Below are 144,179 nucleotides of genomic sequence, written 5' to 3' on the forward strand. Positions count from 1 at the left end.
CAGATGAAATATAAAATTCTTGAAATCAGATACAATTTCTACCAATGGTAAAATACTTTATTATTGAAATAATAAGAAAACAAGGAGAGCTTAAGAAAGTCGATGAGGAAAATACGGGACAAAGCGGACATGGTATTCCTTTTCCAAGAACAGCCCTGCCGTTACTCTAATGCCTTACTCTTACGCTAACTCTTTGGGATAGCCAGTTAGGCAGCATGGCTTAGTTTGACTCAAGAAGTTTGGGGGTGTATGAAGACTGACAAGTTTGTGCATCCGATAGACTTAGTTAAGAAGAACTTAGTGGGTAATTTGGTACAGCGGACAAAGCTAAGACCACAGTTATACCTATACGAGTACTAAATAGCAGACAGTCTAAGCTCCTCAGGCTTACTTTAAAATGGAACCGTCACTTTTATGTAGCTTTACTTTTTTCAACATCTGGTCGCATTGCGCGCGATTGCAGTTGTTGTTGGTGTTCTTCTGCTTTCAGCAGTCAAATCTCTCTCTCGCTACTGCAGTGTTGCCTAGCTTTGGATATAAAAACGCACTAAAATGCCCATTTAAAGAAATTAAAATACAAGATTTTTATTGAATCGCTTAAAGAACTTTGTATGCGTCACAAATTGTCTTTAAAATGTGCGTTTTTTTTTAAATAAATGTGTTATGCTTATCTACAATTTAATTTATGAGTTTTTTTGTTAAGGGAATGACTTTTTTGCTATATTTGAGGTTATGTAACTTGATAAGGTACTCTTTTGTTTTGTCGTTATAGTTTCTTTAGTATGTTCTGCTATTTTGTTGTTTATTTTTACCATAAAAACACCTCTGGATGCTCTATGTCCCTCTAAGGATAGAGGACCGGAGGAAATGATTACACGTCTATGGTTTTAATCCGCATTCAGTAAATTCAAACGCCTTTTAAAATGTGTAAAAAGGTTTTCAATATTAAGAAGAGTTGAGAGAGGGACATTTATTATTCTTGCATAACCTTAAAAGGAGCAAAAAATAAAATTTACACTTTCAAAATATCAAATTTTATAAGAACCCACAAATTTTCATTAACACTAATATCTCCTCAGATTGACCTTTTTTAACATTCTTTTGTTTAATAATAAAGTTTTTTGCTTTAATTTATAGTTTCGGTAGCTTTAAATTAAAAATAAGAAACAAACACCAACTTAAAAACTTTCGCATTTTGATATATAAAAATGCACTAAATTTATTGCGAAGAGCAAATGGTTGGCAACACTGCACAACTCGGCCAATGTGACTTCACGCACTCTCTGATGGGCGCAATCTTGTTTCTATCATTCTTAGTAAATACTAGGCTGCTCAATAAGTTTTTCGGGTCGATAAGAAATACACAATTTTATGGTTTAAATCACACTTTATTATTCAGTAGAGTCTCTGAGTCCCGGTACATCAATACACTTGCTCCAGTGAGACTCCAATTTATGAATTTCATACCTGAAGTGACCATCTGAAAGTGCTGCAAAATACGCCGCACAGCTGTTATGACCTCCTGATTTGATGAAACACACATTACACGTTTGAATTTTTTTAGGTCTGCAAATAGCTGGAAGTCGCTAGGGTCCAATTCTGGTGATTGCGGTGGATGCTCCAACAATTCGACCTTTATTTTAGATTTTATTCATAGATTTTAACTGTTGTCAAAATGCTCTTCTCGGCACAGTGCATTGTCCTGATGAAAAATAATTTTTTTCTTTTGTGAACTGGGTATTTTTTCACGTTTTTTTCCTTCAGCTGGCCCAAAAGGGTTAGGATAATATTCCGAATTATTGTTTTACCAGTTTGCAAGTAATCTACAAACAAAATCCCTTTCACATCCCAAAAAACTGATGCTAACACCTTCTTAACCGATTTTCGGACACGAACTCATTTCAGAGCCGAAGAACCTGGTTCACACCACTCTCTAACCTCTTGCTTTGATTTAAGACAACGTATTTGAAAAGGAATCTAATTTTTATTACAAACTCTCTGCTTTTTATTACAATTTCTAATGCAGCCGCCCCTCGAGTAAAGAACAACAAAATTTAAATATATAAATTAGTCAGACTTCTCTTATTTTTCTATCTACTAAATCTTTTGCTTCTTCTTCTTTTTCCAAACTTAGAATTGGGTGATGTAATATTACAAATATTTAAATAAGGCAGTCTTAAATGCATAGTTCCCTTGTGACCTCGAATGTTTATGCTCAGACTGTAGTGCCCTCGCTAAACCTTTAGCTGGTGATACTATCAACCGCATTTGAACCGAAATACGGATCAGTTCCTCCAGATTTTAATGCTTTCGGTAAATCACACTAGTGAATAATCTGAATAAACTGAACACTGCAACACGAAAAATTTCTGTGTCTCTTTGAGAGAGCCAAGACTATCGGAACATTTCCGGAGGCGAAATGAGCGGCGAATCTAAGCCGTAGAGTTGAGTAAATGAAGGAGTGCAAATCAGTTGGCGAATGACGATCTCGATCCCATTGTTGTACAATTTTTCGATATCATTACAAAAATGTAAATATAAAAGTATTAAAACGTTTAAAAAAAACTTGCAAGTGAGTTTCGGTTTTGTCACACCACAAACTCTCACTGAATGCCTATTTAACCACTGTCACCAACAGGCAAATGCAGCGATGTTTCGAGTACTCATCTCCTCAGTCATCTTCATAAAGGGAGCAATCTGCTTCGGATCCCAACAACTCACACAATAAATCAAACGTTTTTCTTCGACCGAAAGTTAGTCGTCACTTTCTATTGTATCCCAAAGGTGAGACTTGTAGGTTCATATTGAGCCACCGGAATGTCCGCAGAGATGCTAGCTACTATGATAAGACTATATATGAAATATGGAATATGATCTCTAATATGAAGGACTCTTTAAGAAATTCACTACAGAAGAAATTTCTAAAATTTCCGCCTCTTCTGTCTCGTTGTAGACTGAGCAGTTTGCGTACTCTTGGCATAAATTAGCGTCGAAGTTTCTGTGCACTACAGCTCGGTGTGCGCCTTAGCTTTCTCCACAACTTTTCTCCATGCATCTCGGTGCATAGCCAAATTACGGTAGCTGGTCGCTCCTATGCTTCTTAGATCGTCCTCAACGTTGTTTAGCCATCATTTTCGCGGTCGCTCTCTTCGCTTTTAACCAAACATGCGGGCATCCTAAACTTTGCGCGGTATTCTTTCAAAACTTGAAAGAATACTCAACCCACCACGGATTGACATTGCGACAGAAGATCTAGCAGCTAGATATGCCGCAAGACTTAACGCAACGGTTGAATTTACCTGTAAAACATTCGGACAAAGCTCAATAGGTACGAGTTATCGGACCAATACGGATTATATGACTTCGAAACACAATTGGGTGAAGAGATTCCGAACAACTATAGAAGAAGAGGGGTGGAAAAGAGGTATGAAACCTAGCCCCAATACGCTTAATATATTTACTGACGGCTCGAAAATGATGGACGGAGTAGGTGCAGTGATTTATTGCGCAGAGCTGGACATCGGACGGCCAATTAAGCTCCCTGAATACTGCAGTATTTTTCAAGCAGAAGTCTTTGCGGTAGGAAAGGCCGCAGAAATAGCCCTAGCAAAAACGTCGAGGCATTGCAGGAAACGAAATTGTAGATGAGATTGCCAAAAGCGCTGTTTACATACAATTCGAACAAGAAAACAACATACCGAAAGCTTTAAAAACGGTATACAATGGCATCGCTGCGGACATGAAAACACGGATAGACCGGCGGTGGAATAATCTAGCCACTTGCAGATAAATACCCCAGATATACGTACTAGCGCTGTCTAGAAAGGAAAGCAGAACTCTCTAGAAGAGAGAGAAATTCTAGAACTCCTTCTATGTTCTTACCCTGCATTAGCTACAACCCGAATGAAATGCTTAGGAGCTCTGCAATATGAGTGGTTAAAATGTCTCTCGGTGTTCGAGCTTCAGATCTTACTTTCGCAAAAGACGCACTCATACTATGTACAAGAAGCCTACTACAAGGAAACGTAAAGGTCAACCTCCATCTGGTACCACTAAGGATTAATCGGTCTATGTGATGGCTTTCAGCCAGCCAGGTCAACCTAACCTAACCTTTCATCTGGTTTTCTGCAAACGTATCCCAGCCAGCGGATGCACTGCGATTTAACAAACCGCACGACTTTTTCTCCATGTAGGAATTCCTCTACCTCGTTGTTACAGAGACAATTTTCTTCTTGTACTGAACCCGATATTCCTCTAACTATTCTTTCCAATATACTTAACTGTGTGATTGTATCTGGTTTCAGTGTTCTCGTTCTTCTACTCGAGTGCTTGCTTTTTAATAGTTTAATGTGGTCAAAATATGCTCTGCTTGCAGCCTGCACACGGTCTTGGATAGCAATCGTTGTATCACCCGTTCTACTGAGAAGCAGTTCTAGATATTTAATTTGATCCACGCTTTCAAATGTATGATCACCAATTGTAAGGTCCCATCCCCAGGTGGATGGTTCCATATGTAGAAGTCCACGCAAGTGGGGAAAGTGAAAGGCCGGAGGCTAATTTCGTAACATGGACATTGCATTTACTTGTCACTTCATCTCTTAAAAATCTTTCACTACCTCTGCTACGATTATTAGTGAATGGCTAAATGTCTATGCGCGACTGTAATTCTCAAAATGTTGGAAGAGCGGTCGCACATATCCGGAGCATCCTGTAAGGAGGTCACGTAAAGCGTGATAAAGACAAAAGAATAAGTGATAAGAAATAGAAAACTATTAGTTGTTATTGCAAAACTGTTAATACAAACAACCTTTTTGCAGGAAAAGTAAAAATGCCCTAATCCGCTAATTGCTTCGGATGGAAAAATGTTGTTTTCTGTAATTAAAATATTGCCGTTAGCCTTCTTTGTATGTATGTATGCAAGCATTTAGTTCTAGCTGTTGGAATGTAGGCATTCCAAGTTGAAATAAAAAACTCCCTGAAAGTGGAAAGTGGCGCTTCACTGCTTCCTAAAATGACTTAAGGGGGGAGCCTGCTTTAGAGGCTTCAAAAATCGATTTTTTTTTGCATAAATTTCTTCCCAAACTATCCAAGAATGTGTCCTCAAAATCTCAAAAGCAAATTCAAAATATTTTCGGAGTTACAGAAGGAATTGTGAGCAAGCGTCGAGCAGGTATACGAGCGGCCGGATCGCTCGAAGTGCGATTTCTCGGTTTTTTATTTTTACGATTTTTCCTAATTGGCGGGAAAGATAGGGAAAAAGTTAAACGTCCTATCGAAACGAGATAACATTGAATGTATTCGGAATTAAATTCCTTTCTAGTTGAACCTAAAAAAACCTTAAGAAAGTTATGATTAACCCACTTTTTAAACAATCTAAAGTGAATTTGTTTTTCCAAAAAAATTAACTTTTTTTTTTATTAGCGAAAAATTGTTGAATTTCTCACTTTTTGTTAAATTTTCTTGGTTTAACTAGAAGCTATACTATACTAAAATAAAATTTTTTTGGGTTTTTGGTTTTTGATGAAAGTGGCGACCTGCATCTTTCCCGCCGCACGACACATGCACACTCGAGGCGCCTCGGCAAAATGCTTGTACCAGGCATAATATGACATATATTTTAATGAAAAAATTTGAGAAGACTGTTGAAATATATAACAATAAAACCTGAAAGTTTCGTTTCAATCGAATATTTCTTTCCTTCCCAAAAAAAAATCCACGAAAAAATCGATTTTTTGAAGTCTCTAAAGCAGGCTCCCCCCTTAACTGATGTTCGAAATGCATATGTTCTACCACATCCTACGCCATTTTCTGACAATTGCTGATGAAAATATGCGCAATTATAACAAATTTTCTCCTTCCGAGTTTCGCTTTTGATTGTTTAAGAACCAGTAAAGAAGCAGACGCGCCCTTTGAATTGTTTCCAAAGTCTAAGGAAATTTTAATGATTCAACCAGAAATTATCTCCGCTTGTAATTTGGGAAGGCGCAATTTAACGAACAATACCCGCCCTTTTTCCCCATAGTAATAATGCAGTAAGAGTTAGTTATTATTATTATTATTTTATTATTATTAGGATTAAAATGATTATTATTTCATTTTTTTTATTATAATTATTACATTATCTTTTTTCATTATTATTAATATTATTTCATGTTTTTTCTCTCATTTTATTATTATTATTATTATTTTCATTCTTATTTCGACATTCACTTCTTTTTATTGTATCTTTGTCTTTAGCAGGACTTCTTCATTTCTGTTTCTATTATTTATATATTGTTTAGCGATTATTTGTTGCTTTTTTTTTGTTTGTTTTTTGTTTTTTCTCTTTTTTTGTGTTTTTGTTTTTTACTGTTAATACTAAGCCTAGCACTACAATACACAGTACAACACAGAAAACTAACTTAACTATTTAAAGCCGTTCCTTATGATTGCCGCATTGGAGATCGTAATTTCTATGCTCACAATGCATTGCCCAAGCCGTAGGGTTGAGTGAATGCATGAGTGCGTTGGAAGTTGGCGTGCCATACGCTTGACGCTACAGGGAAGTTTGCACAGCCCGCAGATCGCCAATTCGGCGTGCCAATTGTGCGCATTTCGATATCACTACAAAAATGTGATTAGAAAAGTAATCATCTTTTTCGTAGGTGATATTTACTTTTGCCACACGTAGATTTACTGCCAACATGTTGCGAAAAGCATTAGTACCTCAGCTAGATGAGACCCACCAGGTGCCACTCACACGCAAAAGGGGCTCTCTTAAGGCGCAAGAAACTCCCGAATGGTTCGCCAAGCTGTACAAATGCAACACACAAAATGTCAAGCAGCACCTCTACATATATGCAATGGAGGCTTTGTGCCACATTCGAGAGCGGGCAACATTGTCCAAAAGTCATCGTCATTGCAGGAATTTACCAGCTTTGCATTTGCAACTGATTTACGCAAACTGAAGTGGTCAAACATAAGGAACATCGCCGAAGAAAGCCGTGAACCAAACGTTTAGCAGACGTCAGAATGCATATCTTAATTAGCCACAAATACAAAGGTGTTCCAGTCAAGTTCTCACTGAATGACTTTCGTACCACTGTCATCAGCAAGCAAATGCAGCGGTGTTTCGAGCACTCATCTCCTCAGTCATCTTCATAAAGGCAGCAATCTGCTTCGGACTTCAACAAGTCACACAAGAAATCAAACTTTCTTCTTCAAGCAAAAATTTATGGTCACTTTCTATGTATCCCGAAGGTGAGACCTGTAGGTTCATATAGGGGCTCAAGAATGTCCGCAGATATTCCAACTAATGCTTACAAGTCTCCAACCTCATGGCTACTATAGAATGAGATCACTATAATTTTAGATTGAAAAAAAAAAAACTTCATCCATGTACGCAATATGAGGTGAAGCAAATTGTCACCAATATTGTTGAAGTATGGCTGGTTCGAATTGTGACTCGAATATAATAATTCGTTTTGTTTAAAATCTGATTTCAAATATCTTCACGGGTTGAAGAAATATTGTTTTCGGCAATGAAGGAACTCCATTGCTGGCGTTCGTAGCCATCTGGAGCCGTGCTTGACACAGCGTGAACTCGCGTTTGCGGTTGGATGAAAGACGATTGTGAGTCCAAGGTGCCGCCACTCCGTACAACTCTATTGGAAATAATAACGCATTTAAGACAAAGCAATCAAAGCACCGCTAAAGTGCAAAGAAAACTTTGCCCTTCCACGTAAAAATTCCAATAGTTTTGTAGGGGCAAAGAACAACTCGAACTCACAATAATTATTTCTATGTATGTATATGTGAATTTATGTACTAATACTAAGTCTAAATAGTTTTGTTGCTGCTGTTGCCGCTATTCATCAACAAATCAACACCGTTGGATGCTGTTTCTCCGCTTCGTTGGTGAGAGCGAAAGTTTTGCTTCAGTAATACGGTACCGGCGTAAGCTGCTCAGATTGAGACGTCACTAAGCTATGATGTCATTTTCCATTGGTTGGTGTTGTGTGTGTGTGTGTGTGGTAGTCACCGTATTTGATTCATCGTTCGAAGTTCTCCGCTTTCGACACTCTGCGAATGTGTGACCTCGGAAGTTGCAATGTGTACATCGTTTGGTAAGTTTAAAATCACGCACTGGACCTGTTTGCACTTCCTTTGATTTCAAGTTAAGGTGTTCGATAATACGGCCCTTCTCAAGTAATTCGCGGAATGTCTTAATGTCTTGGCGTAGAATATTCTTACGATACTTGATGTTCAGCAGACCATAGACCAAATCTAACTCGGTTTCCTCGTTGTGACGTCCCTCTGGCAGTTGTGCAAGTAGAGCGCGCTTCTGGCAGATGAACGTATCAATAGCAGCGCGGTCGTCTTGTTTGTTTTCAAAGATCTCCAAGTAAATCTGGTAGGCGGGTTTGGTGGGCGAAAAGTGGTCGCGTATCAGAGCGATGGCGTCCGCCCAAGTTTTCGCTTCTTTGCGCACGCCTTGCCACCAAGTGGACGCTAGACCATAGAACAGTAAAGATAGCCCCTTAAGCGCATATTCGTCGCTGATCGACTCGATTTCTTTGTAGGTAGCAATGGAGGTGATGAACTCCTCGACAGCCTCATGGTCACGCTGACCTCCAAACCGGCTGCTACAGTTGGTGAAGTTGCCCTTGGTTTGGATGGTAGCTGGAGCGGCGCTGCTGGCGCCTTCCACGGCGGCCAAACGTACCGACTCGATTAGTGACTGCAGTTGTTCGTTTGTCATTCGTACGACGTTTTCGGCCATTTTGTTGAATATTAATGTTTGTTTGTTTGTTATTGTAATAAAGTAGTTTTATTTATTGTTTGTTGTAGATGCGACACTGGAGCGTTTGTTGTTGGCAGCAGCGAACAAAGCCAATTGCTGATGGCGAATGTCTTCCTGGCGCAAATATTATTCACTGGCTGTGGTCGTAAGAGACTGAAATTGATTTTGAAGTCAATCGGATTTTATAGTCACAGAAGAGGAGAGAAAAAGTCTTTATATTGAGTACATTGGACCAAAGCCTGCAGTTGTTGGGAGACATATGTTTTAATCCGTTATTTTCAATTATCAAAATTTACCCCGTTGGTATGCACTTTTGTAGAAATACATACATACATACAAACATATTTGGCAGAGAAATAACTAAGTTACACCCAAACGCACTCAATTACGGGAGGCGTCATGTGCAAAAGCTACTAAGGTCAGTTGGTTTGCTTTTTCAGATGAAATATAAAATTCTTGAAATCAGATACAATTTCTACCAATGGTAAAATACTTTATTATTGAAATAATAAGAAAACAAGGAGAGCTTAAGAAAGTCGATGAGGAAAATACGGGACAAAGCGGACATGGTATTCCTTTTCCAAGAACAGCCCTGCCGTTACTCTAATGCCTTACTCTTACGCTAACTCTTTGGGATAGCCAGTTAGGCAGCATGGCTTAGTTTGACTCAAGAAGTTTGGGGGTGTATGAAGACTGACAAGTTTGTGCATCCGATAGACTTAGTTAAGAAGAACTTAGTGGGTAATTTGGTACAGCGGACAAAGCTAAGACCACAGTTATACCTATACGAGTACTAAATAGCAGACAGTCTAAGCTCCTCAGGCTTACTTTAAAATGGAACCGTCACTTTTATGTAGCTTTACTTTTTTCAACATCTGGTCGCATTGCGCGCGATTGCAGTTGTTGTTGGTGTTCTTCTGCTTTCAGCAGTCAAATCTCTCTCTCGCTACTGCAGTGTTGCCTAGCTTTGGATATAAAAACGCACTAAAATGCCCATTTAAAGAAATTAAAATACAAGATTTTTATTGAATCGCTTAAAGAACTTTGTATGCGTCACAAATTGTCTTTAAAATGTGCGTTTTTTTTTAAATAAATGTGTTATGCTTATCTACAATTTAATTTATGAGTTTTTTTGTTAAGGGAATGACTTTTTTGCTATATTTGAGGTTATGTAACTTGATAAGGTACTCTTTTGTTTTGTCGTTATAGTTTCTTTAGTATGTTCTGCTATTTTGTTGTTTATTTTTACCATAAAAACACCTCTGGATGCTCTATGTCCCTCTAAGGATAGAGGACCGGAGGAAATGATTACACGTCTATGGTTTTAATCCGCATTCAGTAAATTCAAACGCCTTTTAAAATGTGTAAAAAGGTTTTCAATATTAAGAAGAGTTGAGAGAGGGACATTTATTATTCTTGCATAACCTTAAAAGGAGCAAAAAATAAAATTTACACTTTCAAAATATCAAATTTTATAAGAACCCACAAATTTTCATTAACACTAATATCTCCTCAGATTGACCTTTTTTAACATTCTTTTGTTTAATAATAAAGTTTTTTGCTTTAATTTATAGTTTCGGTAGCTTTAAATTAAAAATAAGAAACAAACACCAACTTAAAAACTTTCGCATTTTGATATATAAAAATGCACTAAATTTATTGCGAAGAGCAAATGGTTGGCAACACTGCACAACTCGGCCAATGTGACTTCACGCACTCTCTGATGGGCGCAATCTTGTTTCTATCATTCTTAGTAAATACTAGGCTGCTCAATAAGTTTTTCGGGTCGATAAGAAATACACAATTTTATTGTTTAAATCACACTTTATTATTCAGTAGAGTCTCTGAGTCCCGGTACATCAATACACTTGCTCCAGTGAGACTCCAATTTATGAATTCCATACCTGAAGTGACCATCTGAAAGTGCTGCAAAATACGCCGCACAGCTGTTATGACCTCCTGATTTGATGAAACACACATTACACGTTTGAATTTTTTTAGGTCTGCAAATAGCTGGAAGTCGCTAGGGTCCAATTCTGGTGATTGCGGTGGATGCTCCAACAATTCGACCTTTATTTTAGATTTTATTCATAGATTTTAACTGTTGTCAAAATGCTCTTCTCGGCACAGTGCATTGTCCTGATGAAAAATAATTTTTTTCTTTTGTGAACTGGGTATTTTTTCACGTTTTTTTCCTTCAGCTGGCCCAAAAGGGTTAGGATAATATTCCGAATTATTGTTTTACCAGTTTGCAAGTAATCTACAAACAAAATCCCTTTCACATCCCAAAAAACTGATGCTAACACCTTCTTAACCGATTTTCGGACACGAACTCATTTCAGAGCCGAAGAACCTGGTTCACACCACTCTCTAACCTCTTGCTTTGATTTAAGACAACGTATTTGAAAAGGAATCTAATTTTTATTACAAACTCTCTGCTTTTTATTACAATTTCTAATGCAGCCGCCCCTCGAGTAAAGAACAACAAAATTTAAATATATAAATTAGTCAGACTTCTCTTATTTTTCTATCTACTAAATCTTTTGCTTCTTCTTCTTTTTCCAAACTTAGAATTGGGTGATGTAATATTACAAATATTTAAATAAGGCAGTCTTAAATGCATAGTTCCCTTGTGACCTCGAATGTTTATGCTCAGACTGTAGTGCCCTCGCTAAACCTTTAGCTGGTGATACTACCAACCGCATTTGAACCGAAATACGGATCAGTTCCTCCAGATTTTAATGCTTTCGGTAAATCACACTAGTGAATAATCTGAATAAACTGAAAACTGCAACACGAAAAATTTCTGTGTCTCTTTGAGAGAGCCAAGACTATCGGAACATTTCCGGAGGCGAAATGAGCGGCGAATCTAAGCCGTAGAGTTGAGTAAATGAAGGAGTGCAAATCAGTTGGCGAATGACGATCTCGATCCCATTGTTGTACAATTTTTCGATATCATTACAAAAATGTAAATATAAAAGTATTAAAACGTTTAAAAAAAACTTGCAAGTGAGTTTCGGTTTTGTCACACCACAAACTCTCACTGAATGCCTATTTAACCACTGTCACCAACAGGCAAATGCAGCGATGTTTCGAGTACTCATCTCCTCAGTCATCTTCATAAAGGGCGCAATCTGCTTCGGATCCCAACAACTCACACAATAAATCAAACGTTTTTCTTCGACCGAAAGTTAGTCGTCACTTTCTATTGTATCCCAAAGGTGAGACTTGTAGGTTCATATTGAGCCACCGGAATGTCCGCAGAGATGCTAGCTACTATGATAAGACTATATATGAAATATGGAATATGATCTCTAATATGAAGGACTCTTTAAGAAATTCACTACAGAAGAAATTTCTAAAATTTCCGCCTCTTCTGTCTCGTTGTAGACTGAGCAGTTTGCGTACTCTTGGCATAAATTAGCGTCGAAGTTTCTGTGCACTACAGCTCGGTGTGCGCCTTAGCTTTCTCCACAACTTTTCTCCATGCATCTCGGTGCATAGCCAAATTACGGTAGCTGGTCGCTCCTATGCTTCTTAGATCGTCCTCAACGTTGTTTAGCCATCATTTTCGCGGTCGCTCTCTTCGCTTTTAACCAAACATGCGGGCATCCTAAACTTTGCGCGGTATTCTTTCAAAACTTGAAAGAATACTCAACCCACCACGGATTGACATTGCGACAGAAGATCTAGCAGCTAGATATGCCGCAAGACTTAACGCAACGGTTGAATTTACCTGTAAAACATTCGGACAAAGCTCAATAGGTACGAGTTATCGGACCAATACGGATTATATGACTTCGAAACACAATTGGGTGAAGAGATTCCGAACAACTATAGAAGAAGAGGGGTGGAAAAGAGGTATGAAACCTAGCCCCAATACGCTTAATATATTTACTGACGGCTCGAAAATGATGGACGGAGTAGGTGCAGTGATTTATTGCGCAGAGCTGGACATCGGACGGCCAATTAAGCTCCCTGACTACTGCAGTATTTTTCAAGCAGAAGTCTTTGCGGTAGGAAAGGCCGCAGAAATAGCCCTAGCAAAAACGTCGAGGCATTGCAGGAAACGAAATTGTAGATGAGATTGCCAAAAGCGCTGTTTACATACAATTCGAACAAGAAAACAACATACCGAAAGCTTTAAAAACGGTATACAATGGCATCGCTGCGGACATGAAAACACGGATAGACCGGCGGTGGAATAATCTAGCCACTTGCAGATAAATACCCCAGATATATGTACTAGGCCTGTCTAGAAAGGAAAGCAGAACTCTCTAGAAGAGAGAGAAATTCTAGAACTCCTTCTATGTTCTTACCCTGCATTAGCTACAACCCGAATGAAATGCTTAGGAGCTCTGCAATATGAGTGGTTAAAATGTCTCTCGGTGTTCGAGCTTCAGATCTTACTTTCGCAAAAGACGCACTCATACTATGTACAAGAAGCCTACTACAAGGAAACGTAAAGGTCAACCTCCATCTGGTACCACTAAGGATTAATCGGTCTATGTGATGGCTTTCAGCCAGCCAGGTCAACCTAACCTAACCTTTCATCTGGTTTTCTGCAAACGTATCCCAGCCAGCGGATGCACTGCGATTTAACAAACCGCACGACTTTTTCTCCATGTAGGAATTCCTCTACCTCGTTGTTACAGAGACAATTTTCTTCTTGTACTGAACCCGATATTCCTCTAACTATTCTTTCCAATATACTTAACTGTGTGATTGTATCTGGTTTCAGTGTTCTCGTTCTTCTACTCGAGTGCTTGCTTTTTAATAGTTTAATGTGGTCAAAATATGCTCTGCTTGCAGCCTGCACACGGTCTTGGATAGCAATCGTTGTATCACCCGTTCTACTGAGAAGCAGTTCTAGATATTTAATTTGATCCACGCTTTCAAATGTATGATCACCAATTGTAAGGTCCCATCCCCAGGAGGATGGTTCCATATGTAGAAGTCCACGCAAGTGGGGAAAGTGAAAGGCCGGAGGCTAATTTCGTAACATGGACATTGCATTTACTTGTCACTTCATCTCTTAAAAATCTTTCACTACCTCTGCTACGATTATTAGTGAATGGCTAAATGTCTATGCGCGACTGTAATTCTCAAAATGTTGGAAGAGCGGTCGCACATATCCGGAGCATCCTGTAAGGAGGTCACGTAAAGCGTGATAAAGACAAAAGAATAAGTGATAAGAAATAGAAAACTATTAGTTGTTATTGCAAAACTGTTAATACAAACAACCTTTTTGCAGGAAAAGTAAAAATGCCCTAATCCGCTAATTGCTTCGGATGGAAAAATGTTGTTTTCTGTAATTAAAATATTGCCGTTAGCCTTCTTTGTATGTATGTATGCAAGCATTTAGTTCTAGCTGTTGGAATGTAGGCATTCCAAGTTGAAATAAAAAACTCCCTGAAAGTGGAAAGTGGCGCTTCACTGCTTCCTAAAATGACTTAAGGGGGGAGCCTGCTTTAGAGGCTTCAAAAATCGATTTTTTTTTGCATAAATTTCTTCCCAAACTATCCAAGAATGTGTCCTCAAAATCTCAAAAGCAAATTCAAAATATTTTCGGAGTTACAGAAGGAATTGTGAGCAAGCGTCGAGCAGGTATACGAGCGGCCGGATCGCTCGAAGTGCGATTTCTCGGTTTTTTATTTTTACGATTTTTCCTAATTGGCGGGAAAGATAGGGAAAAAGTTAAACGTCCTATCGAAACGAGATAACATTGAATGTATTCGGAATTAAATTCCTTTCTAGTTGAACCTAAAAAAACCTTAAGAAAGTTATGATTAACCCACTTTTTAAACAATCTAAAGTGAATTTGTTTTTCCAAAAAAATTAACTTTTTTTTTTATTAGCGAAAAATTGTTGAATTTCTCACTTTTTGTTAAATTTTCTTGGTTTAACTAGAAGCTATACTATACTAAAATAAAATTTTTTTGGGTTTTTGGTTTTTGATGAAAGTGGCGACCTGCATCTTTCCCGCCGCACGACACATGCACACTCGAGGCGCCTCGGCAAAATGCTTGTACCAGGCATAATATGACATATATTTTAATGAAAAAATTTGAGAAGACTGTTGAAATATATAACAATAAAACCTGAAAGTTTCGTTTCAATCGAATATTTCTTTCCTTCCCAAAAAAAAAATCCACGAAAAAATCGATTTTTTGAAGTCTCTAAAGCAGGCTCCCCCCTTAACTGATGTTCGAAATGCATATGTTCTACCACATCCTACGCCATTTTCTGACAATTGCTGATGAAAATATGCGCAATTATAACAAATTTTCTCCTTCCGAGTTTCGCTTTTGATTGTTTAAGAACCAGTAAAGAAGCAGACGCGCCCTTTGAATTGTTTCCAAAGTCTAAGGAAATTTTAATGATTCAACCAGAAATTATCTCCGCTTGTAATTTGGGAAGGCGCAATTTAACGAACAATACCCGCCCTTTTTCCCCATAGTAATAATGCAGTAAGAGTTAGTTATTATTATTATTATTTTATTATTATTAGGATTAAAATGATTATTATTTCATTTTTTTTATTATAATTATTACATTATCTTTTTTCATTATTATTAATATTATTTCATGTTTTTTCTCTCATTTTATTATTATTATTATTATTTTCATTCTTATTTCGACATTCACTTCTTTTTATTGTATCTTTGTCTTTAGCAGGACTTCTTCATTTCTGTTTCTATTGTTTAGCGATTATTTGTCGCTTTTTTTTTGTTTGTTTTTTGTTTTTTCTCTTTTTTTGTGTTTTTGTTTTTTACTGTTAATACTAAGCCTAGCACTACAATACACAGTACAACACAGAAAACTAACTTAACTATTTAAAGCCGTTCCCTATGATTGCCGCATTGGAGATCGTAATTTCTATGCTCACAATGCATTGCCCAAGCCGTAGGGTTGAGTGAATGCATGAGTGCATTGGCAGTTGGCGTGCCATACGCTTGACGCTACAGGGAAGTTTGCACAGCCCGCAGATCGCCAATTCGGCGTGCCAATTGTGCGCATTTCGATATCACTACAAAAATGTGATTAGAAAAGTAATCATCTTTTTCGTAGGTGATATTTACTTTTGCCACACGTAGATTTACTGCCAACATGTTGCGAAAAGCATTAGTACCTCAGCTAGATGAGACCCACCAGGTGCCACTCACACGCAAAAGGGGCTCTCTTAAGGCGCAAGAAACTCCCGAATGGTTCGCCAAGCTGTACAAATGCAACACACAAAATGTCAAGCAGCACCTCTACATATATGCAATGGAGGCTTTGTGCCACATTCGAGAGCGGGCAACATTGTCCAAAAGTCATCGTCATTGCAGGAATTTACCAGCTTTGCATTTGCAACTGATTTACGCAAACTGAAGTGGTCAAACATAAGGAACATCGCCGAAGAAAGCCGTGAACCAAACGTTTAGCAGACGTCAGAATGCATATCTTAATTAGCCACAAATACAAAGGTGTTCCAGTCAAGTTCTCACTGAATGACTTTCGTACCACTGTCATCAGCAAGCAAATGCAGCGGTGTTTCGAGCACTCATCTCCTCAGTCATCTTCATAAAGGCAGCAATCTGCTTCGGACTTCAACAAGTCACACAAGAAATCAAACTTTCTTCTTCAAGCAAAAATTTATGGTCACTTTCTATGTATCCCGAAGGTGAGACCTGTAGGTTCATATAGGGGCTCAAGAATGTCCGCAGATATTCCAACTAATGCTTACAAGTCTCCAACCTCATGGCTACTGTAGAATGAGATCACTATAATTTTAGATTGAAAAAAAAAAAACTTCATCCATGTACGCAATATGAGGTGAAGCAAATTGTCACCAATATTGTTGAAGTATGGCTGGTTCGAATTGTGACTCGAATATAATAATTCGTTTTGTTTAAAATCTGATTTCAAATATCTTCACGGGTTGAAGAAATATTGTTTTCGGCAATGAAGGAACTCCATTGCTGGCGTTCGTAGCCATCTGGAGCCGTGCTTGACACAGCGTGAACTCGCGTTTGCGGTTGGATGAAAGACGTTTGTGAGTCCAAGGTGCCGCCACTCCGTACAACTCTATTGGAAATAATAACGCATTTAAGACAAAGCAATCAAAGCACCGCTAAAGTGCAAAGAAAACTTTGCCCTTCCACGTAAAAATTCCAATAGTTTTGTAGGGGCAAAGAACAACTCGAACTCACAATAATTATTTCTATGTATGTATATGTGAATTTATGTACTAATACTAAGTCTAAATAGTTTTGTTGCTGCTGTTGCCGCTATTCATCAACAAATCAACACCGTTGGATGCTGTTTCTCCGCTTCGTTGGTGAGAGCGAAAGTTTTGCTTCAGTAATACGGTACCGGCGTAAGCTGCTCAGATTGAGACGTCACTAAGCTATGATGTCATTTTCCATTGGTTGATGTTGTGTGTGTGTGTGTGGTAGTCACCGTATTTGATTCATCGTTCGAAGTTCTCCGCTTTCGACACTCTGCGAATGTGTGACCTCGGAAGTTGCAATGTGTACATCGTTTGGTAAGTTTAAAATCACGCACTGGACCTGTTTGCACTTCCTTTGATTTCAAGTTAAGGTGTTCGATAATACGGCCCTTCTCAAGTAATTCGCGGAATGTCTTAATGTCTTGGCGTAGAATATTCTTACGATACTTGATGTTCAGCAGACCATAGACCAAATCTAACTCGGTTTCCTCGTCGTGACGTCCCTCTGGCAGTTGTGCAAGTAGAGCGCGCTTCTGGCAGATGAACGTATCAATAGCAGCGCGGTCGTCTTGTTTGTTTTCAAAGATCTCCAAGTAAATCTGGTAGGCGGGTTTGGTGGGCGAAAAGTGGTCGCGTATCAGAGCGATGGCGTCCGCCCAAGTTTTCGCTTCTTTGCGCACGCCTTGCCACCAAGTGGACGCTAGACCATAGAACAGTAAAGATAGCCCCTTAAGCGCATATTCGTCGCTGATCGACTCGATTTCTTTGTAGGTAGCAATGGAGGTGATGAACTCCTCGACAGCCTCATGGTCACGCTGACCTCCAAACCGGCTGCTACAGTTGGTGAAGTTGCCCTTGGTTTGGATGGTAGCTGGAGCGGCGCTGCTGGCGCCTTCCACGGCGGCCAAACGTACCGACTCGATTAGTGACTGCAGTTGTTCGTTTGTCATTCGTACGACGTTTTCGGCCATTTTGTTGAATATTAATGTTTGTTTGTTTGTTATTGTAACAAAGTAGTTTTATTTATTGTTTGTTGTAGATGCGACACTGGAGCGCTTGTTGTTGGCAGCAGCGAACAAAGCCAATTGCTGATGGCGAATGTCTTCCTGGCGCAAATATTATTCACTGGCTGTGGTCGTAAGAGACTGAAATTGATTTTGAAGTCAATCGGATTTTATAGTCACAGAAGAGGAGAGAAAAAGTCTTTATATTGAGTACATTGGACCAAAGCCTGCAGTTGTTGGGAGAAATATGTTTTAATCCGTTATTTTCAATTATCAAAATTTACCCCGTTGGTATGCACTTTTGTAGAAATACATACATACATACAAACATATTTGGCAGAGAAATAACTAAGTTACACCCAAACGCACTCAATTACGGGAGGCGTCATGTGCAAAAGCAACTAAAGTCAGATGGTTTGCTTTTTTATATTAAGTATAAAATTCTTGAAATCAGATACAATTTCTACCAATGATGAAATATTGTATTGAACAATAAGAAAACAAGGAGAGCTTAAGGAAGTCAAACAGGATCAGGAAAATACTGGACAAGGCGGAATACTACTTTTCGAAGAACAGACCTGGCCTTACTCTAAACTAATATGATAACCCTTCTGGATAGGCAGTTAGAAGGCATGGAGGTTGAGTGTAGAGGAAAGGACTAAGAAAACCACGAATGCTATCTTAGTTTGACTCAAGAAGTTTGGGGGTGTATGAAGACTGACAAGTTTGTGCATCCGATAGACTTAGTTAAGAAGAACTTAGTGGGTAATTTGGTACAGCGGACAAAGCTAAGACCACAGTTATACCTATACGAGTACTAAATAGCAGACAGTCTAAGCTCCTCAGGCTTACTTTAAAATGGAACCGCACGTGATAATAAAGCAAGACAAGCCGAGGCAAGGAATTCAGTTTGATCGCTTTCCCGTAACTTAGAGCCAATTTACAGGATGACTTTTCACTTTGGGTTTTTTGCACACTTTTTTTTTTTAAAAGTTTTATTTGCGTCTGTTTTTGTGTTATTTTTGACGTTTAAGTGGACAATTTTCTTTGGTCATTCGTTCGTTGAGCGCGAGCCCAAAATGCACTTTAATAAAAATACGAAAATACGAATACGAGGATGAATGCGATATTCATAAATAAAATTTCTAAAAAACCCCTCGCTTTCGTTGACTGTGCTCGCATGCCTACCCCGTTGACTTCTCAATACTTTTTGACGCCAAGCTTGACACGTATAACTGTCCAACCTGAAAATTCATTGTGTAAATTTGCTCTTATACACAGACGGATCCAAAATGGCTTTGCGAATGCCATCGGTTGCATTCTATAACGAGCTTAGGGTATCAATTTCGCGGAGCCTTCAAGATATCTACATAATTTTCCAAACCGATATTTACGCTGCAATTAAATCAGCTATTCAACCAGAGTCGGGCAACCATTAAGAAGTAGCGGCGGTGGTGACTAACTTGCTTTGGATAGGGCAAGACTAACCCGCTCTCAGTAATCGCTTACGAATTTATGACTAATATCCAAGAATGATAGAAAGAAGATTGCGCCCATCAGAGCGTACGTGACGTCACGTTTGCAGAGTTGTGCAGTATTGCCAACCATTTGCTCTTCGTAATAAATTTAGTGCTTTTTTATACCGAAAATGCGACAATTTTTACGTTTGGTGTTTGTTTCTTTTTGTTTTTAATTTAAGGCTACCGAGACTTTAGGTTGAAAAAAAACTGTATTATTATACAAAAGAAGTTTAAAGAAGGCCACTCTGAGAAGATTTTAGTGCTAATGAAAATTTGTTTACTCTTATAAAATTTGATAATTTGAAAGTGCAAATTTAATGTTTGGCTCCATTTAAGGCTATGCAAAAATATTAAATGCCCCTCTCTCAACTCTTCTTAAGAGTGAAATTCTTTTAACACATTTTAAAAAGCCTTTGAATTTATTGAATGCGAATCGAAACCATAGAGGTGTAATCGTTTCTTCCGGTCATCAATCCTTAGTGAGACATAGAGCATCAAGAGGTATATTCATAGTAAAAATAAGCAACAAAATACCAGAAAATACTAAAGAAACCATACTGACATTTTTACAAAAAGAGTACCTTATCTATTTAGTTACATAACTTCAAATATAGCAAAAAAGTCGTTCCCTTAACGAAAGAGTTTCGCTTAACAAAAAAAACTCATAAATTAAATTGTACATAAGATTAACACATTTATTTAAAAAAAACGCACATTCTACAGACAATTTGTCACGCATACAAAGTTCTTACTTAACACAATAAAAATTTCGTGTTTTATTTTCTTTAAATGGGCATTTAGTGCATTTTTATATCCAAAGCTAGGCAACTCTGCAGTAGCGAGAGAGAGATTTGACTGCCGAAAGCAGAAGAACACCAACAGCACCGGCAATCACGGGCAATGCCACCAGATGTTAAAAAAAAGTAAAGCTAAATAAAACTATAATAAAAAATAATTATTTAAAAAATTATTAAAAAATGTATATTTTACAAAATTATAAACATGACATTTTAATTAGAACAGCTAGAAAAATGTCATGAAGAAAGAACTAAAACTCCGAGACAAAAAATAATAAAAATAACAAAAAAAAAATGCTAAATCAAGTTACGAAAATGGTAATCTGGCCATACTGGAGCTAAAATCACGTAACTATATTAGTTGTCAAATTCGCTGAGCGCAAAGTAACGGGACCACGATGGGCGCCATCTCATTATTCTTTGCATCATGACTAATATCGTTTTGGGGCCCAAATAAAATTGCAAAGCAGGGGAAAGTGAGAGAGCGCAATGACATTTCATTTGAGGGGAAGTTGCAAATTTTTACTGGCTAAATTTTTACGTGTAAGAATTCGCAAGTGAGAAAAACAGCTGATCGCAAAGTAGACATACACAATAATTAAAATTAGCGAATTGGGTCGAATTTGTAAATTTAAATAAAAATCAAGATTAAAATTTAAAATGTAAGTAAAGATATTTAAGATAAAATGTATAAAGTGCATTTGAAGTCAGATATTAAATAAAAAACGGCCAATGATGCAGAGACATGCATTTCTGAACCAGAGCTCCCGTCTCCGTTGCAGCAGCATTGAAGGTATCTTTTATCTTTTATGTTTTATGCTTTTGCTTCTTGTTTATTAACTAATTTGCCATTTTGTAAGGCATTTTGCTTTGTTTTTAACAATATTGCAAAAGCAGACGATTTATAGTTTATTTCCGAGATGCCTGCCGACACATCTGATGAACTTTTTATTATCATTGATAGGCTGTTTGTGCACTGCGACCTGAAGAGATCTATTGTGCAGCCATGTAACCTACTCAAACAGCTTTAGGCTGTTAATAAATCCTAAAACTGGTGTAGGCTTAATTTCTACCAGGAGGTTTGGTTCTATAGCCCCATTTTCCAGGTAATTTAGTATGCGTCGTGCCATTGCTGGGCAGTCGCATAGAACGTGTTCTGCTGTTTCTAGTATCTCTTTGCAGAGTATACAGGAATCGTTTTCTATCGCACTTATCTTTTCATGTGATAATTAAGTTTACAGTCCTATTGTATGTCCTTTCTACTTAGGTTAAGGATTGCTTTTGCCTTTATCCGTTCTGGATCTATGAGTCTTTAAGACTGCCGCATGCCTGATTGGGCCCTCCAGTAGTCGATTAGGCCTCGTTGTTCCTGCTTACGTAGAAAGGCACTTTTCAAGCTATTTACCTTGCAGAAAGGTTCAGGACCTATTAAGGGAGTGTTTGCCCCCTTTTTCGCTAAAGTGTCCGCAACTTCATTCCCTTCGTGCCCCTCGTGTCCCGGAACCCACACCAAGGTAACAAATTTTCTTGATGCTAGAGTGTTGAGGGTTTTAAAACATTCCCAGATCAATCTTGATTGGAATGAGAAGCTATCCAGCTATTTTAGAGTTTCTTGACTATCAGAGAGAATGTTAATATTGGCGCCGCGCGTGCCTCTCCTTTGACACACAGCTCTAATGCGTGTACTTCCGCCTAGAAAATGGAAGTGGTTTTTCCCATTGCAATTGCTTTTTTGAAAAGTGGTCCGACAATTCCAGCCCCGACACTACCGTCTTCCATTTTGAACCCATCAGTAAACCACACCTGTGCGGCCTGTTTTAATGATATTTCATTGTTTGTCCACGCTGAGCCGTCACTAATAACCACTTTGAATTTCTTGGAGAATTCTAGTTTCCTTTCCGTCTTATCGTGGACTGTCAGGCACGGAGAGCTAAGGATTGGACCTAAAATTCTTACATGTCATTTAAGATTGCCTGCTTTGCGATGTAATAGATTAGGAGCTGCACTGACTGCCGACCCTTTGGCTACAAGATAGAGTGGAATGAGTCCAGTAATCATTCCCAAAGCCGCTGTGAGGCACTTCGCATTGCTCCCGTTACGCTCAGACAGGCTATTCCGTATACCTTGTTAAGTGTTATCTGAGTCTTAGTTTGGTATACTTTTGGGCCACCATACCAGAGAGACATAGGTGATCATTGGCACTGTTATTGTCTTATAAGACCATACCATCATCTTTGTCCCCATACCCCATGTTTTACCATAAAGCCTTTGGCATATGCATATTGCTCTCAAGGTCTTATTTGTGATGCTTTTTTGATGAACTTACCATGCATGGCGAAGTTTCCAGAGGAAATAAAGTGAGAACTCCTATATGCCTTGAATTACAAACACATCGCCAAAATTTATGAATGATAAAATCAAAAATTACGAAAAACCTTTGAACACGAAAAATTTATTTAAAAAAAAGACCGTATATCGTGAGTAACATTTATAAGTAAAAATTTTCTGAACTCAATTAGAAAAACAAGATGTATTAAAAAAGCAAATTAAAAAAAAAATCTACAATTAATATTTTAAACATTTTAAACAATTGACCATCGGACCTCTTTTTCTCATCCATATACTGCGCCAGGGCCGTTTTTCTTTTTTTAACATAGCATTAATAAATCATGTTTCGACTTGACTTTAGCAAAATTTCAACAAAAAAAATTGATAATCGTAAAAGTTATCGCTGTTTGTGTGGATCCCATTTCTCCAGAAGTCTCTTGCGGTGATCATCAGAAGTCCTTGGAGATTCAACTAAAATGAATCGGACAAGAGAAACCAGTTTTATTAATGGATAATCTTGTGACTGGTCGAAGCTTTTTATATATTTTTCAGATTTTCGAAAAAAAAACAATTAATTAAAAAAAAAATTTTAATTTTTTGAAAAAAAACTCTTCGCTCAGGCACGAATTTTTTATGTTTTTCAAAAGCAGTATACATTTTATTGAAATCTACCAAGTGGTTTTTAAGTTACTGTGATCACCACTTCAAAAAACCTAGTTTTGAGAAACACGCATTTAAAATTTTGCTTTCGTCTCCGGAGTGCCCGAGCGCCCTTTGGTAATTGTTGAATAACTCGAAAAGTATTTTGTCGGATTCACTTCAAATTTTCACACAATATTTTTAAGATATAAGCCGAAGGCCCTGGCAGCCAGCGCTTAGTACTTACGTGTGACAGTTATTTATAATTGTTACTCTTGTAAAAATAAATAAATAAATAAATATTTTTAAGATATTATGCTTTAAGAAAATGCTCAAGAAAAAAATCCAATTTTTTGAAAATTCTGACTACCCCCACCCCCTTAATTTAATACGAGGTAGCTCAACTGAAAAATTTGTACTTTTTTTTTATTTTCCCCCGTTTTGCGTACATGTACTGATTCTGAACTGAGAAGAGCAGAATCAGTTGAGTTGGCAATTCAACCAACCATCCTACAGACTCTCGATGATCTCGGATACGAAGTTCAGGGATTTGCTGACGATCTTGTTGTCATGGTTGGAGGCAAATTTGACTTTACTATCTTTTACTGACTTTACTGATCGCGTGCAACTAACTCTCGACATTACGCAAAACTGGTGTCGGGAGAAAGAACTTTCGTTAAATCCGAATAAATGATATGTGGTACCCATCAGCCGAAGAAGGAAACTAAGTCTAGGGATCATTAAACTAGAGGACGCCGACTTAACTCTATCTGGGGACATGAAATATCTGGGAATAATCCTTGATAAATCCTTGACCTGGAAGAATCACTTATCGTACATCACAAATAAGGCCTTGAGAGCAATATGCATATGCCAAAGGCTTTACGGTAAAACATGGGGTCTGGGGCCAAAGATGATGGCATGGTCTTATAAGACAATAACAGTGCCAATGATCACCTATGTCTCTCTGGTATGGTGGCCAAAAGTAGACCAAAGTAAAACTCAGATAACACTTAACAAGGTATACGGAATAGCCTGTCTGAGCGTAACGGGAGCAATGCGAAGTGCCTCACAGCGGCTTTGGGAATGATTACTGGACTCATTCCACTCTATCTTGTAGCCAAAGGGTCGGCAGTCAGTGCATCAGCCTAATCTATTCCATCTCAAAGAAGGCAATCTTACAGAATATGTAAGAATTCTGAGCTCAATCCTGAACTCTGCGTGCCTGACAGTCCACGACAAGACGGAAAGGAAACTAGAATTCTCCAAGAAATTCAAAGTGGTCATTAGTGACGGCTCAGCATGGGCAAACAATGAAATATCCTTAAAACAGGGCGTACCGGTGTGGTTAACTGATGGGTTCAAAATGGAAGACGGTAGCGCCGGGGCTGGAATTGTCGGACCACATTTAAAAAAAGCAATAGCAATGGGAAAAAACCACTTCCATTTTCCAGGCCTTAGAGTTGTGTACTAGAGAATGTCTACGGAGAGGCACGTGCGGTGCCAATATTAACATTCTCTCTGACAGACAAGCAGCTCTAAAATCGCTGGAAACCTTCTTATTCCAATCAAGGTTGGTCTGGGAATATTTTAAAATCCTCAACACTCTAGCATCAAGAAACTCTGTTACCTTGAGGTGGGTTCCGGGACATGAGGGGCACGAAGCGAATGAAATTGCGGACACTTTAGCGAAAAAGGAGGCAAACATTCCCTTCATAGGTCCTGAACCTTTCTGCGGGGTAAATAACAGCTGCAAAAGTGCCTTTCTACGTGAGCAGAAACAACGAGACCTAATCGATTACTGGAGAGCCCAATGGGGCATGCGGCAGTCTTAAAGACTCACGAAGCTTTAACGAAATTGTATTATATTGATGGGTCAAAAACTGAGACTAACACCTCGTTTGGAGTTATCAAAAGAAGAAACAATCACGGTCGGTATCCCCCCGTTTATGCAGCCGAAGCTGCAGTGCTCCTTAATGTGATTACCTTCGCTGAAAACTCTTGAGCGAAAGCAGTAGTTTGCTTGGGTAGCAAATCAGTCAGTTGCTCAATAATGAACGCAATGAACAAGACGCACATCAGCTCCTGTATCCGGGCGCAAATTATTAGAAAATAGGGACCGCATAAAGTTCATGTGGATTCCAGGCCGGCCAAGCAGGCATAAAAGGGAACAATCTAGCGGACGAACGGGCTGAACTCGCTGCGAAAGAACCACTTATAACTTTTGAGTACATATAAAGGGTGGTTAAATTTGAAGGGCTGATGTTGAATGTGAACCACGCCTAAACGTCAAGTTTTTTTCTACATTTCATTTGACATTTTTCAATTCCAGACTAATTCAATTTGAAACATGGTAAAATACACAATCGAGCAACGCGTTAAAGTTATTTAGACTTATTATAAAAAATACCTGCAAACCACATGCGGGAAGCTTGCGATTCGTTTCTGGACCATCTCAAGGCCATAGTCAAGGCAAAAGGTGGTCATATCGAGCAAAAGCAAATTGATTCTTAATTTTGTATTATTTTCACACACTTTTTACTTTGAATTGAATTAAAGTATTTTCCAAACTAAATTTATGGCCTTTTTAATTGGTTACACTTCGAGTGCCGGACCCTGCATATACGACCGATTGGGTTGGTGCGTAACTATTGGAATAGAGACTTTACAGATTGCACCGAAAAATTCCATGATTTTTCTCTTTTTTCTGTCTAAATAGGAATGCTGCAAGAATCTGGAAAGAGGTATTTAACTACTTCTTAAAATAATAACGAATTTCATAAAGGGATCGAAAAATATTCAACTACATATGCAGATCTACAAAATTTTCTACCAGTTTTTGATTAAAATATTCCCTCTTAAAACAAAAACCAAAAATTATCTTCCCTTGAAATATCTGAAAGCACAATTCAACGCGCAATACCCGCCCTTTTTCCCATAGTAAAAATGCAGTAAGATTTAGTTGTAGGCCTCTTCGCCTATCTGTTTCGTTAATTTTATTTTTTTTCGTCTTTGATTTTTTTTTGTCAATTTGTTTTCTTTTTTTTTTTTTTTGATTTTTTTTTTTTTACCTTTTTTCCATTTACTTGTTTTCTTATTACTAGTAACAAAGAATTAGGTAAATATCTAAAAGTAACTTGACTTAAAAACCAAATTTCAGATTTGAACTTGAATTTTTATACTCAAAGTGCAGTGGCTTCGCTAAACCTTTAGCTGGTGAGACTACCCACCGCATTTGAACCGAAATACGGACCAGTTCCTCCAGAGTTTGATGCTCTCGGTAAATGGACGGTGGGTAGCTCACACTAGTGAATAATCTGAATAAACTGAACACTGCAAAATGAGCAATTACTGTGTCTCTTTGAGAGAGCCAAGACTATCGGAACATTTCCGGAGGCGAAATGAGCGACGAATCTAAGCCGTACGGTTAAGTGAATGCATTAGTGCACATCAGTTGGCGTGCCATACGCTTGACGCTACAGAGAAGTTTGCACTTCCCGCAGATCACCAACTTGGCGTGCCAATTGTACGAATGGCGATGTCGTAGCCATCGTTGTACAATTTTTTCAATAATTACAAAAATGTAAGTACATATAAAAGTTTAAAATCACCGGAAGGCGATTTTTGGTTTTGCCACACATAGAGTTACTGCCAACATGTTGCGAAAAGCATTAGTTCCTCAGCTATATGAGAACAGAACAAAGTTATTGGAGCCACCAGATGCCACTCACACGCAATGAGTGCCTCCGAAGAGACACCCATCGCAGCGCAAGAGGCTCCCGAATGGTTCGCCAACTCTGCAATGCTGACCATGTCGCCAAGCTGTACAAATGCAACACACAAAATGTCAAGCAGCACTTCTATATGCAACGGAGGTTTTGTGCCACATTTGAGAGCGGGCAACATTATCCAAAAGTCATCGTCATGGTAGGAATCCACTGGGTGCAGCTTTGCATTTGCAGCAACTGATTTACGCAAACTGAGGTGGTCAAACAAGAGGAACAACGCCGAAGCCTCGATCCAAATGCTTACCAGACATCAGCATGCATATCTCAATTTGGAACAAACACAAAGGTGTTCCAACCAAATTCTCACTGAATGACAATTGAAGCACTGTCACCAGCAGGCAAATGCAGCGGTGTTTTGAGCACTCATCTCCTCAGTCATCTTCATAAAGGAAGCAATTTGCTTCGGACCTCAACAACTCACACCATAAATCAAACTTTTTCTTCAACCGAAAATTTATGGTCACTTTCTATTGTATCTTAAAGGTGAGACCTGTAGGTTCATATTGAGCCACTGGAATATCCGCAGAGATGCCAGCTACTATGATATGCTCACAAGTCTCTAACCTCATGGCTACTATAGAATGAGATTACTACAACTTTCGATTGAAAAAAAAACTTGATCATTGTACGAAATGTGAGATGAAGCAAATTGTCACCAATATTGTTGAAGTATGGCTGGTTCGAATTGTGACTCGAATACAATAATTCGTTTTGTTTAAAATCTGATTTCAAATATCTTCACGGGTTGAAGAAATATTGTTTTCGGCAATGAAGGAACTCCATTGCTGGCGTTCATAGCCATCTGGAGCCGTGTCTGACACAGCGTGAACTCGCGTTTGCGGTTGGATGAAAGACGTTTGTGAGTCCAAGGTGCCGCCACTCCGTACAACTCTATTGGAAATAATAACGCATTTAAGACAAAGCAATCAAAGCACCGCTAAAGTGCAAAGAAAACTTTGCCCTTCCACGTAAAAATTCCAATAGTTTTGTAGGTGCAAAGAACAACTCAAACTCACAATAATTATTTCTATGAATGTATATGTGAATTTATGTACTAATACTAAGTCTAAATAGTTTTGTTGCTGCTGTTGCCGCTATTAACCAAATCACCGAAGCTGGACGCTGCTTCTCTGCTTTGTTGGTGAGAGCGAAAGTTCTGCTTCAGTAATACGGTACCGGCGTAGCTGCTCAGATTGTGACGTCACTAATCTATGATGTCATTTTCCATTGTTTGGTGCTGTGTGTGTGTTGTGTGTGGTAGTCATCGTAAGTAGTTCGAGGAATGTCTGGTTAGGAAGGTGACGCAGTGCGATGTTGGTTGTATTTATTGATCAGTCGCAGTTTTGCGCTTTCGACACTCTTCGAATGTGTGACCTCGGAAGTTACAATGTGTACAGCGTTTGGTACGTTTGGAACCACGCATTGGACCAGTTTGAACTTCCTCTGATTCCAAGTCATTGTGTTCAATAATACGGCCCTTCTCAAGTAATTCGCGGAACGTCTTAATGTCTTGGCGTAGAATATTCTTACGATACTTGATGTTCAGCAGACCATAGACCAAATCCAACTCGGTTTCCTCGTCGTGACGTCCCTCTGGTAGTTGTGCAAGTAAAGCGCGCTTCTGACAGATGAACGTATCAATGGCAGCGCGGTCGTCTTGTTTGTTTTCAAAGATCTCCAAGTAAATCTGGTAGGCGGGTTTGGTGGGCGAGAAGTGATCGCGAATCAATGCAATGGCATCTCCCCAGGTTTTCGCTTCTTTGCGCACGCCTTGCCACCAAGTGGACGCCAGACCATAGAACAATAAAGATAGCCCCTTAAGCGCATCTTCATCGCTGATCGACTCGATTTCTTTGTAGGTAGCAATGGAGGTGATGAACTCCTCGACAGCCTCATGGTCACGCTGACCTCCAAACCGGCTGCTACAGTTGGTGAAGTTGCCCTTGGTTTGGATGGTAGCCGGAGCGGCACTACTGGCGCCTGCCACGGCGGCCAAACGTACCGACTCGATTAGTGCCTGAAGTTGTTCGGTGGTCATTTGTACGACGTTTTGTGCCATTTTGTTTGTTTGTTTGTTGTAGACGAGAAATTAAAGTGACACGCACACTAACCAAATAGTTGCTTGTTGTGGTGGTTGTTTTGAGTATTCACTTGAATGTTTGTTGTTGGTAGCAGCGAACAAAGCCAATTGATGATGGCGAATGTATTTTTGCTACAAATATTATTCACTAGCTATGGTCGTAAGAGACTGAATTTGAATTTGAAGTCAACCGGCTTTTATAGCCCCAGAAGCAGAGAGAAAATATCTATGTATGTGTTGAGTGCATTCGAGAAAAGCTGGCAATGGTTGTGAGAAATATTAAGGTATGCGTTGCTCCCAAATTAGAGTATATGAATTTGCCGGTTAGAACAGCTGAGTGCTCACTTTTATACAAATACACACATGCATACATGCATAAATGCAAATGCAATATACTTATTAAGTACTCTTTTGACAAACAACACAATGTTAAAGACATACATACATACATACATATCCACATATTTGGCAGAGAAATAACTAAGTTACACCCAAACGCACTCAATTACGGGAGGCGACATGTGCAAAAGCTACTAAGGTCAGATGGTTTGCTTTTTCAGTTTATATATAAAATTCTTGGAATCAAACTCAATTTCTACCAATGGTGAAATAATTTATTGAAATAATAAGAAAACAAAGAGAGCTTAAGAAAAGCGAACACGATGAAGAAAATACTGGGCAAGGCGGACATAGTACTGCTTTTCCAAGGATCTACCCGGCCTTACTCTAAACTAATACGCTAACTCCTTACTATAGCCAGTTAGGAGGTATGGAGGTTGAGCGTAGAGGATCGAGGTAAGAAGACCACCAATGTAGGAAAACCATTAGACTCCCACTTTGGATCTACAGTGCGGCCGAAGGAGCTTAAATGATCTGTGGTATCTTGGTTTGTAAAGAAAAATACATCAATAAGTTTGGCGATGTACAGGGGCTGACAAGTTTGTGCAGCAAAAGATAACATAATAAACCTCTATCCAATGGACTTAGTTGAGAGGAATTTAGTGAAAAACTTTGTACTGAGTCATAGGATGGGTATATGGATGGGTAATCCAAAAAAACAGGTGTTTACAAATGCAGGTGTAACCAAAAAACAGGTTTTTTCTAATCTTTCATTGCTGGTTAAAACATCTGTATGTATTTCTGTGACCGGCAATTTCCGTCATTTCATGTATGTATGTATGTATGTGGCTAGATATACATACATACATGCTAATTACGTATATTTATGATACCCTGCAGGGAAAAATACTCGAGATACTAGAATAATACCCGCTCACTTTTCCGCTCAACGTGTTCCATCTTTTTTCCACGGTAGTTCCATCTTTTTTCCATGGTAGCAAGTGGTATTTTTCCCTATGAAATTCCAATTTTCCGGCTATGCATCAGCAAAATACCAGCTCAAATACTACTTCATAACGCATAAGCTGAAAAATCCCGGGCCTAACACATAGATCGCAATAGTTTCATTGCATTCACTCTTTTTCAGTTAGTACTAACCTTAAAAAGACAGCTGTTAAAATTTCTTGATATTCTATTCACTAGTTCGTGAGTTTTTGCGCGAAGAGTGTTGCTATTTTTTGATATTTTCAAAACAATGAATCAAAATAAATTTTGTGTTTTAATTTTACGCTGCTTCTTGATGTGGAAAAATATCATTCAAGCGAAGCAATAGCTTGAAAAGTGTTATGGGGACTCCGCTACATCAGAAACAACAATAAACCAATGGTTTGCTGACTTCAAACATGGTCGTAGAGACACCGATGATGCACGAAGCAATGGATGTCCAAATTAGGCGGTAACACCAGAAAACATCAAAAAATCCACAAAATCGTTTTGAATGATCGAAAAGTGAAGTTTCGTTAGTTAGCTGATATCGTGACAAGATATCAAAAGGACGGGTTGGCTTTGGCTTTAAATTGCATAAGTATTTGACTATGAGAAAGCTCTCTTCAAAGTGGGTACCGCGCTAGCTCACTTTCAAGACAACCCACCGTGTCCTAAGTCAATCAAAACAATGGCAAAACTACATGAATTGAGCTTCGAATTGCTCCCACATCCACCGTATGCGCCCAGGGACTACTGGCTGTTCGCAGACCAAGAAAAAATGCTAGCCAATAAGAAATTTTGCTCGATTGAAGAGGTTATTCCTGAAACTGAGGCCTATTTTGACGCAAAAGATAAACCGTTCTACAAAAGTGGTATTGAAATGTTAGAGCGGCGCTGGAATGATTGCGTTATATTTGATATACATTTCGTTGATGAGTAAAGCTAATTTTGAACAAAAGAAAACGTGTTTTCTTTGTTAGGCCCAGGTCTTTTTGGCCTATATTTAAATACTAGCCAAAAAAAAATCCATTTCTAAGACCAAAGCCATTCCATTTCAAAGATTTGCAATATTTTATTTCATATGAAAAGAATATACAGAATATTTTTTTTCTTTTTTTTTTAATTACATGAAACTTCTTTCAGGTACATTAATTAGCAAAACATTCAAATATTGGTTCTAACTTTCACTTTAAATAAATCCTAAAAAATTAAAACAAATTCCTAAAAAAAACTAATAAAAAAATAAATAAATAATTGGCGTGTACACTTCTGTTAGGTGTGTGGCCGAGCTCCTCCTCCTATTTGTGGTGTGCGTCTTGATGTTGTTCCACAAATGGAGGGACCGACAGTTTCAAGCCGACTCCGAACGGCAGATATTTTTATGAGGAGCTTTTTCATGGAAGAAATACACTCGGAGGTTTGCCATTGCCTGCCGAGGGGCGACCGCTATTAGAAAAATGTTTTTATTAATTTTGCTTTCACCGAGATTCGAACCAACGAATTCCGAATGGTAATCACGCATCAACCCATTCGGCTACGGCGGCCGCCCGCCTAATAACTAATAAGAACATATATTTGAGGTATTCACATTGAGAGCTTAAAACAAATTAATGCTAATTAAATTTCGGTTTCATATTTTGTTGTATCTATCCGGTTGTTGCAAGGACTTTTCTGCATTGACCCTTTTTTGAAATACCATTGTCTTTTTTATTCAATTCAAGTGCTTTTCTTAATTGTATTTCTGGTTCATCAACGCTGGTAAAGCTTATTATAAATTCTGAAATTGAAGAAGAATTGTGCAAAAGTTCATTACCCAAAAACCGTAAAGCAATTTGTATGTTTCTTGGGCTCCGGCTTCCATTTCCGGTACCACCTTTTCATTCACCTCAATTAACTATTTTATTCGAACCAGTCGCAGAATCTTGCCGAACCTATGCATCTACAGACGAGTCTTAAACTCTCTTACCTAAAAAAATCAACTACATAATTTGCAGACCAATTCATATTTTACTATTGGTATTATTCTAGTCAAGACGAAGTACTACCATTCTCGCTATTAAATGCCAGTATCTGAACTAGAATGATGCTGATTATTAGTTTGACTTTTTCTTACAGGGCACATATGTATACTATGCAATACATACAAATGTTAAACTTAAGTCAGCAAGTAGACCAAGGGTTGTGATTTTTGCTTTGCTTCACTCTTTTTGGAGCGCGCAACACAGAGAAGATCTCTGCATTAACGTTCTCTGCACAACATTTGCACAATTGCATACATACATACATACATATATATGTGCATATATAGAGAGAAACTGATGATGACTAATGCATTTCAATGCTGTAAACAAGTCATTTCACAAGCACTGAGCCAACGCGAGTTGGCAGAGTTTTTCGCTCCGTCCCCAAACGTACGAATAACACCCAGTCGACTTTTGACTGTCGCACTGCCAGCTAATAATTCGTGGCATTCTCCTTTGAACTTTGTAATTTTCACAAAAATGTCGACTGGTCGCATGTCCGATGAGCAATTCGAAAAATTACTCGCAACAATACGCGCATTAGGTCCACAACACACCGAGCAGCAACAAAAACAACCGATTGGCAAATCTAAGAGTAGTTTTAGCAATTGCAGTGTCAGTTTTTATGGCCAGCGGGACAATGATGCCGTCGAAGAGTTTATCAACGCAATTGAGACATACAAGGATATGGAAGATATCAGCGATCAAGATGCACTGAAAGGTTTGCCACTTCTCTTTCATGGCATTGCGTCAACATGGTGGAAGGGTGTGCGTCGTGATGCCAAGTCGTGGCAAGATGCTCTGACACTGCTACGTGATCACTTTTCGCCTACGAAGCCACCTTATCAAATATACGTGGAAATTTTTGAGTCAAAACAATCAGGCAACACACCGATTGACACTTTTGTGTGCCAGAAGCGCGCTCTGATAGCCAAACTGCCGGAGGGTCGGCACGATGTGGAAACTGAACTGGATTTTGTTTACGGTCTATTGGACTCTAAATATCAGCAGCAAATACCCCGGCATACGGTCAAAACATATCGGGAACTGCTGGAGAAAGGACGAAACGTGGAGCGACACAGCAGGAGACAGTGAAGCGGAACGTGCAGAGTGTGGGTCCCCTAGTGCTAGTTGTGTTCATTTGTGTTATTACAATAATATAAGTGTACATACATACATACATATAAAGGATATATAATATGTATGTACATATGGATGTGTGTGTTTATATGCGTGCACACAAATCTGTGTAGATTTGTAAGTTTCTATTCCTAAGTGTAATAAGTTGTTTATTGAATAAACAAATAATAAAAAATTGAATTGGGGCATCCCCAAATGTTGAAACTGTTCGTTTGTAATTGTAGCTGAAAAATAAATAAATAATTGTGAAAGCTATCACCGTCCATAATACAGAGAACGTTAATGATTCATACGAGTATATCACCGAAGAGCGCCGCTCATCGTAAACGCTCGCGTTTCTTTTTGCTGCACCTAATTCGCTTTGATTCCACCTTTTTTTGTTTTTTATTTTCAATGCTCACTGAGTATGGTTCCTGATCTTCTCTCTGTATATGTATGTATGTATGTGTGCACTTGTACGTATGTTGGGCGCTCAAAAAGGTATGGAGCAAAGCAAAAACCACATTGCCTTAAATTCGAAAATTAGATAAATATCATAATTTTTTGGACTTTGTTCCTAGCATTTGCCGATTCTATGTATGTATATAAAATTATTATATGAAAAAGTCCATTAGAGCCATATTTGTAATACTTTTATATTGGCAGGAGAAAAGCACTCACATGAATTCACCCTTGAATGTATTTATTTATTTATTGATGTCTAAAAAAATTCAGAACATAAATTGTTAAAAATATATACGAGACAAAAATTGACTTTTAACAAAATGAATAATTATGAGACTAAAATAACAAGAATTTATGAAGTATTATTTTGATTTATTAGATAGAAAGTAATTTTTTTAATGAAAGTGGAATACCTGTTTGGCCCCAGAAAGGTCCAAATCCAAAAAGGTGCAGAGATAATTAAAATCAGACAACGTTCTAATGAGTGGCGCAACTAAAGCTTCGCATTGGCCTTAAAACGACGAAAATTTCTGCAAGGAACATTAAACTGTACTCTTTCTAGAAGTGCCGGGCAGTTAATTTTTCCATTAACGAGACCAAAGGTAAATGATGCTGCCCGAAGAGTACCTCTGCCACTTAATCGAAGAAGACTAATCAATCGGTAGCGAGATTCATGTGATGGTTTCGGGTCTGAGAATTGGGTGATTGCAGCGGCGAAACGCACAAAAATTTTGTGAACCCACTACACTCGATTTAAAGTATGTATAGGGGTTTTCAGTAAGAGCGCTTCAACTTTTGAACTTTTTTGAATAAAACACAAACGGTTTGACTTTTTTAACTGATTTTTTTTTATTATCGAGTTTGAACATATACATTTAAGTATGAAATTCGATTTCTTTTGCATGACCACCGCGTGCACGTTTTACGAAGTCCAATCGTTGAACCCAATTTTCGACCACTCTTTTGCATAAATCGGCCGAAATTGCAGCAATTTCGCGTTCAATATTGGCTCTGAGCTCACAAATCGTCGCCGGCTTGTTACTGTAGACCAATGACTTTACATAACCCCAAAACGGGACGGCTTGTTAAATGGACCGTAAAATGGCCGTAATGCTCTTAAAGTAGCAGCAACAGAACGATTATTTTCATAAAAAAATTTGCACGATTTGCAATGAAATGTATACTAATGAAGTTTACAAATGACAAGCGAAAAATAAAAAATATTGCGTCGTTCGCCCTCCCTATCGGAAAAAAGTTGAAGCCCACCTATTGAACAACCCTATATGTATACGGACTGCATGATAAGGTCTCCAAATAAAAGCAGCATAATCTAATTTGGACCGAACAAAGGCCGAAACGGCATAACTTAAGTGGGTGATAAAATTCAGCGCCTAAATCGCTCATCACATCAGACGAATCAAAATATCTATAATTAATATGATAAGAGGTATTAAAGGGGTATTAAAGCTTGAAAAATGTCATTATTTATGTCAATGAGGTACACCAGAAGTAGCAATAAACTGTTTTGAAGAAGCCCCATCGATAACTACAGGACTACAAAGAGGATCGAATCCAATCAAGGAAAGTCGCATGAAAACCGAGACATGCCAATTTAGTGACTGAAATCGTATCGGAGATTTTATCAATTTGGCAGCCATTCTGGAAATCTGCGTAGCAATCTTCAGAAAAGTCTGATAAGTTAGTTAATTTGGAAGTTGGTCTGTAATTCGCAATATCACTGTTATTGCCGCTTTTGTAAATTGGAGTGACTGAAGTCAGCTTCCAATCATCAGTAAATATTCCTAAGGATTTATTAAAAAATTCCAAAATTAGTTTAAGAAGTAGCGTTGGATCTCAAGAAGGCTGTCGACACAGTTAGCCATTACACGTTACTAGATGATATTTATCAGTCGACACTCCCGCCAGGGCTGAAGAGGTGGTCCGCAAACTACCTGAGCGGTCGTCACTCGTCTGAGATTTTTCGAGATCTAACATCAAAGCAGAGGAAGATAAAGCAAGCTCTACCGCAGGGTGGTGTCCTTCCTCCCTTGCTGTTCAACTTCTACATCTCGAAGCTCCCCCAACCACCAACGGGAGTCTCCCTGGTCTCATACACTGACGACTGTACGATAATGGCGTCGAGAAATGACATGGATGGCCTGTGTTCCAAAGTGAACAACTGCCTCGCCGACCTTTCTCGCTTTTTCACTGCGAGGAATCTCCAACTTTCCCCCACTAAGTCCACGGCGACCCTCTTTACCACCCGGACAAAGGAGGTCAAGCTGTCCCTTAAGGTAAAAGTCGACGACACACCAATTCCGACGATAAACAACCCCAAAATTTTGGATGTAACCTTCGATAGTTTGCTCTCCTTCTCAGCGCACACAACCGCAATTGCCACTAAAGTCCAAAATCGCAACAAGGTCCTCAAATCGCTTGCCGGCAGCACTTGGGGCAAAGACAAAGAACTGTTGCTATCGACATTTAAGGCAATTGGTCGGCCGGTTCTGAACTATGCTGCACCTGTCTGGTCGCCTGGAACTAGTGACACGCAGTGGATAAAGCTACAGGCATGCCAAAATACTGCCATTTGGATAGCGACCGGTTGCCTCCTGATGCCCTCTATTCAACACCTTCACAATGAGGCACAAATGCTCCCTGTAATGGAGCACCACAATCTGCTCAGCAAGCAGTTCTTGCTAGGATGTTACCGGAGGTTTCACGCAGTTCCTGCTAGGATGTTACCGCAGGTTTCACCCCTGCAGACACCTGCTTGAGCCAGAGCCGCCCACCAGGCACTTCAGGAGGGAGGCCCCTCTTCAACTACGCCGACGAGATCCAGGAAAAAACGAATCGACAACTGCTTGTCCGGACATTATTTAGACAAACAATAAACGACATTCATCGGGAGATTCTTACTACCTTCTTAAGCTTCCGACCCCCGAATGCCATAATCGGAGTCCAACCCCCACCCACAGCAGATGAAGTGCTCCAGCTACCCCGAGAGAGCCGCGAGTGCATAACACCATAATAATCAAAGAAAACGAGTAGCGTGACTTTCACTTTTCACCGACTTTGACGTGTTTTTTTGGGTTTCGGCCCATGTAAATTGCGCCATTCAGCCGCCTGTTGACTGGTTTTCATGTCAAACTCATATACCCATGTCTCATCACCACTGATGCGCTTGGGTCCGAATTCACTTGCTCAAGTATGTCTTCAACCACCTTCTTGCGATGAATTTTTGTGAAAGAAATTCAACTCTCTTGGAACGAGTCGAGCAAAAAAACAAAATGGATACTTATGTATGACTATTTTCCTCACCCGTTATGTCATAGAAGTAAATTCTTGGAGCTGATATTTCCGTTACACGAGCTTAACTGCGAGAACTTGTTTTGGAGAAGCCATAGATTCGATTAGATCAAAATACAATTTTTTGGTAAACATTTGTCGCAAAGTGTATTTGCACTGCACTAAATAGTTATTACAAAGTGTTGGTGAATAGCGATAGTTGGTTGAACTGCCAACTCAATTCAGGAACATCGATGCCAACCACTTAATATTTCAAGCACCATCAAAGTGAATTTTTTTATAAAGATGTCGGATTGCACGATTACAGTATCGAACTGATTTTGCTCTTCTCATTTCAGAAACAGATACCGAATTTGCCCTAAAAACCATAGTTTCCAACAGCACATTTGGAACAACTTTTTTTTATATTTTTAAGTTTTTCTATGTTTGAGTTTGAACACAATATTGGCCACAAACGTTTTAAGCGATTACTGAGAGCGGGTTAGTCTTGCCCTATCCAAAGCAAGTTAGTTACGACGGCCGCTACTTCTTACAGTGTGCGGCACTCGAAGTGTAACCAACTTCAGACCGCTCGCGCAACTGATGCACGGACATCGGACACGGGTTTATTTGACCGACGTTCATACGAGAAGTGATCGATTGGCCACCAGGAGGCAGCACCCGCCAAAGGTAATGGTTTGGGCCGTTGTAACCGCAGATGGGCGCTCTCCAATCGTTTTCATCTAGCCCGGCGTCAAAGTAAATGCGAAATACTATCGGGAAAGTATTCTGGAGGTTGCTTTGAAGACTTGGGCAGACAAAAATTTTGATGGCAGACCATGGACGCTTCAACAGAACTCGGCACCAGCTCACAAAGCTCGAGTGAACCAAGAATGACTAAAACACAATGTTCCGAACTTCATAACGTCCACACAATGGCTATCTAATTCACCATACGCGAATCCGATGAATTATTCTCTTTGGGCCATTTTGGAGAGCAAGGTCCGAACTAAAAGATTCAGCAGTCCCGAGGCGCTGAAAAAAACCATTGCCCGCGAGTGCGCCAAAATAACTGAAAGTCACATTCGGGCAGCTTTCGATTCGTTTCTGGACCGTCTCAAGGCCAAAGTCAAGGCAAACGGTAGTCATATCGAGCAAAAGTAAATTGATTCTTAATTTGTATTATTTTCACACTATTTTACTTTGAAATGAATAAAAGTAATTTTCCAAATTAAATTTATGGCCGTTTTAATTGGTTACACTTCGAGTGGTGGACCCTGTAATGATTGCTTGACTCTCGTTGAATATCTGCTTTAATTGCAAGTACTAAAATATAAATTAACAGAGTTTATTAAAGAAAATTATGTGCTGCCTGCGAAACAATTTGGATTTAGAAAATTTCACGATACAACACACAAAATCCAGAGAATATATAACCACGTAAAATTCAATCTCAAATAACAAAAAGTCGACAGCTTTAGTTCTCTTCGACCTCAAAAAAGCCTTTGACTACGTTTGGCACAAAGGGCTCATAATTAAACTCATAGATTTAATATTTCCTATCAAACTTATAAATATTGTTTTAAAGCTTTCTAAAAAATCGCTATTTCTGCGTATGTATAAGTAATAAATTTTCAGACCTAACGCAATTTCCTGCTGGTGTCCCTCAGGGATCTGTTATAGGGCTTATCTTGTTCAATATTTATGTGCCTGACGTCCCTAAGTTCGACAACTGCCCTACATACGCCATGTACGCTGATGGTATCGGTATTTTCCATTCACACAGATTTACCTATGATAAAGTGGCTAAAATGCAAAGTGCGCTGAATCACGTCGCAAATTATTTTCACAGATGGAAATTAAAACTTAATGTTGATAAATTGGATGGCTTGCGTTCCTTTTTAGCCAACAGTCTAGTCAATTTGCCCAGTATAAATCACAATATTAATAGGCATGATATAAATTAGTCAAACATCGTTAAATATTTGGGCGTCGTATTAGACAAAAAGCGAAATTTCCGTGACCACATTCACCACAAAAATAATAATATAATATCGCAATTAAAATGGTATTAGGCGGCGTAGTCTAAGCTGTCATTTAGTAATCGTATATAACTGGGCTCTTAGCACAGTACCAGATTACCCACTAAGTTCTTCTCACCTTAGTGCATTGGATAGAGGTTTAGAAGACAGTCTAGACCTGATTCATATCATATCGCTCCAACCCTGCACAAACTTGTCAGTCTCTGTACATTGCCAAACTTCTTGGTGTATTTTTTGACGTGATTACGTCTTATAATTCGATTTAACAGGCTGCACGCACGAAAAAATGTGTCGTTACCTTGCTCATATGTAGTTACCTTGCTCTTTAGTGTTACCTTGCTCTTTAGTGTTACCTTGCTCATTAGTGTTACCTTGCTCTTTAGTGTTACCTTGCTCATTAGTGTTACCTTGCTCATATTAGTGTTACCTTGCTCATATGTAGTTACCTTGCTCATTGCATTGAATGAACTGCAAGCGAAAGCGCGGAAGGAACGACAAAGCAAACAAAGCAAACGAACGGCAACGTTCGACATCTTGCTCTCCCCTACTTAAGTGAGCGTATATATGTATGTATATGCGCATATGTACATATATAAATTCACGTATTTGTATTGGCATATGCCTTCTTATTGATTATTATTAATTTGATTTACTTGAAGAATTTAAAATAAAACCAAGTTTGTTAATAATACCTGTTGTTTTAATGTTATTATTATTATTTTTTTATTATATATGAAGGAAAAAATGTATGGTAATATTTACCATATCTATACTAATATTATAAAGAGGAAAACTTTGTTTGTTTGGTTGTAATGAATAGGCTCAAAAACTACTGGACCGATTTTAAAAATTCTTTCACCATTCGAAAGCTACATCACGAGTAACATGGATTATATTTTATTTTGGAAATAGGGCTCGAGATATAGGTCAAAACGTGGACCCGGGTAACCTTTGGATGTGTATCAACAATATGGGTATCAAATGAAAGCTGTTGATAAGTGCTTTAATACGGGGTAATTTTCATACCTATTGATGACTAGGGTCTGGAAATATATGCCAAAACGTGGACCCGCCGTGTCTTTGCACCGAATTAAACCAAACTTCCACACATTGTTAAGGAGGTATTGAAGATGGTTTCCGTATAGTTTGAATACCTATTGGTAGATAGGGTCTCGAGATATAGGTCAAAACGTGGACCCGGGTAACCTTCGGACGTGTATGTACAATATGGGTATCAAATGAAAGCTGTTGGTGAATGCTTTATGATATGTTATGTTATGTTACGTTATGTTATGTTATGTTATGTTATGTTATGTTATGTTATGTTATGTTATGTTATGTTATGTTATGTTGTGTTGTGTTGTGTTGTGTTGTGTTATGTTGTGTTATGTTGTGTTATGTTGTGTTATGTTATGTTATGTTATGTTATGTTATGTTATGTTATGTTATGTTATGTTATGTTATGTTATGTTATGTTATGATATGTTATGTTATGTTATGTTATGTTATGTTATGTTATGTTATGTTATGTTATGTTATGTTATGTTATGTTATGTTATGTTATGTTATGTTATGTTATGTTATGTTATGTTATGTTATGTTATGTTATGTTATGTTATGTTATGTTATGTTATGTTATGTTATGTTATGTTATGTTATGTTATGTTATGTTATGTTATGTTATGTTATGTTATGTTATGTTATGTTATGTTATGTTATGTTTTGTTATGTTATGTTATGTTATGTTATGTTATGTTATGTTATGTTATGTTATGTTATGTTATGTTATGTTATATTGTGTTATGTTATGTTATGTTATGTTATGTTAATGTTAACTCATTCTCTATATCCATACAAAATATCTATCAAACAAATAAAATTAAAATTTTCTTTTGAAAAATTCAACCATTCAATCAGTATTTTCTTATGACGTTATCACGTTAAACTATCGACAGTAAACCGACTTTACAGACAACCTCTTTTTTTTACAAACCAAGATACCACAGATCATTTAAGCTCCTTCGGCCGCACTGTAGATCCAAAGTGGGAGTCTAATGGTTTTCCTACATTGGTGGTCTTCTTACCTCGATCCTCTACACTCAATCTCCATGCCACCTAACGCCTATACTAAGGAGTCAGCGTATTAGTTTAGAGTAAGGCCGGGCCGGTCCTTGGAAAAACAGTACTATGTCTATGTATGTCCGCCTTGCCCAGTATTTTCCTCATCCTGTTCGCCTTTCTTAAGTCTCTTTGTTTTCCTATTATTTCAATAAATTATTTCACCATTGGTAGAAATTGAGTTTGATTCCACGAATTTTATACTTAATCTAAAAAAAGCAAACCATTTGACTTTAGTAGCTTTTGCACATGTCGCCTCCCGTAATTGAGTACGTTTGGTTGTAACTTAGTTATTTCTCTGCCAAATATGTGTGTATGTCTTTAACATTGTGTTGTTTGCCAAAAGAGTACTTAATAACTCAGCAAAACCTGCGTGCCCGAAACTCTAACACAATTACACTTTTTTATTTGTTACAAACACATACGCACGCAGGTTTTGCTGGGGCGTCGCCAAATCTCTAACACAATCGACTTTTTTTTGATTCTCCGTCACCTTTGGAAAATGTGTAAGCAGTAAGCAAACTTCATTCATATATTTTTTCTCATTTTTGCATCAATAAAAAAAAAAAAACAAAAAAAAAACGGCAAGTGGCTGTCAAAGCAATAAGTCAAAAAGATATCTTTTCTCTCTTTTTGATATCAAAGTAGGCCGAGAATCAAATTGTCAACCTTTGGCAAATGTGTAAGCAGTAAGCAAAGTTCATTTAAATACTTTTACTCATTTTTGCATCAATCGAAGTAAATAAGCGCCGTAGCCGAATGGGTTGGTGCGTGACTACTATTCAGAAATCACACAGAGAACGTCAGTTCGAATCTCGTTGAAAGCAAAATTAATAAAAAGATTTTTCTAATAGCGGTCGCCCATCAGCAGGCGATGGCAAAACACCGAGTGTATTTCTGCCATGAAAAAATTCTCCTCATAAACATATCATAAAACAAAATAAAATAAATGTATAAAAAAATTTTTTTTTGTGATTCGAACCAAGGATTTTGGATCGGAAGCCCACATTGCTAGCCGCTAGGCTATCGCGCTGTGCTGCCGGCGCTGGCCTAAAAGTTATTTTGTTCGTCGCTACGTTTATATGAAACTGGCACTGGCAAACGAATCCATATGTATGAAAGGGATAAAAAATCACACGTACACAAAATTTTTGGCACGATTTTCCCAACGCTTTTAACAAAGTGATTGTAAAGGGGCGTGGTTAGTGATAGTTTAACGACCACGCGTGGCGGTTACGTGCAGGGTAACATGACCACCACTCTTCTTGCTGGGAAGTATTTTGCATATACATTTATGCATGTATGTATGTATGTATGTGTGTATTTGTATAAAAGTGAGCACTCAGTTGTTCTAACCGGCAAATTCATATACTCTAATTTGGGAGCAACGCATACCTTAATATTTCTCACTAGCAAACCCGGCCCCCTTCGCTGGGCACACTAAAATAGAATAGATATGGTTTAGAACAGAAAATATATGGTTTTCATATTATTTATTTCTTTATTCTTTATTCAAGCGCTTTGGCATAAACAATATTTTTTGTTTTTCTATTTGTTTTTGAGTAAATATAAAATATAAATTGAAAATCAGAAAAAAAGAAGATTGTTTCTAAATTTCAAATCAACGCATATGAATAAACAATCGTCTTTTTTCCTGATCATCCATGAATTTTTCGTTTCAATTTATATGTTTTATTAAGCATTGGAGCTTTTTTAACCATTATCCATTTATATATTGCAAAAAAAAAAACGAAAAAAATTGTTTTTTCCACGAACACATAATTTCATTCGGATTTCACATTAAATTCTCAAATTTCGTAAGAAATTATTCACTGTTCCAAAATCCACTCCAAAAAAATTCACAAACAATTTTTACATGTTGCACTTACGTTTTTTCCTTATGGCATCCAAATCAGAAAGAAATATTGACACATTGTAACTCACACTGTCACTTTGACAGTTCAGTTCCGCCCCAAGCGTAAAAAAAGTAAGCGACATTATGGCTGGCTCAAAAGAACGCTGTACCCGTTGCCACTGCTCCGAATTACAACCAAACTTTACGAAACCCATTTTCAATACTTACTTAACAATGTGTGGAAGTTTGGTTTAATTCGGTGCAAAGACACGGCGGGTTCACGTTTTGGCATATATTTCGAGACCCTAGTCATCAATAGGTATGAAAATTACCCCGTATTAAAGCACTTAACAACAGCTTTCATTTGATACCCATATTGTACATACACAACCAAAGGTTACCCGGATCCACGTTTTGACCTATATCTCGAGACCCCAGTCACGTAGCGGCATGAAAAATACTCTGTACTAAGGCATTCACCAACAGCTTCCATTTGATACCCATATTGTACATACACATCCGAAGGTTACCCGGGTCCACGTTTTGACCTATATATCGAGCCCTATCCACCAATAGGTATCCAAACTATACGGAAACCATCTTCCATACCTTCTTAACATTGTGTGTAAGTTTGGTTTAATTCGGTGCAGACACGGCCGGTTAGCGAACTCTCACAAAAAGTTGACTTTATTTTATATATAAGATTTTTTTCAGTTTGTGTCCGAAAAATCCAAATATCTTACGGAACCCTATTTTTTTCCAAAATAAAATGTAATCCATGTTACTCTTGGATAATGTAGTTTTCGAATGGTGAAAGAATTTTTAAAATCGGTCCAGTAGTTTTTGAGCCTATTCATTACAAACAAACAAACAAACAAAGTTTTCCTCTTTATAATATTAGTATAGACAACCACTGCCGGCTTTTCTCGAATGCACTCAACACATACATAGATATTTTCTCTCTGCTTCTGTGACTATAAAAGCCGGTTGACTTCAAATTCAAATTCAGTCTCTTACGACCACAGCTAGTGAATAATATTTGTAGCAAAAATACATTCGCCATCATCAATAGGCTTTGTTCGCTGCTACCAACAACAAACATTCAAGTGAATACACAAAACAACAAACAGGAAACTATTTGGTTAGTGTGCGTGTCACTTTAATTTCTCGTCTACAACAAACAAACAAACAAAATGGCACAAAACGTCGTACAAATGACCACCGAACAACTTCAGGCACTAATAGAGTCGGTACGTTTGGCCGCCGTGGCAGGCGCCAGTAGTGCCGCTCCGGCTACCATAAAAACCAAGGGCAACTTCACCAACTGTAGCAGCCGGTTTGGAGGTCAGCGTGACCATGAGGCTGTCGAGGAGTTCATCACCTCCATTGCTACCTACAAAGAAATCGAGTCGATCAGCGATGAAGATGCGCTTAAGGGGCTATCTTTACTGTTCTATGGTCTAGCGTCCACTTGGTGGCAAGGCGTGCGCAAAGAAGCGAAAACCTGGGGAGATGCCATTGCATTGATTCGCGATCACTTCTCGCCCACCAAACCCGCCTACCAGATTTACTTGGAGATATTTGAAAACAAACAAGACGACCGCGCTGCTATTGATACGTTCATCTGTCAGAAGCGCGCTTTACTTGCACAACTACCAGAGGGACGTCACGACGAGGAAACCGAGTTGGATTTGGTCTATGGTCTGCTGAACATCAAGTATCGTAAGAATATTCTACGCCAAGACATTAAGACGTTCCGCGAATTACTTGAGAAGGGCCGTATTATCGAACACAATGACTTGGAATCAGAGGAAGTTCAAACTGGTCCAATGCGTGGTTCCAAACGTACCAAACGCTGTACACATTGTAACTTCCGAGGTCACACATTCGAAGAGTGTCGAAAGCGCAAAACTGCGACTGATCAATAAATACAACCAACATCGCACTGCGTCACCTTCCTAACCAGACATTCCTCGAACTACTTACGATGACTACCACACACAACACACACACACAGCACCAAACAATGGAAAATGACATCATAGCTTAGTGACGTCACAATCCGAGCAGCTCACGCCGGTACCGTATTACTGAAGCAGAACTTTCGCTCTCACCAACAAAGCAGAGAAGCAGCGTCCAGCTTTGGTGATTTGGTTAATAGCGGCAACAGCAGCAACAAAGCTATTTAGACTTAGTATTAGTATATAAATTCACATATACATTCATAGAAATAATTATTGTGAGTTTGAGTTGTTCTTTGCACCTACAAAACTATTGGAAATTTTACGTCGAAGTGCAAAGTCTTCTATGCACTTTAGCGGTGCTTTGATTGCTTTGTCTTAAATGCGTTATTATTTCCAATAGAGTTGTACGGAGTGGCGGCACCTTGGACTCACAAACGTCTTTCATCCAACCGCAAACGCGAGTTCACGCTGTGTCAGACACGGCTCCAGATGGCTATGAACGCCAGCAATGGAGTTCCTTCATTGCCGAAAACAATATTTCTTCAACCCGTGAAGATATTTGAAATCAGATTTTAAACAAAACGAATTATTGTATTCGAGTCACAATTCGAACCAGCCATACTTCAACAATATTGGTGACAATTTGCTTCATCTCACATTTCGTACAATGATGAAGTTTTTTTTTTCAATGGAAAGTTGTAGTGATATAATTCTATAGTAGCCATGAGGTTGGAGACTTGTAAGCATATCATAGTTACTGGAATTTCTACGGATATTCCAGTGGCTCTTTATGAATCTACAGGTATCACCTTTGGGGTACAATAGAAAGTGATCACTAACTTTCGGTTGAAGAAAAAAGTTTGATTTATGGTGTGAGTTGTTGAGGTCCGAAGCAAATTGCTTCCTTTATGAAGATGACTGAGGAGATGAGTGCTCAAAACACCGCTGCATTTGCCTGCTGGTGACAGTGCTTCAATTGTCATTCAGTGAGAATTTGGTTGGAACACCTTTGTGTTTGTTCCAAATTGAGATATGCATGCTGATGTCTGGTAAGCATTTGGATCGAGGCTTCGGCGTTGTTCCTCTTGTTTAACCACCTCAGTTTGGGTAAATCAGTTGCTGCAAATGCAAAGCTGCACCCAGTGGATTCCGACCATGACGATGACTTTTGGACAATGTTGCCCGCTCTCAAATGTAGCACAAAACCTCCGTTGCATATAGAAGTGCTGCTTGACATTTTGTGTGTTGCATTTGCACAGCTTGGCGATATGGTCAGCATTGCAGAGTTGGCGAACCATTTGGGAGCTCCTTGCGCTGCGATGGGTGTCTCTTCGGAGACATTCATTGCGTGTGAGTGGCACCAGGTGGCTCCAATAACTCTGTTCTGTTCTCATATAGCTGAGGAACTAATGCTTTTCGCAACATGTTGGCAGTAACTCTATGTGTGGCAAAGCCAAAAATCGCCTTCCGGTGATTTTTAAACTTTTAAATGTACTTACATTTTTGTAATTATTGGAAAAATTGTACAACGATGGCTACGACATCGCCATTCGTACAATTGGCACGCCAAATTGGCGATTTGCGGGATGCGCAAACTTCTCTGTAGCGTCAAGCGTATGGCACGCCAACTGATGTGCACTAATGCATTCACTCAACCCTACAGCTTAGATTCGTCGCTCATTTCGCCTCCGGAAATGTTCCGATAGTCTTGGCCCTCTCAAAGAGACACAAACATTTCTCATTTTGCAGTGTTCAGTTTATTCAGATTATTCACTAGTGTGAGCTACCCACCGTCCATTTACCGAGAGCATCAAACTCTGGAGGAACTGGTCCGTATTTCGGTTCAAATGCGGTGGGTAGTCTCACCAGCTAAAAGTTTAGCAAAAACACTGCACTTTGAGCATAGAAATACAAGTTCAAATCTCAAATTTGGTTTTTAAGTCAAGTTACTTTTAGATATTTACCTAATTCTTTGTTACTAGTAATAAGAAAACAAGTAAATGGAAAAAAGGTACAAAAAAAAATCGAAAAAAAAACAAAAAGAAAACAAATTGACAAAAAAAGAATCAAAGACGAAAAAAAATAAAATTAACGAAACAGATAGGCGAAGAGGCCTACAACTAAATCTTACTGCATTTTTACCATGGGAAAAAGGGCGGGTATTGCGCGTTGAATTGTGCTTTCAGATATTTCAAGGGAAGATAATTTTTGGTTATTGTTTTAAGTGGGAATATTGTAATCAAAAATTGATAGAAAATTTGGTAGATCTGCGTATGTAGTTGAATATTTTCCCATCCCTATTGTGAAAGCACAAATTATAAAAATATCTCCAAGTGCAGTGGTTTGCATGTTTCAGACTTTCATTGAATAGACTTTTTTTATACGATTTTCTATGAAATTTAATCATTTTTTAGGCAATCATGTTACACAAAAGAGCGTTTTGGATTCAGCTGATCTCTGCTGTGGACATTTTTTGATAACCAGAGAGTGTTTTTACTAATGGATCTGCACAATGTGTGAATCGCCCCACCGAAGATGGTTCATTGAAACTGGATAGAGCAATGACAAGAATCTTCGTGTATAAGAGAAATTTGGAAATAGAAAAATTGTAAAATGTGAACTATGAGCATTTGGAATAAAAAACCCAATTATAGCGACATTTTCAATGATTCGCTGCATTGTATTGGATGTGCAAATGCCTTGAAGCCATAACGATTTTCACAGAGGCTGTAATTTTGAACCGAAAAAGGTTTTACATAACATAAATGAGTTAAGGAAAACTGAATTATATTTAGTAAACATATTTTACTAATTTAAATTTAGTCGAGTACTTTTTTTATTATAATAAAATAAATAATTTATTATAATAAAGAAATGTTGGGATAAAGAAAATGTTGTATAATTTTAAATGGAAGCGAAAATCGTTTACGAAGTGTTGATGGCAAGACTGCTTGGAGCAATGTCTGTAATAGGGTCTTTCCAATGAGTCCGTTACGCCCGTTGCGGTAACAAATTTGACTGACAGCAAAATAAATTATGTGTATTTGAGTCGAAGGCGCCACATGCGTGCCGTATGCCATGCCGAAATGCAGAAAAACTGCCAACTTTCTAGTTTTGCCGTATGGCGAAATGACAACTGTTTAAAGAAGTACAATTTTGTATCGCGCAAATTTGCATCGATGGTGTGTATTTATTATATCAAATCAAATGCAGAAAATAAATGGAATTTCAATGAATAGAGTCAAATCAAATGTAGCCTTATCTCTCCGATAAAAGCTTGAAAGAGTAAAGAAGAGGCTCGGACTAATCAAGTGGCCCTGGAAAATGAATGTGCATCCCTATCTCGAAGTTATGGACGCACCCATCATCTACGACTAGCATAAATTTTGATAAAACTCTCTTTGGCTTCAATAAGCATTCATATTATTTATAACATTTTTATTAATAACTAGCATCACCCAGTGGGCTTCGCACCACCATACATAAAATGTTTTTTTATATCGCAAGAAATTTTTCATATTAAGTTTTCTTTATAGAACTCGTAAAATGTTTAAACAGTTGAATTAGTTGATTTTTTTCATTCAACATACTTTCTAAAGATGTCACAATAGCCTTTTCTGTACTTTTTTTAAATTTGATTGTGGTGGTCACCTATATACAGGTAAGGTGAAAGAGCCGATAACACTTGTAATTAAACTTTGATTCTTTAATTTCCATTTCAATTTTTTACGCTAAATAAATTATGCTAAAATAAATAAAGTTAAAAATGTTTTTCCAGTTCCTTTAATGCTCCAGTTTTTATTATATTTTCGCCCAAAATTAATATTAACATAATACACTTACAACCACAACAGTACAACAGAAATGCTCATAAGCGGCTGTGTATTTGTTATTGTTTTTCCCATACAGGCATTTCGTATGACAGGAAACCATTACTCACATAAAATATCATAACTCAGGAACGGCTGCACCGATTTCACCGATCAAACTTCACACAAACCACGTCCTCAAAGATAGAAAAGAACTCTAAAATTTTTGTGTCAATCGGTTCGGCGGTTCTTGAGTTATAAGATTACCAAGGAAATGTAATATATAACGACAACTTGAAATAACCCAGGATCAGCAGTGTGGTTAGGAATTTCAGCTGATATAAGGCTATCGATTTGATTTGGAGTTATTTTATGTACCAGCCAAATTAGTATATGTGCGTGCGGCAATCCCCTTTCCTGCCTTTCGATGGAGTACATATGGCAACGCACCTCCCCAAATACATATAATTTCACAATTAAATCCATAAGTGCATTACATTTTTGCCGAAATGGATACTCATGTGGTTCAAACACATCCTAGGCTTACCCGGGTCCACGTTTTGGATTATATCTCGAGACCCTAGTCACGGAACGGTATGAAAAATACTCTATACTATAGAAATCATCAACAGCTCCCATTTGCTACCCATATTGTACGAACACATCCTTAAGTTATCGGGGTCCACATTTTGGGCGATATCTCGATACCCTAGTCACGGAGCGGCATCAAAAATACTCTTTACTATAGAATCATCAGCAGCTTCCATTTGCTACCCATATTGTACGAACACATCCTTAAGTTATCGGGGTCCACATTTTGGGCGATATCTCGAGACCCTAGTCACGGAGCGGTATCAAAAATACTCTATACTATAGAATCATCAACAGCTTCCATTTGCTACCCATATTGTACAAACACATCCTAGGGTTACCCGGGTTCACGTTTTGGCCTATTTCTCGAGACCCTGGTATCCGATTCTTAAAATTTTAAAACACAAACCATCTACTGAATAGTCCAAACAAAGCCTAAAAATTTGGTTTGGATAGGTGAACCCGTTCTTGAGTTATAAGATTACCAAGGAAATGTAACTTCTTTTTATATGTAGATGTAGATGTAGATGTAGATGTATGTACATATTTCACATCAACAAAAACTTGTTAATACAAGTTAAGCAGAAATACTTGCTGGCCACCTACGTAAACGAACATGCTCTCTGCTGGCCAACTAGCGAACATCATCACATACCACTCTAAAACAACCTATGCAGTTACATTGCAAGTGTGAGTCGGCTGCTGTGAGAGCGAGTACAGTTAACAGCGAACATCATACGCATCGCTTGCAGTTACTATGCAAGTGAGAGTCGACTGCTGTGAGAGCGAACAGCGCAGTTAACTGTAAAGAGCAATTAAGTGTAAAAAGTTCACCTTCATCCGATTAGAATGAATTGGTTAATGGGAGTTCTTTTGAAATGGACCAGCTTGGAGATGACTACAATTGCTAGCTTTGCTAAGCTTACAAGATTATTGTAAATTCTTTTGTTAAGAAATAAATATTTTATAACTTACATAACGAAATATGATATTTGCTTTCAGTACAAAAACATCTGTTGCTTTTTTGTTTATATGTATGCAGCAATACTTTCATTATGGCACCACGGTACGCTTTACACGTAACGTCAGGCAAATGCGTTGCCGCAACGGATGCAAAGGAGCTATTGTATTCAAGGTTGTATTGCCTGTCTGAAATGTTTTAATATCAGAAATAGGCCCAAATTGCACGACTCCTAGTCGTCTTTTTTTGCATACAATAATGTAACCAGTCAACTTTTTAGATGTGTTTGTTGTATATTATAAAATGAAAAATACGGAGAACCGAACATTTTTGGGACAAATATGATTATATTAAGGGGTTAAGGGTAGTCAGAATTTTAAAACAATTACATTTCTTTTGCATTTTCTCAAAGTAGAATATATTAAAAATATTGTGTGAAAATTTGAAGTAAATCCGACGAATACTTTTCGAGTTATTTAACAATTAACGAAGGGCACTCGGGCGCTCCGGTAATCGATAGCAAAACTTTAAATGCGTTTTTCTCATTTTATGTTTTTTGCACCGGTGATCACTGTAATTTAAAAACCACTTGATAGATTTCAATCAAATTTATACTCCTTTTATATAGAAAACATACAAAATTCGTACCTGATCAAAGGATTTTTTTTTTCAAAAATTTCGATTTTTTTTAAATAATTAATTGTCGGGTTTTTTATCGAAAATCTGAAAAATATTTCTTAAGGCCGCCATATTTTTAATTTTGAAAAAAAGCTTCGATCATGCACAGGATTATCTATTAATAAAACTATTTTCTTTTGACCGGTTGATTTTAGATGGATCTCTACGGACTTGTGACGATCGCCGCAAGGGACTTCTGGAGAAACGGTCTCCACACAGACAGTTATAACATTTACCATTATTAATTTTTTTGTTTTGAAATGTTGCTAAAGTCAAGTCGAAACGTGATGTATTAATGCTATGTTTCCATTTTTGTAAAATAAAGCTAGTCAATTGCTGAAATTATTGAAAATCATAATTTTTTCGGGCCTCTGACTACCCTTAACACCTCAAATAAAATTGGTTCCATTTCAATAAGGATTTCCCTAATATGCAAATATGGTAGCATACTATTGGCGCGTTGGTCTGGCAGCTTTAGACAGGGTTGCATGGAAATGAATTTTTTGCTTCGGTCAAACTACATCGCACTGTTCAAAATAAAAGTCACTCAAATAAAGACCGAATTCAAAAGCAACACCAGAAATAAAGTAATTAAAAGTAAAGTTCATAATTGCGTTACTCAAGCATTCGTGCTCCACATCTGTATCCAAGTGGAATACATTGAGTGGGTAACAATTCAGGCAACCACTATGGTACTAATTTTAAGTTTCGTACTTCGAAATATTCCTCGTATTCGTTTTGCAAGCCAACCCTGTGTCTTTTGTAACGCAGTTGTTGGTAGACGGTTTGACAGCAAGATGACAATTCGATGCGGTGCGGAATTTTGCAAATGGCGACGTTGGGGCCAGAAAAGGTTGGTTGCTCTTTACTTTGTGCGAAAATTTAATAATTTAGTTCGTAGTAAACAACTGACCGAATTACTTTTCAATGGGGCTGATAGTTGGGCACATGCCGTTCATGAAAATGAAGGAATATATAGAAAAAAGTGTTAAATACCTCAATATGATGGCAGAGTATACAGTGACCTAAAGCGTAGAGCGCTTTGTTGCCTCAAATTATGAAATTAATTTTATAATTTATTTGCTAACTTAACTTTCGTTATTTAATAGCCAACGAATTTCACCTACATTGCAACCCAATCTTCCTAACGCCTGTTTGATTATCTTTTTGTGCGGGAGGCCATTTGAAATTCCGCGTTCACATTGTGTGAGTAGCAGTGAGGACCATGACGACCAGCAGTGAGGATGTGTTGCTGCAAATGGGTGAGGTGCGTTACAAAAAGGGCGACGGCACTCTATACGTAATGAATGAGCGCCTTGCATGGATGGCGGAAAATCGCGATACTGTTGCAGTATCGCATCGCTTTGCCGACATTAAAAGTAATGTATGCCATAATTTAGGGTGCAAGTATAATATTTTTTTTCTGTTTTTCAAAATAGTGCAAAAAATATCGCCTGAGGGCAAGCCGAAGGTGCAGCTTCAAGTTGTGCTGCATGACGGTAATAGTTCCACATTCCATTTTGTCAATCGTAATGGACAGCAAGCGATGCTGGCCGACCGTGATAAGGTGAAGGAGTTATTGCAGCAACTATTGCCGAATTTTAAGCGTAAAGTCGATAAAGAGTTGGAGGAAAAAAATCGTATACTTTCCGAAAATCCTAATCTCTTGCAGCTGTATAAGGATTTGGTTATAACGCAAGTGCTCACCAGTGAAGAGTTCTGGGCTACACACGCCAAAGAGCATGCCATGAAGAAAATTAACAAAAAACAAGATATTGGTTGGTAAACTTATGGGTAACTCATGGCTTTAACTGTAATTTATGTAATATGTGGCTTATTTTTAGGTGTATCTGGCGCCTTTCTTGCTGATATAAAACCACAAACCGATGGTTGTAATGGGTTGAAGTACAATTTAACCCCCGACATAATTCTGTGTATTTTTAAAACTTATCCCGCCGTAAAACGAAAGCATCAAGAAAATGTGCCTGCCAAGTTGACAGAGTCGGAATTCTGGACAAAGTTTTTTCAGTCGCACTACTTTCATCGCGATCGCATAACAGCTGGCTCTAAAGATATATTTACAGAATGTGGCAAAATTGACGATCAAACGTTGAAAGCTGCTGTTCAGCAAGGCGCAGGCGATCCTTTACTCGATCTGAAGCAGTTTGAGGACGTGCCACTGGAGGAGGGTTTCTGTAGTGTTGCTGGGGACCGCAATGTCTCAAATAGTGGGAACATAGTGCATCAGAATATGATCAAGCGTTTCAATCAGCACTCGATAATGGTGCTTAAGACTTGCGCCGATGTCGCTGGCAGCTCTACTTCAACTGCCAATGGACCGGCTAAAATGAAAGACCCGAAAGCCAATGAACACTCGGCCGTAAATGGCGGTGCTGAAAAATCAAAACATGCAAAAGACGGCAAATCGAATAGTGGCGATGCAAATTCAACGAATAATGCCACGCTCAACGGAATTGCTGCTAGTCCCGATCGGCCGGCCAAACGCCAACGGATCATGGAAAAAATACACTACGAAGATCTTGGTGATCCCTTAATAGAAGCAGCCTACGAGGCTGATGCTAGCAAAAAATTTAAGAAGCCACAACAATTATCACTAGCCAAAGAGGAACGCTATTTACACGGCCCTTTGCCAATCACTGGCTACGACATGCATGAAGACCCACGACGCATGGAAGAAGTTCAATACCATCTAATGCGTGCTACGGAAACTTGGACGCAGCGCACACCGCACAAAGTTTTGGTCAGCCCAACGGCAGCGGTCAATGCGCTCGGCGAATTGAGTCCGGGTGGCGCGCTTATGCGTGGCTTCCATGAGCAATCGGTCGGCCGTAAGTGCCAATCAAAGACGTATAGGGTGGGCCATGTAAAATTTGCTTTTTGAATCGGCTATAAAAAAAAACGAATCAATATTTTTTCAAACTTTTTTTTTTATTTTGAAGATTGAACATTGTCATTTATGAATGAAAAATAATATCGTTCAAATGACTGCCACGACTGGCTTTACAGTAGGCCATTCGATCAACCCAATTTTTAAGCACATTTTCGATTGTTTGGGCTCCAATTTCATGAATGGTAACTTCGATTTCGTGTTTTAAAGCATCAATCGTCTCTGGATGGTTCGCATAGCATTTGTCCTTAACGGCTTCGCACGAAAATAGTCCAACGGGCTTAAATCACAGCTCCGAGGCGGCCAATTGATATCGGAATTCAAAAACGGTAGCCAAAAGTTCGAGTGTAACTTTGGCAATGTGACAAGTTGCACCGTCCTGTTGAAATCACATGTCGTCCATGTCATCCTCTTCAATTTTTGGAAACAAAAACTCGTTGAGCATATCTCGGTAACGCTCGCCATTTACTGTAACCGCGGCTCCTCGCTCATTTTCGAAAAAAATGGTCCGATGATGCCGCCAGACCAAAAACCGCACTAAACAGTGACTCGTTGTGGATGCTTCTCTACAGTAACGTGTGGATTTTCTGAGCCCCAAATCGGACAATTTTGCTTATTGACGTAGCCACCGATGTGAAAATCAGAAAAGAAGAAGAAGACTCACCACTTTGGAAATAGGTTTTCAATATTTTCCAATTTTGTTCAAGCGTATAGCGTCCCATTTCGTAAATGTCAAACCTTTAAGTAAATTATGAACACATTTGACATGTCATTTGTGTTACCATTCTCAAAACAAAATAGGTGGTTCAAAAAGCAAACGCTATATGGCCCACCCTGTATATGTATATGTGAAACATTTTTTAATTTTCATTACTTTCGTATTATAGAGCTGGTGCCGAAAGACTTTGAAAAGGATTTGCGTAATTTATATTTGTCATTGTCAGAATTGCTGAAACATTTCTGGAATTGTTTCCCACCAACCACCGCCGAAGCCGAAGAAAAGGCTGTGCGCATGCACGAGGCAGTGCAACGCTTCAAAATGGCTAAACTTGTGCCGTTCGAGGTATTTACGCGCGTTAGATGTACTTGCTGAATAATACAGGCAATTTTTATTTTCAGAGTCGCGCCTTGCATGAATTGTCGCCACTGGGCGCTTCTCTAACGCAGCATTTGAATCGTTTGTTGCAGTCGGCAAACACAAAATTCGCCACTTGGCAAGAGCGCAAAATGCGCCAGCATAGGTAGCAAACGTGAATGCATTTGAACGTGCTCGCGTTGGTTGTCACAGGCATGCAAAGCAAAAATAATGTACATTAACCTAGAGATGAAAATGAACTCGCTACAAATAGCAATGCTAAAAGCACATCCCAACAGTTTTGTTTTTCGTTATACTTTCTTTGAGATGCAACCAAATTATAATTCATCAATTTAGTTATTTATCGTAAACATAATTTTATTGTTCATTCTACTATTATTTGTAAATCAGAAGAAAACCATATTACTTCTTAAATAGTTGGTTAACATTGATATAGAAACGTAAACGAAAAAAAATAGAATAAAAGAAAATACCTTGTAAGTGATAATTAAAGTTAGTTTTCATTAAAAGACGAAAAAAGGAAATCATTGTAAATCCAGTCTTCTGCAAAGTGGAAGCCCGGTTAGTATGGCAAACTACAAACTTCTGAAAATTTCTAATACGACGCGCGCATCTGTTGTGTTGGCATTTCCAATTAGCGGCAGCAGTTGGCTTTTAACGCTTTTCACCAATGAAAGAATGCGTGAAGTGGATTTTTATTCTCATGCACTCCGCCACGTGTGTGGCAAATGGCTGGCGTACCCAAAAAAAGTTTATTTGAGGATTTAGTTGATGTTCCGTCGCTTCAGTGGACGGACGTGCAAGTGCTTGTAATCTGAGTAATCATATTTTACACTTACAAAATGGCTTCAAAACAAATGTTCGGCTTTCGCGCAGGACTCTGTTGCTTACTGTGGTGTCGCAACTTGTGCGGTGCTACTCTATTTTTTCCAGATAATACTGTTTTGGGTGTAAGTTGGAATGGCTATTCGGCGCGCCGAAAGTGTAATGCTTTCTCATCAAGTAACTGTTTTCTCTGAATGCAGATGATTTTCGCCATTGCAGTGCCAATCGAGTTGCCGCATCGCGACGTCTTCCTGTCGTACAACTTCGAGGCGAACTATAACTTACCCGATACTTGGGGTATCCCTCCGATTGCGGTGCGTAAGCCAGTAATCATAAGCCACTAAAATGAATTTGCGCTGTGATGGAGGGCGCAACAATCGGATAGTTGATTTGAATTTTTAGCCGATTGCGAAATGTAGTTTTCTCTCGCCTTTTCATTTCAGACAGGAATCGAATACGATGATATCTTCAATCAACTTGAGGCCGCACGCGAACTTTGTGACGACTGCACGAATACAACTACAACCACTACAATAAAGCCAACAACAAAGATCGCTGGGAATGCAACGAGTGATGGCAAAGAGGAGCCACACCGACGCCAGTTGCGCAGCAAGTTGGATTCTCTGTTGACGCGTACGCACTTCTACCATCTACTCAGGGACAAATTTGAAAGGTCAGTAATGCAAAACAAAAACATTCCAAAATAACGTAGTAGTAAGTTTTAGGCGGCCGCCGTAGCCGAATGGGTTGGTGGGTGACTACCATTCGGAATTCACAGAGAGATTGTTGGTTCGAATCTCGGTGAAAAACCAAAGTGAAGAAAAAGTTTTTTCTAATCGCGGTCGCCCCTTGGCAGACAATGGCAAACCTCCGAGTGAATTTCGACCATTAAAAAGCTCCTCATAAAAAATATCTGTCGTTCGGAGTCGGCTTGAAACTGTATGCTCCTCCATTTGTGGAACAACATGAAGACGCACACCACAAATAGGAGGAGGAGCTCGGCCAAACACCCAAAAAGGGTGTACGCGCCAATTATATATGTATATATAGATATATATAAGTTTTTCTTATATTGTATTTTTTATTTTATTTTTTTTTATTTATTTTAATAATATTTTTCTTTTTTCTTTTATCTGTTCATCCGTTGTGCGAGTGATCAACGCGTCAACTATGCACAACGGTTTAAATTCCAATTCTTTTCTTACGTTTTTAATTTATTTATTTTTTTAAATTTAATTTGCTGTTTTTTATTTAATTTGTTTTTTTATAACTTTTCCTTTTTTATTTATTTGTTAATTAAATGTGCTTTTTTATTTATTTATTTTTGTTTTTTATTTAATCTTGTTTGTTTTGTTTTTAATTTTTCCGTTTTTTATTTATTTTTTTTTTATTACTTAATTTGATTTTTTATTTAATTTTTCCTTTTTTTAAATTTAATTTGCTTTTTTATTTAATTTGTTTTTTTCTTTTTAATTTTTTATTTAATTTGGTTTTTTTATTTAATTTGTTTTTTTATTTAAGTTTTCCTTTTTTATATTATGTTTTTTTTTTATTTAATTTGATTTTTTGTAATTCAATTTGCTTTTTTTATTCAATTTACTTTTTTATTCAATTTGTTTTTTTTATTTAATTTTTCTTTTTTTTTATTATTTTTTATTTAATTTGTTTTTTTTTATTTAATTTTTCCATGTTTTAGTTTGTTTTTAATTTAATTTGCTTTTTTTATTTGAATTTTTGTTTTTAATTTAATTTGCTTTTTTAGTTAATTTTTTTTTTTTTTCATTTCACTTTTTTTATTATTTTTTATTTAATTTGTTTTTTTCATTTGAATTTTCCTTGTTTTAGTTTTTTTTATTTAATTTGCTTTTTTTATTTGAATTTTTTTTATTTAATTTGGTTTTTTATTTAATTTTTCCTTTTTTTATTTCATTTGTTTTTTTTTTATTTAATTTTTCCTTATTTTTAAAAATTTTTTTATTTAATTTGATTTTTTATTTAATTTTTCCTTTTTTATTTATTTTTTTGTTATTTAATTTGCTTTTTTATTTAATTTGTTTTTTTTTTTAATTTAATTTGCTTTTTATTTAATTTGTTTTTTTGTTTTTAATTTAATTTTTCCTTTTTTTATTTAATTTTTCCTTTTTTTATTTAATTTGCTTTTTTATTTAATTTTTTTTATCTGACCTGGGATAAAAGTAGGGAAATAATGGGGTTCGCCACGCCAGAGCCCTATGTCGTGGTAAGTCGAATTGAAACTGGGGTGCGACAGGTGCCCCAGAGTCCGCATACTCGCGACTTAGCTCACCTTAAGCCATGCATCCCTCGGCGGCTGCTGTTCCATCTTGGATTGGTAGCCTTTGATATAAGGAAGTGGCCTTCTCCCCGTGAGTCCATGTTTATTCCATTCGTATTAGCAGAGACATGACCTACTAATACGAGTTGCTTCTCGCCGCCCACCGAAGTGGATATGGGTCACTGTCAGCAATTATGGTAGTTACGGCACGCGTGCAGTAACACTGCACAGCATGTTGGTCCCCCTACCATAGTTGTTGGTTGTCGAGAACTAGGCTGGTTCGCGAGTAGGCTTTTACCAAGGCTATGACCTACTTAACCACAGAAGATAACTGTGGCGTACCCTATCCACCACCTGGGACGCTCCGCAATAGGTGCCCAACCAAAGGGCCTTTCTTTTCTTACTTTCTTTTAATTTTTGTTTTTTCATTTGCTTTTTTTATTTAATTTTTTTATCTGCGCATTCATTGTGCGAGTGATTCACGCGCCAACTAGGCGCATCGATTTAAATTCCATTTTTTTTCTTTTATTTTTTATTTAATTCTTTTTGTTTATTTACGCGGAAAGGTTTAAATTCCACTATTTTCCCAATATTTTACACACCCAGCCAAAACTTAAATAAGTTTTTAGTAGACTTAATAATTATAGCCAATTAAATATTTGGTGTGAAAAATATGATATTTCTTCGACGCACTTGCTTAGCCAAAAATAGAACGGGGTACGGCAAAAAAAAAAAAAAACAAAAAAAAAAAAAAATTTGTAACATGCGTAAATATACTCTAATTAATGGTGCACGTCGCATTGGCTTGTAGTTTAGTGGTGCCCACAACAATTGCGCTATACAGGGTCCATTTATGCTTCAGATCAATTTTGTTTTGTTGCGGTTAATAATGAAATATTATGGAAAATCCAATAGTGCAGCCAATCATTGATGTTCATAATTTTTTTTTAATAATTCAATTGAATTTTGAATATAAAGTTTGTCAGTGAATTGTTTTAACGTCTGCCAATCTAGCGAACTTCCGACATGATGTCCAAGAAATATGTATTTTTCATGATTTTCTTGCAATCAGTAGTTTTATTTTACCAATATATATTTTTTTGAATTTTTTTATTCAAACGTAACAAAAAATAGCTTCACTTTTCATAATATTACACCTAGCAAAGCTAAGAAGTAATATTTTTTCGGTATAATTAATTATAATGGACAACATAGGTACATACAATGACGATGGTCGCATTACGACCAAAAAGAAAAACAAACTAAGATATGGGCGAAACATTATAGAGGCGTGCTATCTGGTGTTGCTCACACCGAGGCGGAACACATCAACATATCTAGATAGCCCAGACGAAGCAGACATCGTAGCAGCAATAAATAATGTACGTGTAAACAAATCTACAGGCCCCGACGGTATTCCCCCCCAACTTCTCAAAGCAGTGCCCACTGTGAGTGCAAAAATTTTAAAGTCGCTAGTGGAAGAGTTTTGGCAGAACGGGACGTTGTAGGACGAGCTTAAAGAATCGTTAACTGATCGTTAACATTCCCAAAAACGGTGATCTGGCGAAATGCAGCAACTGGAGTGGCATCGCCCTTCTAAACATGGCGAATAAAGTAATCGTTTAGCTACGCACGTAAATAAAAGCAAAGAGCAGGCAGGTTTTAGACAGTACAAATCATGCGTGGATCATATAAATATGACATTAAACGAATATTCGTTGAGCAATCAAATGAGAAGATTTACACTATGCAGAAGGCATTTGCTTACTAGCGCATAATCATACTGACATGCAAGGGAATCGGGACGCAGTCACTTAATATGCAAGCAAAGCGATTTTGAAAATAAATATCGCAAAAACCAGGGCTATGAAAGTTAGGGCGCATATCACTGCCAACTTCACCATAAACGCATCCGCGATAGAGCAACTTAATTCTTTTACTCACCTCTGCAGTGTTATCGTGGCGAACGGAGGATCCTGTGCAGATATTAATGAGCGAATAAGGAAAGCACAAACAGCGTTCAGTAAACCAAGCCCCATATGGCGCTCGCAACAGATAAGTAGAAAACCAAACTACGGATATTTGAGTCCAGAGTAAAGTCGATCCTCCTCCACGTCGGCGAAACGGCCAAATACAATTCAAAACTCCGTGCGCTGGCAAGCCACAAAGCAAAAAACGGTTGAAATTGAAAAATTATTAAACGTAAGTGGAACTGGCTTGGCCACTCTTTACCCAGATCAAACAACGACATCACCAGAAATGCAGTTGAGTGGAACCCGCTGTGTAGCCGCCGCAGAGGAAGACTATCAAACACACCGGAACAACCCGGATTTATATCCGGCCAAGGACTGTCACTTCAGCAGCATTCTCCGAATATGTATGGGGGATGTTTATGCTGCTACAACAACAACCGTCAAACATATGGAGAAGGATGAAAGAGATGGAGATGGAGAAGACGAATAAAACATGGAATGAAATTAAATTATTGGTGCAAAATCGGAAGAAGTTGAAACCATTTGTTTAGGCCCTATGTTCCATATTGGAATAAAAGCATCAAATGCATACACAACTATGAGGCATTAGCCGCTAAGTCCCGAGGCTTCGTAGCCTTCTTGTGTATATGGCTTCTCTAAGTGCTGAAGCTTCCAATATATGATTCGGGTAACTCGGTGTATTTGTATGGCAGCATCGTTTTTATCGAATGCCTGAGCTACATCAAGAAATATTGTTGAACAAACTTGGTTGTTTTCTACAGCTTCTTCAATGGTTTATACTAAGCGATGTATTTGATCGATAGTGGAATGCTTCTCTCGAAAACCAAATTGGTGGGAAGTTATTAGTTGCTTGCATTCTATTATTTGCTTTAGGCGTTTGGAAAATAATTTTCTAAATAGCTTTCCGATTACTGGAAATAATGCTATTGGGCGATGGGATGTGACCTCATTGGGATTTTTTTCCGGCTTTGGAATCATTTTAATTTCAAAAATCTTCCATTGCATTGGTATATATTTGAATATTCAAGCATGCATTCATTATTGAAGTGAGTTTTATTAATGCTTTAGGAGATAAGTGAAATTTCCTTGGCGAAATCATCAATGGTAAAATTTTCAATTTCAAGAGATTCTTGGACAGTGGGAGGAGGCAAGAAACTGCTTTGCTTTTCTCATGGTTCAAAGATGTTTTGAGGCTATTGTGCGAATAACTCAGTCATATCCAAATTACTTTTTGCCCATGCTTAGGTTAGGTTGGTATGGTTGCCCAAGGAGTGAGCGCACTTGGACGAAGAGAGATTCGTCCTTTGTGATACCATTGAGGCGAAAGGGAAAGACCGATGGGATGCAGGGAGAGGGCGGGGAGAGGTGGTGATGGAATGGTTAGGAGCGTGCTGATTACGAACGATGACTATGTTTGCGTCAACCGCTTTGTGCCGCTGATGAAATTCATCAGATTTTTAATGTCAGCGCCAGCTATATCAGCAGGCGTGGCAAAGAAGTAAGAGCCAAGATGCCTGGACTTTAGCCCCGCCAGAGCAGGGCAGCTAAGGAGAATGTGCTGAGATGATTCCACCTCATCCTCCATACATCCAGCGCAAAAAGGACTCGAGGTAATTCCAAGTCATTCCTCGCGCATTGTGTTCTGTGAGAGAACCCACTAGATTGGAGAGCTGATATTTTGTCAGCCTCAGAAGCTCGCCCGAGCGCCTCCGGTCCGCATGTGGTCAGAAAGATTTCGCGACCTCACACGTGCCCAGCGGTCGCTGAGTTGGCGCGATGCCCATCTTTCCAGGAGCAGACCGCAGGTAGTCAGGGGGATCCCAATTTTCTCCCTTCGCTTGGAAATCGCCTCACATGTCCCTTGTCTGGCCAGCTCATCCGCCTCACAGTTTCCCACAATGTCGCTGTGACCGGGAACCCAGATGGGGCTGATGTCAAAGAATTCGGACGCAGTCGAAAGTGAGGTCAAGCATTCCTTGACCAATTCCGAATGCACCGTCATAGACCCGAGGGTCCTTATTGCCGCTTGGCTGTCGGAGTAAATATTTACTTTTCTGACTGTTAGTACGCATTTGAGCAACCAATCAGCTGCCTCCTTGATTGCGGCTACCGCCGCCTGGAACACACTGCAGTGGTCCGGTAACCTGAATTTGAGTCTGATGGGGAGCTCTTCGCAAAAGACTCCTCCGCCAACCTTTCCTTCCAACTTCGATCCATCCGTGAACAAGTTCACCAGGCCCTGCCCCCAAGTGTAGCCCTCCGTCCACTCTTCCCTTGGCGGAATGAGAGTGGAGAATTTTCCGGTTGGACTAAACGAGGGTATACACTGGTCTGTTGACAGAGGCATGAACTCGAAGTTTCTAAGGATGCTTGAGTGCCCATAAGTGAGGTTGAGCTTATAGCTCCAGCCCCTCAGTCTGATTGCGGTACGTGTAGCGGTAATTCTGCCTGCGATGTCTACGGGTACCACATTTAACATTGCGTTGAGCACCAGAGTAGGAGTCGTTCGAAGCGCCCTACTGATTCCAATGAGTGCCGACCTCTGAACTCTCTCCAGCTTCTTCCCCAATGTCCTCTTCTCTAGTGAGTTCCACCAGACCATGACTCCATATAACAAGATAGGCTTTACAATAGTAATATATAGCCAGAAAACAACTCTAGGTGAAAGGCCCCATCTTTTGCCATTTGCGCCCTTGCATCCATACAAGGCGATTGTTGCCTTCCTCACTCTTTCCTCAATATTGGGCTTCCATGTAAGCTTGCTGTCAAGGACCTACCAAGGCGCCTACCGCGAACTCCTTCTGAAAAAGAGACTCTTCAATCTGTTCCACGATTGTATGTAGGGTAGATTCCACCGATCTGACCTTGCAATAAGCATGTTGAGTATGTCCTAGGTTGTTCAATATGTTTTGCGGTTCGATAAAATAAACACAATTTTATGGCTTGAAATACACTTTGTTATTCAGTACAGACTCCCTGACCATCAATACACCTGCTGCAACGAAATTCCAATTTATTTTATCCCTGGAGTGAGCATCTGAAAGGCGTGCTAAATACGCTTCCACCGCCGTTATGACCTCAACATTTGAAGGAAAACGCTTTCCATGCATGAATTTCTTTAGGTTTGGAAACAGATGGAAGTCGCTAGGGGCCAAATCTGGAGATGCATCCAGCAATTCGAACTTTAAGTCATGGATTTTAGCCATTGTCAAAGTGCCCTTGTAATTCGGTGCATTGCCCTCTTGAAAAATAATTTCTTTCCTATGCGAACTGGGTCTTTTTTTACGATTTTTTTCCTTGAGCTGGTCTAAAAGGTTACAATAATATTCAGAATTTTTTGTTTTACAAGTTCACAAGTAATCCACAAACAAAATTTCATTCGCATCCCAAAAAACTGTTGCTAACACCTTCTCGGTCGATTTCTGGACACGAACTCTCTGAACCCTCTACATTTTGTTGAGAAAGTCACACTCGATTGTGTTTTTGTTCCATTGTTAGCGAATGCGGCACCCGTTGTGCATACAGCTTTCTGAAACCCAATACTTCAGTAAAAATATTGCTTACACCGCCCAATAAGATGTCTGGGGCTTCTATTAAATCTCTTTGAGGCACTCGACGATTTTCAGTATATCCTGTATTTTTTCTGAGCCTTCTGGTGTTGCTGCTCCACTCACAACTAACTAAAATCATTCATACTTAGATCGAATTAAGTTCTTTCTTTACATTTCCTTACCAGAAACTTAAATTGGCTTCCAAGTTTTTATTTCGATTTTTTTATTTTTTTTTACTTCCAGAATCGGCTACAGTGGCGAACCCTGTCTGCTACGTTTGATTTGTGAAACGAACTCCTCTGCTCTCGGTGAGGTGAACGGCATTCTAGGGACATTACTTCATATAATTTTCTCGTAAGTACTTTAATCTGAATTAAAAAAAAATATATATTCAAAAACATGAAACATAAAAAAATATACTACAACATGATTTTGCCATTTCCAGACCGACCACATCTGCAAGTGAAAATCTTCCCCTTTCTTACTATCAAGCCGAAGTGGACGGCGCTCATGGGATGTGCGAACACTACGCGACCGCCTGCGAGGAGAACCCGTTGGACCTGATTACTGCGCCACTGGGTGATATTATCGATGATTTAATGCGCGTTTAAGAGAGCAAGAAAATTAGAAGAAAATAAATAAAGTCTGTGAAAAATATTTCGAACCTTAGTGGTATGAAACTTATTTGTGATATGATTTGGATTTGGAGATCCGCTGAACCAAAAATGCATAGATATATCAACATACGTAAGCACAAATTGGAACGGCACCCTTAACTTTAAAATATTTGCCAAAAATTAGGAACTGCTCTCTCCAAAATGGTGAGATGTGCGTGTGGACGCAAATACGAGGCTTGACTTCTATATTTCGCCCTTTTGTAATACTTCGTGTGATGAGTTGTTATTCGATATTTGTGCCGAAAAGTTTGGTATTTTTAGCATAAACTTACATGTACCGTTTTCACTTACGAGCTTTATTCGTTTTTTTAGTGAGTTCAAGAATTCATCTCGCCCAAAATCTGGAATTAACTCGTGACATTTTTCATGCGATCATCTATTACGATTTTCGATGCGGATTATCTAGGCAGGAGTGAATTGATCAACTTACTTCGACTTTTAGCATTGAAGCACCACACTTAACCACTGTGAAACGCTGGTTCAACGAGTTCAAACGTGACCGCCGATCTTGGCGGGATGAATTTCGTGAAGGCCGTCCAAAAGCGGTTGTTCTGCCAGAAACAGTCGATGCTGTGCGTCAATTGATAACGCAAGATTTTTATGGGACATATTGCAAGATAGAGGCATGCGTGGGCGTTAGTGGGGCCAGCATACATTCAATATTGCATGGACATTTGGTCGTCAAGAAGATTTGTTCTCGTTGGATTGGTGTAAAGAAATGTTGAAGAAATTCACTCGCATTGGTTCAAAGCGCGTCTATGACATCGTAACAGGTAGCGAGTTTTGGATCAATGCATTTTAAGCTGAAAAAAATATGTTGAAAAATATAGAAGTTGTGAATTAAAAATTTGTTCGGCCTTTTCCTAATTGCGTCAGAAAGTTTAAGCGCTCAAACAAGAAGTTTGTAAATGTTTTCATTTGATATTCAGGTTTCTCTCGAGTTGCATTTACTGCAGATATTATTTTAGTAGGTTAGGCGACTCGTCTGAATTGTCGGATATCTGAATTTGGTATCCCCGCAAAACAAATACGACTATACAAAATGACATTGCTCAATACCAACAGCGTCCTCGGAATTGGGAGGGCCTCTCCGAGCCATTTGATGCCAAACGACGTTTCAGACAGGGTGACTCGCTGTTTTGTGACTGCTTTAACCTCATGCTATAAAAGATCGCGTGAGTCGCAGAACTTATTCGCTTAGGCAATATTTTTTATAAGAGCGTACAATTGCTGGCGTATGCCGCTGATATTGACATCATTGAAACCCAGCGAAGTATCTCTCTTGCCAACAAGTGCTACTTTGGACTAAGTAGGCAATTGAGTAGTAAAGTTCTCTCCCGACGAACAAAACTAACACTCTATAGCACTCTCATCATGCCTGTCTTAAGGTATGGCGCAGAAGCTCGGACAATAACGAGGTTTCCCTTGGAGTGTTTGAGAGAAAGATTCTGGGGAAGCTTTTTGGAGCTTTGCCCGTTGGCGACGGCGAATATCGCAGGCGATGTAACGATAAGCTATATGAGCTTTACGACGATATAGACATAGCGCAGCCAGTAAAGATCCAGCGGCTACGTTGGCTGGTTATTGGCACCCGAGTAGATACAAACGCTCCGGTTACGAAAGAATTCGATGCGGTACCAGTTGGTGGCAGTAGGGGAGATCTTTGGAGAAGGACTTGGATTCACTAGGCGTGTCCAACTGGGGAGAGAAACGACTGACGCGCTTTGTTAAACTCGGCCAAAATCGCTTAAGCGGGTATCGTGCCAATAAAGGTCTACAAAATTGAAGGTTGTAGTACAATTGTCTCCTGACTGAGTGCCTGAACTTGTCCAACCCCCCACAAATCTAATCTAAAATCTTAAAACATGTAGAACTGTGTAATTTTTGTGTGCTGTGCAATAAATGTAAGTCAGCGCTAGCGATTTCGAGAAAGCCAGTTGCAAACAGTTTAGTGTAAAAAAATCTCAAGTCCAGTTAACGTACGGATCTATATGCATTTATTACTACTCAACGATTCCAGCCAGTTTCTATTACCGGCGTTCACTGCTGCAAACCGCCAACATTTAAGAATTTCTGATATGCGACAATGTTGCTGCCTCATTTCTTGGGTTTGTTGACAATTCCAATTAGCAGCAACTTTCGACTTTTCTCGAGTCTCAGCGTGCCTCTCGCCAGTTGAAGAATGAAAGATATGAATTTATTCTCGTACACTCATTGCTCAACCTACAGCGAATAGTTTGTAAGCCCAAATGGTGTATTGAAGGATTTAGTTGATGTTCAGGTGCTTCTGTGAAGGGACGCGTGCGCGCTTTGTATTGTCTTTTAAGAAACTCAGTAGCAAAAAAAATTAATAATAAAAAATTAATAATAAAAAAAAAAATAAAAATAAAAAAGTAATAATAAAAAAAAAAAAATTAAAAAAAATAAAAATAATAAAAAAGTGGATAGGAAATTGAGTTCAATGTGATTATAAAATGGCATTAAAACAAATTACAGGTTTATTCATTGGAATTTATAGTTTACTATGGCATTGCAATTTGTGCGATGCTTCGGCATTTTTCCCAACTAATTCTGCGTACGGTGTAAGTGTTAAAAATTATAAAAAATAAAAATTTAATGCTTTCTAATCAAATAACTGTTTCCTGTGGTTGAATGTAGATTTTTGCCGCCATTGCAGTGCCCTTAGAGTTGCCGCATCGCAACGTCTTCATCTCGTACAATTTCGAAGCGAACTACAATTTACCCTACACGTACAATATACCGCCAATCGCGGTGCGTAATATAGTGCTGATAACACTTTAAAACCAAATACATTATTGGTGCTGGAAATGAACATTACGCACAATTTTAAGTGTGAATTTTTTCTTGATTTCAAAATTAATTTGGCCTTCGCATTCTCATTTTAGACTGGCATTGATTACGAAGATATATTTAGTCAAGGTGAGGCATCACGTCAAATGTCTCAGACAGAGGTTTGTGCCAATTGCACCCATTCGACCACAGCAACAACAACAAAGCCTGCAGCGAATGCAACAAGTGATGGAAGAGAAGGTGCGCAACGACGACGACGGCGAAAAAGTATGGTGAATTCATTATTAACGCGCACACATTTCTATCACATACTCAAGGATAAATTTGAGAGGTGAGTAACGCGCCATTTTGATGGATTAATTGCGTAATTTTGCACAAAAGATCTGCACAGTGTAATTAAAAGGATTAATTAATAAATAAATAATTGGCGGGTAAACTTCTGTTAGGTGTTCGGTCGAGCTCCTCCTCCTCCTATTTGTGGTGTGCGTCTTGATGTTGTTCCGCAAATGGAGGAACCTACAGTTTCAAGCTGACAGATACATTCTGTCAAAAAAATATCGGGAATTGTTCATTTAAAAAGCGCGCGTTGCACAAATGTTCAACATTTTTCGCTGGAATGTTGGTACAACTGTCCTCCATAGAGTCGCAGTGTTTGAGCGTGATCTGTCAATTAGCTTGTTTTTGGCATTTAACTATATCAGTCAATCGCAGATGTGCTCTGCGATTTTCACTATAAAATATAAAAATAAATATCGAACAAAGAATTTTTTGAACGGGATTTCGTGTGGCGAATTGTTGAAAATGTAGCAGAAAGCCTATGGCCAGTGTGCTTTATCAAAATCACGGGTCTACGAGTGGTATAAGGCTTTTGCAGAGGGCCGAAAAGTCGTGGAAGATTAGCCCCGGTCTGGTCGCCCATCAACGTCAACGTCTTCAACGGATGAAAACGTCGACAAAGTCAAGGAAATGGTGCTGAAAAACCATCATTTAAGTTTGAGGGAGATAGCTTGTGACCTTAGCGTGTCTCACGAATCAATTCACAACATCTTACACCATCAATCGGGCTTGAGATGAGTGGTTGCTCGACTCGTACCAAGAGAGTTGAATTTCTTTGAAAAAATTCATCGAAAGAAGGTGGCTGAAGCCATGCTTGAGCAAGTGAATTCGAACCCAACGTTTGTCCAGCGCATCATAACAGGTGATGAGACGTGGGCTTATGAGTTTGACATGCAAACCACTCAACAGGCGGCTGAATGGCGCTATCCACATGAGCCAAAACCCAAAAACATCACGTCAAAGTCGGTCAAAAGTGAAAGTCATGCTACTCGTTTTCTTTGATTATCTTGGTTATGTGCACTAGGAATTCGTTGCAAATGGTTCTATTGTAAATAAAGAATATTATTTGGAAGTTATGCGACGTTTGAGAGTGAATGTGCGTAGGAAACGAACCAATTTGTGGAAAGAAAACTCATGATCAAGACTCGACAAATATCATCGAACAACCGTATGCATCGAATTTAGCTCCCTGTGACTTTTTCCTTTCCCAACACTTAAACTGCCACTCCACGGACGCCGCTTGGAGTGGATAGAGGCCATTAAGGAGAATTCACTGAAGGAGCTGAAGAAGATCTGGACTAATCGTTGAAATATGTGTATTGCTTCGATTGGAGCCTATTTTGAAGGCGACAAAATAAATTTTAATGATTAAACAATTATTTTCCATTTTATTGAGCGATTCGAAGTACTTTTTTGACAGAATGTATTTTAAACAGATATTTTAATGAGGAGCTTTTTTCATGGCGGAAATATACTCGGAGGTTTGCCATTGCCTGCCAAGAGGCGACCACTATTAGAAAAAACTTTTTCTATTTAAACTTATATTCGAACCTACGCACTCCCGAGTGGTAGTCACACACCAACCCATTGGGCTACAGCGGATTACTCTAAGTTTATTCGTCAACACATTAATTCAAGCGGAGGGAATGGAAGGGAATTTAATTGTTGTTGGCCGGAAAGGTTTTTCAAGCACTTAGGCAATTTTATTTAAGACCAAGAGTTAGGATTTAAAGGATAGAGAGGGTCAGGTGAACTGGTGATTCTATTTCTTCTAAGCAAACTTTCTAGATTTTTTATGAATTTTAGCAGTTTGTCGACGGAAAGCGAATATAGCTCGTCCAGTCTCAATACATCCGACCCAAAGATGAAGCATCTCAGTTTGATGGGCGCAGTGGATCGTTGATGATGCCTATTGGGACCTTTTTTCCTTGTTCACTCCCCTCGGGAGCATAAGGCCTCGACAAGACTCTTCTGTCGTACACGGTTCTGTGCTGTTAATATGACTATGAATAAGTTCGTGCGGTTTTTTTCGAAATTTGAAACTTTATTGACGTAAAATGGTTACAAATTTAATATTCAAAATATTGTCCATCGCTTACTACTACTTTTTCCCATCTTTCTGACAATTCACGGATTCCCTTTGTGAAAAATTCGGTCGGTTTTGCCGCAATCCACGAATCGATCCATTTTTTGACTTCATCGTAATTACGGAAGTGCTGGTCAGCCAGGCCATGTTGCATCGATCGGAAGAGATAGTAATCGGATGGCGCAAGGTCTGGACTATACGGCGGGTGGGGTAGGACATCCCATTTGAGCGTTTCTAAGTATGTTTTGACCACTTGTGCAACATGTGGCCGAGCATTGTCATGTTGCAAAATAACTTTGTCGTGTCTATCGGCGTATTGCGGCCGTTTTTCTCGCAGTGCTCGGCTCAAACGCATCAATTGTCGTCGGTAGACATCCCCCGTAATCGTTTCATTCGGTTTCAGTAGCTCATAATACACAACACACAGCTGGTCCCACCAGATACACAGCATAACCTTCAGGCCATGAATATTCTGCGCCGACGTCGATGTTGAAGCATGGCCAGGGTATCCATACGTTGCCCGACGTTTTGGATTGTCGTAATGGACCCACTTTTCATCGCCAGTCACAATTCGATGCAAAAAACCCTTTCTTTTGTGCCGTTGAAGCAGTTGTTCGCATGCCATAAAACGGCGTTCAACGTCTCTTGGCTTCAATTCATACGGCACCCAATGGCCTACCTTTCGGATCATTCCCATGGCTTTTAAACGTTTGGAAATGGTTGATTGATCAACTCCCAAAGTTTTTGCAACCTCTTCTTGCGTTTGAGCCGGATCTTGATCGAGCAATTCCTCCAATTCGGTATCCATGAACTTTGGCGGCGCACCCTCGCGTTCTTCGTCTTCCAAGCCAAAATCACCACTTTTAAAGCGTGCAAACCACTTCTGGCACGTTCGCTCAGATAGAGCATGCTCACCATAAACTTCCACCAAGATACGATGACTTTCGGCTGCTTTTTTCTTCATATTAAAATAATGAAGAAGAATTCCCCGCACAAACACATTATTTGGCACGAAATTCGACATTTTCAAGTGTGGTAAAAATATTGTTGTTTACGCTTCAAATAAAAAACTTATACTGACGTTTGTGCCTTACGACAGTAGCTCTCCAATGAATGTTTGGAAATGTGGATCGATGGAATAATAATCAAGTTACGCCATCTGTTGTAAAACCGCACGAACTTAATGATAGTCCTATTATTTTTGCACCGTCCCATGAGATGTCGGCATCTGCTAGTTCGCGCAGTATAGACTTTCTCCAAGTGTGTTTTGGTGGACCGCGACCTCTGCTCCCTTACGGGTTCCAGTCCAGTGCCATTCTCGTGCTGCTGTCTGGTGGTTTTCTCAATGTGTGACTTATCCATCACCACTTTCTGCGTTTGATTTGACTAAGGATTGTGACCATAGTGTCTTAACTAAAAAAAACAAAAAAAAAATTCGAGAAATTTACGATGCCTCTCTAGGTAAAAGTAAATACAAGGTGAAGTCCCAAATAAACTAGACTGAGCGAAATTAGAAACGACTGGAGCTATGCTCTGCTAACTTCGAGTTTATTTATTCAAAATATTCTCCTCTGGCCTCGATACTCTATTTTGCTCGATCTAAAAGCTTTTCGAAGCATGGCGACGAGGAGCTGGTAAAGTGCATGCATCAGCTCCTGTGCAAAATATGGTCGGATGAAAACATACCTGCCAATTGGAATTTATGAAGCTGCCCGTCCTATCGTAGTGCAGAAGTTTGGACGATGACAACATCCGATGAGGCGTCCCTTGCAGTGTTTGAGAGAAAGATTTTCCCGAAGATTTTTGCTCCTTTGCACTTTGACGACGGCGACTAACGCAGGCAACAATGAGCTGTATGAGCTCTACGACGAGAACACGAAGGGGCACCGAAAAAATGCGAAGATACTCAACTACAACGCATGTCAAACTTTTGATGATATGTCTAAAGTGTTGGATGTTGACAGATCAACCGTCGGTAAACGTTTGCACGCAATGGGAATGATCCAGAAAGCAGATAACTGAATGGGTCAGGCAAATGACCACCACGACCACGCATACAGGACAATATCATTTTCATGAAATTTTCCATAATCGAATTGCAAAGTGGCTGCCCTATGTCCTCAATAGCCTAACGAATTCCAACTTTGAGGTCTTGAATCGACTCTGGGCTGTGGGCGTAGACCTTTTCTTTCATGTGACCTTAAAGAAAAAAGTCATAAGGTGTTAAATCACAAGATCTCACCTCTTCGAGGGATAACACGATCCGGACAATTTTCCCCAAAAATATCAATGGTTTTGTTGCTTGTGTGGCACGTAGCGCCGCCTTGTTGAAAATAAACGTTGTCCAGATCAATACCACCAAATTCCGCCCATAAAAAATGGTTAAACATCTCTCGATAGTGCCATCCAATCACCTGTAACACCTGTTATTGGAAAACCCTTTTCTTATTACTCTTGTAAATAAATAAATAAATAAAAAATTAATAGTGGAAAAGTTGATTTTTGGTTGCATAACTTTAATTGTTATTTTTGGTCCAAACTTTGAACGCGATGACCATCTAACACTATATTTGAAATGGAATAGGCGAAGCAACACCCTTTGCTCGTGGTTTACCAGCACTACTATTTATTTGAACGCAACTGTCTATTACTCTAATTAGTGACGCACGAAGAAGTGGCTATTGATTTTTGTAGTGTTGTTGCAGTTCCGCGTAAACTGAATTATATTTACATACATACGATAAAAAAATCACAAAAAACGCGTTCGCTGCGTAAATCTTTCGTCTTGCCGTTGTCAGTTGATTTAAAGAGACTAATTAAATTATTCACACATATGTACATACATACATACGTATGCAAACGTGTTCTGTTTGAATGCCATAAGCAAAACTATATAACAAATTTGAATGAAAACCAAAGAAAGTGCGAAACAAGTGATGCTTGAAAAGGGACAGAAGTTTTCACACAAAGCATGATTTTATTGTTGTTGTCAAAGAAAATTACTTGCATTGTTACGAAAATAGATACGTCACAAAAACGTGCATTATAATAGGACTATGAATAAGTTCGTGCGGTTTTACAACAGATGGCGTAACTTGATTATTATTCCATCGATCCACATTTCCAAACATTCATTGGAGAGCTACTGTCGTAAGGCACAAACGTCAGTATAAGTTTTTTATTTGAAGCGTAAACAACAATATTTTTACCACACTTGAAAATGTCGAATTTCGTGCCAAATAATGTGTTTTTGCGGGGAATTCTTCTTCATTATTTTAATATGAAGAAAAAAGCAGCCGAAAGTCATCGTATCTTGGTGGAAGTTTATGGTGAGCATGCTCTATCTGAGCGAACGTGCCAGAAGTGGTTTGCACGCTTTAAAAGTGGTGATTTTGGCTTGGAAGACGAAGAACGCGAGGGTGCGCCGCCAAAGTTCATGGATACCGAATTGGAGGAATTGCTCGATCAAGATCCGGCTCAAACGCAAGAAGAGGTTGCAAAAACTTTGGGAGTTGATCAATCAACCATTTCCAAACGTTTAAAAGCCATGGGAATGATCCGAAAGGTAGGCCATTGGGTGCCGTATGAATTGAAGCCAAGAGACGTTGAACGCCGTTTTATGGCATGCGAACAACTGCTTCAACGGCACAAAAGAAAGGGTTTTTTGCATCGAATTGTGACTGGCGATGAAAAGTGGGTCCATTACGACAATCCAAAACGTCGGGCAACGTATGGATACCCTGGCCATGCTTCAACATCGACGTCGGCGCAGAATATTCATGGCCTGAAGGTTATGCTGTGTATCTGGTGGGACCAGCTGGGTGTTGTGTATTATGAGCTACTGAAACCGAATGAAACGATTACGGGGGATGTCTACCGACGACAATTGATGCGTTTGAGCCGAGCACTGCGAGAAAAACGGCCGCAATACGCCGATAGACACGACAAAGTTATTTTGCAACATGACAATGTTCGGCCACATGTTGCACAAGTGGTCAAAACATACTTAGAAACGCTCAAATGGGATGTCCTACCCCACCCGCCGTATAGTCCAGACCTTGCGCCATCCGATTACTATCTCTTCCGATCGATGCAACATGGCCTGGCTGACCAGCACTTCCGTAATTACGATGAAGTCAAAAAATGGATCGATTCGTGGATTGCGGCAAAACCGACCGAATTTTTCACAAAGGGAATCCGTGAATTGCCAGAAAGATGGGAAAAAGTAGTAGTAAGCGATGGACAATATTTTGAATATTAAATTTGTAACCATTTTACGTCAATAAAGTTTCAAATTTCGAAAAAAACCGCACGAACTTATTCATAGTCCTATTCCATTTTACACTTTCCCTTTTGGGGAAAGTAAAATTTGGACCTAGATATGGGTACCTAGTAAAATTTGGAAGAAACTAAAAAAAAGGAAGGAAAAAGCTTAGAAAAAAATAATATTGAGAAAAGACCTCTTCATATCGCCAAGCGTTGGCAAGTGGCCCATAGATGAAGGTATAAGTAAACAAATTTTTCGTCATGTGAGCAGGGCCCAGAGATGACGAGCAGAGAAGTGGCAAGGCGAAGGCATCTAAAATAACTAGATATTTTTACACCAGGAAACGTTTACTACTTTTAATGAAAAAGAGCGTTTGAGATAAAGAGGGAAAAATCAAAAATCTCTTTTTCAACCGAAGTAATAATTGTAATAATATGAGTTATCGACATTTTCCGGACTACTGCGACTTCAAAAGAGATCCGCTTTTCAAATTGCTATAGAAATTCGTCAACCGCAATTAATACTTAGCAGCATCACAATTTTAGCACATAGCGAAGGGAAAAATGTTGAAAATTATACGAGGTCTGTTAGAAAAGTATCCTACTTTGTTTTTTATTTCTAACACCTGACAAATTTGAATTACGCACGCTTGCATAAGCAGACCGGTAACCTTTCTGCACATGCGTGAATTTTTCCCGCCTGTCGCTAGCGTCAGTTGCTGTCAAGCAGTGCGAACGGTATTTAGTGCCCTCGTCGGGTTTTGAATACGTCTTGGTGACGTGGAATGTTTCCACTGTGACGACTGCATTTTGGTTTCCGCGTCGTACCCATATACCCAGGACTCGTCACCAGTGATAATGGTGTTTATGAAGTCAGAATCATTGTTTATGGAGTCCAGCATGTCCTGCGAGACTTCAGCACGAAGTTTCTTTTGCTCCGCCGTCAGCAGCTTCGGCACAAATTTAGCCGCCACTCTTTTCATGGCCAAATCTTCGGTCACAATGGAGTGATCCGCAAAAGTGCTGATATCTACCTCTTCTGCAATTTCTCGGATAGTCACACGACGGTCCGGCATCACCACCACGTTCACTTTGGCAATGACATGCTCATTTCGGCATGTTGATGGCCGACCAGAGCGTGGCTCGCTCTCCGTCGATGTGCGACCGTTTTTAAACCGATTGTATCACTCTTTAATCTGTGTGGTGCCCACACCATCGTCACCGAAAGCCGTCCACCTGACTTCCGCCCAGTTTCTGGCAAAATTTGATGCAGTAACGCTGCTCCAATCGTTCCGTCATTTTACTTGTATTCAAAAACCGACGAGAGCACTAAATACCATGTTACGTTCACACTGCTTGACAGCAACTGACGCTAGCGAGTGGCGCTTCCACGACAGTCGGTTTTACGTTACCGAAACGACCATGATTTATATCCGGCCAAGGACTGTCACTCCAGCAGCATTCCCCGTATATAAGTATGGGGAATGTTTATGCTGCTACAACAACAACAACAACAATGACAACAACAGGCGGGAAAACATTCAGTCGGTGCATAGTATGGATAATACGGCGGATGCTCCCATTCGAGCTCTTGTAGTGCGGCTTGTGCAACATAGGGCCTGGCATTGTCGTAAAGGTCTTTTCAGTCAGATAGTCTCATTCAAGCAGTGTAAGAGGGCAATGTAGAACTCCTTGTTAATCGTGGCATTCTTTTCGAGTATTTCCCAGTGCACCATTCGCTCCCAGTCCCACCAAACACTTATCATGATTTTCTTTGGATGAAGATCCGGCTTGACTCTCGACTTTGGCGTATCTCCGGAGCCACTCATTCCTTTCTTTGCTTCATATTGGTGTATGGGCAGCATTCCTCATCTCCAGTGACGATTCGGTACGAAAAGCCCTGTTTATGACCGCGTGTTGCTCAATGGCGGGCGAGATGCTGAGAAGCAATTCGAAGGCGACTTTCTTTGTTTTTTTCGTTGAGCTCGTGAGGCACCCAGGCTCCAAATTTTTCGGTAAATCCCTTTGAATGAAAGTGACTGAGAGTCATATTATGATCGCAATTCATTTATTCCGTCAATTCACGACTAGTTTGGCGAGCGTTCCTCCGCTGCTTCAAAAGTGATTTAAGACGTTCTGCATCGAATTCAGAAGACCTTCCGCTACAGGACGTGTCATCGTCGTCAAAGTCGCCATTTTTGAACTTTGTAAGCCATTTCCGTGCTGTAGACTCACCTATGACACCTTTCCCATACACGTCGCAAACGTCCAGGGCTGCTTCGACAGCTTTTTGACCTCGATAAAAAGCAAAGAAGAGCAGGTGTCAAAAATGTTGATTTTTGCCGCTTGGGTATTCCATTTTAAGCTTAAAAAGTAATTAAAAATAATATTAATTAAATAACTCAAAAATACAATTAACATAGTTTTGTAGAGCAGAAAGAGTTCCATCGAATGAATACTTAGCCTTTGCCAAACAGCAAATAAATCATTGTAAAATAAAATAAAATATAAAAACAGTTCATAGTTCCCAACCCAATAGAATATCTATTTGGAAGTCTCAAGAGCAATACAAAGTTACGCCGCACAAGTTTGGGGTTTTCATCTCTTTGATGAAGTAGATAAAACTCAGGTGTGTAGATCACATTTCTCTGATCTGGGTTCCAGGATATAGGAACATAAAGGGAAATGAAATTGCTGATGAGTTCGCCAGGAAGGGGACTGAATTAACCTCAGAAACCTCCTACCCGGTCATCGGCATCCCCCTGACAGTTGTTAAAGGGGAACTGTACAAATTATTTCTCAGGCAAGCGCAGAAAATATGGAGCTCCATTTCTTCCCTGGACTCTTCGCCATTCAATTTCCAAACTCGTAGCTGTGTCTACCGATCGGCACACACGCGGAAAAGCTAGGGTTACCATTTAACCCCAATTGGAGAAGCTGTGGGACCTTTCAGAGAAGAAGACTGTTGAGCGCTTTCTCTGTAAATGTCCGGGCTTGGCAGCTAGACGGTTAAGGTCACGGGGTGCTCCTCTCTTTGACGGCCTAGGACAGTGCGCCAACCTAAATCGCAAAAATCTTCTGCATTACATCAACAGCTCTGGTTGTACGTAGAAGTCTTCCCGTTGGATGTCTCATACTGGTATTAAAACGGCGATGTAGTACTACTTGGGGAGTGCCAGAGTGTTACTTGAACCATTTCACTCATCTACCTACCACCCACTATATCAAAAAACGTGCATAAAATCGCGACTAGCAACGACTATATGAATATTTCAAGGTGATCCAAACCCAACAGAAGTTGTTCGCCCGTGAAGCACTTCGGAATATGTCACCTCAGTGTCATTAGAATAGGTATATAGAGCAGTGTTCTGGGAATAATGAAAAATCTGTTGGATTATTTTTCATCACCACAAAGCCAAGAAGTCAGTTTTTGAGCATTCAAAAACACGGCCAGAAGTCCTGCTTTGGCAGCCAGTAATTTCTCCTTATTAGGGCAGACCAAAAATAAAATGCAAGGTCATGTTCTATGGCGACTGAAAAAGCGGTTGATGCGTTTGCACTTTGGTTCCAATAGTGAACTTCATGTATATTATTTCGAAAACCGATAAAGCATTTTGGAACTTGAAGTATAAATATTCATTACTGAAAACTTAAGTATCAACCCTCGCATGAACTATATTTAGTTCTATCGCTTACATTCACACCACATAAATTTTCTAAACAGAAACTAAGACTTGCTTCTGAGCATTTAATTAAACTTTTACTTATATAAATTGAACTTTTTATTTTTTAATTGCAGAAGCGGCTACAGCGGCGAACACTGTCTGCTGCGTTTGATTTGCGAGACGAATTCCTCTGGTCTCGGTGAGGTTAACGGCGTTCTGGGCACATTAGTGCATATAATTTTTTCGTAAGCGACCTTAGTTCAAATGGAAATATTTTATTATTATTAAATTTTGTCAAAATTTTCAGTCCAAGCACATCGGCAAACGAAAATCTGCCACGTTCTTACTATCAAGCCGAGATGGACGGCGCTCATGGGATGTGCGAACACTACGCGCCCGAATGCGAAGAGAACCCATTAGACCTGATTTCAGCGCCGCTTGGTGATATTATCGATGATTTAATGGGCGTTAAATAGAGTGAAGATTGTAAAGAATTAAATATAAATAAATACTGAAAAAAGATCGCGAAATTATGGAAAAAAAGTCATGGCTTTTGCATCATGATAATGCATCTGCTCACTCATTTTTGCTTGTGAGAGATTATTTGGCGAAAGACAACGCACAAAAGGAGAAATTGTGAATATAAAATTTGTTTGGCCTTTTCCCAATTGCTTCGAACGAGTTTAGGCGCTCAAACAAGAAGAGTGCTGATATTTTCATTTGATATTCAGGTTTCCATCGAGTTGCATTTGCTGTGGATATTATTTTAGTACGTTAGGCGACTCGTCTGAAGTAGTGGGAGTACCCACCTGTCGTTGCTTAGAAACAACGCCTTCTTACTGCTTGGAGCGCCATCTGTGTGCCAATTTTTTCTGGCAGAAGGACTGCGCAGATAGTTGAGGACTTCGCTAAATTTGGTGTGTCTGCGCTATTATATTGTATGATCGCGATTGCCCGCTTCCTCTTGCTGACGCCACTGATGCATTGTGTAACTGTATGCTTTTCTTTGGTGTTTGCTTGTTTTTAGCAGTCACAATGCAAACAGAAAAAGGGAAAGTAGATAAATTTGGAAAAATGCGAGGACAGTGCTTTACCTGGGATTCGAACCCACAACCTCTGGGATGGCAGACTAGTGCACTTACGCTAGACTACTGAGGCCGCTCTGAATTACGTATCCCCGCAAAATGAATACGGCTATGCAAAATGACGGTACTCAATACCAATAGCGTCATCGGAATTGCGAAGGTTTCAGCCGGAGTGACACGCTGTCGTGTGACTTCTTTAACCTGATGCTGGAAAAGATCGCGTGAGTCACAGAACTTAATCGCCCAGAAACGTGGACAACATCCGATGAGACGTCCCTTGGAGTGTTTGAGAGAAAGATTCCGCCGAAGTTTTTTGGACATTCGCATGTTGACGGCGGCGAATATCTCAGGTGATGAAACGATGAGATTTACGATGGCATAGACATAACGCAGCGAATAAAGATCCAGCGGCTACGTTAGCTGGGTCATGTCGTCCGAATGGATACAAACGCTCCGGCTCTGAATGTATTCGATGCGTTACCAGCAGAGGAAGAGGAAAGCCTCCTTGCGTTGGAAAGGTCAAGTGGAGAAGGACTTGGATTCACTAGGCGTGTCCAACTGGGGAGAGAAACGACTGACGCGCTTTGTTAAACTCGGCCAAAATCGCTTAAGCGGTTATCGTGCCAATCAAGAAGAAGAAGAAGAAGAAGGAGGTTAGGTGACTCGCCTTATGGTGCGAATAAAGGTCTACAAAATTGAAGGTTGTAGTACAATTGTCTCCTGACTGAGTGCCTGAACTTGTCCAACTCCCCACAAATCTAATCTAAAATCTTAAATGTATAAAAAATAAAAAACATGTAGAACTGTGTAATTTTTGTGTGCTGTGCAATAAATGTAAGTCAGCGCTAGCGATTTCGAGAAAGCCAGTTGCAAACAGTTTAGTGTAAAAAAATGTCAAGTTCAGTTAACGTACGGATCTATATGCATTTATTACGACTCAACGATTCCAGCCAGTTTCTATTACCGGCGTCCACTGCTGCAAACCGCCAACATTTAAGAATTTCTGATATGCGACAATGTTGCTGCCTCATTTCTTGGGTTTGTTGACAATTCCAATTAGCAGCAACTTTCGACTTTTCTCGAGTCTCAGCGTGCCTCTCGCCAGTTGAAGAATGAAAGATATGAATTTATTCTCGTACACTCATTGCTCAACCTACAGCGAATAGTTTGTAAGCCCAAATGGTGTATTGAAGGATTTAGTTGATGTTCAGGTGCTTCTGTGAAGGGACGCGTGCGCGCTTTATATTGTCTTTTAAGAAACTCAGTAGCAAAAAAAATTAATAATAAAAAAAAAAATAAAAATAAAATAAAAATAAAAAAGTAATAATAAAAAAAAAAAATTAAAAAAAATAAAAATAATAAAAAAGTGGATAGGAAATTGAGTTCAATGTGATTATAAAATGGCATTAAAACAAATTACAGGTTTATTCATAGGAATTTATAGTTTACTATGGCATTGCAATTTGTGCGATGCTTCGGCATTTTTCCCAACTAATTCTGCGTACGGTGTAAGTGTTAAAAATTATAAAAAATAAAAATTTAATGCTTTCTAATCAAATAACTGTTTCCTGTGGTTGAATGTAGATTTTTGCCGCCATTGCAGTGCCCTTAGAGTTGCCGCATCGCAACGTCTTCATCTCGTACAATTTCGAAGCGAACTACAATTTACCCTACACGTACAATATACCGCCAATCGCGGTGCGTAATATAGTGCTGATAACACTTTAAAACCAAATACATTATTGGTGCTGGAAATGAACATTACGCACAATTTTAAGTGTGAATTTTTTCTTGATTTCAACACTGATTTGGCCTTCGCATTCTCATTTTAGACTGGCATTGATTACGAAGATATATTTAGTCAAGGTGAGGCATCACGTCAAATGTCTCAGACAGAGGTTTGTGCCAATTGCACCCATTCGACCACAGCAACAACAACAAAGCCTGCAGCGAATGCAACAAGTGATGGAAGAGAAGGTGCGCAACGACGACGACGGCGAAAAAGTATGGTGAATTCATTATTAACGCGCACACATTTCTATCACATACTCAAGGATAAATTTGAGAGGTGAGTAACGCGCCATTTTGATGGATTAATTGCGTAATTTTGCACAAAAGATCTGCACAGTGTTATAAAAGGATAAATAAATAAATAAATAAGTGGCGGGTAAACTTCTGTTAGGAAAAGGCCTCGATAGTCTAACGTAAGTGCACTAGCCTGCCCTCCCAGAAGTAGTGGGTTCCTTCAATTCCATTCCTCAACCCCAAAAACTTATCCTTTCCATCCTTACTCCCGCTCAATAGTCTGCGCATTATTTGTTGCTAAACAAGCAAAAAACAAAGAAAAACACACAGTTACACATTGCATCAGTGGCTCCTGCAAGAGGAGAGCTCTGACAGCGCCATGGTGCAGATCCAAATTAGTCAACTCTTGTAAGAAAAGATCAAATACCATGGGTGTGTAGGTAACATTTCTCTGATCTAGATTCCAAGGCATAGAAACATAGAGAGAAATGAAATTGCTGATGAACTTGCTAGGAAGGAGACATCAGAGACCTCCAACCCGGCCATTGACATCGCCCTGACAGTTGTTAAAGGCGAATTGCACAACCTATTTCTTAGGAAAGCTCAAAAAAGATGGAGCTCCATTTCTTCATGCGTCATTTCGAAAACTCTCTGGCCTCAGTACAATAAACGGAGGACTCACGTCCTCGCCATTCAATTTTTAAGCTCGAAGCTGGGTTTACCGGTCATTGGACGATGGACACATACGCGGAAAAGCTATGGTTTATCGTTTCACTCCCATTGTAGAATGTTTTGGGAACCTTTCAGAGAAGGTGTTATGCACTTTCTCTATTAATGTGCGGGCTCGGCAGCTAGACGATTAAGGCCACTGGGTGCTCCTTTCTTCGACAGCCTAGGACAGTGCGCCAACCTTAATCCCTTCTCCATTACATCAACAGCTCTGGTTGTCTGTAGAAATCTTCCCGTTCGATGCCTCATACTGGTATCAAAACGGCGATGTAGTACTACTTGCATAGATGTGCATAGATATGAACCCAAAACTATACATCTGTATGGGTCTTTGGAGGTGATCCAAATCCAACAGAAGTTGTTCAGAATATGTCGCCTCAGTGTCATTAGAATATGTAGAGCAGTGTTCTGGGAATAATGAAAAATCCGTTGGAGGAGATGAATTATTTTTCATCACCATAATGCCAACAAGTTAGTTTTAATGCTCAAAAATTATGGATCACATGCCGAAAAGTCCTGCTTTGGCTGCCAGTGATTTCTCTGTATTAGTGCAGACCAAAAATAAAATGCAAGTTCACGTTTTATGGCAACTGAAGAAGCGGTTGATGTGTTTGCACCAATTTTTTGGTTCCAATAGTGAACTTCATGGTTATTATTTCGAAAACCGATAAGGCATTTTGGAACTTGAAGTATAAATATTCATTACTGAAAACTTAAGTATCAACCCTCGCATGAACTATATTTAGTTCTATCGCTTACATTCACACCACATAAATTTTCTAACCAGAAACTAAGACTTGCTTCTGAGCATTTAATTTAATTTTTCTTATGTAAATCCAACTTTTTATTTTTTAATTGCAGAAGAGGCTACAGCGGCGAACCCTGTCTGTTGCGTTTGATTTGCGAGACGAATTCCTCTGGTCTCGCTGAGGTTAACGGCGTTCTGGGCACATTAGTGCATATAATTTTTTCGTAAGCGACCTTAGTTCAAATGGAAATATTTTATTATTATTAAATTTTGTCAAAATTTTCAGCCCAAGCACATCTGCAAACGAAAATCTTCCACTTTCTTACTATCAAGCCGAGATGGACGGCGCTCATGGGATGTGCGAACACTACGCGACCGAATGCGAAGAGAACCCATTAGACCTGATTTCAGCGCCGCTTGGTGATATTATCGATGATTTAATGGGCGGTTAATAGAGTGAAGATTGTAAAGAATTGAATATATGTAAATCAATACTGAAAACATATTTTTAGTCTCAGTGGTGTGACAATTATTTGCGACATGAATCTGAAGCGAGGTATTTTTCGTCACACAATTGAAGTTGGTTTTATGGGCTCGCTAGAATTTGAGTACATCCACTTATGGTAGTACGCAGATTGCTTTCTTGTAATGCCAAATCGAATAGTGTTCTCACAGAATATGCTAATTGAGACTAGTCACTTCGGCCTTCGTGAAGTCAGTCAGCCTCAGTCTTATAAAAAATGTCTTGAAGTGGTTACACTTTTTGACTTTTCCGAAACATTACTTTCTTCCTTTCTTGTATTTAGCCCTCGAGGTACGTTTTTTCACTGCATCAGTTAATACAGAATTGAAACTTTGTTAAGCATTCGATGAAATTTCTCCCACAATCACCTTGTAAGACCTGATTTGTATGCCTTCAGGAGGCATCGGGCTGCGGTTATAACTTTTTTGTTTTAAATTAATTAGGTTAAGTAATACAGCGGCCACCGTCACCGATTGGGTTGGTGAGTGACTACCATTTAGAATTCAGAGAGGACGTAGGTTCGAATCTCCGTGAAACACCAAAATGGAGAACAAGTTTTTTCTAAAAGCGGTCGCTCCTCGGCAGGCAATAGCAAATCGCCAAGTGTATTTCTGCTTTGAAAAAATACCTGCCGTTCGGAGTCGGCTTGAAACTGTAGGTACCTCCATTTGTGGAACAACATCAAGATGCACGCCACAAATAGAAGGAGGAGCTCCCCCAGGGTGTATTGAATTTTTTCGTTTGGAAAAAGGTATATACAGGTATCCCTTGTATAACGCGATAGTTACGTTTCAGAAGAATTGCGCGTTATGTAATTCCGCGTTATCTAAAACATAGTCTTCATATAAATTTGGGGGTTATGTTCCAATAGGTTTTTTTTAAATAAAATACATACAAAATAAGAGATGCACATATATTTCAACTCAATACTAAAGTTCAGACTTTCTTATACAATTAAAAACACAAGATATGAATAATAATAATATACATATGTACATACATATTTCAAAATTCAAAAAACAAAATTTAAATAATTATGTGCACATTAAAAAATTTAAAAACAAACTAAAACAAATTAAAGGTTTATTAAAAACTTTATTGCTATTCTTCAAACTTCTTATGGTAATTAATCTGTTTCACTGTCTTCAAAGATCTTTGCACGTGGGCGTTTTGGGGGAGCAATAGCTTCATCAGAAGATATTTCGTCAACATAGTTTTCGCTATTGGATAAGAAACTAGTTGTGGGACCTTGTGGTTCTTCTACCGGTTTTATAATTGCAAAATCTGTTGTCAGTTTTTGGTGGGTGGTTTTTTTAAGCTCCTTTTCTGGTATACTCACACATGTTGTGAAGGTAAAAAAGGGTAATTCCCGGTTTACATTAAAAATACATTACATATTATATATATGTGGTACGCAAATTAGCGTTACCAGATTTTATAATTATGTATTTTCCCCTTCGCGTTGTACTGAAACCTAATTTTTCCAAATCGCGTTATATCGAAACCGCGTTGTATAAAACCGCGTTATACAAGGGATACCTGTATATATAAATATTAACTTACAATATTTAATAACGCATTAGGTAGTAAGTAAGGCCGTGGCAATTACGGAAAAAGTGTTCCTAAACGGAGCGACCATTTTCGTAAAATTTTCTTTGCATTAAGTTAGATTAGGTTAAGGTGGTAGTTGTTCTGTACGACCAACAGACTTCGACCTTATAGCTCCGTTGTGAGCCCACTGTGCGACACGGGAACCTCATTTATTTTTCTTCATGTAACCATTTTGTGGCTCTTATGAAGCACAGAATTGAGGCCATCCCTACGTTAGACAGTTCCGTAAGAGAAATTAAAAAGTATTTGCCCAGAAAACCTGCGCTGATTTTAGCTTAGGCTGGACAATTACAAAGGATGTTCTCAATTGTTTCTTCCTCTTCCTCATCTCTACTGCATCTAAACTATAAACAAACATAGGCGAAAACTCATCGTTGTTGTTGTTGTAGTAGCAGTAATACAATCCCTGTCGGTGCAGTGTATATTACAGGTCGTCTTCGTCTACCTCATTTAAAGGTAGACCCAGAAAACATGCTATTTCGCCAGGTTGGGTCCAGAGGGAGAGGGGGTGTTAGATGAGTGGGTTTTGAGGGGCATGTGAAAAGGTGGTTAGTGTCGTGCGGGGTGCCTTCACATGCAGGACATTTGTTTGGTATGTCGGCGTCAATTCTGAATAATTTGGAGTTTAACTTGCTATCCAGAACGTAGTTGTGCCAAGGTTACGCGGGTCTCACGGGGAAGCTGGAGCTCTTCATCTGCTGTAGGTGGTGGTTCGACTCCGATTACGGCATTCGGTGGAAGGGAGCTTAAGAAGGTGGTGATGGTCTCCCGATGAATGTCGTTTATTGTCTGTCTAAATTGACCGGTCCAGCAGTTGTCGATTCGTTTAGTCCTGTATCTCGTTGGCGAAATTGAGAAGGTGTTTCCTGACGTGCCTCCTAGGAGGCTCTGGCTCAAGCAGGAATAGTTTATTGTGCTCCTTTACTGGGAGCATCTGTGCCTCGTTGTGAAGGTGTTGAAGAGGGGACATCAGAAGGTAACCCGTCTCTGTCCGAATAGCAGTGTTTTGGCAAGTCTGGAGCTTTATCCATTGCGTGCCTTTAGTTCCAATCGATCAGACAGGCGCCGCATAGTTTAGAAATGGCCGGTCAATTGCCTTAAATGTCGACGGCAACAATTCTTTGTCTTTGCGCCAAGTGCGTCGGCACGCGATTTGAGGACCTTGTTGCGATTTTGGACTTTAGTGCAAATTACGGTTGTGTGCGCAGAGAAGGAGAGCAAACTGTCGAAGGTTGCACCCAAAATTTTGGGATTGTCAACAGTCGGAATTGGTGTGCCATCGAATTTTACCTTGCGGCGGTTTTACCTCCTTTGTCCTGGTGGTAAAGAGTGAAAAAGCGAGAAAGGTCGGTGAGGTAGACCTTCACATCAATGCCATTGCCCGACAGCCTCGTCAGCGTAGGAAACCAGGGAGACTCTCCCTGGTTGTTGGGGGAGCTTCGATAGATAGAAGTTAAGCAGCAAGGGTGAAAGGACACCACCCTGCGGAACACCTAGTTTGATCTTCCTCTATTTGGATGTGTGGTCTTAAGGAATGCTTGCCAAATAGCCAAAGATCGGTTATTCAATCCACTACCTTCGAGATATTATCTCTTTGAGAGTCTAAGCAAATCCTTTGACTTTTTCTTGTTCATTTGCGGCCATAGTAACCTAGCTGTTACGTGTGTATCTTCATCTCTCTATGACCTATTGGATAATGTAGTTTTCGATTATTAGTTTGCCCTTGGCCATAGGCATCCCAATGGTACCTCTATCACGGAGCAGTTGAAGAGTAGTAACTTTCCTGGCTAACTCATCGGCTTTAAAATTTCCCTCAATATGTCTGTACTCCGGAGCCAATAAAATCTGGAGTTAAACAACAAAAAACGTGAGTAGGTAAAGTATCGGGTATTTTTTCAAGAGCTTGAGCAACTTAAAATGATAATACAAAAAAATATTGTTGGAATAAATTTGTTTTTAATATAATCTTGTAGATGATTTCATGGCATTTATTTTTCGAATATGACATCCGGCATATGCCCGCCGTGACTACGAGTTACATGGCCCAGTTTTGATTGCTTTTTCCAATAAATTTGGCCGTATGGCGTCAATTATGACTTGAATATTGGCTTCCACTGCTTCAAGAGTTGATGGAGTAATCCAGAGTCTTTAAATCGTACGAACGAACAGAACCACTTTTGGACAGAAAGTTGCCATCAAACTGCATTTGACATAAATCGGTCTTGTTGGAACCAAATGTCGTCAATGTTTAGGTGATTAATTTTTGGAAACAAAAATTCAGTCAGCATGGCTCGATAGCGCTCGCTATTCATCGTAACGATAGCTCCTTTTTCATTTCAAAAGAAATAAGTGCCGAAGATGCCGCCAGTGCACTATGAACTTCGCGAACAGATTAATTTTCTTCAAAGTAAGTTAATACCATATTTCTCTGAATTTCAGGCAGATTTCTTTATCCGCAAACTCCGAGAAGAATCGGGAGCCGGAGCAGAGGTTTTCTCTAAATCAACTAATTTCCTTAAAATTGCGAAATACTGGTAGTGTTATTCAAGCAGAAGTCTTTGCGATCCTGGGTATGCAAAATGCTTAAGGAACGTGGGAGTGTAGATCATGGTGTAGATCAAAACTAGTCAGCTCCTGTAAGGAGGAGATAAAATCTCTGGTGGTGTGCAGGTATCTAGCATTTCTCTGATCTGGGTTCCAAGACATAGAAACATAAAGGAAAATGCAATTGCCGACGAGCTTGCCAGGAAGGGGGCTGAATTGGTATCGGAGGCCTCCTAATGGGCTAACGGTATCCACAACTTATTTCTCGGGAAAGCGCAGAAGAGATGGATGTGATTCAAGTGATGTTGCAAAAACACTTTGGCCCCAGTACAATAGACGCACGACGCAGAAAGTTCTGGGGACTCCACGATATTCAATTTCGAAACTCGTAGCTGTGTTTACCGGTCATTGAACGATCACCACAAACGCGCTAAAGCCAGGTTTACCCCAATGCAGATGCTTTGGTGAACTTTCAGAGAAGGAGACTATTGAGCCCTTTTTCTGTAAATGTCCGGGTTTGGCAGCTAGATGATTAACAATCGTGAGCAAAAATGCTTCAATTCTCTCGTGAATTCATTTGACTTCAATTCTTGCAAGAGCTGTACTTTATTTTATAGGTACGTAAGCCAAGATCCTTACGTAAAATTTTCCATGTAGTCGAAGGACAAAGGCCAACAAGTAGAGAACGACGCCGAATCGATACTTCGGAGTCTTCTTCAACACTTCGCGAACAGATTTATTTTTTAAATGTATAAGTAAATTTCCACAATTACAATACTGAACAGAAATGTCATCACAGTTTGCCATTCTCAGCTGTGAAATCATACTTATCGAAGAATGAGAACTGCAGCTAGAAAAACAATCGAAATACTTATGGAAATTTGTTTGGACAACGCACATTTTATCTTCAGAAAACGCACATTTTTTCTTCAGAAAAATGAGCGTTGCTAATAGGGAGCAGCTGACTCTTGATCGAGTTAAATGGAAGAAGGTAGCTGCGGGAGCGATGGTCTGCCAACGACTGTAAGGCTACTGATGATGATGTCTGATGATGATGTCTTCTGCCTATTTTTGCAACTGACAACAACTGCAACTTTTTGCAAATTTTCCGTTCGCTTATGCTATTGATTTGGATTGATGGCTGGTGATGGGTACTTTTGTTGTCGAACACAACTAATATTGCAACTTCGTTACTTTGCTGCTGTTGCCCACCTGATAATCTGCTGCAATAATGGAGATTTTTTTAAATACAATTTGATCTTTGAAAGAGTTAGAAAGTATGGAAATTTTTATTCATTTAATAACTGATGAGATATGGTTTTCTCCCTTTTATTATTTCCGTCTAAGTATTAAGTTCCTCATAAAGTATTTATTTACGTAGTTAAAATTTGTTGACCCATATCTGCCATTTGCGCGGTTTGTGCGGTAACACTAACAGATGCACGTATAAAATGAGTTCCAAATATCAAAAGAGTTTTTTCTGTGAAAAGCGCAATTATCGTACAATTCATTCGCACCTCAATGCTATCTCTAATCATCACCACCTACTATCACATTAACTTCGCACGAGGGTGGCTCATTAGGTCCAAGGAAATTAATATAGCACTTCAAAAAAATAAACTCTAATTTTCTGACTGTTCATTCAAATGGATCAGATGCTTGGGAATATTTTCATAAAAATAGAACAAAATTAATTTCGTGTGCTCACCGTTCACTGGACTATAAAATCACGGCATGATTATGAACGATCGGCTAGTGAAGGTGCCCGAACTTCAAGGGGTTGCAGGCTTACATAAATATTAGTTTGGGGAAAAAGAAATCCATTATTTTTGCGCAAAAATCAATACTTTATTGAAGATATTTCGGCTTGCCTGATTTGGGTCAAATATGCACCGTTTTTTTCTGTGATATGTTGCCATTTAAAAGGTAGCTTCATAATGCCTCTTTCATAGAAGTTTTGGTTTTTATTGGCGAAAGAATCGATTTCCACAATTTTCTCTTAATACCATTTTCTTAGCACTCAAGAAGTTTTGTAATTAGAGGAACAGGTGGTGGTCGCTTGGTGCCAGGTACGGACTATAAGGTGCATGCATTAATACAACTTCTCAACTGGAGAGTCACTACAGACGTGTGTGTCCTTACTCAATACCTCTTCTGTTGGCTAATTCTAGCCGTTAATGGCCAACCTGTAGCTTCAAACGGCCCAGTTATTGACAGTAGAAATCTGCATTTAGTGTTTGGCCTTACGGAAGCAACTCATTATAAATGATTCCTTTCAAGTTCCATAAAATATACAGCAAAACCTTCCTGGCCGTTAGTTCTGGTTTGGCCACCATTTGAGCTGCTTCATCTCGCTTCGACTACAATCATTTTCGCACAATATTGTCGTATGCGACCCATTTCTCATCCCCAGCCGCCATCCGTTTAAGAAATGGGTCGATTTCATTCCGTTTGGTCAAGGCTTTCTTCGTCGTTTCTTTCTCGTGCTAACCGGCGCCAATTGGACACACCAAGTGAAGCCAAGTCCTTCTCCCCCTGATCTTTCCAACGCAGAGCTGCTACCACCAGCTGGTACCGCATCGAATACTTTCAAAGCCGGAGGGTTTTTTCCACTCGGACGAAATGACCCAGTCAACGTAGCCGCTGGATCTTTATTCGCTGCGCTATGTCTATGTCGTCGTAAAGCTCATACAGCTCATCGTTCCATCGTTTGCGATATTCGCCGCTGCCAACGTACAAGGGTCCAAAATCTTCCGCAGAATCTTTCTCTCAAATACTCCAAGGCGACGCTTCATCAGATGTTGTCATCGTTCAAGCTTCTGTGTCATACGTTAGGACGGGCATGATGCGAGTCTTGTAGAGTGTTAGTTTTGTTCGTCGAGCGGGGAGTTTACTACTCAATTGCCTACTTAATCCAAAGTGGCACTTGTTGGCAAGAAAGATTCTACGTTGGATTTCAAGGCTGCCATTGTTATCGGTGCTAATGCTGGTTCCTAAATAAACGAAGTCTTTTACAACCTCGAAATCATAACTGCCTACAGTGACGTGGGTGCCGATACGCGAGTACACCGACTGTTTGTTTGAAGACAGGATGTACTTCGTTTTGTCCTCGTTCACCACCAAACCCATTCGCTTTGCCTCTTTATCCAGTTTGGAGAAGGCAGAACTAACAGCGCGGTTGTTAAGACCGATGACCAAGGCTTTGCAGACGGAAATTCGATTCATCATGTTTTTTGGAGTTAATTGGTGTCGCATCCGAACATCGGGCTTCTTTTTGAATTCATTTTTATGTAAATGGTTTACAACTATTTTATTGACAGTCTTTAGCACCTAGGCGATGCTACGACTACTAACATGTCGGCTAACTTCTATTATTTCTGTGATTTTATCTAAATTTTCGTTAACATCAAAAATACCTGAACATGATCGACGAAATCAAAATTCCACGTAATTAACTGTGACAGCATCACACCATTCACAATTTCAGCGGTCTGGCTTGCATTTTCGCCTTTATCAAAGAAAAACTGTAAAATGCACCCAATTTTTTCTCTATTGATTTCCATTGTGAACACCCTGTAACTCACAACTGACCTGAAGAAACAAAAAGCAGGAAACGAATTTTTTTAGTGTGAAATGCCACCTTGACAACGAGCATAAACTTTAAATTGTTTGATCAATACTTTACGAGATATCGATCACTACAGTCATCTACCCAGAAAATAATGATTTGGCGATCTTGTGAAATCTCAATCCGAGTGCCATCACTAGAAAATCACATCCGAGGCATCGAAGCTGAAGAAGGTCACGGTGGCCAATAGTAATACAGTCACCGACGAATGATATGCAGTGGTTTTTTAGATCGATCCAAAGCAGACTCAAGACAAGTTCGCAGGCGCAGTTGGAGAATTGCCCGAATTAGGCTCCCAATTCTACTTTAATTGATAAATGAATAAATAAATAAATAAATTGCTCCCTCTTCCAGCATATTCTTCAAAAATTTTAGCCAATCGAAAAGGTCCTCGATGAAATAAATGCCTCAAAATGGACTTGAAAAAATTGTGTGAAATTGGAGAAATGTTGCAAGAAATGTACTGCGTTGGAAAATAAAAGCCTTTCGGTTTCCGAAACTTATTGAGCCACCTCTGTATAATCAGTCATCTGATCCATTCTTCACCCATCTGATCCACCGCTTTCTCAATTTCAATGTTTTCTTAGCTGAATGTGTTGTTGTTTGATGTTATTACGGAAATACTTTCTTTGATTTGTTGATTCTAATTGTGAGGGTAAATAAGTACGAATTTATTTGAATTTTAACTTGACAGCTAAATGGTAAGATGCACAAATATATTAACGCGGTGACCCAATTCGGGCTTGTTGTTCGGCAGCTGCTGTCAAAATCCAATAGAAATGAAAAAGTGATAAAAGCTAAGTCAAAATTATTTAGATCAATACATTTACAATACGTATTATCAAAGGGAATGGCATAAGAAATGTGAAAGAAAAATATAATAAGTATAAGAAATAGCGGGCGTGGGTAGCTAAGAAAAAACTATATACGCTGCGTTAGGTTTCAGCATTTTATTTGTCTCTTATATAATTTTAATAATTTTTTTATTTTCATCCACTACAAAAACCATATAAGTCCAAGTTTCCAATTTTGTGTAAGTTTAAAAAAAAATTCAATAAATGTGCATAAAAACTGCACACTGTTTAACAAGAATTTCTAGAAAAATTCCGAGTATACAGATCTATATATATATAATTGGCGCATACACCTTTTTTGGGAGTTTGGCCGAGCTCCTCCTCCTATTTGTGGTGTGCGCCTTGATGTTGTTCTACAAATGGAGGGACCTACAGTTTCAAGCCGACTCCGAACGGCAGATATGTATTTTTATGAGGAGCTTTTTCATGGCAGAAATATACTCGGAGGTTGGCCATTGCCTGCCGAGGGGCGACCGCTATTAGAAAAATGTTTTTCTTAATTTTGGTGTTTTACCGAGATTCCAACCAACATTCAGCCCATTAAATTTTGGTATAAAAAAGTGCAAGCTTCAAGTTGCTCAAGAATCACGTTGAGTTTTGGCAATTTTCTTTTGTCGGCATATTGTGTAACTATGAACTAAGAGAGAAGTTGTGGATTTGGCTTGCTACCGCTATGTCATCCTTGACCATAGTGTTCGATACGAGTCACACTTGCTCTCCAAGAAAGATCAACGTGTGTGGCATGCCTACCTTAACGACCCCCTGCCCTAAGTTCCCAGCCTGTGTCTATCGCGGTTATGGCACGAATGACTAGTTTGACCTATACTCGTGGGATTAGACAACAACAAAAACCCGTTAAATGGACCGATAAATTGGAGGTTGGTATCATATGTAGAAGTTCAAGTAAGTGGAGAAAGTATCTGATCGCCATTCACTTGGCAGTGACCAAGACCATTCTTCGGCTTATGCTCCAAGCATCTCACAATACAAAATATGCTTCGCCCAAGTATCCTCTGGGTAGCTTTCGAATATCCGTTCGAGAGCGAGCTAATGTGAGACGGTGAAACAATCCAGGATATCTGGTTGTGCACTAGGCTTGCGACCCGCCACGCGCTACTCAATTGCCTACTTAGCCCTCTCTCGACGAATAAAACTCGCACTTCATAAGGCTCTCATCATTCCCGTCCTATTTTATGGCACAGAGGCGTGGACAACATCCGATAAGGAGTCCTTTGGAGTGTTTGAGAGAAAGATTGTGCGGACGATTTTTGGACCTTTGCACGTTGGCGAATACGAGTTTCGTAGGCGATGAAACGATGAGCCGTATGAGCTTTACGACGACATAGACATAGCACAGCGAGCAAACATCCATCGGCTACGTTGGCTGGTTCATGCCGTTCGAATGGATACAAACGCCCCGGCTCTGAAAGTATGCGATGCAGTACCAGCTGGTGGCAGCAGAGGAATAGGAAAGATCAGGTGGAGAAGGACTAGGCTTCACTTGGTGTTTCCTACTGACGCCGGTTACCACGAGAAAGAAACGTCTGGCGCGCTTTGTTACACTAGCCCAAAATCGCTTAAGCGGTTATCGCGCCAGTCAAGAAGAAGAAGAAGAAGAAGAAGAAGAAGAAGAAGAAGAAGAGAAGAAGAAGAAAAAGAAGATGATGATGATGATGTAGAAGAAGAATTAAATTCTGCAAATGCAATGATGCCAGAATATTTGAACTTAATTGTGAACCGGCGCCTTCTGTAACTGCCACTAATTTGGGAGTATCACAAGTCATTTATTGTCGGCATTTCAGTTTTACTTTCAAAGCATTTTTATTTACTATAATTAGATATATTAACATTTATTTTCATATTGCCTTATCCTATATATTTCACGTTTTATTGACTTTACAAGAAATCATAAATGTTTCTGCGAAGCATATTGAGGACTTCTACAAGTTGCAGCGAATTGTCGTCATCTTCTAAGCAAGTTGAGAACTCCCGCTGCGCGTAGCACTGTTGAAATTTCGGCAGCAAATCTGGTGGAAGCAAATCGAGCGAAATATCCATCAACCTATTCATAATATCGGGCTCCTCGTGGGACAACCGACGCAGTGATTCTAAACTCAGCATGGAATCTTCGTCTGCTTCATAATATTCGTCGCTAGTGTCGTCAAAGTCTCCAAATCGTTTTAAATCATTCTGGAAATTAGACGAATATTTATTTTATATACTATCTATTCAGCTACATATAAATGAGGCACCACAAACTTTGTCCTTGATAACAAAATCCTCGAATCTGGCTTCACTGGTCACGGCAGTCATCAATAAAAGCGAGGCAATATTAAAAAAATGCATTACACCACTGGCTGGGCTTATGGAAACCTGGTCGACAAGAATTCTATAGCGATGAGTTTTCGGCACACTGCGCTCGGCTGTTACCTTTTATTGTTACTCGTAGTAGAAATTTATACAAACATACATTCAACATTCAACATTTTTGGCTACGCACCATTAAATTGTAAATGCCGAAGATTATATCGTCGAATTGCTCAGCGCAGAACAAACAACTATAATTTAACGCCTCTTTTGATTGAGTTCGACTGCGTTTAAGTTCCGCATCGGTTAATTCGTTTGGCTTGTATTCACACATACATATGAACATAATTATTGCACGATCTCCAAACTATGTATTTAAATATGTAATACGGAGGCGGCTGATAAGTCTGAGCTACTTACTTCATGAGTGAAAAGTGGAGGTTTACATCTTTTATTTTATAAAGTACGAGGGGTGCCTTCTATATGTCGGGATTAGAGAACAAAAAGAAATTTGAATCATCGAAAATCCCTTTATTGTTTTTCAAAATATTCTCCATGAAGATCTATATACTTTTGCATGCGTTTGAACCAATTGTCGAAGCACTTTTGCCACTCTGAATGAGGTACCTCCAAAACATGCATTCTGAATGCCTAATTTCTTGGAAGACAACTGGCAAACAAATGGTTGTGTACCACTCAGAATTTACTGTTCTGCGTTGTTCTAGTGGTACGGTTGCGACATGTCCAGTTTTTCCGAAAAAACAGGCGACCATTTGCTTGGAAGTGCTTCGTGCGCGAACAACTTTTGTTGGATTTGGCTCATCTTGAAACACCCATACAGTCGACAGCTGTTCACTTTCGGGCTCATACGCGTAAATCCATGATTCATCACCTGTCACGATTGCAACACCAGGGTTGCCAAATCCGGACGTATAAAAGGCACCCCTCGTAATCTCCATAGAGTGGAATACTCTTTTTACATCTTGAATATGGGATAATGTCTTTATTCCACTGAAAATAAAGGGTGATCAATTTAGAGGTATCGGATTTTAAATTGAAATATAACAACGAAAATTCAGATTGATTGGACAGTCTTCATTATTTTTGTGTAGAACCATTCATGACATTTATTTTTTAAAGATGATCCCTTTCAAATGTTGGCCGTAACTGCGCCGTAATTCGGCCATCCGTAAACAACAATTTCGAATGCCTCCCTGGAGGACCTCGGTCGGTGTCTCGTGAATAACTTTAGTAATGTTGACTTCCAATGCCTCAACAAAGCGTTTAGACTTTACATACCCCCACAAATAAAATTCCAAAGTTGTGATATCTATCACAAGATCTTGGTGATCAATCCTCTGGAGTCCGAGACGAGAGATAAATTGCTCACCGAAACTCCATTGTCTCGTGGGTTGTATGGCAAGTAGCGCCGTCTTGTTGAAACCAAATGTTGTGGAGATCACGGGCTTCAATTTCCGGCATCCGTCATCAAAGAGTCGTTTATTGTGGTGCTATAGCGTCCGCCATTCACTGCTACATTGCAGGGTTCGGCACTCGAAGTGTAACCAATTAAAAATTTGATTTGTAAAATTACTTTTATTCAATTCAAAGTAAAAAATGTGTGAACATAATACAAAATTAAGAATCAGTTTACTTTTGCTCGATATAACAACTTTTGCCTTGACTATGGCCTTGAGACGGTCCAGAAACTAATCGCAAGCTGTCCGATTGTGACTTACAGGTATTTTGGTCCACTCGCGGACAATGGCTTTTTTCAGCACCTCGAGAATGGTGAATCTTTCATTTGGGACCTTGGTCTTCAAAATGGCCCTAAGAGAATAATCCATCGGATTCGCGTCTGGTAAATTTCAGAGCCATTGTATGGACGTCGAGCTTTGTGAGACGGTGCCGAGTGCTGTTGACACGTCCATTGTCTGCCACCGAAATGCTTGACTGCCAACGACTTCAAAGCAACCTCCAGAATACTTTCCCGATAATATTTCGCATTTACCTTCACGGCAGTCTCGATGAAACTGATTTGAGAGCGCCCATCTGCGGTTACAGCGGCCCAAACCTATGGCGGGTGCCGCTTACTGGTGGCCAAACGATGACTCAAACTCTCGTATGAATGGCCGGTCAAATAAACCCTATCGTTTTGGGAGTTTACGAGTTGCTCAAATTGAAAAATTTTCTCTTCAGAAAACACAATGTTCGGAAATTTTCCGCTTTCGGCCAAGCGAAGCAACTCCGACGCTCTCTCAAGTCTGACTTATTGCTGGATTGGTGTGAGATCATGCGTTTTTTGTATTTTGGATCTTGTAAGGCTTGACTTTGAGATCATTTTTCTGTATGCGGCGGATGCTACGCTCAGATATTTTCAGTTATTTCGCTATTTGATTGGGACTTCGTCGGGGATTTCGCTCAAGTCGCCTCTTCACTTTCTGAACCATTTCACGTGACGTTGCAGTCTTTCGATGACCACCTCCATGACGTTGTAATACAATACTCTGGACTGTCATTTCGCAAACTAACAGACAACTGATGCCTGAGCGGTCTGAAGTTGGTTATACTTCGAGTGTCGGACCCTGTAGTGCCACCTTCGTCTTTGAAGAAATATGGGCCACTTTTCAACCAAACGGTTGTTTTCAATGGATATAATGGCTGTTCTTGAATGACTTGCTCTTCAGCTCTTTAGCCCTAATACGGATATTTTGCATCCTGTCTAGGCGTTTCGTACAACGGAGATGCAAGGATAATCATTGTTGCACTCCCGCCTTCTTCCATAAATAGGCTCTAATTCGAAGCACTTCCTGCAGAGAGCGCTCCGTACGCAAAGAAGTGGAACTTCAAAAACTGTTTGAGAGGCTTCTGAAGATCCAGATTCAATACATATCAGTAGCTGAGTAAGAAACACCCGCTCTTGGTAAAATAGTCAAGCTTACAACAATTTCCAGATAGATAGAGAGAATAGACGCCACAAGGTCAAGTTTTAAATTTTAAATACTTGCCCCTTAGCATCAGCACGCAGACACGCACATATGAGGAAAATAAACACGTACTTCCTTTTTGGTCATTGCATTTATTCGTACAACTTTTGCGAATACTACTTATACATTAAGCAAAGATGAAACTCGTTAATTCTAAATCAAAATTTATAATTTCATAAACTTTTCGCTCGCCACCACAGGATGTGGCGCCACTTGACTTCACGGCTTTAGCCAATTGGCAGTGGGCAGTGGCACGTGCGGCAGTGGATTACATTGAGCTGCAAAGGATTTCGCTACGTTGCAGTTGTGGTCGTTTTTCCACATCTTGGCAGGACAGTTAAGGAAGGTCTCGGCGTTTACACAACTGAACATTAAACTGGCAAAAGGTGAGCAGCCCATCGGTAATTTGGCGTGCGTTTTGATACCCACAGCTTCCAAGTGACCCTTGACTGTTGGCAATAATGAAAGAGAGAGAACAAAAAGGCACGTAATAGTGAAGGATCAATGAATCGACAGTATTGTGCATAAGCAAAGACACTTGTTTTTTATAAGTTAAATATTACTGTACATTTTTAATTAAATTATTTTTGTAAAAGCGATTAAAACTAGTGCCAAAATTGCAGAACAGGCGCGAATAATCGTTAATTTAGTTTGCAAACCTCTTTTTCTTAAGACCCTATGATCAGAAAGTACCGGGAATGTTTAATTTAAACGAACCGCACACGTGGGAACCGGTCCATATTTTTTTCTTATGTTGGTAGGACTGTAAGACACACATCTGTCACTTTTAAGCGCCATTAGTGTCTGCCTGGCGGGTCGGAAATGTGGGCAAACAATTCTTGGATTTTGCATGATGATAACGCGCTATCGTCCCAATTGTGCCGGATTATTTGACCAAACACCAAGTAAATACCATCGCGCAAGCACCTCATTCACCTGATATGGCCCCGTGCGACTTCTTTTTGTTTACCAAGTTGAAGTTACCACTTCGTGGAAGGAGATTTCAGTTGATAGAGAAGATCAAAGAGAATGTGATGAAGGTGCTGAAGGAGCTGAAGGCTATAACTTCGTCGGCCTACCAGTGGTGCATGGAGGACTGGGTTAAACGTTGGCACATGTGTGTTGCTTTAGACGGGTCATATTTTGAAGAGAGATAAAATAAATTTGCCTGAAATTTAACTCTGTTTGGTTTTACTTAAACATTCCCGATGCCTTCAGTTAAATAAGTTTTGTGATATTGTTTTCCGCAAGTTAAAGTAAGCAAGTTTGCTTCAGAATAGTTTTTCTTGCCTCTATCCTCGAATAATTTAAAAGGACTTATATTGGATTTCAAACAATTTAATGTTGTTGTATGTGCGGAGGTAGCCGCAATTGAGGAAGCAGCAGTTTGATTGCTCACTTCGGTAATTACTGTAGATGATGTAAATGTCTACTCCGACAGCCAAGCGGCAATTAGGGCTTTGGGCTCGTTGTTTGCGCGTTCGAAATTAGTCGGGGCATGGCTTGAATGACTCTCGATTGCATCCGAATACTTCCATATCCGGCTCATTTGGATTCCTGGTCCCAGTTGCATAGAGGGAAACTGCTGGGATGATGAGTTGGCTAGACAGGTGACCCCAGCGACGGTTTCATCCTAAAATGAGAGGATTGGGATTCCCCTGAGAGCCTGTGTTCTACTCCTGGAAAGATGGCCTTTGCGTCAACTCAGCGAGTGCTGGACCAGCGTACAAACATGCTAAGTCGCGAGATCCTTCTAGCCATGGATAGATCGGGGGCGCTCGAGGGACCATCTAAGGCTAACAAAGCTGCAGCTCTTGAATTTGGTGGGTATCCTTATCGAACATTGTCCGTTAGGTGTCCATGCGATGAGTCTGGAATTGTCTCAAGCCCGTTCTGCAGAAGCTGTCTTGAGGACGAGGTGGAACCATTTCAACACCTTGTCGGTCATTTAGACAACAAAAGAAACGATGCATTTTGTTGTGGATAACAGGTGGAGAGGCAGATCTCTATGCGTCTGCAGCGACAAAAAGCTGCGCTCATGGTCTTAGACAGCCCCCCACCACATCAGGGGTAGTGGAGTATTGTAAATCCAGGCTGAACTATGTTTGTAGACATAATAGCCCGATGTTAACAATGGTCTCGGTAACGAGATCTCTGACACTTTAGCCAGAATGGGTTCTGAGGCCAACTTCCTTGGCCCGGAGCCCGTTCTGCCACTCTCTTCCGCAGCCATCAAAGCTACGCTTAGCAAACAGGTTACTCTAACCCACAAGCGAGCTTGGAAGGCTGATAGAAGCTGCAGATGGACAAAACTGATGCCCAATCGACTGTCGCAGTTCCTCCTGTCATTAAGCAGAGGGGACTGTAGGAGACTGGTTGGACTGATGACCGGCCACTTTCTGTAAGCAAAGTACAAGCATCTTAGACAGTGCACTCTGCGCAGTATGTGGAGAGGAGAATGAGACGGCGGACCACTTTCTGTGCGTCTGCCCAGCCTTCGCTCGATATCTTCGATATCTATCTACTCAGATATCTTCGGACTTAATTGTGTCTGAGTGCTATACTTGCTAGTTGTCTCGACAAATAAAAAAAGGGCTACCTGACTATCGGAGTATACCTGGATATTTCTGACTGTAATTGCATCTTTATTTAGCGCTAAAAGGCTTTTTTAATCGCCGAAATTTCAGCCTTGAATACGCTGCACTGATCAAGTAAACGAAAAGGTATATTGATGCCTATAGCATCCGAATAGACACCACCTCCCACTTGATCGTTGAGTTTAGAATCGTCGCCATATACACTGACCCCCTGTTTTCTCATGTTTATTATGCGATATTCCCAGTTCTCCCTGGATGGAAATTTGATCGTAAAAGGCCTGTCAAGGTGTAAATCCATCGAGTCATAAAAGTTAGTGGTAACCGGAATGCAAGGAAACAGCCTGAGAATGCGCGAATGCCTCTTGCCATTCATTTTAAGCTTTGATGATTCTCTCAATCTTAGGGCCACTTGAACGGCTGATTGTTTACAAAACAAGTCAATCGGCAATAAATGCAATATGACATTTAATAATGATGTTGGTGTTGTTGTCAGAGCCCCGCTAATACAAAGGCTAACTGCTCTTTGAATGCTGCCTAGCTGCTTGATCGAAGTTTTCTTCTCACGAGTTGACCACCACACCAGTACACCGTAGGTCAATAGTAATGAACTATCTTAGGGGATGTACCCCATTTTAAGCCTACTGCTCTTTTGCAGGGGTAAAGCGCTGTAGTAGCGTTCAGTTTCCAAGAAAGTTTCTTATCTAGGATTAAGCCAAGGTATCCTAGCACTATCACTAATTGACCGAACCGCACCGTTCAAAGGCGGGAGTCGGAAGGTAGGAATTTTATAGTTTCTAGTTAGGAATAGTTTCTTGAGAATTGTAGCATAAAAAAATTCTGATCTATCAGTAATAAAAATTTGTTTAAGCAAATTAAATTTTCTATTACATATTGATTGAGCCATTTCATATTAAACTTTTCGTATGTCTATGCAATTATTTTAAATTCCTAAAATTGTGGAAAAAATTTGTTTAAATATTCATGTTGTGCTATATATACAATAAATAAATATGAAATGTAAATTTCCGCAAATACAAAGGCTTGACTCTTGGACTACTTGACTTTTGTCATTACATTTGCTTATATACCTATACCAAAACCTTGATCAAAAAGTTTCCGGAACAACCGTCAGTTGACGTTGGAAGTTAACTTGTTTGTGTTCTGTTTTTGTTTTTGTTAGGCTACCACATCTGTAATTAACATCCCCACCAAACATTTTATCGACATTGCTTGACGTTTGTAAAAGTTACGTCGTCTTGAATAAATTTACCTCTGTGCGTGTTTTCGTTTTTTTACCGTTTTAAAAACGGATTTCAATTTGTAACAACGAGTTCGCATTAAATTTTCTCATAAAAATATATGCAATGGTGCGAAAACCTTAGAAATGTTGGGAAACTGTCTCGGTAATGATACTATAAACCGACGCCGACAGGCGATAGCAGAGTGGCATGAACGCTTCAGCAGGGATCGGGAGTCCACCGAGGATAATAAACGTAGTGGCATCGAAAACTGATGAAAACATCAATAAAATGAAAGAAAAGTTAATCAATAACGCAAATTAACCAACAGAGAGCTGGCAGAGGACTTGAACATTGCTTATGGATCCGTTGAGGTCATTGTAGTTAATGATTTGGGTTTGCGTCGTGTTGCTGCAAAGTTGGTCCCAAAGTGCCTGAATTTCATACAAAAAAGGTACCGAATTGATATCGTCAAATGATTTTGAAGGCCGAATTCGACCCAACATTCATCAAACGCATCATTACTGGAGATGAGACGTGAGTGTATGAGTACGACACGCAAACCAGACTCCAGGCGATTGAGTGGGGAGCTCTAAATGAACCAAGACTAAAAAACAAACAAGTCATTTCCTGTCAAAAAAGAAAGACGGTGCTCACTGTTTTATAGATTACAACAGTATTTTACTCCATAACTTTCAGGCAGTTAATAAAGGATTATTAGTTGTGCGTTATGAGGCGTTTACGTGAAGTGCAATTCGCCAAAAAAGAAAGGATCTGTGGAAAAACAACTCGTTGATTTTGAACTATGACAAAACACCGTCGCACCGTGCCGTGAGTTTTCCGTGAATTTTTCACCTAAACGAAACGAATACCATGCAACAGCCATTAGTGGGGTTCCCTTAAGAACCTGTGGTCTGCTCCAGGAAGCATGTACCTCGAGTCAACTCAGCGAGCGCTGGGCTAGTGTGCAAACGTGCAAGGTCGCGAGATCCTTCTGGCCACGTGTAGATTGGGAACGCTCGAGGGAACTCCTAAGGCTAAAAAAGCTGCAGCTCTCGAATTTGGTGGGTATCTTTACCGGACATTGCCCGTTAGGTGTCTATGCGATGAGACTGGGATTACTTCAAGTCCTCAAGACCGTTCTGCAGAAGCTGTCTAGAGGACGAGGTGGAACCATCTCAACACCTTCTCCTCAGCTGCCCTGCTCTCGTCTCGCAAAGATTTACACATCTAGGCTCTCATTTTTTCGCTACACCTGCGGATATAGCGGGCTTAAATATCATACATCTGGTGAAGTTCATCAGTAGCTTGAAGCGGCTAATTAAGAACGTAAATCGACCATTTTCGGTGTCGTCGTAAGTGCTTGGTCGTCATCCTCTAATTCCAAGGCTCCTTCTTCCCTCCCTTCTTCTTTCTTCTTTCCCCTCTATGGCCTCACAATGGACGAGTTTTGAATTTCTGTCCACGTGGGTCCCAAGCAAGGGCAGCCATTTAACCTAACCTAATCTTACCTAACAGCCATCGAATTCACCTTACGATTTTTCCCGTTTGATCGCACCAAAAAACCACTATGGGTCACGTGTTTCAACAGCCGAAAGGAAGTAGTGGGCTCTTATGGCTACACCGAAAATAGAGTTCGAGAAATGTTCCTAGAGTTGGATCAAACGCGGGCATAAGTGTGTCGCACTTGACGTGGAGTTCTTTCAAGCGGATAATACTACTTTTAAGGCATAAACTTATATTTTGGATTTTCTGCATATATTATCCGGGAACTTTTTGATCAAGGTGGTATGTGTGTAAGTGTTTGTGTGTGCAATACATACTATTGTTCAGGCAAGCCTCAAAAGAGCGCACAATCTGTGGCACAATATCCTTGTCTCCTTTGCTGACACTTTTGTTTAGAAATTTTTCGACATTGTCCATATTAAATTCATTCTCGACCATAGAGCCTGTCTCACGGTACATACACTCCGCATAGCACTGCAACGACGAAGAAATAGAAATTCAAAGTCACTTTCAATGAGTTGTTAACTTTTGACTCTGTTTGGTTAAGCGTTATGATGTACGTGAGTGGCAAGAAGGAGCGTACAAAAATACCTACAACGTGGGCATAAGCGGGATATTCAACTGCTGCTGCATCCGGATTGTTTTGATTGTTCATGTTTTTGTTATTCTCAGTTTGCTTGCTCCCACCGACCCCATTCATGTTTGCCATTTGCGTTGTGAGCTCCTTTATATAAGCACTGCATTTTGCAGGTGCGTCACCCAAGTTTATTTCTGGCATGCGGCAGCAACTGTGAATGTCCTAAAAAGCAGAAAAGCAAAGAATGTCCGTTATTAAATTGAATTGAAGAGATTTTGTGCTTAAGTTGTTTGTAGTCAAGCACATCGTTGTGGTCAAACTACTTACAAAAGCTCCCAAATTCGGTGGTTCCGAGCAATTGAAAGCCGCAGCGTGAGCGTAAGACTGAAAAAGGAAGAGGAACATGGAATTTAGTTGTCTATTTCGGGAAATTCTTGTAATTCGAGTTAAGGAAATTCCTTCATATTGAAATTCAAATTAAATAAAACAGCCAAATAAGTGCAACGGAGCAACGGAAAGGTAAATTCTTTACTGATATACAGGGTCCGGTACTCGAAGCGTAACCAACATCAGACCGCTCGCGCAGCCGATGCACGGGCATTATTCGTTTCTGGACCGTCGCAAGGCCACAGTCAAGGCAAAAGGTGGTTACATCGAGCAAACGTAAATTGATTCTTAATTTTGTATTATTTTCACACATTTTTTACTTTCAATTGAATAAAAGTAATTTTCCAAACTAAATTGGTCATTTTAATTGGTGCCGGACCCTGTATGCACCCGTACAGTTATAAGTAGGTATTTGGACTATCAAAATGAGCATCGTCTAATGAATCATTCAATTTTGTTTGTATGTAAATAATTTGTTCAGCAAATAAAAACAATGATTTGGACTCGTTGTTAAATAGCTCCAACTAGTACCAGGTGGCGCAAAATTAATCACCTTAAAGTCATCAGTATGACGATAGCTTTCCTGGAAAAGTAATACCAATACGAATGGTTTTTTTTTTTCCAAAACAAAAGCAAAAAGAAAGTACAGTCTTTGTAATAGCGCCGTGATCGCCGGAACTTAGAAACTCTTTGGCCAATTTGATCTAGCAAACGGCATTGCATGGGATTGAAATATTTATTAGACGCAATACATTCAATAAAATCTATAGTCACCACTATTAGCTATAATGGCTTCACATCTTTGAGCCATATTTCGAGTTGATTTCTGCGATGCCTGACAGACCCTTTCTCGGCTCCAAAATCAGCGGAATTTGCCTTAATAACTCTGCAACTGTCCATATTTGTTTCTTTAGAGCTTTTGCTTAACTATTTCCTACACATTTTCAATAGGGTTGGCGTCGGGCGACTGTGAAGCTCAATCCAACAGTTCAATCCCCTTTTGCTGTTTCCACTCTGGACATCTTCAACTTCGATACCCGGGATCGTTGTTCTCTTGTAAAACCCATGGTTGGCTAATTCCTTCAAACATCTGCACAGCAGATGGCAATGATACTTTTTGGTAAATCCAAATAAACAGCCAAATCCTTCTTTGGAGAAGCATCGACGTACGAGTATGCATTCCCAGACTATCTACCCATTTTGGTTGAAGTGACAATGCTACTTGCACCCCGCAGTTTGTAGGTTGACCGTTGTCACTCTTTTATTAGACCGACTGTATTTTACCATCTCTGTTCAGAGGCGGCCTGACATTACGCGGAGTTAGAGTACAACCTCGGCATAATTACTTAAAATTTATATGCTTCATATTTATTATTTTAATTTTTAAGTTCGGATTTTTTGCAACCGCCGACTCGTAAATATCAGGGGGAATTCTTCATCCCCTCATCACCGCCGTTGGAGCAATGAAAAGTGCAAAAGGCACCATAGTGAAGCTGCCCAAGAAAGGCGACCCGCGTGACTGCGGCAACTGGCGAGGAATAACCCTACTTAACACCATCTACAAAATTTAACCGTAATCATACAAAGCAGGCTCAAAGATATCGAACGCTCCTCAAGAGATTAGGTAGCTGGTTTTCGCCCTCACCGAAGTTGTGTTGACCAAGCCAACACACTTCGGATTATAGTAGAACAATCAATTGAGTGGCGCTCTTCGCTCTACATGATGGTCGTAGACTTTAAGAAGGCGTTCGACACTATCAAACGAGACGCAATATGTCTGGCACTGAGTAGAAAGGGAGTTCCCGCCAAGATGATCCACCTGATTAAAGAGAGAATACCGAATTGGCAGTGCTTCACAAAGGCGATATCAGCGATCCATTCACTACCAACGCAGGCGTAAGGCAATGTTGTCCCCTGTCAGCCCTTCTCTTCGCCATCGTCCTTGATGACGCCAGCTGACACCATGCATCTTGAGGTGCTGGACTTCACCGATGCCATCTGCCTCCTCTCTCACAAACTATCTGACATGCGAGCAAAGGCGGACAAACTAGTCGCGCTGGTCTCTAACACCATCACACAGAGGCTACACTGCTTCAACAAATGCCTCCGCAGAATATTCTGACCAAAAACCATCAGTAACGACTCACTGTGGAGATTAACGAACGAGGAACCCATCCTTAGGCAAATCAAACGCAGAAAATGGCGATGGATAGGTCATACATTGAGAAAACAACGCGATAGCATCACGAGAATGACACTGGACTGGTACCCGCAAGGGAGCAGAGTTCACGGTCGACTAAATACACTTCGTGAAGGTCGATGCTGCGCGAACTAACAGATGCACATTTCATAAAAAACCAAAAATTTCTGTCTTATAGATAATTGCATTTTGTTATAAAATAGTGCAAGTCTCAAGTAGTTGATTTTTGACAATTTTTTCTGCTGACGGTGCTGGGATTTTTCTTCCATATAAAAAAATTTGGAGCAGATGTTAAATGGAGAAAATGCACAAGACCGCGTGCGAAAACAATTCTCAAAATTCAATGCGATTTTTGCTTTACTGGAAACTTGCACTTTATAGCATCGAATTTTAATGATCTATAAAACTGCATACCCAAATTTTATCTAAAAATTCTATTTATAGAATTTGAAGCTTTTAAATTTTTGCTGAAAGTTCTGAGTAATACAATTTGAAGTTTTGGTGAAAATTTGCCGAATTTTTATAAATTATATACAAAGTGCGAAATTTTGCTTCATTTGGTAGTTATTGTAGTATGAACTTTTTTTATGAAAAAATTATTGAAATTATAAAGAAATAAATAGTCAAAATTTATTAATTTTACACTTTATTCTGACGCAGATGGAACTTTTTCATGGCGGAAATACACTCGGAGGTTTGTCACTGCCTACCAAAGAGCGACCGTCTTTAGGAAACACTTTTTCTATCAATTGGGCGCCAAGATTTCGGCCCAGCGCACTTCGGAATGGCAGTAATCTACCAAACCATTGGGATACGGCGGCCGCTACGGCGCTCGCTTAAGGCATCCTTGAATTAGTAGCCTCTTACTTCATAAACTTACCCTTTTGTATGGACTTATACAGCAGGCGTGATAAGTAGTTTTATATAAATATTGCCTGTATACCTTTGTTAAAATAATAAATGCACTTACAAGTAAGCACGCGGAGAGCACAACTAAAGTGTAAGTAAATTCCATTTTCCCGAGATATCCACTTTCTATTAAATTTGTTAGTAAAAATATTATTTGCAGTATAAAATTCTGTAAAACTTATGAATGAATACTAAAAAACAATTTTTTCAACAGCTTTATATAACCAAAATTCGCGCTCGACTCAAGGCAATAATTGAAAATGGAAATACCCGCAAGTTATAAATATTTTTGTTCTTATTTATGTACCTACATTAGGGTGTGTTTTATACTGATTTTTTTCGTCGAAATATAAATACATAGTACGCAAAGGTGAGGAATTTTTTTATCAGAACTTTTCGATAGGGTCGCGCCCAGCCTCTGAAAGTCAAAAAGTGGAAAATGAAATATGTATGGGCATCAATGGAATGATCGTGACACAACTTATTGATTGAAATGAAAAAGAAAACATCCAATTTTGAAACGGTTCGCCTGAATAGAAATATTTGCGTCCGTTTTTAATTTTACTTTTTGTTGCGAAATTGATTTTTTTGACTGAAGCTTTTTTTATTTATTTAAACTTTTAGTCAATTTGATCTTTAAAAAGATTTTTCATTTGCTATAGTTCGTGCACCCTAATGTCTTCTTATTTAGAAATATTCATAATTAGATATGTAGCAAAGTGTATGGGGTGCAGCGGGCAATTATTATGTCGCATTGAAAATATGTAAAATTGTATTCTATTTTATAATTTGAATAGGCGTCGTGGTTGCCATTGTTGCCGTGAAACCCATTGTGTCACTTGCTGGCTAGCACACACACACACACTCATAATTGATTACAATGTATGTATGCATACAAATATTTGCTACTAATCGTAAAATCAAAATCTGATCAAAATTATGCTGATGCGCTGAAAAAGGCTTATGTTTCAGCAGGTGATTTTAGTTTTCAAAGCAGTTATACAAGGTGAAGTCCAAAATAAACAAGACTGAGCTAAAATAGAAACTACAGGAGCTTTGTTCTGATAACTTGGAGTTTATTTATTCAAAATAGTCCCCTCTGGCCTCGATACCCTGTTTTGCGCGATCTAAAAGCTTTTCAAAAGGGTGTTTCAGGTCGGTAAAAACCGTCTGAATGGCCTCTATGGACGCAAAACGTTTTCCTTTCATGGCCAAATGCAATATTCCGAATAGGTAGAAGTCACAGGGAGCCATACCAGGCGAATACTGTGAGTGATTGATGGGTAAAATGCGATTTCTAGTCAAAAAATCAGTAACAAGAGTGGATCGATGAGATAGTGGATTATCATGCAATAAGCGTCAGCATAGATATCGAATCACAAGTGGACGCACACGTTGGCCAGATACGGGGATTCTGAGGTAGTTTTTCCGCGAAAGAAGAGGATTAGGATCCCCTTGAAAACCTGCACACTATGTACTCCTGGAACGATGGGCTTCGCATCAACTTAGCAAGCGCTGGGCAAGTACACTAACTTGTAAGCTCGCGCAATCTTTCTGGCCACGTGTGAATCGGAGACCTTCGTGGGATCTTCTAAGGATGACAAAATCTCAGCTCTCAAACTTTGCGGGTGCCCTCACAGGTCACTATCCGAGAGGTATTCATGCAGAGAGACTTGGAATTACTTCGAGTCCTTATTGTGTCAGCTGTATGGAGGATGAGGGGGAATCATCTCACCACCTTCTCCTTAACTACCTTACTCTTGCGGGCTACGCCTTGACATAAAAAATCGAATGACCTTCATCAGCAGCATGAAGCTCTTTCCTTTCGTCCCAGCGGTTTCCTCACAAAGGATGAACTTGATTTCTTTGCCCAAGTGGGCCCACTCTCTGTTAACGTTTAAAAGTTAACATTTAAATTTTTTAGTCCAAAACGCTTTAGTTTGCTTAAACTATTTATGGTTTCGTGCGTGGCTACCATTCGGAAGTGCACGGGTTCGAAACCCCGAGCACGAAATATTAGGTGATAAAAAAACGTTTTTTTCCAATAGCGGCCGCTCTTCGGTAGACAATGGCAACTCTTCGAGTGTATTTCTGCCACGAGAAAGTTCCCCAAAAAAAGTCGGCGACGTAAAACTCTGGATCCCTCCATTTGTGGAAAACGTCAAGACGCATATCACAAATACGAGGAGGAGCTCGGCCAAGTACCCAATAAAGGGTGTAGTAGTAGTAGTAGTAGGTAATTCTTAATTTAATTTATAAAAAAATATGGTTAACAATTGATTTGATTCATACATTAATTCGTTTAATATATTAAAATAAATAAAAATGTTTGTGACAATAACAATGTTGTCTGTCACAGCTCTTAAATTAATTAATAATTGAACTCTGCTAGAAGAAAATCTCTATAGTGCCAGGCTGAGTGCATGAAACCAGTTAGTGTTCTCCAATTTTGGCCATTTAGTATGCATATTACTTCAGCGTCGTTTAGCTTCTCTGCATTTAAGTATCTTTGTCTGATTTCCTTCAGTACAGGGCACCTTCCTAAGAAGTGGTACATGTCTTCTTCTTCGTTTGAGTTGCATAGTGTGCAAATTTTTAGCGCATTTCCATAAGCTATTGCATTCAGTTTTAACAAACCACATCTTGCATTAAATATTGTTGATATGTCAGCTAACCGCATATCTTCTCTAAAGTATGATTCTCCTTTTGAGTGATCTAAGTGTTTATATATTCGTGTGGTGCTTGATAGCGCTTTTTGTTTTGCCGTGTTTAAATTTTGTAGTCTAATGTTTGATAAAAGCTGGGTACAGCGATCTTGCCCGTCCGTAGCAGTTATATTTTCTTCAAGCTTTAGGCCAAACTTCATCCCTAAGTCATTGAGTTGTTTGAGCCAGAACACGTTTTTTCGTAATATGCACTGAGTAAGTTTGTGCGGGAGTCGACTGCTGTTGTATTTATAGATAGTTTTCCAAATATATTTCATATGTAGTTCTAACGAATATAAGTAGCTCTCTTCTACGTTAGTTTCTAGCGTTATTGCATAATTCGGGGTGAAGTCAGGTAATTTGAAAATTCTTTTAATAAAATACCGCTGAATAAAGTACTTCTTCGAACAGCGTATAACCCCAGACTTGAGCGGCGTATGTTTGTATGGCTCTGCAGGCAGTCTGAAACAGCTTCCATTTGGCTTTGTATGAGATGTATGGCTTAGCTAAGAAGTCGTTCCATGTACTGTTCATGCTAGCTTTTGCTGAATTATTTCTGGCTTGCACATGTACCACCATTTTTCTGCCTTGGCTAGTTGACCACCTTTTCTAAAGACCATCATCTCAGATTTGATTAAATTTACTTCCATGTTCCACTCAGCGCAATATATTTCTAGTTTTTTAATCATAGATTGCATGACATTAGGATTATCAGCTAAGAGAACAATATTATCAGCATATAGAAGAAGGCGTACATTTATTCCCTCAATCACAACACCTTTCAAACAGTCATGTAGATCATTCAGGTATAATGTGAAGAGCAAAGGTGATAACGGACAACCTTGTTTCGCCCCTGTACCGGTTTCAAAGTAATCTGATACTTCCCTTCCTGTCCAAACTGCTGTTCTCGCATTCGAATATATATTTTCTATCAGATTTGTTGTTTTGTTGGATACTCCCATCTATCGAAGTTTGTAAATTAATGGCCGCCTGGGTACCCTGTCGAAAGCCGCTTTGAAATACTCAAAGTATGCATACACTTTTTTGTTTTCGTTGAACTTTAAATGTACTATAGATGCATGATTATATACGTTATCCACCGTTGAGTAGTTTTTTCTAAAGCCGGCTTGAAATTCAGTGAGCATGTTAATGTTTTCTATCCAGCTTGTAAGTCTTTCATAAAGGGTGTAGTATTACTCTCTTCAGAAATGCATAGTAAAATTTAAGGTGCAATTTTTTTACAGATAATTCTAACTCCTACCTAGTAGGTCTACTTGACACTCTCTTTAAAGGGCTTACATGAAAGTAATTAATTAATTAAAGGCAGTTAGGAGGTTACAAAGTTCTACGAAGTTTTTAGCACCAATAGAATTGTATGAATTTTTAAAATTGAGCCTCCAATTTGAAAACCAAGCAAACCTTAAACTGTTTTTCTATTTGCAAAATTAAATCCACACAAATGCGCAGTTCAGAAAGGTGTGCGCTTTGTAAAGAAATGCCCCATATGCGGGTGCTCATAACCACAGCATTGAATAATTGTTATGATAACTCCGGTGGCCTTTTCATACCATCTGACCATCAAAATACATACATAAGCACGCACAACAAAAGGTTAAATGGCCCGTGTCCGTTGCCTGGTGCGTTGCCCTACTTAAATTGAATGCCGTTGCCGTGAAATCATTGGCCGCAGCAGCATTGCCGCACTCTTCATTCGCAGTTGTTGCCTTTTTATTGTTGCTGATACATATTTTTTTTAATTGCTTTCCAACTGCCTTCGTTCAATGTCAGCCATTCAACTGCAACTGGGTTGGGGGAGTATAAAATTAATTAATTATTAAAAAAACATGTAACATCTTCTTAGGATCCCAATTTTTTCTCATTTCACGGAAGAATAATGAGACCTCATGCATCTTATCAAAAAGTTTTGCCAACTTCCATAAAATAAATTGTAATCGCTATTTTTTTATGGTAAAAGCCATCTGGAATTTTTGATTTTTGTGTTAAGTACCTCCTAGAAAAATTTTATGAGTTTTAATTGGGAATTCTCATTGCTGGAGTTTGTCAGAAGTTGAACATTAAAGGAATTTTACTCAGCTTAGTGCAGTGGAAGGAGAGATATATTTGATTTCTGGCATACATCCCTACCCTCCAGAAAAGCAATTTTCACCAAATATTTAATGCTAATTAGTCGAATGGCTAAGTGCCAAATGACAAAAGTTATTTTGGCATAAAAATTGGTTTTGATGAGAAAAAAAAACAGAGGCCTGCCATTGTAATTTTTTAGAAGATGAGACATTTTTAGCTATGCCCCTATCTCAATATCCAGAATATCATACTATACATTTGGGTGAGTTATTGGAAAAGGACAAGGCATCGTGGGAATCCATTCCTGTTAAACGTTGTAGGGGTTTAATCCTATTGCATCACCGCTCGAAATGCGGTATGTACGCAAAATACCTTGCGTCCACAATACTTTGCGTCGGCAAGACGTTTACTGTTTGAATGTTCTAATGAAAAGGAAAGTTACAGGTTTACCCAAATTATTTATTTTCCCCAAACTTTAACAAAAAAAAGTGCGTGTACTGTGCGTAGTACACATAACAGAAGTGAAACTTTCATGGCAGACAAAGAAAGAGGGAGAGACCCGAGAGAGAATGAGTGAGAGAGAGAGAATAATATATATCTAACTTAATTCACAACATTTGCAGAGAATACAAAAAGCAAAATTGACAAAAAACGGAGAAGGGTTGACCTTATCTAAACCGGTCAACCCTTCTCCGTTTTTTGTCAATTGCGCCGGACACAAACCGTGGCAACAACGCGCACTACTCCGAGCGTTTATCACCCGCACAAACGCAGCGATTCCAGGACCGTAGCAACGGCACAAATTACCGCAAGGCAATACCGATAAATCCGACGCCGGAATGGACAGCACTTTATAGTACGTACAAGCACTAGCCAGGAAACGGAAATAAGCGCTAAAAAGTAGGCACTAAATAAATTGTGTCTAAGATATATATGGTATAGCTCTCTCTCTCTCTCTTTCCTCTAAGTTATATCTTTTTTCTCTCTGGCGGAACGAAAATGCCCCAAACGTTGCATGGCCTTGAAATTTTACTCTCCATTCTCGCTCGTACATCGACGCCTAAAAAGTTTCACTTCAAAAACAAACGCCAAAAAAATTGGAACCAAAAAACGCCCAAACAGTAGGCGCCAAGAAATATAACGCCAAAAAGTAGGCACCAAAAATATATTTCCTAGAAGTTTGCGCAAACAAACAAGTGCCAAAAAGTAGGCAGTGGCAAAGAAAAATTCGGGAAAAATAGCCTTAAGTGTATCTAAGATATATATAAGGTATAGCTCTCTCCCTCCTTTTCCACTACGTTATATCTTTTTTCTCTCTCGCGGAACGAAAATGCCCAAAACGTTGCATGACCTTGAAATTTTACTCTTCATTCTCGCTCGTCCATCGACGCCTAAAAAGTTTCATTTCAAAAGACTCAAATAGAGAGAATAGGGTATCGCTTTTCTGTATTTTTTCACGTCTGTATGTCTTCCATAGTCTTTTTAAAAGGAAACCTCCCCTTGAGCTACCCTTTAGCTGTTTTAAAGAATTTATTTTTGTTTTCAATTCAACGCCATACCAGTTTGTCCCAACGCCCCTTCTTTCAGTTAAACGACAAGTTCGTGCCTACTTATCGCTCTCTCAATATAAGTACCTATTATAAATACATTTACTTTAATTCGTCGGTAAATTGGTACGTGTGTGTGTGGGTGCGTTCTTTTCCGCAATTTCAATATCTTTAGCTTTTCTTCCTCAGGTTAGTCATTACACGCGAGTACTTGAAAGTGCCGCTATCCATGTTGATGCTCATAATTTTTATATGATTGCTATCTTCGGCTTCGCTGTTGTTGGCTGCGATGTTGGCATACGAGCATACACATCAGCGTCATAGAGAGTAGCAGAGCTGCAGCGGCAGAGCTATGTGTGTAGTTACAGTGGAGTAATAACATTTGTAGCGGTTGTCGTCTGTTTACCGCAGGGCCTTTCTCCGTAAATTAGCTGCTATGCGGTTGTCGACGATGGATGTTAGGCAATTACTAAGACATTGAAAGAGAGGATGCGAACAAGCTTGGTAATGTTCTGTGAAAATTTACAAATTAAGCTAATCATACACATTTTCCTAGAAGTTTGTGAAACGTGAAAGTTTTCTTAAGCTGCGTGTCAATAATGATTGCCTAGCTGGTGGGTGGTACCTTCATAAATATTATTCTATAATCGTAGAGCACAAAATGTGTGTACTTTGCCTAATGTGGCGTGAGGCGCAGGTTGTAGGTATAGGATAGTGAAAGAGACAAAATCCTACCATAATAAATAAAAAAATGCGAAAAACCTTTCTCTTGTGTATGAAAAGATCGAAAACTTATAACAGAGTCCCTCAAATACCGTAAAAAATCTTGTTCCACTCTGCCGGAAGAACTTGGTAAATCCGTTAGTACTCGAACAGCTAGAAGAAGGCTTCTTCAAAGCGGGTTCAAAAGGATGCAAAGCTCGAAAAAAGTCGTGGCTTACAGAAAAAAATGGGCAATGGGCTCTCCGGCACCAACATTTTACGAAGGAAGGTTGGTCGAATGTTCTGTGGTTTGATGAATCGAATTTGTAGTGAGGCTTACCATAGTTTACATTATTTTAAAATATCAACAACCAAAGCTTCTTACCCTAGTTTAATTTCGAGGAAAAAACAAAAATCTTACGAGTATAAGACGATTTTTTTCTTTTCCTATAGGTATCTCAAACATCTCGAGTGACGTTCATGAGGTGACGGATGGGCGAGGAATATCGTTTAGATTGTGTGGTACCTACTGGTAAGCATAGAGGATTCATTATTATGATGTGGAGCTGTGTGGCTGCTGATGGTGCGCGTGAAATGTTATGTTAATTCGCGAGGGTTGCATGGACAGTCAAAAGTACATAAATGTATTAGAGACTGCACTTTTGCCTTCGTTCACGCACATTTTCGGTGATACTTTTTCAGGAGTTCAATTCCGACAAGATGGTTTAGATACCAGAACATTGTTTTCTTAGATTGGCCAGCACAGTCTCCAGATCTCAACCCCATAGTGCGCAAGTGGGATATTTTAAAACGTAAGCAACACAGCATAGCCTAGCAAGCAGCCTGGAAAATGTTTTGATTCTCGAATGCGGTGCCAAAAGGACGGCCGAATGTGCAAAGCTTGTACGCCGCATGCCCTAGAGGATCGCTGCTGTTGTCAAAGCAAAGGGTGGACCTACTAAATGTTAATGATTTTATCACTAATTCCTTTTATTTTTACTGGTTTATTAAAGATCATTACTCCACTTTTTATAACGAAAAATTTAGTAATAAGTGGGGTGAATAATACTTTTGGCCAGGGCTGTATATTCGACATTTTAATTTTTTAGGGAAACGTTTTTAGGGCAGTTTTTTTCTCATATTTTATTGTGTTAGTTTTTCCTCCTCTTAGGTGAGGCTATGTTCTCAGTAGTCTATAAAAGTTTCATAGCAGCATTTTCATAGCTTTTCGAGTTACACTCACGGAAAAAAGTATTGGTACAGTGTAGGTATGAAGGTATAATTTAGCATAGCACACAAACTTATTTATTTTAGAAAAAATATTTTTTTAAATTTTAGTACACTAGAAAATACGAGGGCGGTTCATGTTTGATGACAAAGGGCGTTCCAGAGGGAAGGAAGACACGACCGCATTTAGCGAAGAAGAAGGTGCTGTTTCACTACGATAACACACCAGCACATTCTTCCGGAGTTGTCGCCACCAAACTGCATGGATGCATTATGAGCTGCAACCGCACCCCCCGTATACATCCGATCTGGCTCCCTGCGACTTTTTGTTACTCCCTAACATAAAGAAATGGCCCATGGGAAAAAAGTTTAGTTGAAACGAGGAACTCATCGCGGAAACGGAGGCGTATTTTGGAGAGTTCGACAAATTCTATTTTTGGAGGGGTAAAAAAATGGCCGAAGCATTGCGAGAAGTGTATCTTTTTAAAAGGGAACTAAGTAAGTTGAAAAATAAATTTTTTTTTTCTCACACGGGTACTTAGGTTAGGTTAGGTTTGGCAGCCGCATCGCACATAGAAACAACGATGCCACTTAGACCACGAAATGGGTCCGTTGTGAGTCGCGGGGGCTGGGCTACATTTCCCTCTCCATATTAAACCATCCTGAGCTTTTGACAAAGCGTAAACGGTTGCTGATACCTAAAGTGTATAGATTATCTATATTCGTTAAGAAGTAGGATTTTAAAAATCGCTTCCTGCTTCTGGCTAAAGCCGGGCATGTGCAAAAAAGGTGTTGAATTGTTTCAAACTCCTCCTCATTCCTGCAGCTGCGACAGAAATTATGCGTGTAAGCGCATAATCTCTTTGCATGATTTCCTATGAGACAATGTCCTGTGAGGGCCCCTACTAAGGTCCTAATTTGAAGTCTACTCAATTTTATAATATTCTCGGACAGACGTAGATTTAGCCTTGGCCATGTTTGCCTAGCAATTTCACAGATATTGGCACTAATGATGAAGAGATTGGCGACAACGTAAGACACTCCTTGATGTTCTTTGGAATGCATCCAGGGCTCGTAGGGCAGCTTGATGGAATGCAGATATCTGTTGATGATATTCTGTTTATCTTTATCCATTTTAAGGCTTCATAAATAGCGTTAATTTCCGCTTGAAAAACACTACAGTGATCCGGTAGTTTAAAGGTTTCACTTCGAAAAATAACCCTGATCCTACACCGGTGTCCATTTTAGATCCGTCCGTCTAGATCTTAACGGGTGTGTTGGGTGTTGGATCTTCTTCGAACCATTCCAGTCTAGAAGGGATTTTCCTTAGGAAATTCCTTTCGAGGCAAAGAATGGGAGGGTGATAATCACAGTCACTGGGTATATCCGTGTAGGAGTCTAAGGTGGTTGAATGTCCATGTGTGACAGTCCTCCATTGTGAGCTCGCTTTGAGCCTTAAAGCGGAGCAGGCCGCTGAGTATTTGTAGAAGAGACGGGTACTTATTGAACCAAACATCCATTGGACTACAATTTGTGTCCAAGACCCCACAGGAATTTGGAGAGTTTCAAACAATCTTTGGTTAGAGCAGCGAAGTGAATATCCATGGAAACCGTGCATACTGCAATAGCTGAATGGCCTAATCGTTTGAAGGCTTGTGTAAAAGCAAATGGGGATCATTTCGAATGAAAATTAAATTTTCTTTCTTTATTATTTAGACGATTAACTGAAACTAACTCCATTAAAAAAAGTAACTTCTAACAGGACTAAGTATATTCAAATACGTAAAGCGAGCCATTAAAAATGTGGTGCAAAATACTGCTTTAGCGAAGCGCTCGCGTACGTGCTATACAAATTTATAAAAATACTAAAATTTAAGGCAGCTATTTTACTTGAAAAATCATAAGCCAAAATTTTGGCGTTGAATAAATTTCAGTATTTCAATTTTTTTTTCAAAATTGTTTATTCTTATTAAACTCAATCCTGCAAACGCACCAATTTTCTGAATAATTTAAGGCATGCCCAAAATATGACGACAAATATTTGGAAATGGAATGACAAGGACGTTTTTACAGTTGCCTCAGCTTATTACTTCACGTCTCTGAGGTGACATTTTTGACAAGCCTTTACCACTGGCGCCACCGCGGCTGTCTACTTTCACAGCAGTGCTTTTACGTGTTGAAAGCTGCGCGCAAAAAACGCAGTATAAATATTCAATAGAATTACTTTAAATGAATAAATGCATATGCACATACACTTACATATATTTTCTTCCTGCTGGCAACGCACCTTGATGCATAGGCGCTGTTTGTGACAGCACGTCACAGAGTCAAAAATTTCACGACAGTTTTATCTGTTTAATTGGGGATGTGAGATATTGACAGGATGTGAGAAAAGATTAGAGAATATGAGGAAGGGCAGAAATCGCAAAAGAGCCAAGACAATTTAAGTGACTCTCATTTGCAATACATTGCCGGAGGCTGCATCAAAGAAGTCGGCACGTGTGACTTCTTTTAACGACTTATGTACTTATAAGGGGCAACAAGTAATTGGCGTGAACGGAAGTCGGAAATGAAACAGAGTGTGCGTACATACATACCCTCCAAACATAGCACAGAAGTTTACATTAGGGCGGGTTAATTTGTATTAAACGATTTATTTTGACTTCGTTCTTGGCAGAAAAGCCTCACTCCCACTCTAGATTTCATCTTGAATCCGTCAGTGAAAGCAGAGTACCTATATCCGTGCCGACTCTCCCCTCCTTCCAATGTAGTTTGCTCGACCTGTGCGAAGTACAGAGAAGGAAGAGAAGATCTGCTTCAAGTTGCTACCATGTCCTAGAGGAAGTTGCCTCCAGAGGCCAATCTCCTTCAACCTAATAGCGCTCTGAGCAGCAATGGACTTAACTTGCAGATTCACAGGAAGGAAGTGCAGAATAACGTTGAGCGCAGCAGTGGGACATGTTCTACAAGCTCCAGTGATGCCCACATACGCAGTTCTCTGCACTCTCTTCAATTTAGTGGTGTTGTAGCCGTTCTGAAGAGCTACCCACCAAACTAGGCAACCAGATGTCAAAATTGGCAGAACCACTAAGTGGTACATCCAGAGTACGACACGTAGCTTTGCCGAACATAGATTTTCAGGCGTAGAAAGCTCTGCTGGCCTTCTTAACTCGATTTTCGATATTTACCTTCCAATGGAGCTTGGGATCAAGTTTTAGACCAAGATACTTGACTTCCAACGAGAGTGTAAGGCACTGGTTGTTTAGTCTTGGAAGCTTAAAAGGTGGAGGCTTGTATTTTCTGGTGAATAGCATTAACTCCGTTTTGTCAGAGTTGACTCAGAGACCGCAACTGACAGCCCATCTACTGAGTGTAGCCAATTCACCTTCCAAAATTTCAGCCATTACCGATGAGAAGGGTTCTGAAACCATTAAGACCAAGTCATTGGCATATGCTACCACTTTTACCCCACCCCTGTTTAAGAGAGTTAAAGCTTCGTCAATAGCTACTAGCCAAAGGTGAGCCGAGAAGACGTCGCCCTGGGGTACGAACCTAGGGACTCTGGTCCCTCCTGCCACAGCATTTATTTCCCTACAACTCAGGAAGGACGAGATCCAGAGGTAGATAGACTTTTCTATCTCTAGCCCATTTAGAGCAGTGACAATTGACTCAGCTGTAACATTATTAAAGGCGGTCTCTATGTCTATAAAGGTATAGTGATAAAGTGAATTGTTTTCCCTCCAGAGATTTCTCTACATCCCCTACACCTCATATAGGGCTGTTTCGGTAGATTTCCCTTTCAGGTAAGCGTGTTGAGCTGGAGATAGTCTGGTTCCAAAGAGCTCTCGAATGTGATAGTCGATTACTCTTTCAAATACCTTCAGAATAAAGGAGGTGAGACTTATGGGTCTGAAGTCCTTGTACCATCGATACCTAGAGATTTGAAAGAGGCAAATCTATCGACTACCCAGTTTACTCTGTTGACGGATGGATTGATTTGGTGTCATTAAGTTGTATACGCCACTTCATAGTCCATTCAATGATTGTGTTAACGTCCTTCTGGAATTGACCAGTGAACTGAGTCTCATCGTCACCGATTGCTAAAGTATACGTATCCTCAGCGAAGATATCCATTTATGATATTTTTAAAAGTGATGTGAAATGCACATACAGAATAAATTCAAGGATTTAGATTAGATTTGTGGAGGATTGGACAACGAGTCCAAGCAAAAGTTAGGAAGACCATTGTACTACACCCGGATAGATTACAGTTGAAAGCATAGAGAGATAGGATAGATATAGTTGGGTGGTGAGAGGGAAAAATTGGTTTGAGGTCACTCTTCCGCAATTGTTTTAGTTGCATTGATAAATCTTAAGAGATCCAGGAGAGGAAGAGTATGGACTTTATTCATATTAAGCACATCGCAACCCAACAGCCTAAGTCTGATTCTAGAAAACGCCGGACAGCTACAGAGAAACTGCTCTACAGTGTCTTCACTCTCAAGACAGAATAGGCATATTGGGTCGCCAATGATTCCCATGGTAGCCATATACTGATCACAGGCGTTGTATCTAGTGATTACAACCATCAGGAATCGGGTCTTTCCTACTAATTTTAAGGAGATAGGTCGCTAAGAAACAAGCAGGAAGTTCTTTCACAAAGCACTTGGTTACTTTGCACGAACTCAACCCAGACCCACGTCTTCTATGGGTAGACGTCAATCCATAGTTGAATCGATGTAGAATTAACACCTAGAAAGGGTTCAGGGCCTAGTAGCGTACTTGCAGAGTCTTCCTTAGCCAGTTTATTAGCCAAATCGGTTTCTGAAATGTCCATGCACCCAAATAAGACAAACTTTGTTGTGTTTTGCAAAACTGTTTAGTTTTGTTTTACATTCACCGACTAACTTCGAAGAGCGTTAGCGAGCAAGGGCTTCCAATCCAAGGAAACTCCCTTGTGGAACTTATCCACGCTTGAATAAGTGCCATCGCGTTTTATTTTGAAGTATCTTTTGTTTAGATACGAAGTTAAAATGCCCGAAAATTCCTTTGGAAGCAAGATCGTTAGCTTATGGAGTAGTCCGTCATGCCATGCCATAACGTAGGCCTGATCAACATCGATAAATATGGAAGAGCTTACTTTCTTCCTTTCGATTGCTTCTTCTATTCCGCTTGTGATTCTATGCACTCAGTGCTTTGATGGAATTCCGAACTGGTGATTAGAAATAAGCAGTTTGTTTTCAATAAAAGGCTGCTGTCGCTGCAGAATTATTTGTATGAATAACTTAGACATTACAGGTAGCAATGAGATCAGACGGTATTATGATAACTCATGAGAACTTTTGCCAGGTTTAGCTATCATTATTATTTCTGAAACTTTCCATGGAGCTATGGTAGGTCTTTTACAGCTTAGGCGCCCCGACCTTAGGCTTTAGATCGATTTTAATGGACGTTTTTCTCATAATTTTATGTGGAATCCTAATCTGCTAGGAACGTTGCCAAGAAAAAGTATATCCGCCCTAATATAATTTCATATAATTAAATATTTGTATATTGTATGCTCTCTTATTTGGCTAAGAAACCGTAATGATAAGGAATTAATTAGATGTGTAAAGAATTGGTTTCTTCGAGCGATCAAAATTAATTCGATACATCTGAAAAGCTAATGATTTTGTAGTTGTGCAACAACTGCAAGTAGATTAAATTTTGACAGAGTTTTCGTTCACCCTCAGCACAATACCACAACAAACAAAGAGTTAGCGGAAATCTATGGAATTCAGTTACTTTGCGGTTTTGCTAGTATCAGTCGGGGCCATACATTTTAATTGAGTTTGCAGGTGAGGCGCGAAAATAAATCAACTTTGTTGTGCTTAAGAAAATTTGTAGGCATCTGTGCATCGATGTACAAAAGCAAATACATGAGTCAGTGGCGTGCTGACTTCTTTCATACACTTTTCGTATTTGTTGTTATTTTTTTGCATTCGACAAATTGAAAAACTTTTTCCATATACGAACATTTCACATTTCTTGCCACAATGCAAATAAGCAACATAACAGGCAATTGCAAACAAATGACCGCATATGTGTGTACGTATGTATATATTATATATGTATGTATGTATGTATGTATATGTATGTATATGTACTGTATGTATATGTAGGTATATATACTATGGAATAAGTTTGCGCCCACACATCCGCTTGTGTTCTACTCGATTTTTTTTGTTTGCTGAATGCAAATTTTTCCGCCAATGCTGGTACTTATTGTTGTTTGCCTTTTGTGGTTTGCCTACAACCCTGTGGGTGTTCTTTCATTTTTGTTTTCCGCCCTTCCTTCGCTCCTTTAAATGTAGGTATAAGCACATGTCACCCCGACGTTTTGCTCTTTTTGTTATTTTTGATATTTCCGCTTTCATAAACTTCCTAACACAATTTTTCATAGCCTTTCGCTTTCACAACTGGCTCTCGTTTTTTCAAAAACATTCAACCTTCTTCCGGCATCGAGTTTGAGTTTGAGTTGTCGAAGGAACAAATAGCAGAAGGACAAATACAAATAATTAATTAATGAAATGGGAATCAGTGAAATTAGAATTTTACTGGCACATTTTTCATTTTTTTCATTAAATTTGATATAAGAATGTATATCCAGGCTTTTTAAAGCTAAATATAGCTTTTTAAATTCAAACTTTTTAACACCCAAAATAAAATTAAATAAAAAAATGCATTTGGTTGATTCTCGTAATACATTCTGTCAAAAAAGTACCATGATTTGTTCAATAAAACGCAAAATAATTGTATAATATTCAACATTTATTTTGTCGTGTTCAAAATAGGCTCCATTTGAAGCAATACACAAATGCCAACTGATTAGTGCAGTCGTCAAGGTACCTTTGAAACGCGTTTCAAGAGATCTTCTTCAGCTCCTGCAGCGAATTCTCCTTAATGGCCTCTATCGACTCAAAGCGGCGTCCGCGGAGTGGCAATTTAAGCTTTGGAAAACGGAAAAAGTCACAGTGGGCTGAATCCGGTGAAAACGGTGGTTGTTCGATGATATTTGTCGAGTTTTTGGTCAAAAAAGTGTTCACAATATTACACGGCTCATACGGTGCGTTATCATGGTGCCAGATCCATGAGTTTCTTTCCACAAATTGGGCCATTTCCTATGCGAATTCTCTCCCAAATGTCGCAAAACTTCCAAATAATATTCTCTATTTACCGTATAACCATTTGGAACGAATTCCCGGTGCACAACTCCATGATAATAAAAGAAAACGAGTAGCTTGACTTTCCATCAATCCCAATCGTCTTCTCCATTATATCAACAGATCTGGCGGCCTGTAGATATCTGCCTGTTGGAGGTCTCATAAAGGTATCAAAACGGCGCTTTAGTGCTACTTGAGGAGTGCCAGACTGCCACTTCAACCATTTCATCTACTTACCTACAAAATGTGGTGGATTTTTGTCAGTTTTTTTTTGCGTACGATGTTAAAAATTATCACTCATATAAACACATTTTCGGAAACACATATTCTTCACCTTCCTGTCATCATAAAGCCTGAAACTGAGAAGAAAATACTCAACACATTGGGTAAAAAAAATGGAAAAATCAACAAAAAAAATTGAATCATTTGAAATTTGCACTTTATCTTACTAGAATTGAGTGGGTTGTAAAACTGCATACCCAAAACTATTCTAAAAATTCGGAATAAAAAGTTAGACATTTTTACATATTTTTTTGCATTTGTTAAATTTTTATTGATTTTATAGAAAATTTCGAGTTTTAAATTATATAGTTTTTGGTGCAGATAGCGAAATATACTTCTATGAAAATTAACCAAAAAAAAAAAAACATTAAAGCTCCTATTATTTTGAACACAGGTGTACTTTACATGCATTATCGTTTTTATTCACACTTAAAAATTGACGAATGTCTTTAAAAATGAAAGTTCTTTCAATTTCAAATATTCAATCAAGTCCACTTTGTCAAATTGTAGAAATGATTTTTTTCCGTAGGGGAAAATCCTAAATTGCATATTAAAACTATGTAGCATTTGCAACTGACAGATACGTTAAGAAGCCATAAAAAGGCGGGTAAGTAAAGCGCATGATTTTGATTCAGCAACAAAGCAAAAGTGAACCACTTGCCAATGGCAACAAATAATATTTGTGCTTGTGTATGTGGGAGCATTCAAGCAGGTGTCCACTCTAATAAGTGCCAATCCATTTAAATGAAATGTGCACGCAGCAGCGCGCCAAAGCCATTGCCAGCGGAATTTACGGATGATTGGCATGAAGCCATTTTCGTATCATATTAGGATGACTTTCTTCGAATATCCCACACTTACCAAATGCTTGGAAAATTGTTTTCATTTTTCTGCTGAGCTGAAACTGCAACCGTGTAAGTGGCTTTGGATGAATTCAAAATTGTACACTTTTCTCGAGTGGAAGTGAAATCGAATATTTTCATGGTGGTTGGTATTTCTTACGAAGAGGAGAGCAGTTTGCTTCCACCAGCGCACTACATCTTAACGATTTAACTTTGCAAAGTGATTTTATTTTCTAAACTATCGCTATTTTATTGTGCAAGTGACTGGGTTTTTCAGAAAATGTTTTTCTTAGTACTTGAAGAGTATTTGGCCTCTTTAATGAAACAACGGAACTCCTACGCCAGGGCTTTTTTGCAAGCTTCTCTGGTATTCAGTCAATTTAATCTTACGGTCTCAATCGGTCCGATTAGATTGTTTTTGTCACAAACTTTGGCATTGGGAATAGAATAGAATAGAATAGAATAGAATAGAATAGAATAGAATAGAATAGAATAGAATAGAATAGAATAGAATAGAATAGAATAGAATAGAATAGAATAGAATAGAATAGAATAGAATAGAATAGAATAGAATAGAATAGAATAGAATAGAATAGAATAGAATAGAACGTCTAAGGAACTTGAAGAATACGTTTTCTAAAAAACAAAAGCATTCTAGTGATGCCCATTTTCGTAAGCGGTATGTGCTTTACAGAAGTAAATTCAATAAGCCCTTCACAGCCCTTTGTAATAAACCTGCTCTGGGTGCCGGGTCATAGAGACATACCTAGAAGGCAACTGCAAAGCATATGAACTAGCGAGATTGGGTACCACATTACCGATCCAACCAGACAAAGCGAAGATACCTATACCTTTAGTAACTTGTAAGATGCTTATAGACAAACACACTATCAGAGCTGCCAAGAGGCTATAGACCCAGTCCCTGACCTGTGCAACAAGTAGAATGACGTAAAGCATGCGAAGTCCTCTCGGGGTTCTAACAGGGCATTGACTGATTGGCAGGCATGCCAGTAGACTGGGAGCGCCCTATAACGACTATTGCAGAAGCTGTAACGACATTGCAGAAGAAGAGACTATAGAACACTTTCTATGCGGGTGAATGGCTCTGAATAGAAGAAGGTTCAATATTTTAGGAAAAAGTTCCCTGCATAACTTGGCAGAAGTAGCACTATAAAAATAACGAGCCTTGTTAGATATGTATATTAAAGCCACAGGTTGGCTCAATGAGGACAATGTAGAGTGAGGAGAGGGGACAGCCCTGGTGGTATCACAATGGGCCTACAGCAGGGCTAGATGTGTCAACCGACAACCACTATACCTACCTACCTACCTATATTCGTAATGTAGAGAGCAATATTAAATGTAATCAAAATTCTTTTGCAGTTGCATAAAATCTAAGAAAAACTCTTCAAATATATCTGCGTCCGTTCATCTTAAAGAGGTCTCATCTAATTAAATTTCTGATGCTTTTAATCTCTTTACTAATTTTTTTCTTCGAATTTTATTTCAGGCAATAAATTGGCCAGCTTTGATTACGCCTTTAAAGCACATTTTCAACATGCCACTTTCCGCCGGTGTTTTTTTAATCGATGACTGGAAATTAACTTATACTACGCCTATTCTTAAAAGCGGCAATAAAAATAATATTCTAAATTATAAGCCGATTTCCAAACTATCCACAGTTTCGAAATAATTTGAGTATATAGCCAAAGGCTGTTAAACATTTGTTATGCCCCAATCAACATGGGTTTATTCCGGGCAGATCTGCTTTAACAAATTTAGCTGTCTTTACGGAGGACTGTTTGGAAACATTTCAATGAGGTTTCCAAATGGAAATGGATGCGATCCATACAGATTTCTCTAAGGCTTTTGATAGGGTATCTCACCCAATAGTAATTGCCAAACCAATTTCTTAAGTGGTTAATTTCAAGGTAGTGCCGTACGTCCGCTACAATTTATCTTCTTCCTTAACGATATTTCTTTCTGTGTGTAATTCTCTTCTATACGCGGATGCTCTAAAAATGTATTATGAAATTAAATGTCCAGAAGATTCATCCATTCTCCAGTGTGAGTTGATTAACTTATATAGTTAGTGTGTGCACAATCATTTGTTCCTAAATAGTATTAGTGAATGTCACTATACTTCGTATGCGAAAGTTTTTAATGTTGTTTCAACAGCTTACCCTATCTCGAACTCGCCGCTAGTGTCAATTAGTGAATTAAAGGACCTGGGTGTTTATTTTGATTCAAAGCTTAACTTCACCACCCACATAAACTTTATTATTTCTAAATCGTTCCCAATGTTTGCATTTATTCGTCGAAATAGTTCTTCGTTTTCTGATCTCTATACTCTCAAACTGTTGTACGCGTCCTTAGTTCGGTTCAGGTTAGAATACCCGGTATTCATTTGGAGACTGTTTCATGCAGTCTATATTAATAGATTAGAGTCTGTTCAGAGAGCTTTTATGCGTTTTGCTTTGCGCTCGATGAAATTCGTTGATCCCATATCGTCTTATCGGGCTCGTTGCTTATTGATGAATCTAATTTCCTTAGAGTCTACGCATGTTCTGTTGTCGATGTGTTGTATCTTCGCTATTTGTGTGGGCTCAATAGATTGTGCGTATCTTCTCAATAAAATAATAAAATAAATAAAAAAAAAATAAAATTTTTTTGTTCCGTCACGTATTTTCGTTGTAATGAACTGCTTTTTGTGGGTATTGCTAAAACTGTTTATGGAATGAAAGCTGCTTTTAGAACGAATCCGCGAATCCGACGTATTATTCTCTTTGGACCATTTTGAAGACCAAGGTCCCGAACTAAGAAATTCAGCAGCCCACTCATATTCCACTAAGGGAGGAGTGGACTGGCGGTAGCACTTGGTGACAGGGTCTAGTTAACCTGTTCGCGGATGGCTCGAAGCTGGACGACAGGGTTGGAGGAGGAGTATTCTGCAAAGAGCTCAAACTAAAATTCAGGTTACCGGATCACTGCAGTTTGTTCTAAGCAGAGGTGGCCGCAATTAAAGAAGCAGCTGACTGGCTACTTGCGTAATAACTGTTAAGAAGGAAACTGCGAAGCCGACGAGCTGGCCAGACAAGGACCCTGTGAGGTAGTGTGCCCGCGAAAGGAGAGGATCGGGATCCCCTTGATAACCTGTGCTCTACTCCTGGAAGGATGGGTTTTGCACAAACTGGGCAAGTACAGGAACGTGTAAGATCGCGAAGTCCTTCTGGCCTCGTTTGGATAGGAGGCGTTCGAGGGATATTCTGAGGATGACAAAATCTCATCTCTCAAATTTCGTGGGCATCCTCACGGGGTACTGTCCGTGGGGTATACATGCCGTGAGACTCGGAATTGCTTCGAGTCCTTTTTGCGTCAGCTGTATGGAGGATGAGGTGGAATCATCTCATCACCTGTTTCTTAGCTGCCCAGCTCTTGCGGGACTAAGATTCAAGCATCTTTTCTTTTCTGTGCTTGCTGATATAGCAGGTCTTGATAACAAAAATCTGATGAAATCATCAGCAGCATAAAGAGGCTAACACCATCCAGCGAGCATTCCGGGAGGCTTACGATTTTTTAACAAAGTAAAGTTGAAGTTTGTCTATGTCTTCAAATAAAGTGTAGCCCCATTTTTGGGAATTTGCCACTTTGAATTGAGATTTATATCCTTTTTATGGTACACAAGGTGTTTTGTTTTGTCCTCGTATGCCGCAAGACCCACTCGACGGAATTCTCGCACAAGACTGGAAAAAGTTGCACTGACTGCTCGTTGACTAATGCCAACAATGTCGATATCATCAGCATAAGCGAGCAGCATCACACTTTAAAAGAATATAGTGCCGGAGATGTCGATTTAGGTGGCGCGAATAATTTTCTTCATCATCAAGTTGAAAGAGTCGCTTGATCAGAAATTCGCCTCGATGGGAACCCCGCTTCGCCTCAAATGGCTCAGAAAGAGCCCTGCCAATTCTCACTGCGCCGATGGTCAGATACCGGATGAGCTGTGCGGGAATGCCAAATTCAGGCCTGGCGACATACAGGTGATCCCTTATCGCATTGTACAAGCTGCTAGGATTGAAACAAGATGGAAGGCGAACCACATCAATTGCGAAGAAAACGGGCAGTAAGGTGCTTCAGTACTAATAGGTTTTCCTGCACTATTTTTGCATACTTCTGTATGTGTGTAAAGGTATTTATTTATGCACTCCAGCAAATATTGACATTTTAATCATTTCCGTTACACGACATATTTGCATGAGAAAGTGACGGTCTGGGCTTGTGATCGTATGTGGACGTGCAAATAGGTTGTATGTATGTGAGCTGTGTGTGTATTGTATATGTAGGTATGTGTTGCAGCAGATTCTTGAGTATAATTTATTTCACATTTGATGCGAGATATAAATATTTATTATATCTGTGCCATATACTTACAAACATACATAAGCAATGTACACATACACTTATGTATGTAGGTATGTGTGGACATGCATATTCGTAAATGAAATTGACGTTGCCTTTGATACGGGTAATCTTTGCTTTTTTCACAGAACTGCAATTAAAATTTGTGTTAGCAAATTTTCACTTCCGTTTATTTATGTAATAAATTTGAAATACTTGAAATGTGAAATATTTCGGTGATACTATTGAAAATATTGTTTCTACAATTTTCATCAAAAGCTTGTGCAAAATAACAAAGAGTTATCAAAAAATAATATTCAAATAGGTGATGTAGATTTTTATAATATTTAGGCACCAAAAATTGAAAACATTTTCATACAATAAATTTCGAAGGGTTTTAAAGAAGATAAACTCAAATGCGGTTTTAAATTTGTGGCCGTGTGCGCTTTATGGTGACTGGTGGGTATGGATCGTTTACTTGTGGCCATCAAAGTATGAAGTCTTCATATGCATGCTCATACATTTATAAGTATATTGGTGTGTTTTACTTTGAAAAAAAAAAGGAAATAATATATTTTTAAAGCGAAAAATTTGGCTCAACACTTTTTTGCAAAACCTGGGAACTCTGTACAGTCTGTTCGAAAAGCCAAAAATTTGGTGCGGAGTCTAATGGGGCGACCGCATATTTTTGATTACTCTCGTGTGTTGCTTTTTCTTTAGATCATGTCAAGTGATCTAAGTATTTTGGATACTGCCGTTGATTTTTCTGAAAATTGGTTTGTTTGTAGGTGTTGGAGCTCGAAGCGTTTTTCTTGCTCTCAATAGTTGCTACTTTATTAAAGTATTTATTATTTATAGAATTTATTCTTTACAATACAATTAATTTAAATCGACCCAGTGCGTGGCGTAATCAATCGAGGAATGAACCTCTTAAAAATCTTTTAGCAGTAGGTAGGCGATGACGAAGAATGGTGGGTGACGAAGACGAAAAAGAAAACGGTGATGTATGGTGGTGTGATTTGCGCTGCAGCTGCTACGAGTGGTGGTGTGATGTTTGTCGTGCCGAAATTACATTTTTTATGCACGCACTTTTGTATTGGCTCTCGATTAGCGGGACATCTAATCGAACGATGAAACTGACCTACCGCTAAGTATAGTGAACTCAGTGCACTGCTATGGTTCTGTGTCTGCACTGCTAATGTGTTGCGTTGTCCCAGTGGTAATTTTCTGTTGCGTTATCCCAGTAGGGATTTCTGTGTTTCAACATCCACCCCCCCTGGGAAGCGATGCTTCACAGTCCTTCCTAATTGCATTGAGATATTGGCAGTTTGGCTACCCGTGTTATGGCTCGCTTGTGAGTGCTTTCTGCGGTTTTTATGATGACTACTCTGACCTTTCCGTCAGAACCTTCGATGGTATCTAAGATGCCACCCATGGGCCATTTGAATGGTGGAGTGTTGTCTTCCTGTAGCAATACTAGGTCGCCCTTTTGAATATTTGGCATTGGAGACTTCCATCTTTTTCGGCACTGTAATTCTTGGAGATAGTCCTTACTCCATCGCGCCCAAAATTGTTGCTGGATCCATTGTATTAGTTGGTACCTTTTTAGTGTTCCAGTGTTTACTGATGTTAGCGATTGTTCAGGAATAGACGATAGTGATCGACCGATAATGAGATGTGCTGGTGTTAAAGGGCGAAGATCATCTGGTGAGCTCGACATGGGCATCGGGGGTCTGCTATTAATCATTGCTTCAGTTTGGCAACAAATTGTGTAAAGCTCGTCGAATGTAAGAATGTGGACACCCACGGCTCTACGAAGATAATGCTTGGCTTGCTTCACCGCACTCTCCCACAGGCCACCGAAATGTGGTGATCTTGGAGGGATGAACTTCCATTCGACGCCGTCTGTGCAGCATGCCGCCTGGACACTATCTGCATGCTGTTGCGACGTGTGTTGATGGAGGAGTTCTCTTAGCTCGCGGTTCGCGCCGACGAAATTTGTGGCATTATCTGAATATATGATGCGACATTTGCCACGCCGAGCCATAAAGCGTCTCAGAGCAGCTATGAATGCGTCTGTCGTTAGATCAGGTACTAATTCAAGGTGAACTCCTTTGGTGCTGAAACATATAAAAATAGCAATGTAGACCTTGATAGGAGGTCTACCTCGTATTCGCTGTGTGATAAGCAATGGACCGCAATAGTCGACTCCGGTTTTCTCAAATGGCGGAGATGGAATTACCCTGTCGCGTGGTAGATCACCCATTAATTGCTTTGATAAAATGGGACGAAACCGGTAGCAAACTATACATTTGTGTAATACACGCTTGATAGTGTTTCTGGCGTTGACGATCCAAAATTTTTCACGAATGATGGTGAGCAGCGTTTGGCAGCCTGCGTGGAGATGTTGTTGATGCAAATGCATGATAAGTGTGTGAACAAAAGGATGCGATTTTGGCAATACGATAGGATGTTTTTCATTGAAGGTGAGTGAAGAATTTTTTAGGCGACCTCCAACTCTGATGATTCCATTGCATAGGAATGGTGATAGTTGCGATAACGGCGACTTCCGATGAACGAGGCGGTCTTTTTGAAGCTTGGATAATTCATCGAAGAATTTGTTGCTTTGGACGATGCGACAAATAATGAGAAGAGCATCATTTATTTCCGATGCGGTGATGCTATCTTGGTTGGTACGAATTCCACGCGATGCATCTGCAAAGCGTCGCACATAACACATTATTCGAAGAAGTTTATTGTAACTCGTGACAAATTTATGTTCGCTGATGATATCTGTTGTTGGATTTGTTAGCAAAACGATGTTTTGTCGACGCTGCTCTGGTATATTATTGTCGTTGATGGCATTGCATGATGGTAGTGGCCAGTGTTGAGCGTCTTGGGTAAGAAAATGCGGGCCATGAAACCAAAGGCTATTTTCGATGAATTTGTCAGCTTTTGTTCCTCGTGAAAGTATGTCAGCAGGATTTAATTCGCTGGGGACGTGGTGCCAGTGATAGTGCTGAGTGAGCAATTGTATTTTGGTTACTCGATTGCTGACAAAAGTTGTCCATTTTGATGGATCTCCCTTTATCCAGGCCAACGTAATCATTGAATCGGTCCAGCAGTGAACATTCCGAGGGTTGTGGTGGATTTTCTTACACACGAACTCAAGCAACTCTGCCAGAAGCACTGCAGCGCTGAGTTCTAGACGAGGCAGACTTACTTCTTTCGTAGGAGCAACACGAGATTTCGCACAGAGTAGTGCCGATGTTGAGTTGGATACCACGTATATGGTGGCACCGTATGCCCTTGTACTGGCGTCTGCAAATGCGTGTATAGTAGAGTTGTAATCACATGCTACTAATCTGTTCACTCGAAGATTTTCAACAAGCGGGAGTTTGGTGCAAAATGACTCCCATTGTGTATAAATAGACTGAGGTACACTTTCGTCCCAATTCAGCCGAAGCTTCCACAACTGCTGCAACAAAATTTTACAGGTGACCATAAGCGGATTGAGCAAACCCAACGGATCGAAGAATCTAGCGATATGTGAGAGGATGATACGCTTGCTAAGTTTCGATGATACCGGTGGTTGTGTGTAACTGAAGAGAAAGCTATCCAAAGATGGTGACCATTTCAAGCCCAATGCTTTAACATAGCCTACGTCTTCAACTTGGATAATGTCTTCACGATCCACTGCGGCTACGTCGGCGATAATGCTTGGGTCGTTCGTTGCAAACTTTCTCAGTGGAAATCCACCTTTGTTTAACACTTCGATGACTTGCTGCTTGATTTCGATAACTTCTTCAATTGTAGGTGCGCCGGTCATGAGATTGTCAACATAAAAGTCGTTGGCAATAACTGATGCGCCGATTGGATGTGATGTCATGTGATCACGTGCGAGTTGCTGCAGACAGTTTATGGCTAAGTACGGTGCACACGCCGTACCATACGTTACAGTTTGCAGCTTATATGTCTTAATTCGATCTGTTATCTCATCTCGCCACAATATGCATTGCCAATTGGTGTCTTCCTTGTCTACTATGATTTGGCGATACATCTTGGTGATGTCCGCCATTAGCACGAAGGCATGCTGCCTGAATCTGATGAGAATTGAAACAAGATCATCTTGTATGGTAGGGCCTACACGAAGAATATCGTTCAAAGATTTGCCATTTGATGTTCGGCATGACGCATCGAACACCATACGAAGCTTCGTCGTGCTGCTGTCCAGTTTCATGACTGCGTGGTGCGGTATGTAGTTTAAACATGCATCTGGACAGGGGACGTGGATCATGTGGTGTAGTGCGATGTATTCCTTCATGAACGAATTATAGTCCCTTTCAAGGCATCTGTTGTGGCGAAGTTTATTTTCGATGGCCAAAAGTCGTTTCAGTGCTATGTCATAAGAAGTACCCAAAGACTGAGGTGGTTCCTTAAACGGCAGGCGTACGATGAATTTGTTGGTAGTGGGACATCTTTTTGTAGTATCTTCGAAGTATTTTTCGCATTCTCTTTCATCAATGGTTAGGTTAGATTGTGTTTGGTCCGGATAATGTTCGATGTGCCAAAATTTTTCCAAAATTTGATCAAGGGACGGTTCGAGTATTGGTGCCGACGTATTAGCTGCGTTGGCTGCAAGTAGTGATGACCGTGAATTCGATAACATGCAGTCAGTCGCGATAGATGTAGGGTATGATGAAACCAACGTAGCTGACGATAACAGTGGGTGGTTTGTAACGGCTCCGGCTACCACCCACCCAACTTTAGTTTTTTGAAGGACTGGCTTATTCTCGCCTAAGCTGATCTGTCCAACCAACAGTAAATCGTAAAACATGCTTGCTCCTATCAGCAAATCCACTGGGCATGGTGTGTTGAATGTTGTGTCGGCCAAGGAGATATTATTTGGGATATTCCATGCTGATGTGTTCAACGGTGTGCGTGGTTGAGACGGGGTTATTGTGTTCATGATAACCGCATCCATTGTTGACGAATAAGCTGTATGTTGAGAGCGCATCTCTACCTTGCATAAGAATTGAGACCTAGCTCCGCACAAACCTATTCCGCTGATTTCTAACGGAACCTTTTCCCGTTTCAAACGAAGCAGTTGAGCCATGCGCTCGGTAATGAAGTGCAGTTGTGAGGCGGAATCGAGAAGTGCACGTGCGAGTACTAACGCACCCGAAGAACTACGAAGCTGAACAATGGCTGTAGCCAGTAATACTTCTTGGCTACCGTTACATACCTGAAGTGATGTTGGGACCGACGTTGAATGCATGTTAGTTGATGGTGGTGTCAATGACGATGTCGATGATTGCTCATTGGCCGCACTTGTTGAATTTCTGTGCAACAACGTGTGATGACTCGCCCGACATACTTGACATCTATGCGTCGATGGGCACTGCTTGGATGTGTGGTTTTGGCCCAAGCAATTTAAGCACAGATTCTTCTTTTTTACGACGTCATAGCGCTGGAAAGATGATAGTTTCATAAATGGTGAGCATTTGAAGGCGTTGTGAAAAACTGGTTGATCGCACAAGGAGCAGTTTTGCTGTTTGGTGGCGATGAATGCTAGCTGTTTTGATTGTGGTTGATGCTTTGGCATTGAAGATGACACTGGTGATGAGTTGGCATGTTGTTGATGCGACGTCTTGGTGGACTTTGCGGTGGCGTCAATGATATCGATGAGTTGGCAGCGCCGCTCCAGGAATGCGGCGAGGTCATCCCATGTTGGTAGCTGGATTGCCGTTGATGATGATTCCCTGTCCCACCTTGCTGCTATCTCCTCTTCCCACTTCAGCTGTGTCTCTTGGTCTAGCTTTGACACAACTAGATGAAGCAAGAGGCTGTTTCCAATTTGTTCTGGTGTTGCTATTGACTGTAATGCCCGTATATTTGCATTAATGACGTCAACGAAGTCGCGAAGAGCTTTAACGCTTGGGGTGGCGACGCGCTGAATCTCGAAAATATGGTGCAAATGAGACTGGTAAATGTATCTTTTGTGGTCGTAGCGAGCTTGAAGTAGTTCCATTGCCTTTTTGTAATTCAAGCTGGTAACTTCTAACGATTGAACCAGGCTCGCAGCACCTCCTGTTAGACTCGAGCGCAAGTATTGAAACTTTTCGACATCTGACAGTGCTGGGTTTTTGTCCACCATAACGGAGAACATACTACGAAAATCGAGCCATTCTCGATGTGATCCGTCGAAGGATGGCAGCTGCAATTTGGGCAAATTGAACTGCGTCCGCGATGATGGCACTGACTGTTGGGCAACTGTACTGCTTAACGGCAGTTCTTCAGCACACGTCCGCAATAAGGCGAGCCTCTCTGCATATGCCGCCTTGACTTCACAGTACGTATCATCCACCACGGAGCGAATGTCACCTTCAAATTGGGTTTCGTCTAAAAATTCTATTTCCGACTGCAGTTCATCCAGGGCGTTGTAGTGACGCTCTAACAGGGCTAGCCTTGCCTCTACATCTTTGAGCGAAAGTTCGTCCAGATGAATTGTATTAGGTTTTAACAAATTTACCCGAGTGATTAGCGATTGTCGTTGTTTTATTTTTACACGAACTATTCTAGAACTTTCTTCGCGTTGCAGAGGACTTTGCACCTCTACAATGTCATGATCGCTTTCTATCATTATGCCGTAAAATTAAACGAAAAATATACGATGATTATAATTTATGAAATTATATCCGGCTCGAAGGACCAATTTTATGTTGGAGCTCGAAGCGTTTTTCTTGCTCTCAATAGTTGCTACTTTATTAAAGTATTTATTATTTATAGAATTTATTCTTTACAATACAATTAATTTAAATCGACCCAGTGCGTGGCGTAATCAATCGAGGAATGAACCTCTTAAAAATCTTTTAGCAGTAGGTAGGCGATGACGAAGAATGGTGGGTGACGAAGACGAAAAAGAAAACGGTGATGTATGGTGGTGTGATTTGCGCTGCAGCTGCTACGAGTGGTGGTGTGATGTTTGTCGTGCCGAAATTACATTTTTTATGCACGCACTTTTGTATTGGCTCTCGATTAGCGGGACATCTAATCGAACGATGAAACTGACCTACCGCTAAGTATAGTGAACTCAGTGCACTGCTATGGTTCTGTGTCTGCACTGCTAATGTGTTGCGTTGTCCCAGTGGTAATTTTCTGTTGCGTTATCCCAGTAGGGATTTCTGTGTTTCAACAGTAGGCTTAAGTATAATAAAATGTAAACTGAAAAAATTTTATTATTTTGGGATTTATTTAATGTTCAAATTTTGGTGTAGAGTTGTTTAAAGCAAAATATCTTCGTAAATATCTAGGGGAGAATGGGGAGTTGTGAGACGGGTTTTGTTTTTGGACCCGTATTACTCAAAATCTTAATATTCTGCATATATCAACGATGGAATCTTTAATCAATGAATACTGGAAGCTATTGGTATGTCCTATTTAACAAAACTACAATTTTCCTTAAAATTAAAATTGTATATAATAATATAAAATATAATACAAAATACAAAAATGTGGGGAGTTGTGAGACACCATGGTTTAAATCAATAAAAATTACTTATTTTAGTTGCTAGCTCTTTATTAAGATGAAAAATAAAAAAGAAAAGACAATTGTTATAAAAAAGTGTATAAAAAATGCAATGCCATCAATCTGATGATTCGCAGTGAGAACATGTATAATAACCAGTTCGTAAATTGGCACACTTTAGGTGTACTTATGAAAAATGCGTTAAAACGTCGAAAAAAACGGTGTCTCACAACTCCCCACATTTGTTGTCTTACAACTCCCCAAATCGTTTTTTTTTATAAATGGCCGCGTAGTCATAAACACATCGAACGTTCATGCCCATGTGAATGTGTAAATTCAAAGCTAATAGGACAATTAATAATTTGTATATATTAACATTTGCAATTTGCTTCAACAACTGATCGAATGTATCGCAAAACAAATGATGAAAAAAACTTACCGAGAAATTCCAAAACACAGTAACTGGAGAGACGCGTCGAATGCGTGTAAATATGACCAATGCTAGCTGAAAAGTGAGATCGCATCGAGAACACTTGTTGACACTTAAAATCGAATGTAAACAAATGAATAATGCCGAAAGGTAACAATGTCTCACAACTCCCTGTGTCTCACAACTCCCCATTTTCCCCTATATGTACATAAAAAAGAAATTTTTTTTATTATTTAAAATATTTTATTTTTTCTTAAATTTTAATTTTTTAAATTGAAAAACTTTCTTCTTTTTTTTAGTTAAACACTTTTTTTATACTTAAAATTAAAAAAAAAACATTTTAAAATTTAAAATTTAGAAATAAATTTTTTTTTTATAAATTAAAGAAATTTTTTATTATTTTAAGATTTATTTGGTTGGTTGGTTTAAGGGTGACCCCGCATCTGAGTGCCACATAGACCGCAAGTTGGGTCCGTTGTGTTGCTCTAGAGCTCATTATATTGTATGATTTCCCCACCTAACCGAGATTTTTATTATAGATTTTGGTCAAAGATATTAATTCGTTTCGAGAATTTGATGAGAGATTCGATTTTCAGGTTCGAGAGTACTGAAAGATTGTCAATTGTTGGAGAGCTTAGAAAAACGAGTCAACTACTGGCTAAACCGGGACAACTGCACAGCAAATGTCTGCTCGATACTTCCTCATCTTCGTCCTCACAGTATCTGCACAGGTCGTTTTGAGGAACCCCAAGCCGACGTGCGTGAGTGCCCAAAAGGCAGTGGCCGGTGATAAGAGATATTATATGCCTTAGTTCGTGTTTCGAAAGACTTATAAGGGCTTTTGTCTGTTTCAGATTGTAGGATGGCCAGATTTGTCTGGTCGTAACGCAAGTAGTTTCCACTCGCCACCTCCGATCAGCAATGCTGTGAAATTCTCGATCAATGAGCAATTTACATGTTGAGAGCGGAATGTGAATTGTGGGTAAGTTACTAACATTTGATTGCGCAGCTCCAGCTCTTGCGAGCTCATCAGCTTTGCAGTTACCTTCGAATCCACTGTGACCCGGTATCCAGATAACTTGGACAGAATTCAGAACACTTATCTCGTTAAGAGATAAGAGACAGGATCGAACCACGTCTGAGGGGGTATAAGAGGAGCTGAGTGCTCGAACGGCCGCTTGACTGTCGGTGAAAAAGCGGATATCCTCTAGTGATATTCTATTTTCTAAGAGAGTTTTCGCAACATACCAGATAGCGCATACTTCCGCTTGGAATACGCTACAGTAGTCGGGTAATCTAAATGATAGATTAATGTGAGGGGAATTGGAAAAGATTCCAAATCCCACTTTGCCGTCTTGTTTTGAACCATCTGTATATATAATCAGAGGGCCATCGATTTCGGTTAGATTTGTCTTCCATTCTTCCCTAGTTGGGAGTGAACAGGAGAATAGCAAGGGTGGTGATGGAAGACTTAGATGATAGTCTATGTCGGAAGAGATAACAGTGTTCCTGTTCAGTATGGCCGAATGGACAAGATACTTATTCCATTTCGATATAGCATTCATGCGTGTCGCTGCTTTTGCTGCAATCGCTTTGCCAGCCAGATCGATAGGGAACAAGTAAAGCAACGTATTTAGAGCCTTAGTAGGTGTTGTACTTAAGCATCCTGTTATCAGGAGGCAGGCTGTTCTTTGAACTCGATCAATTGTGTCTACTCTACACCGTTTTTCGAGTGCTGTCCACCATACAACCACACCGTAGAAGAGTATCAGTTTGATGATCGAGGTATATATCTAATAAATGATCCGAGGTGAAAAACCCCAGGTTTTGCCTATAGCTTTCTTACAAGTATAAAGAGCTATGAAAGCTTTTTTACATCTGTTTTCGATGTTCAATTTCCAAATCAACTTCCTATTTAGAATAACTCCTAGATATTTAGCTGAATCAGATAGGAGTAATGATTCCCCTTTTAAAGTTATTGTTTGCAGTGGAGGAGATTGTTGTTTCCTATTGAAGAGAACAAAATCTGTCTTTGCTGGATTCGCATTTAGTCCGCATTCGGTGCACCATTTTGACAGAATATTGATTGAGCGTTGCATGAGCTCAGTGAGGATATTCAGGTGTTTGCCTGACACGCAGAGAGCAATATCATCTGCATAGGCTACGACCTTGCAGCCTGCTTTTTCGAGATTTCGAAGCAAACTGTTTACAGCGAGATTTCAGAGAAGGGGTGAAAGTACTCCGCCTTGAGGAGTGCCTTTGACGGCGTACATTCTCATGCGGCTTAACCCAAGCTCTGAAGTGATTATTCTATTTTGGAGCATTTGTTCGGTCATCTTTCGGATGGAGTAATTAATACCCAATTTGGCAATTTCAGACAAAATAGCGTAGGGTTCAATGTTATTAAAAGCACCTTCTATGTCCATAAATGCGACAAGAGAGTACTCCTTATTGTGAAGGGAAGTTTCCACTGTTTGCACCAGTGCCTCAGAGATCAACTTAGTATCAAGTTGGGTTTTGATTAGCTCATCTAAGACTTTTTCAAAAGCCTTTAAGCAAAAAGAGGTTAGGCTAATGGGCCTGAAGTCGTTTGGTTTGCAGTGTGAAGGCTTCCCCGTTTTCGGAATGAATACTATCTTCGATTTCTTCCAAATTGTCGGAAGGTAAGAGAGATTTAAACACTCGTTAAAGATCCTTGTTAAGCAAGGCAGTAGAATTTCCAGTCCTTCTTGAAGTTCTGCTGGAACGATGTTGTCAGGACCTGGTGATTTAAATTTTTTAAAACTTAGTATTGCTGTAGAGATGCTATTAGAGCTGATTAGATCTGATCTATTCTCATAGTTACTCTGAAGAGTGCTGGAAAGTGCAGGTAAGTTGGCAACACAGCCTGGAAAGTGAGATTCTAGAAGTATTCTAAGAGTGTGGTCAGTTGAAGTAGTCCAAGTTCCATCTTGAGTCATGATAAAACTGGGAGAGACTGGGTTTGATGCAAGAATCTTGCGTAGTCTGCTTACTTCTGAAGTGTTCTCTAATTCTTGAGTGTATGATCGCCAGGATGTGCGTTTTGCACTTCTGACAGCTTTCTTAAAGTCTTTGAGACATTGTCGATATTCTTCCCATTCGTCTGTTATTTTAGATTGGTTCAAGAGTTTCCGAGTTCGATTGCGAAGCTCTGAGATTTCTGGAGTCCACCAAAAAGGTTTATGCTTACCTCCTGTTTTTGTCAGGGGACAAGATTGTCGTGCTGCGCTTTGACACGTCTTCGTTATCATGTTAACAGCGTTTTCGATATCGTTTTTATTTGCCATTTCAAACTGCCTGATATCAGGAAGTCCATTGGCAAGATGTTCTTTATATTTGATCCAATTCATACGTTTTTTGTTAAGGTACTTCATGGGTTTTGCCGTTTCGGTTAGTTAATTTGGTTAGAGTATATTTTATCCTCAAGAATAAAGGCGTGCAATTTATAAAAGTATTATAAAATATTACATAAAAAAAATTGAAGATATTGCACTTTAAAAAACAGTATTTTCCCCAAAAAAAAATTTTATCCCAAAAATTTTTGAAATGTTGAAAAAATAAATTTGGTGCCTATTTTATCTTAAAAAATAAATGGATAAATAAAATTAAATGGGTAACGAAATAAGCGGATTTAAAAAATGTTAGAAAGAACCAAAAAAATAGTTTATTTCCTTTTTTAATTTTTTGTGAAAAAACAAAATTTTTCGAGAATATATTAAAAATAAATGGATGACATTTATAATAATGTTAAATAACAAAGATATTCCAATTTATCAAGAGTTTTTTCCCAAAAATATATAATTTTTAAACAAACCAAAAAATTGTGCTTTTCCCCAAAAAATTTTAGTTAATTGTGAACAAATTTTTTAAGTGTATATTTTATCTTAAAAAATAAATTTATATATAATCTAAAATTTATAAATTTATAAAAATGTTAAAAAACCGAAAAATAGTTAATTTTTTTATAAAATAACATTTTTTAAAAGTATATCTTATTGTAAGAAATAAAGGAATTTTTAAAAATATTATAAAATGAAAAAAAGATATACTTTCAAAACTTCACAAAAAATTTAACTTGTGGTAAAAACAAATTTTTTTAAAGTAGATTTTATCCTAAAAATTAAAGGCATAAAATCCATAAAAATACTATACGATATTGAAAAAATCGAAGGTATTGCATTTTAAAAGCTATTTTTCCCCAAAACTTTTAATCGCAAAAATGTTTAGATTTTGTGAAACTATGTATTTTGTAAAACAAATTTGTTATTATTTTTTATAAAAAAAAAGTATTTTAATATTTATTTGTTGTTAATTTAAATTTTTTCTCTAAAAGGTAAATGGATGACATTTATAAAAATGAAAAGAAACGGAAAAATATTGTAATTTTTTTCCACAAAAAAAAAATAAATAAATATATAAACAAAGAATAAAAGTTTTAAGAGTATATTTTATTTAAAAAAAATAAAAATGTTAAAAAAAGAAAATATTTTTCTTTAAAAACATTTCTTTTTCCAAAACTTGTATTCACAAATAATATAATTTTTAACAGTATATTTTACCCTGAAAAGGAAATGGATTATAAAAAAAAAAAAAACCGAAAAAGTTGAGTTTTTACCACAAAACAAAAAAAAAATGAATAAAAAAATAAAGAATTTTAAGAGTAAATGGATAACATTCAAAAAATGTTAAAAAAGGAAAATATATAGGTATTTCTTAAAAAACAGAGTTTTTTCCAAAAATTTTATTCACAAAAAATTTTTATTTTAAGAGTATATTTTATATTTATAAAGAGCAAAAAACACAATGTAAAACATTCATAAAAATGTTCAAAATTGAATAAATTGTAATTTAAAACCAGTTTTATCCCCAAAAAGTAGAATAGAATAAAAAAAATTAAATTGTTTTCGAAAAAAATAAAATATATTTTTTGAAAAAAAAAAATTAAAAATATATTTGATCATAAAAAATAAAGGGATAACATTTGTGAAAAAAACCGAAAAAATAGTTTCTGCCAAAAATTTTAAACAGAAAAAATTAATTTTTAGAATATCATTTTTTAAGAATATATTTTATCCTAAATGAAAGACATTCAAAAATTTATAAAAAAGATTGAGTGTATGTTTTATACTAAAAAACAAAGTGCTAACATTTAAAAAATGTTAAAAAAGAACGAAAATTAAATTTTTTTCTTAAAAGTGTTAAATTAAATTTAATAAAAAAAATTTTTGTTTATCCTAAAAAATAAATAGATAACATTTATGAAACTAAAAAAAAACCGAAGCTATTTTTCTTTGAAAACTCCATGCCAAAATTAGCAACATTAGTCAAAATTATTAAATTAAAACAAACCAAAAAAAACATTTTACAAAAAAATTTCCATAAAATCGTCCAAAAAACTTGGATCACTTTAAATGAAATTCCTCGAATTTATTTTATACCTAAGGCGAAGCCTACACGTTCACTTAATATCGCGATATTTGAATCGGCACTTTGTGCCCCCGGGCTGCGCTCTTGCAAATAATAATAATATTTGGATTGACGGAGAAAATCTTCATCTGTGCATCACGCTCCGCTCGTCATACGCAATTTGAATTTGCTTAAAACTCCATTGAAACGTGCAGCGATCTGTCTATATGAAGATACACGTATGCCTTCACTGGCTATTTTATTGTTTATTTAAATATTTTACTCATTGGTTTCCTTAACATTTAAGCACATTTGCACTAAAATCGATTTTTTTGAAACTGCTAGTGAACCTGTTAAACTTTTTTGTGCCAGAATTGATTCCAGCTTGATAGTTGTATAATATAAAAGATATAAAGTTATATTGAAAGGTGTTTATCTTCAAAAGAAGGCTTACTACTTTTCTAAATTGCCAATTTGCTTTTAGGAGCGAGTGTCCACTCTTGACTAGCCTGGTGAATATAATTTTTTTCATTCATGTCAGAAGTGTTTTTTTGTACTTTTGAGAGCTGATATGTAACACACCCTTTTTCACGCCCTCGCTAAGTTAGAAAAAATGTTACTATTTTTTACCTTCCATTTTTCCCCTAAAATTAGTGCAGCACTTTGTAAACAAAATGGAAGGGAAATAGTGGTAATTTTAGTCACGTTAGTGTGTGTGCACGTGTATTTGTATGTGTGCACGTGTGTATGCTGTGCACTAAACTTCCATTTTGCATTTGTAATCATGCTGACACTTTGCCAAGGTAAAGAAGTAACTTTGCCGGTGAGACCCAGCAATTGCCAGAAGTGATGAGAGTAGGTACTTATGTACATAAGTACTTGCTGAGGGTAAGAAAAGTGGCAAAGTGTGAGTAATGCGCGCATTAACCTTCTGCCAATAGCTGTGAATGATAGTCTAGTAGTTAAAAGCAACACAAACAAACATTTCCGCACGCATTTTGCTATCAACAGCAGCACCGATGACAACACTTAGCACCGGCAGCTAGCTATAGTAGGTCAGTAAGGGGCAAAGTAAAGTAAAAGCAGCACTTTAACTCTCAATCAAATGCAAGTTTGTGTGGCTCATATACCATAGCTGCATACTCACTAGGTTGTTGGAAAAGTTTTGCGGTTCGATAAGAAAAGCACAATTTTATGGTTTCAAATACATTTTATTATTCAGTATAGTTTCCCTGAACATCAGTAAACTGGTTTCAACGAGGCTCCAATTTATGAATTCCCTCCCTTCCACAGATGTTATGACCTCATCATTTGATGAAAAACTCTTTCCACGCATGAATTTCTTTAGGTCTGGAAGCAAATGGACGTCGCTAGAGGCCGAATCTGGTAAATACGATGGATGCTCCAACAATTCGAGTTTTTATTCATAGATTTTAGCCAATGTCAAAATGCTCTTGTCACGCGGTGCATTGTCCTGATGAAAATAAACTTTTTTTCTTTTTCCAAACTGGGCAAGTTTTCACGAATTTTTTCCTTCAGCTGGTCTAAAGGATTACACTAATATTTAGAATTTATTGTTTTACCAGTTTGCAAGTAATCCACAATCCAAATTTCTTTCGTATACCAAAAAACTGATGCTAACAACTTCTTGGCCGATTTCTGGGCACGAACTCGTTTCGGAATTGAAAAACCAGGTTTAGGCCACACTTTAGTATCTTGTTTTCATTTATTATCATTGTTATATACCCAAGTCTCATCTATAGTGATGAATCGACGCACAAAATCCAGTTTATACTTTCGAAAATGCCTTAAATGTTGCTGAGAAAGTCACATTCGAATGTGTTTTTGTTACATTGCTAGCGAATGCGGCACCCATTGTGCACATAGCTTTCTGAAGCTCAATTTCTTATATCCTTCTTCACCCCGCTCGGGAGTATAGGGCTCCGATAAGTGTTTTCCATCCTTCACGGTTTTGTGCTGTTGTTTTTACGATGTCCCATATGATGTCGGCATCTGCTAGCTCGCGCAATATCTCCAAGTGATCTTTGACCGACCACGATCTCTGCTGCCTTGCGGGATCCAGTCCAGTGCCATTCTCGTGATGCTATCTGGTGGTTTTCTAAGCGTATGACCTATTCATCACCGCTTTCTGTGTTTGATTTGCCATAGGATGGGTTCCGCATTCGTTGATCTCCACAGCCCGTCGTTGCTGAGTCAGAGTGTAGCCACTGTGTGATGGTGTTAAGGACCAGCCACATTTCACATCCGTACCACAATACTGACTTCACACATGATCTGAATATTCGCAGTTTGAAGCGTCTGGAGATTTACGAGCTCGTCCATACTGTATGCATTTGTCCGAAAACCGCTCTCGCTTTGTTTAACTTTCAGTTGACTTCTTTATCTGCTCCGCCGTCTGTCATAATAGTGCAGCTGAGGTAGCAGAAGCTTTCAGCAAATTCCACCGGACGGACACCCGTCAACCATTATAGATCTCGCTTTATTGTTGTGGTTGACTTTCATAGCCTTGGCCTTAGCGATGCTGACCTCTAGTCCGACAGTGCGTGACAGCGTGACTGGTTCCTCCATCTTCGCTTGCATATCAGCGAGTTTGTAAGAGGGGAGACAGATGCCATCGGCGCAGTCCTGACCCTTAAAATGTATGGTGAAACTCCATATGATGCCTTTTTTGTGCAGGGTCAATTGGCCTGTGACAGGGTACAACCTTGTCTTACTCCTGCTTTGGTGGTGAATGGGTCGCTGACCTTGCGGTTGTGAAGGGCTGCCAGTTCGGAGTTCTCGTAAAGGGCTCGGATGAATAGGAACTTTCTTCGCGTTGCAGAGGACTTTGCACCTCTACAATGTCATGATCGCTTTCTATCATTATGCCGTAAAATTAAACGAAAAATATACGATGATTATAATTTATGAAATTATATCCGGCTCGAAGGACCAATTTTATGTTGGAGCTCGAAGCGTTTTTCTTGCTCTCAATAGTTGCTACTTTATTAAAGTATTTATTATTTATAGAATTTATTCTTTACAATACAATTAATTTAAATCGACCCAGTGCGTGGCGTAATCAATCGAGGAATGAACCTCTTAAAAATCTTTTAGCAGTAGGTAGGCGATGACGAAGAATGGTGGGTGACGAAGACGAAAAAGAAAACGGTGATGTATGGTGGTGTGATTTGCGCTGCAGCTGCTACGAGTGGTGGTGTGATGTTTGTCGTGCCGAAATTACATTTTTTATGCACGCACTTTTGTATTGGCTCTCGATTAGCGGGACATCTAATCGAACGATGAAACTGACCTACCGCTAAGTATAGTGAACTCAGTGCACTGCTATGGTTCTGTGTCTGCACTGCTAATGTGTTGCGTTGTCCCAGTGGTAATTTTCTGTTGCGTTATCCCAGTAGGGATTTCTGTGTTTCAACAGTAGGCTTAAGTA

The 144,179-nt window shown here is 39.1% G+C and overlaps 11 protein-coding genes across 11 annotated transcripts; 5 read left to right on the forward strand and 6 right to left on the reverse strand.

The window, feature by feature from the left end:
• Positions 1 to 6,210: 6,210 nt before the first annotated feature.
• LOC128865896 (activity-regulated cytoskeleton associated protein 1-like) lies at positions 6,211 to 8,949 on the reverse strand. The gene has a single exon (XM_054106291.1). It carries the CDS (start codon positions 8,759 to 8,761, stop codon positions 7,961 to 7,963), a length of 801 nt encoding a protein of 266 aa, XP_053962266.1. The 5' UTR covers positions 8,762 to 8,949; the 3' UTR covers positions 6,211 to 7,960.
• Positions 8,950 to 15,259: 6,310 nt separating this feature from the next.
• On the reverse strand, positions 15,260 to 18,150 carry LOC128866118 (activity-regulated cytoskeleton associated protein 1-like). Its single transcript, XM_054106619.1, has one exon. The coding sequence runs from the start codon at positions 17,966 to 17,968 to the stop codon at positions 17,183 to 17,185; it is 786 nt and encodes a 261-aa protein (XP_053962594.1). The 5' UTR covers positions 17,969 to 18,150; the 3' UTR covers positions 15,260 to 17,182.
• Positions 18,151 to 26,242: 8,092 nt separating this feature from the next.
• Positions 26,243 to 29,332, reverse strand: LOC128868787 (activity-regulated cytoskeleton associated protein 1-like). Its single transcript, XM_054111294.1, has one exon. It carries the CDS (start codon positions 29,130 to 29,132, stop codon positions 28,398 to 28,400), a length of 735 nt encoding a protein of 244 aa, XP_053967269.1. The 5' UTR covers positions 29,133 to 29,332; the 3' UTR covers positions 26,243 to 28,397.
• A 3,472-nt stretch (positions 29,333 to 32,804) lies between these two features.
• LOC128868786 (activity-regulated cytoskeleton associated protein 2) lies at positions 32,805 to 34,435 on the forward strand. The gene has a single exon (XM_054111293.1). The coding sequence runs from the start codon at positions 32,981 to 32,983 to the stop codon at positions 33,593 to 33,595; it is 615 nt and encodes a 204-aa protein (XP_053967268.1). The 5' UTR covers positions 32,805 to 32,980; the 3' UTR covers positions 33,596 to 34,435.
• Positions 34,436 to 44,378: 9,943 nt separating this feature from the next.
• On the forward strand, positions 44,379 to 47,476 carry LOC128868763 (activity-regulated cytoskeleton associated protein 1-like). Its single transcript, XM_054111237.1, has one exon. It carries the CDS (start codon positions 44,581 to 44,583, stop codon positions 45,313 to 45,315), a length of 735 nt encoding a protein of 244 aa, XP_053967212.1. The 5' UTR covers positions 44,379 to 44,580; the 3' UTR covers positions 45,316 to 47,476.
• Positions 47,477 to 52,139: 4,663 nt separating this feature from the next.
• On the forward strand, positions 52,140 to 55,605 carry LOC128868762 (general transcription factor IIH subunit 1). The gene is made up of 6 exons (XM_054111236.1): positions 52,140 to 52,243; positions 52,500 to 52,769; positions 52,830 to 53,168; positions 53,235 to 54,239; positions 55,186 to 55,361; positions 55,418 to 55,605. The coding sequence occupies exons 2-6, from the start codon at positions 52,616 to 52,618 to the stop codon at positions 55,541 to 55,543; spliced, it is 1,800 nt and encodes a 599-aa protein (XP_053967211.1). The 5' UTR covers positions 52,140 to 52,243; positions 52,500 to 52,615; the 3' UTR covers positions 55,544 to 55,605.
• A 631-nt stretch (positions 55,606 to 56,236) lies between these two features.
• Positions 56,237 to 64,801, forward strand: LOC128867008 (uncharacterized). Its single transcript, XM_054108100.1, has 5 exons — positions 56,237 to 56,344; positions 56,420 to 56,533; positions 56,663 to 56,892; positions 64,301 to 64,411; positions 64,503 to 64,801. The coding sequence occupies exons 1-5, from the start codon at positions 56,237 to 56,239 to the stop codon at positions 64,666 to 64,668; spliced, it is 729 nt and encodes a 242-aa protein (XP_053964075.1). The 3' UTR covers positions 64,669 to 64,801.
• A 2,191-nt stretch (positions 64,802 to 66,992) lies between these two features.
• Positions 66,993 to 82,968, forward strand: LOC128867009 (uncharacterized). Its single transcript, XM_054108101.1, has 10 exons — positions 66,993 to 67,316; positions 67,393 to 67,506; positions 67,641 to 67,876; positions 78,033 to 78,143; positions 78,206 to 78,363; positions 80,367 to 80,491; positions 80,568 to 80,681; positions 80,816 to 81,051; positions 82,599 to 82,709; positions 82,772 to 82,968. The coding sequence occupies exons 1-10, from the start codon at positions 67,209 to 67,211 to the stop codon at positions 82,935 to 82,937; spliced, it is 1,479 nt and encodes a 492-aa protein (XP_053964076.1). The 5' UTR covers positions 66,993 to 67,208; the 3' UTR covers positions 82,938 to 82,968.
• Positions 82,969 to 93,541: 10,573 nt separating this feature from the next.
• Positions 93,542 to 93,991, reverse strand: LOC128867010 (uncharacterized). Its single transcript, XM_054108102.1, has 2 exons — positions 93,905 to 93,991; positions 93,542 to 93,835 (listed from the first exon to the last, which is right to left on the reverse strand). Exons 1-2 carry the CDS (start codon positions 93,989 to 93,991, stop codon positions 93,542 to 93,544), a joined length of 381 nt encoding a protein of 126 aa, XP_053964077.1.
• A 3,041-nt stretch (positions 93,992 to 97,032) lies between these two features.
• Positions 97,033 to 106,589, reverse strand: LOC128866251 (uncharacterized). Its single transcript, XM_054106835.1, has 5 exons — positions 106,415 to 106,589; positions 103,185 to 103,241; positions 102,876 to 103,079; positions 102,598 to 102,754; positions 97,033 to 97,388 (listed from the first exon to the last, which is right to left on the reverse strand). Exons 1-5 carry the CDS (start codon positions 106,457 to 106,459, stop codon positions 97,159 to 97,161), a joined length of 693 nt encoding a protein of 230 aa, XP_053962810.1. The 5' UTR covers positions 106,460 to 106,589; the 3' UTR covers positions 97,033 to 97,158.
• Positions 106,590 to 128,646: 22,057 nt separating this feature from the next.
• Positions 128,647 to 133,986, reverse strand: LOC128867011 (uncharacterized). The gene has a single exon (XM_054108103.1). It carries the CDS (start codon positions 133,984 to 133,986, stop codon positions 128,647 to 128,649), a length of 5,340 nt encoding a protein of 1,779 aa, XP_053964078.1.
• Positions 133,987 to 144,179: the final 10,193 nt, after the last annotated feature.

This window comes from Anastrepha ludens, chromosome 6 (assembly GCF_028408465.1).
Source record: "Anastrepha ludens isolate Willacy chromosome 6, idAnaLude1.1, whole genome shotgun sequence".
In the NCBI taxonomy this organism is placed as follows: Eukaryota; Metazoa; Arthropoda; class Insecta; order Diptera; family Tephritidae; genus Anastrepha; species Anastrepha ludens.

Coding starts and splice junctions, on each gene's coding strand:
- LOC128868787 (XM_054111294.1), bottom strand. CDS start 29,132: ATGGCACAAAACGTCGTACAAATGACCACCGAACAACTTCAGGCACTA.
- LOC128867010 (XM_054108102.1), bottom strand. CDS start 93,991: ATGCATTTTTTTAATATTGCCTCGCTTTTATTGATGACTGCCGTGACC. Junction 93,836..93,904: donor ATTTTGTTATCAAGGACAAA/GTTTGTGGTGCC, acceptor TCTAATTTCCAG/AATGATTTAAAACGATTTGG.
- LOC128866251 (XM_054106835.1), bottom strand. CDS start 106,459: ATGGAATTTACTTACACTTTAGTTGTGCTCTCCGCGTGCTTACTT. Junction 103,242..106,414: donor TGCTCTCCGCGTGCTTACTT/GTAAGTGCATTT, acceptor TTCCTTTTTCAG/TCTTACGCTCACGCTGCGGC. Junction 97,389..102,597: donor TGAGGCTTGCCTGAACAATA/GTATGTATTGCA, acceptor TATTGCCAACAG/TCAAGGGTCACTTGGAAGCT.
- LOC128868786 (XM_054111293.1), top strand. CDS start 32,981: ATGTCGACTGGTCGCATGTCCGATGAGCAATTCGAAAAATTACTCGCA.
- LOC128867009 (XM_054108101.1), top strand. CDS start 67,209: ATGGCATTAAAACAAATTACAGGTTTATTCATTGGAATTTATAGTTTA. Junction 67,507..67,640: donor ACAATATACCGCCAATCGCG/GTGCGTAATATA, acceptor TTCTCATTTTAG/ACTGGCATTGATTACGAAGA. Junction 78,364..80,366: donor TATTATCGATGATTTAATGG/GCGTTAAATAGA, acceptor TAGGAAATTGAG/TTCAATGTGATTATAAAATG.
- LOC128866118 (XM_054106619.1), bottom strand. CDS start 17,968: ATGGCCGAAAACGTCGTACGAATGACAAACGAACAACTGCAGTCACTA.
- LOC128867008 (XM_054108100.1), top strand. CDS start 56,237: ATGGCTTCAAAACAAATGTTCGGCTTTCGCGCAGGACTCTGTTGCTTA. Junction 56,345..56,419: donor CAGATAATACTGTTTTGGGT/GTAAGTTGGAAT, acceptor CTCTGAATGCAG/ATGATTTTCGCCATTGCAGT. Junction 56,893..64,300: donor CTCAGGGACAAATTTGAAAG/GTCAGTAATGCA, acceptor TTTTACTTCCAG/AATCGGCTACAGTGGCGAAC.
- LOC128868763 (XM_054111237.1), top strand. CDS start 44,581: ATGGCACAAAACGTCGTACAAATGACCACCGAACAACTTCAGGCACTA.
- LOC128867011 (XM_054108103.1), bottom strand. CDS start 133,986: ATGATAGAAAGCGATCATGACATTGTAGAGGTGCAAAGTCCTCTGCAA.
- LOC128868762 (XM_054111236.1), top strand. CDS start 52,616: ATGACGACCAGCAGTGAGGATGTGTTGCTGCAAATGGGTGAGGTGCGT. Junction 52,770..52,829: donor TCGCTTTGCCGACATTAAAA/GTAATGTATGCC, acceptor TTTTCAAAATAG/TGCAAAAAATATCGCCTGAG. Junction 54,240..55,185: donor CCATGAGCAATCGGTCGGCC/GTAAGTGCCAAT, acceptor TTCGTATTATAG/AGCTGGTGCCGAAAGACTTT.
- LOC128865896 (XM_054106291.1), bottom strand. CDS start 8,761: ATGGCCGAAAACGTCGTACGAATGACAAACGAACAACTGCAGTCACTA.